A 144,179-nucleotide genomic window follows, 5' to 3' on the forward strand; every position below is an offset into this window, starting at 1 on the left:
GTATCAGCGTCATAAGAAGCCTTTTCTCTGCCATCCTCCACTATCCTTCCTGGAAGAGTTAACCTGTTTTCACAAAGGGAGAGCAGATGCTCGCGGTTAGAAGGTTACAAACGCTGTGTCAGCAACTCATATTTATAAAGTGCCTTTAACGTAATAATACATCCCACATTAGCAAAGTGATAAATGAGCTTGCCAACATACATAAACAAAAATTATAGCACAACACAATTTAGCAAGAGGACTGAAGCAATTAAAACAACGTACTCAAATCCCAATGCTGTAGTACTTGCCTTAAGAAGTATGGCTTTGCATAGAATTTGAAGTCCACTCCATCAATATACAGGTCAACTTCATTAACTTTTGCATACGGGACATGGATTATAATGGTGAGGAAATTAGGCTCTTGACTTAATTCAAAGGCAGGCGTGATCATAATTGCTCTAGATAAATGCAGGAAAATTGCACAATTCCTGTAAGAAATCACAGCATAAATCATGTTGGGAGAAGCATTCACTTATGTTGGAAGATCAGTGAAACCTGCTCCAAATTAAAAAGAGCTGTCAACACAAAGTATAAAGTAGGAGTGTGGAGATGTTAAACAAAAACATGACATTTCCAAGGTGAAAAACAACCCAACCTGAAAAGCCTAAGGGAACAGAGAATTTTCACTTGAATCTCCACATGCCATTTGCTTTGGGGGTTTCACCTCTATACAGTACCATTCAAAGTTCAAGAGGTTGAACAAATAGCTCAGGGCATGCAACCAGCCGAAATAATAGGATTTGATAGTCATTTAGCCTGCAACATGCCTAATGAGGTAGTGTCAAGTATGTGTCACAGCTATGTTGCTCCTGAATGGCCCATTGTGGTACTGAGCAGCGCAGAGCAGACATATGATCAACAGTCTGTGCGGGGCGAACTTAACTCTTTCAGAGCAACAGTGAAGGTGAAGGTGACACAGATCGTTCCTCCATCAGTTTGGGCAGGGGAACAGGGGGCAAACTAACCAGGGCTCCACCACAAAGAAACTAAGGGACCAAAATGTTCATTCCTCACAACGAACCATTATTTTCCTTCTCCGACTAAATTTAGGTTTACAACTAATTTGCTCAACCGTAAGCTCATTTAAGCTCTAAGTAAACATTCACTGTACTTTCACTTAGAAATATGAAACCAGTAGCTAAATTGACAATTTATGGTAATTGGAGAAATAGTGGGCAAGGTGCAGGAAAGATTGAAAGGAATACCACAATTGAGAAGTTATACTTATGAAGACTGAACATGCCTTAAAAAGGAATCATTGCAGGGTTGTGAGGAAAAGACAGGAGAGTGGCATGAGGTGAATTGCTTTAGCAAACAGCCAGCACAAGAATGATGGGCCAAATGGCCTTCTTCTTTGCCGTAACCACTGCACTTCGATAGATTAAAAATAGGACGAAAGCAACGATACCCAAACTGAAAAGCCAGAGGGAGCAGAGAATTTCCATTTGAATCTCCACAAGCCAATCATCAAAAGATTGCTCTAGAAATGGGGAAAAAGGGATGAAGGGGCAATCTCACAATTCTTTAATGGTAACAAAAGGGTTTGATCGGGTGGACATTGAGAACGTTTGTCTTTCTGCAGGAGAGATCAGAACGAGGGCATCATAAAGATAAAACAGTCACAAAGAAACCAAATGGGGAAATTGCTGAAGATGTTCACTACGTCGGGGATTAAATGAGGAGCAAAGACCCACTCGGCTGAATGGATGTAATTCACAGAAACTGGTAAATGTCATCTTCCAAGTCGTTTCATGCTTGCTTGCTATTTTAATTCTATCCAGTTTGACAAAAGTGAGAGCTATTCTTGTAGACATCACAGGAAATTATATATTTTTAAATTGTTTGTGAACACCTTCTTCAAATTTGATGACTGCAAACTGGGTTTCTCTCTGCCCAAGAAGCAAATCGCATTGAGATGTACATGTGGGAATATCACTGAGGCCCGAGGTGGCCTATTATTCAGGTTAATGTGAACAGGCAGCCATCCCAAAGAGTTGGAGTGTTTATTGAACCGCCCCAAGACTTTGGCAGAGTATTAGAAGACCCGGACGTAAAAAATGTATCATGCCCGAAGGGTGGATTGCCAAGTCAAAACTGCTCTGCAAGAAACCTGCCAAGTGTCATGAAGATTTTTTAATTGGTAAGTAAATCGCGACTGCCTGGAACATGTCATCTTGAGTTCTGGTGGCAGGTACCATGTCAAAGGATTTCTCTGGAGAGTCGCTGACTGACAGCTCCCTCCTCAGGCACAGCAAGTTTTCCGCTAGGCTATGGCCAGCTGATGTTCGATTGATCAGGAACGAAGCAGGTAAAAGCACCACAGGTAAAAACCAACTGCTTCTGGTCTAGCAGAGCTGCCTTTTCTCTCACTGCCCATCTTCAACTGTAATCAAATTAGCTGAACTGAAACTTAAAAAGTTTTTCTGCCCAGTTGCTGAGGAACCACCGCTGGTTTATTTATTCTTCACCATATCTCTCTTGAAACACGATAGAACACACAATGGAATTTAACCAACCCCCACACACACAAACATCATTGTCCAGCATGAATTTAACTGTAGGTTTACCCTTCCAGGCACAGAAACGTTAAATTAAACCACTTAAAACTATCCCTTATTGCTAATGTTTACCAATGCAAATATAAATCCCTTAAAACTATCTTTGTTTTCCTAACAATAGACCAAGCCACGTGGCTTGTCAATTAATTCTTCAGTTCTCATTTTGCTATCTTGGACGCTTGCATCGCTCTATTCAGTAAATCACAGCAACAATTATGCTCGGCTTAACCCCCATAGAATCCCCAACAGTGCAGGAGGCGGCCATTCGGCCCATCGAGTCTACACCGGCCTTCCGAAAGAGCGCTCCATCTAGACCCACTCCCTGCCCTAACCCTGCAAACCCCGTGCATTGTTCACGGCCAATTTGCACCTCTTTGGAACGGTGGGAGGAAACTGGAGCACCCCGAGGAAATCCACAAAGACACGAGGACAGCACAAATAGACTACATCAGGGTTACATCATTCCTGTGCTCAAATTAAGCGCTTGCATACGAAAAGTGGTAATTAGCGTCAAACAGGAGAGAAATATGTCACAGCTCGTCACTATCCAATGAGAAAGGTTTTCAGCCATGATACGTTTAAGAATAAAGACATTTGGTTGACCGTGGAAACAGATAATTATCTTTCATTTCATCGGTTTAACATGATTTCTAAATGGTTCCCAAAAGGTGAAAAGACAGTGGAGTGGAGCAATCTATAATGATTAAATAACAAAGCCCACTGACAGCAGTAACTTCCAGTAGCGACACTTCCTGGACACTAGATTAATATTACAGACATGCTAAAACAAGAGCTGACCTAAGCTCAGGGATCTTCGACTTGCAAGGTGGAAATTTTACACTCTTTGTCAGCACAGATATAAACAGATCTCAAATATAGTGACAGCTCACACCTTTAAACGGATTTGGCTTTGTGTCCATGATAGGCCGTTTTGCTAAACAAGGAGTATAGCACCTCGAGGGGATTCTTCTTCTGCACTTGCACGGAGCGTTCTAGAACATCTGCTGGCAGTCTAATTCGCACTGGAGTTGCACGGCGTTTCAGTGTACAGTAATTAGCATTGGGTCAAGTTCAAAACCTCCCTGTCGCGAAGGTATAGTCTGCAGAACACGATGGAATTTAATGTTGCATTCCATAGTAATTGCTCAAAGCTCTTGCAGATGTTATTATTCATGCAGAGATTTGGCAGATGAGAATTTTTTTTTTTTTTTTTAAAACGCAATTTGTGTTGGGTGTCAAAACTTCATTATCTGAAGAAAGACACTTCAATTGACACTCATCACCCACAAGGTAGAGAAGGCGCTAGAAAGTATATTTCAATTTCTGTATCTTTTGACAGTTTTGATTATGTAGGCTAGGGAGTGAACATTGTACAAATTCTTCCCCACTTTTAATGATTCAGCCTCGGTAGCAGATTCCAAACGTAACCAGATGACCATTGGTCAATCCAGTTATCGTGGGCCTACACCAAATTCCTACCGCCATTCATCAGCTGCTCCATTCTGGGTGGATACTGGGCATCATCAAATCGGACAGAACCACATCCTTTTGCTAAAAGGAGTTCTTCAGTCGAGACCAAGTCAATGCACACACTGCAAATTAAACCAAGCGAGGATCCTTCATGACTTCCACACACTCAGCTGTGAAGTCACTGATCAGGTGAGAACACTTCAGCAATTCAGCTTTTCCCTCACCTGATCGACTGAAACATTGTTTTCTTCTTGGCGGGTGCAGCCATAAAGCTTCTTGCGATCAGACCCGTTGTTGTTCGCCACTGCCAATAGGTGGAGCTGGGGAACTGATCTAAAATCATGGCAAGTGACTTATTTCAAGAGCTTTATAACAGCGCTTCCACACACAGCCCAGCAGCAGCCAAGCTGTGGCCAGCACTGTGTCCCTTGACCAGCTGATGCAACTCCTGCCAGCTCCATGTCAACCAACTCAGTCTCTTAAAAGCTGCTCCAAATTGCTGGCTGAGGATGGTCAGGAACGGTAGATGGATACCGAAGTGCTGAAGCTCCTCATACTGCTGCCATTTACCAAGGTGAAAGTAATCAATTATGTCAAACCAAATCAATCATCCCTGACTCATTCTAAAGGCTCAGAATGTCCACGACAATAATACTGGCAAATCCGCTCTGAAAAGCTTCATTTTCAGCCAAAGTCGATGACAATATCTCAAACAGAGTGTCCGTGGTGGAAGGAACAGGAAGTCTTGGAGAGAAAAGCAAATCTGGTGACACAGAACAACAGTTAACGTCAAGTTACATTTCTGTTTTTTCACCAGTGATGGGTACTATTTCTGACTCGGGTGGACTTGAGCAATGCCTCAGCACGGCCTAAAGAAACGTTGAGGGTTCACATCCCACCCTGTCCTGGACAATGTTCATTAACAACACCAGAAACTCAAGTGGATTCGACAATAAATGCTGTGACAGCAAGAGTAAATCAAAGGCCGGGTATTCTGCAGGTGATATTATAATGGTGAAAGCGATTGACAGAATATGGAGTCTGAAACTCAACTCCGCATCCAACAGGACACAGGAGGATGTCCACACTTTGAGTCAGCCGGAAGCAGTGGCATGGAGTAGACACTGTGGCAGAGGCTCAAATTAATGATTTTTATCTACCGAATAGTTAATTTGAAGGAATTTCCACTTAGTGACACAGCGATAATGGAGGATTCAAGATTTTAGGGCAGCACGGTAGCATGGTGGTTAGCAGGGCGGTGCAGTGGTTTGCACTGCTGCCTTACAGTGCCAAGGTCCCAGGTTCAAGTCCGGCTCTGGGTCACTGTCCGTGTGGAGTTTGCACATTCTCCCCGTGTTTGCATGGGTTTCACCCCCACAACCCAAAGATATGCAGGGTAGGTGGATTGGCCACGCTAAATTGCACCTCAATTGGAAAAAATGTATTGGGTACTCTAAATTTTTTTTAAAACGTCTCTCTCTGATTGTCAGCGAACAAAGACTCCATAACAAATCAGTTGTAGGCTACCTTCTGTCCTCGCCACACAAAATTTCAAATGGAAGTGAATTACCTTTCAGAAAGGTGGGAAACCTCAACAAGTTGCTGAAACTGGGGTAAATCTCACAATTTCCAATGGTGGTTATTTTTCTTTTTAAAACAACGCGGAAAGATTTCAGCAAGCCAGGGCAGAATTTATTTAAACCCATTACTGCTCAAGCTTTTGCAGCACCTCAACACTTGATAACAGAACTATCTGCTTTCTATTGGCAGCATCATCACACAGATGTCACGCACAATTAAACTCCAGCAGAGCAGCTTCTTTCTCCAGCTTCTCTCAAAACATCTGATCCAAAATGACAGCAGTCAGACACCATCACACTTCCCCTGAGAATCAACCAGGTTTCCAACTAAGTGAAAAGAAATATGCTGCCCAAGGGCAGCAATTAAAGAGACTGGCTAGAGAAGTGATCGGACACAAAATTAATTACATTCTCCGTTATTTATTGCTGGCCGCAAATGCCTAAAGATTCAAACTGCCTTCGCCAGGCTGCAGAGCTAGTTATGGGCTCGAATATTCCAGCTTTTTTGGACGATTGCCAAAAAATAAGGCCCCACTTTAACATAAGGAACATTTCCACCCACCCCCTGTAAAACTGCAGTGACAAATCGCTGGAATGAATTCCAATGACATCCAATTTTTCCTGGCTGAATTCTAAAACTTCTGTGATGTCTTAACCTGCACGATGAAAACTTACTTTTCATTAAAAAAAAACCAAGTTGCCCAATCCCCTACAGTCCTGTTGCAACTCAGCGCCGTCACCTCCATGTACATCCCAACAATCTGCATTGATACTGTGCAGTTAACTGATTAAACGGATAACACCCATGGATAACACCCACCCCTAACCCAAACATAAAGCGGCATTATGTCCAAGAGAATTCAGCGCTAAAAATCCTCAGGTAATTCGGGGTAAGAGGGGAACAACACTGTGGTTAACTCAGGGGGGGAAAAACCTGGGCATTCACCCTTCAAAAGGAAGCCAAACTGAGATTCAGGAGCTATTCTCCATTTGCCCAGTAACATCAACATACAGCTAGGGACTCAGCACCTTCTTTCTAAATAGTGGCTGTAAACCCACTCACTGCAGCAGTCAGCCATTTGTTCAAAGGGTCAATGCAAAAAGACAAATCTCAGTCACATCAATCAGACTTCTACAATGGTGTAATTCCCCTCTTCTCCCTGACCCATCAAACCTTGAGAGTCGGCCAGAATGGACACACTCCTAATCCTGTCACCATGACATTGAAATCCCTCCGAGGTCTATACTCTTTCTTTCAAAAAACTGGTAAGACACAACTGTCATGTCAAGCAGGGTAACTAACAGTTTCTGATGTAAACACTTTGGGATCAATTTATGCTTCAGAAAAGTGAGAGATCAATCTACATTTCTTGTTGTAATAAAAACAGAAAATGCTGGGTGAACTCAGCAGATCTGGCAGCATCGGTGGAGAGAGAAACAGAAGTCATCTGGACTCAAAACGTTAACCGTGTTTCTCTCTCCACAGATGCTGCCAGATCTGCTGAGTTTACCCAGCAGTTTCTGTTTTTATTACAGATTTCCAGCATCTACATTGCTTCATTTTTGTAGCTGTTGTCATTTTAAAATGGGCATCAATCCGAGCCAGTGTTTCAAAGGTTCACGCATTTCATAAACTGGACTCCGTATTCTAGCTGAGGCCAAACCAAGGTAATTTAGAAGGACAATACTAGTTATTTTTGCTTTATATTGGATCACCAAGCTATAAACCCTGATATTCCATTCGCTTTTGCTGTAGCTTTGTAGGACCATGCACTAAAACAACCAAGTTTCATTCCTGCGCACGGTGAGGGTGCAGGAGAGGGAAACGGCGAGCATCAGAAAATGGGAGGCAAGTTGAAAAGAGCCAATAAGTTATTAAGATGTTATATTAGCAATTAGCACAGTAGCACAATGGTTAGCACAGCTGTTTCACAGCTCTAGGGTCCCAGGTTCGATTCCCATCTTGGGTCACTGTCTGTGCGGAGTCTGCACGTTCTCCCCGTATCTGCGTAGGTTTCCTCCGGGTGCTCCAGTTTCCTCCCACAGTCCAAAGATATGCAGGTTAGGTGGACTGGCCATGATAAATTGTCCTTAGTGTCCAAAAAGGTTAGGTGGGGTTACTGGATTCTGGGGATGGGGTGGAGGCGTGGGTTTAAGTAGGGAACTCTTTCCAAGGGCAGGTGCAGACTCGAAGAGCCGAATGGCCTCCTTCTGCACTGTAAATTCTATGACCCAGAGTTAGTAAGAGGATTATTGGGCCAATTAACACCATTGATCTAACCATTCTGCTGCAGCTTGTTTTGTAGAATTCATCACGGAGATTGATCAAAATGACATTTGACACGTTAAAAACACACTGGCATTTCCAGGGAGTTTCTGAAAATTTGGGATTCGTGTCCCAGATCTCAAAGCGTTGTATGATTATCTCAAGGGATTAACAATGCATATTTCGAAACACTGCCTCTCCTCAACTTAATTTTGTATGTACTGCAAGAGACAGTTTACTAGTAAATGGTGAACAGGTTTATAACTTCACAATTCAGCACGGTGGCACAGTGGGTTAGCCCTGCTGCCTCACGGCGCCGAGATCCCAGGTTCACTCCATGTGGCGTTTGCACATTCTCCCCATGTCTGCATGGGTTTTGCCCCCACAACCCAAAGATGTGCAGGCTAGGTGAATTGGCCACAGTAAATTGCCCTTAATTGGAAAAAATGAATTGGGCACCCTAAATTTATAAATTTTTTTTAAAAAACTTCACAATTCATGCATTTTTAATCTTAAAAATAAAAGTTATGTGGAATAAATATCACAATTTCCCCCCCCCCCCCCCCAAAAATCACCTCAAAACTCATTCCCCCTCCTGGGATTCCATTCTCTCTTCCTCACAATGTTCTCTGCCCCAGTTCCCAGATGCAGTTTTCCTATCAATAATATTCTCTTGATTTACAGGGACAAAGCATCTCTCAGACTTTCACTCTCCAAATTCACAGGAACACTTCACTTCTGCACGTTGCTGACCTATTTTCTTCACTATTCATGGCAGTTTTGAGCAAAGTAAGCACTCAATAGAAAAGGAGAAAAAAATACAAGTCGCCTTTTCCACATTTTCCATCAATTCAAATTTGGAGCTGGTCAAATTGAAGCAAAACGATCCTCACCTTCTCTCAAGCCATTGTAACCAATTCAACCTCTCTTCTGTCAAACCACTAAAGTACAAGCCACAATATAAAAACAAATGTCTCCCTCACGTACAGTCTTGTCGTGGTTATGGGACTGGAGTTAAAAATCGAGGTTGAGTTCAAATGCCACAATGGCAAATTGAATGTTGAATTCAGTAAATCGGAATTTCTGGACTAGCATGTTGCCCTGTCGATGGGAGGAATCTTTCCTGTTCTTCCATACCTATAGCAACTTTTAAAAATATACATTATTTTTATTTATTTCTACTGGTTGCACACATCTACATATTACCTTGATATCGATGCACAGACCAAAATACACTCTGTACACAGATGGAAAAAATGAGAGGGAACATTGGATCTCTGAAAGGCTGACACACACTGGCCTTGGCGAGGTTTCGAGCATGGACTGCCCAGAATGATACCAACGCTTAATGGGTTAAAATGAGGACGACAGAGGGCAGCACGGTGGTGCAACGGTTAGCATTGCTGCCTCACGGCGCTGAGGTCCCAGGTTCGATCCCGGCTCTCGGTCGCTGTCTGAGTGGAGTTTGCACATTCTCCCCGTGTTTGCGTGGGTTTCGCCCCCACAACCCAAAGATGTGCAGGTTAGGTGGATTGGCCACGCTAAATTGACTCTGAATTGGAAAATAAAATAAATTGGGCACTTTAAAGTTATAAAAAAAATAATGAGGACAGGTCACATCCCATGCTTGGTTTGTACTTCCCAGTTGAGTAATTGTAGAAAGCTCTGACACATCTTGGGAGTGAACCTTAACTTGCCCCAAAGAAAGCTTCAACCTGCTCACTCCTTCATTACTTTCTGACTCTCTACGAAGCCGAAGATTTTGCGCTTGCCACTGCAGTTAACCAACGTCAACCTCTTTCCCTTCACACAAATCTACGCTCAAGAGTTGAAAATCTGGGTTTTAACAGCTTCTTTGAGAAAAGATTTTGACATTTTGATGACTGACAGAAGTTATGTGCATTACAATCATCCACTCCCCAGATATTTAGTGGCAAGCTAAGTCCAAGGAAAAAGTTCCACAGACAGTGGGTGATTAACTGAAACATGATCTTAAATCTATATTGTGAGAACTACCATTTCCCAGGCGAAGAATTAACCTGATTGCTCTAAATCAGGGGTGGGCAAACTTTTCCGTGCAAGGGCCACATTCAGAAATTCACAATTTTAAAGGGCCGCATAGTATATTAAGTAAAATAATTACTTCACCCGGTTATGATTCTGGGCGCCTCATATAGAACATAGAACAGTACAGCACAGAACAGGCCCTTCGGCCCTCGACGTTGTGCCGAGCAATGATCACCCTACTCAAGTCAACGTATCCACCCTATACCAGTAAGTAACCCAACAGCCCCCCCCCATTAACCTTAAAAAAAAATTAAAAATTAAAAAAAAAAATTCTTTTTTAAAAATTGTTTTTTTTTTAATGACTTGGTGGGCCGCAGAAAGACCTTTGGCGGGCTGCATGCGGCCCGCGGGCCGTAGTTTGCCCACCCCTGCTCTAAATGCACCCGCCGGAAATACTGACTGTTTACCTCTCTGACTGACAACTCTCTCACCCACTTAATATCCCGGGGCTCCAACTCCAAATCAGGTGTCTTTGGAACAAAGATCAACAGGAGCAAAAGTCAACTGGCAGCAGCGAGATAAATCACAACAATTCTCTCAGCGCACATCTTTCTTCCTACACGCATAAAATATGACAGGTGAACATGTGGACAAATGCATCAAAAACTGACAAGTTTCTTGACTACGGCTCAGCACTGCCTGCTGGCTCATTCGATCGCTGTGCTCAGTTGCCGGTACAAAATACCAAATACTGTACGGGTACAAATACGTTTCATGCCAGGGTCGAAAAGCACCATAGGGGAATTAGCAGAGGCTCAATGAGGGGGGTCAATGACTGATACAATACACATCAAACAATGACGAACACAGCTTCCTTTCCTGCCATGTTAAATAAAGACTCAAACTCAGTCCTTTCGATTTTTAAATGTAGTACTCAAATAAATTCTCTTCATTTGTCCTCCTGGAACCAAGACTTTTTAAATTGAATCTGGGGCATTCTCCACTCAGGGTCCACATTCATTTGCCTTCCTTCCAATTTTGCCGGGGCTCCTCCTGCACTATTTAGTGCTTAATCTTGATTTTCTCTCAAAAGTTACAAATTAGAGGTCAAGAGGACCGAAGGGCCGAACACAACTCGACTTTCACTCCGAACATTTTCGGACAAATTACTGAGGAAGGAAATCATTATGTAACAGCTAGGAAAAGAATTCTCTCCCTTTACCTGCGATTGATTTTCTATAGACTATGATGAAGGATCAATCGTTCAGTCAAATACAAGGGCAGTCGTGCACTGTTGAAAATCAGAGGTGGGTACTTTCTCTACAGTCCTGTGCATTAGGGCTCATCCTGCCATCAAAGGTGATGTTCCGGTCACTCAACACACTTTTTATACTCCATTTGGGAAAACTTCCAAAGCACAGATTTGAGATTTTTTATGTATTGAGGGATTTGATTTGGTCAATACGGGCAGGCATTTGAGCTAAATAGGCAGAGAGGAGACAAAGCAACATCAGTCTAAGTTCCAAAAGCATATCAATTCGCTGTCAGGAAGACCTCACACCAGCTCAGAGTTGGATTGGATTTGTTTATTGTCACGTGCACCGAGATAGTGAAAAGTATTGCTCTGCATACAGTTCAGACAGATTATTCCCAACATGAAACTAGCCTCTGGAGTAAGTTGCCAGCCTACGAGTCCAAGCATTCAAAAAAGGGGCTGGCTGAGCTCCTGGGGTTGCTCAATATTTCAGCCTGGAAACAGTTTTTGCATCAATGAAGACTGATATCAGCAATCCCTGATCACTGGAGTTCAATCTCTCATGATAGTCATAAAAATAATCGCTTGTCACAAGTAGGCTTCAATGAAGTTACTGTGAAAAGCCTGTTCGGGGAGACCGGTACGGGAATTGAACCCGTGTTACTGACATTGTTCGGCATTGAAAGCCATCTATTTAGCCCACTGTGCTAAACCAGCCCCTGATCCCCTTGGTGGGATGAGGGGGATTTCCCCAGAGTATTCTTTTTCTAAATTGGGCCCATGGTCATTTCCTCTGGCCCCCGAGTCTCTAAGGGAATTGTGTGCGGGAGGGGTGGGGATGGGGGAGGAGAGAGAGAGAGGGAGAGGGAGAGGGAGAGGGAGAGGGAGAGGGAGAGGGAGAGGGAGAGGGAGATATGATGCTGCATCTGCGCTGTACCATGATGGAACAGACAAGTTGTATGCTGGAAGGGTGTGGATGGGAGTGATGCTGCATCTGCGCTGTACCATGATGGAACAGACACATTTTAAAATGAACTAGATGGTCTTCTCCCACTACCTTTGATATAGAAAAGAAAAATATTGGATGAACTGTCAAGAGGATAATCCAAGAAATCCAGAATGACAGTGGAATACACACTTTGTGCTGAATCTAAGAGGGATACAATTGGCAGAACTAAAAACTGCTCTGAAGAAACTCTGGTGAACTGGACGACAAAAATTTCAAGCTGCACTCATACAGCTTGATGGCAAACAAAGAAAGAAGTAAATGATCAAAGACGTTTGTATTTTGGAGAAGTAGTCATGAATTCTCAAGTGTGAGGAGGTTTCATCAAAGTCTCGGTCCATTTCGGAGGAGCACAGTGCTCAACATGTGCAGAACCGAAGAATCATGCGCACAGCGATTTCTGCCGTACACACTTTTCTAATGTGGTACATAGCTGATGGCAAACTGCTCGAAAAAGGAAAACAACTTCAAAAGTATTCTGATCTACCACGAGATACAGAAAATACTGCTGCACTTTTCTCCTGGCTTCGCAGAGGCTCTGGAGTTGAATCAAGAGCCTCTTGAGGTCAGCCACATGGTACTGGTCCTGACCATCAATCTACTGGGACAAAGATTAGCTGCAAATACATCTAGCGGAATATCTCAAGCTACTCCTCCAAAGTAATTAGTGTAAACGGGGCGGGGGTTAGTCAAGGGACAACAAATCTGGCATGCCAACATGTAGGAAATGGGAGGCAGCAATAAATCTTGGGAGTCCAAAAACGCTTGAGGGGATCTGACAATCAATCAATAACAAGTCAAGTGGTTCAGACTGGCTAGCAAGTGAAATACGAACTGGGTAAAACACGCATCGTTCTCTGGGAGCCAATTCCAGTCAGTGAGCCCATAAAGATGCTGATCGATTATGCGGTCTAGAATTATAACATCTGGATAAGACGGATAAGACGCGTGTTATTTAAAATATTGTACCTCAATTCAAGAATGGAACTTCGGAGTTCCAGCCCCGTCGTGGGCAAAGGAAATATTGACTGTTGCCAGATGGGCAGATTTAGCTGTGACACGAATTGGCCTTACCACTCTCCAGGGACTGAAGGACCAGAAATAAACAATCAAGGCCCATTTTAATTGACTGACACACACACACAGCAGCTGTTCAAGATATAGTGAGAAAAACAGAGAGAATCTGCGTGAGATAAGACAGTCTGTTATATGATTGACGGGGGAAAGAGAGAATAGTGCACAAAAGCTTATGGAAGCCAAAGTTCTTGCATCACATGTTCACAGACATGTTCGCCTATTGTTCTGAGAAAATCTTGGAGCTTGTGATATTTGACTTATACACTGCAGCACGGATCTCTTCAAACATCGTTCTCCAAGAAAGCAGGGCCAATACTTAGCGCAATTTCACTTCAACTGTCCAGGGTCACCTACACTAATATCATGCAGTTATGCATCAGCAAGGGCAGCACGGTGGCACAGTGGTTAGCATTGCTGCCTATGGCGCTGAGGACCCGGGTTCGAATCCCGGCCCTGGGTCACTGTCCGTGTGGAGTTTGCACATTCTCCCCGTGTCTGCATGCGTTTCACCCCCACAACCCAAAGATGTGCAGGATAGGTAGATTGGCCACTCTAAATTGCCCCTTAATTGGAAGAAATTATTGGGTACTCTTAAAAAAAAGTTATGCATCAGCACTGAAACCACCAACTGGACAGTGACCCAAAGCAGAAGTGTATCAAAGTAGTGGGAGTGATTGGAAATCAGATGGACCGCCAGGTCTCACCAAAGCAATTCCAACAGAAAATCTGGAGAGCGAAAGCAGAGGATTTGAGAATGGTAATCACAGTCCTAAAGCAACAACAGACACTGCAACCCATTCAGCCACCAAATGAAGCAAGCCTCATTCTGGGTCTTGAGCAGATCAAAGATTTTGAATGTATTCAAAAACAGTCCCTTCCCCTGCATTCTATATTTACTTAACAATAAACTGTGATTTGGACAAGAAAAATGTTTCAAAATTTCACAATTATAACCATTACTATATTCCAAAGTCAAAGCCACCACCATCCCAAAAGCCAATTTGCTCCCTGCCCTCAAGTTAAAAATTCATCAAAATAGTGCCAAAAAAAATGGGGCACTAAAATAAAAAGAAGAACATTATATGTTTCCATTTACCTTATTGAAACTTGGAAAATCCTTTGGAGGGTTTGACAGAGGAGGCGCTGAGTAACCCCCCCCCCCCCCCCCCCAGCTGGAGGGTCTAGAATGAGTCATCTCAGGATGAGGGATGCAGCCATTTAGAATTGAGGGGAAGAAAAATGTCTTCAGTCAGAGGGTTAGAAACCTTTGGATTTCTCTACCCCAGCAAACTGTGAATACTCAGTTACTGAGTATATTCAAGGCTGGCACAGACAGATGCTCGGGCACTGGGGGAAGTCTGGAGGTTTGGGTCTACAGCAGAAAGTAGAATCATGGTAGGTGAGCCATGATCTGACTGAATAGCAGAGCTGGAGCAAGGGTCAGACAGCCGACTTGTGCTCCTGTTTCTTGTGTTATTTTGCTTTCTAAAATAATTATCAGTGCTGGACTTAAATGTTCATTTTCAATATGAAAATCTGGAACATAGAACATAGAACAGTACAGCACAGAACAGGCCCTTCGGCCCTCAATGTTGTGCCGAGCCACGATCACCCTACTCAAACCCACGTATCCACCCTATACCCGTAACCCAACAACCCCCCCCCCCCCCCCCTAACCTTACTTTAATTAGGACACTACGGGCAATTTTAGCATGGCCAATCCACCTAACCCGCACATCTTTGGACTGTGGGAGGAAACCGGAGCACCCGGAGGAAACCCACGCACACAGGGGGAGGACGTGCAGACTCCACACAGACAGTGACCCAGCCGGGAATGGAGTAACGATTATTAGAGTTCACACTAAGCATATTATGCATACATATAGTTCCTCAGCTTGTCGTTGAAGCAGATATTGAATGAGGACTGACATATTCGAAGGTGGAGCCAAAAGATCAAATGACTGCCAATGCAAAAATCATGAATGAATTGGGAGACTTGTGACACATTGAGCCTCACTGAAATACATGACAATTTTGCAGTCCATTCATCAAGAATGAACAGCAGTCAGTTTAATATTACACGTCAAGACATTACCAGTTATTAACTTTAAGCGTTCTTTATACGCCAGCAGTGAGCTGTGCTAAGTTTACAGTCACTGCTGCACCAATGGTTTTTAAGCATGTCAAACAGAAAGCATATAAACCGGAGACTGTGCAGGTTTCACTCTTGATCTTTCGACTCAATAGACCTTCCTCTCTCACAACTTTGTGCCCAGAGTTTACTCTCCTGCACTGGTGCATTCGGCGTGCTATCGATATCTTTCGAACGCATTACCTTCGATTAACTCGGACCCAAGCACACGACTGCAGCGGGCTTCAGTGTCGGACGGTAGAGCCCAGTCGCTGCCGGGAGGCCGCCTCAGCCTCAGCTCCAGCCACAGCACAATCAGCGAGCAGCTCCCAACGCAGTGTGGACCCGCAAGCAATGACCTGACTGGAATGTCTGGCTGTCCGAACGTTCCGTTTCTCTTTGTTCCCTCCGAATGTCCCGCTCCTTAGTGTTCCATTAACCGAATGTCCCGCTCCTCAGTGTTCCACTACCCGAACGTCCCGCTCCTCAGCGTTCCATTACCGCCGATTCTCTCCTCCACCTGACTCTTCTAACGTGTTCACTCCAGTGGTTCACGGTCCTTCTTTCCAACGATATGCAATCTGCAAAAAGAAGAACCCCACCTCCGTCGAGTAGGCAACCACGCCACCCAGAGGCGAGGAGTATCCTCTTTCCACCACGCAAGGAAATTAAATCGACTTAAGAATGGCCTTCCCTCCCCTGCACGCCTGAAAAGCTCTCAGATATCCACAACCTTTGCCATGTTGGCTTTTGAAATGTATTCATCATTGATTTGTAAGCTAACAGCCAACCCAACAACTGTGCGCGTGTGTGTGTATCATCTCTAACTAAAATAATAAAGGTGTGATCAGACATAAAAATGACACCAAGCCACAGATTGTTTATGAAAGACATTTTATTGAAGCATTTTTAATATATACATATTCACAAAAGACAACCACGGCTACAGGTAACAAAACAAAACCCCTCCCTCCTTGCATTCCCCCTGATACCCGTCTCCCTTCTCCAACCTATTCCCCCCACCAAACCCAAAGTAAACTCCCACCCCCCTCCTGCTGACAACTCAACACTCCTTAAAGAAGTCGATAAACAACTTCCGCCTCAAGGCGAAAAGAGCGAGATGTTGGGAGTGTCGGAAAGCCTAGCTGAAGAGATATTAAAGGAAGAGCTGGAGAGACAAGAGTTTAGGGAGGGAATTCCAGAATGTTGGACCCGAGATGAATCAACACCACTAATGACGGGCAAAGGGAGTGGGGATGAATGTACACCAGGGAATTCAAGGGTTCATTGGAGGAATAGAGTTCTCAGAGAGGAAGCTTACAATGATCGGGACGGTTTGGGATCTTTGTAAGAAGAACACGAACTAATGTTTACTCAATATTATTTGATGGTAGGTGTAGACATGCTGGGCCAAAGGGCCTGTTTCTGTGCTGTTTCACTCAATGACTGTGACTATGACAATGGGCAGAGGGGTATTAAGTGAGTGGAATGTGACATTAGGCAACTTCTTGACTGCAGGTGCATTCATCATGAGAGTGCTCAGGGGATTTCTTCATTTTCTTATTCTATTTTCTTGTTTGATACAAGAAATCAGCTTACTGTGCAGCTTCTGAAATGACTGCAAGGTAACTTGTTATTTTATTTGGGTGACTATTTGAACTTTGCACCTTCTCCCCTTGACTGCATGGGTTACCTCCGGGTACACCAGTTTCCTTCCACAGTCCAAATATGTGCAGGTTAGATGGATTTGCCATGCTAAATTGCCTCTTAGTGGCCGAAGATGTACAGTTTAGGCGGATTGACCATACTGAATTGCCCCTTAGTGTCCGAAGATGTGCAGGTTAAGTAGATCGGCCATGATCAATGTGCAGGATTGCGGGAATAGGGTGGGGGAGTGGGCCTGGGTAAGAAGCTCTTTCAGAGAGTCGGTGGAGGCCGAATTGCCTCATTCAGTCTGTAGGGATTCTATGGAGTGAACAATGTAACCTAATTCTGCTTCAAGTATACCAAATAGGAACAAGAGATTTTAAACTTGCAAAGGTTCAACTATTTAAGTCTGAATTTATGTGGGTACAAGTCTCCCTTATAATAACAAGAACAAATCCTGGTCCCACATGGTGACTATAAGTACAAATTGTACTATAAGCCCATCAATAGCACAACTGTACAACCTCTGCTGGATAGAAAGGACTGCCGAGACACAAACATTATTTTCAGTGATATTGATGAAACTAGTAGAACACCATTTGCTGGAATGACAGTATACATGATCAGTGACCACAAGCCACTGACCAAGGAGTTTTGACTTTTTATTAGTTCATGGGATGTGAATGTTGCTGGCTGGGTAAGCATTTCTGTCCGCTCCTAATTGCCCTTGAGAAGGTAATGGTGACCCGTCTCTCAAACTGCAGTCCATGTGTTGCAGGTATATCCTTAATGCTGGTAGGGAAGGTTTCTCAGTTTTTCGCCCAGCAACAGTAAAGGAACCATGATAAAATTTCAAGTCAGAATTATTGTGGCTTGGATGGGGACCTTGCGGCTGGTGGTATTCCAATGTATCTGCTGCCCCTGTCCATCTTGGTGGTAGATGTCATGGGCTTGGAAGGTACTGCTGAAACTTTAACCGTTTAGGGGTGGCGGGAGTGAATTTGAGGGAGAGTACCCACTTGGGTTCAACAAGGCAGTAGATCCTGTGCAACATTTTTTTTTTTTTTTTTTTAAATTTAGATTACCCAATTATTTTTTCCAATTAAGGGGCAATTTAGCGTGGCCAATCCACCTACTCTGCACATTTTTGGGTTGTGGGGGCGAAACCCACGCAGACACGGGGAGAATGTGCAAACTCCACACGGACAGTGACCCAGAGCCGGGATCGAACCTGGGACCTCAGCGCCGTGAGGCGGTTGTGCTAACCACTAGGCCACCGTGCTGCCCTGATCCTGTGCAACATGTCTCATGTTGCATACCAGTGGCTTTAAGGAAACTGTGAGTGGTCCAGACACAGAGGCCAAATCACCCCTGAAACAATACTAACCTTAAGGATCAGTTCATGGTGGTCTTACCTAAGAAGAATATTGATTTGGATCCGTGACTCTCAGTGAACAATCCACTTTTTTGAATGGGGACAGGAAGAGAAGCCATTGCTGGAGATGCTTTGACTGCAATCAGAACGAAGTGAAAGTGAACACTAAGGTGAACAATCAAGAAATAACAAATCATAAAGATCTTTACAATCAGCAACCTGGAGAAGGAATATTTTGATATTTGTTTCAAGAAGATGTGTCTTTTATGATGTCACTCAACCCACAAATTAGTTTATTATAGTTCTGCTCCATTTTTATTCCTATTCTACGTCTTCTGAGTTATTGGGTTTGCCTCACTTGTTGAAGTATTGTTAACTGTGTAAAATAAGTTCTCAATAGATTACTTTTATCTGTAATTATATAGTCTAATTTCTGAAATGGTTAAATCCTGATTGCACTTGCACCAAGAAAATACAGTCTAGCACATCTTGTATTTGACCATAATTAAACAAAGCTGACAGAAGATTTTATTTGCAACACAGACTCTTCAAACTACCAGAAATTGCAGCTGATGAAATGGCAGTGAGAGGGTAAGAGCACATTTATTAGTAGGTTGGTGGTTGTGAGATTACACAAGGAGTCTAAACTGCTATGGCACTTTGACATGCATGATATAGTCTGGATCACAATGGGAAAGGCTCCAAATTTCTTTCCATCACATGGCTGACCAAGAATCTCTCCCACTCTTACTACCGACCAATGGCATGTGATAGAAGGATTTGCAGGTTGATAATCACCCCTCACCCCACCCCGCCTGATTTCCGCAGTGACGACTCCTTCCGTGACATCCTGGTCCACGCTTCCACCATGCCCAACTCCCCACTGCACCTTCCCTTGCAATTGTAGAAGGTGAAACACCTGCCCCTTTACCTCCTCTCTCCCCACAATTAAGGCCCTAAATACTCCGTTCAGGTTAAACAGCATTTCACTTGTACTTCCTTCAATTTGGTCCATTGTGTTGTATTTGCTGCTCCCAATGCGGTCTCCTCTACATTGGGAGACTAAACGCCAGTAGGAAGGAACATCTTCGCTTAGTCCACAGGCATGACCCCACCCTCCCTGTTGTGTGCCATTTTAACTCAGCACTTTTCTCTCTAGCCCACATGTCTGTCCTTGGCCTACTGCAATTCTCCAGTGAAGCCTGGTACAAGCTAGAGGAGCAGCATCTTATCTTCTACTTGAGCATGTTGCAGCCCTCAGGACTCTATATTGAGTTTGACAGCTTTCGATTGCGACCTTTTTCCTCCATCTTAAACCACGTTCTCCCTCTCTTTAGTTCTGACAAAGAGCTAAAGCGGCTTGAAACGTTAACTCAGTTTTCTCTCCTTACCGATGCTACCAGATCTGCTGAGTTTTTCCAGCATCTTCTGTTCATGTTTCAGATTCCAGCATCAGCAGTATTTTGCTTGTGATATTCAACCTGTTTGGCCACATTTTCCTTGGCCATCGGGTCCTGAGTGAGACGTGACCCAAGGCTTCCTGATTCAGGGCAGAGGCTCTACTCACTGTGCCACAAGACATGCCATTTTAGCAGATTAGACAATCTTATATCCTTTGAAAAAGAATAGATTGTACAGTTCAGCAGAGTAAATTGACAAGTCAGGAGATATAGACAGTTTTGATTAATGCTGAAGCTTTAAGCCACAGTTTTACTGTTCTAAAGATATAATTAGTGACTAGCCTCCAAATAATCAATCAGAAAATGTTGGGTTATTGAAGCTGAATTCAGAAGATTGTATTTTAATTGACTATCAGTTACATTCAGGAAAGAGAGCTTGGCAAATTATTTACTTTTGCAATTTTAGAGCAGGCACCAGTTTATTTCTGCACAATCAAATCTGAAATAAAATGAACAATGCTAACAATATACCTCTGACTGTCAATTCATTCATTTTTGGCTGTGACTTACCAGTCTCCCTTTTCAGTCTTCAGAAAGCATGTCAACAGGCTGAAGTGCCTTGACAGCCCTTTTGAAAGCTGCCTCTTATTCTGTCACTTTCCTATCAAGTGTTCACAAACTGAAATTTGTGGCTCCTACCACTAGGCTACCTCACTGCACATGTCTAACACAGAACCTGGCACTCTGAACTATTATATAAACTGAGCACAGGACAAGATAGCAGTTCACTTCTGGTGACCTCTGCATTTGTTTCTGGTATTTGAAAGTCAAAAAACCTACCTTGTGTTATTTATGTCACCCATGGCATGGTAGATCCTTTAGAATCTGACTTAAGATTCTAATTTCAGGGGCAACATTACTCCAAGATGGATAGAAGTGTACATGGGCAGAATGGTTAAGGAGGAGATGTGAAATTGAGTAAGTCGTGGGACCAGAATACAGGGAGCGAAAGAGAGGAAGTTGGGGGAAGGAAAGAAAATAATTTGATCGTTCCTCGTGATGTCATTATTTTGGTATTAGTCATCCATGTTTAATTATTTAGTTATTCAGAACCTATTTATTTCTTAATAATTCTACTTAATTTATGGCTTTACAATTAACTGAGTTATGTATTGAATGAATTGTTTGCAGCCATATTTACTGATGTTTATTTATTTAACCGTTGATCGCCTATTCTATTATTCATTTATTGTATTTTTCCTTTGCAGCGGGAGTTCCATATAATTTATTTATTTTGTTGTTTGCAGACCAAGGAGCCAAGATTTATTAATTTCAAAAGCCATTATCCCAGCACTGGACACTGATGTATTAAAGTGTTTTGTGTACTTTCATTGTTTTGCTGAGTACATGTTGGGAAACAGTAATTTTGAAGCTCAGGGAGGTGGCGTGAGGGAATGAGTGGTTTAGTGACAATCTCAGTTTGGCGACTTGAGAGGTGGAATAGACTTGGGAAGGCTAGGACTGGTGAGAGAAATTAACTAATCCAAAGTAGGTAGAGGAAATTGGGCTGGAAATTATAATAATGAACATGAAAAATAGTATCGCAGAAAAACGTTCCAGGAATAGGTTTTACACTGACTGACATTGGATACCATAAACAGAAATTTGAATATAATGACGTTTAGCACTTCTGGTGAGTTTGAGGATACAATCCAAATGTATTTGTTATGCAGTATCGGTGGAACATTCATGGAAGTTTTGGGTCAAATTCCATAATTGTGTTCATATATACATTGAAGCTGTAAATTAGCTGTGATTGTATCTATATGTTTGATTATTTGGATCAAATTATATCACTTCCATTATTTCCAATCCCAGGATGTAGAGGAAGATGGTTGGAAATTAGTTCCTAAATGCATGGGGGGAGGGGGTAGCAAGTTGCTTATGTAGTAATAATGATGGCTAGATAGAGCTTGAAGGCTGGTGCTGGACAGTGAGTGCAGTATGGCCTGGGACCTTTAGGCAAGTTTATCACTTGGTGTGAGAGAATTTTTGAGGGGTGGAAGTTGCACAAGTGATGTTGAAGCGTGACATGATGTCAATTTAAGAAGGGCAGTATTGTATTGGGGTGTGAATTCTGAAGCCATTTCTGAGAGTACTGGGAAGGGTGAAACCCACAGGGAATCCTCAGGGTATAAGATATCAGTGGTCTGAAAGGAGTGACCTGGTATGTAACTATAGGGGCTGGTTTAGCTCACTAGGCTAAATCGCTGGCTTTTAAAGCAGACCAAGCAGGCCAGCAGCACGGTTCGATTCCCGTACCAGCCTCCCCGGACAGGTGCCGGAATGTGGCGACTAGGGGCTTTTCATAGTAACTTCATTGAAGCCTACTCGTGACAATAAGTGATTTTCATTTCAGCAGGGGCAGAATGAGGATTGTGGGCTGTGAGAGCACTGTGAGAGGGGTTATAGAGTGGGCAATGATGTCAGGGTGGAATACTATAGACAGTTGTGTCTGTCATGGGAGAGTAGTACTGAGGAGTGATGTTGGGATCTGGGATTACGGGAGAAACTGTCTGAAGCTGTGGTGGTAATGGGGAGGTCACAGTGTTGGAGCATTGGGAGCAAGATTCATGGGAAATGGGACGATTGGAGTTTTGAGAATCTTTGAGTACTGAAATTAGGTTCCTTTGTGGTAAACTGAACAAAAAGACATGCATTCTGGAGCCAGGTGAAACTTTACAAAAAACACTGAATATTATTCAAAATTTTTGTTGAAAATGCACAATCCATGAAGAGGTAGTCAGTGGTTGCTTTCTCAGCACAGCCTCTTCAAGGACAGTGTGCCATGGCATTAGACTCTGGTGTCAATGAATGGTACTTCACATCACTATCTTCTTGCTTGTCTGACTGATCTGGGATGAGCAGTCTCTTCAGGGAACCTTCCAACAAGATCCACCAGACCCTCTTACCACAGGGTTTTGATGATGATCCACATGGGATATTGTCTGATTGATTTATAGTCAAAATTTTCAAACTCATCCATCATAACTTGCTTCGACAATGGAAAGGAAAATCAGAGGATTAGCCAACCCAGAGCATTCACATGTATTCCTTTTTTTTTATAAATTTAGATTACCCAATTATTTTTTCCAATTAAGGGGCAATTTAGCATAGCCAATCCACCTACTCTGCACATTTTTGGGTTGTGGGGGCGAAACCCACGCAGACACGGGGAGAATGTGCAAACTCCACACAGACAGTGACCCAGAGCCGGGATCGAACCTGGGACCTCAGCGCCGTGAGGCGGTTGTGCTAACCACTAGGCCACCGTGCTGCCCCTCACATGTATTCCTTAGAATGAGAATGGTATCTGCTAAGAATTCAGATGAAGACCTGTATGAATTTTAATCTTCAATAAACGGTTGATGTTATCACTATCTAATCAATAAGGATCAACTGCAGCCAATATGGGGTGTGATGTTGAGTTTACTACAAGTAGAAGATAACTGTTAGCTTCTGCCTGCTGTTGAGTAAAGAGTCAAGAGTTTTGCTCCTTTTCACAAACATCTTTATTTTCCTTGAACACTATACAAAACTCTATCACCACATCACAAGCCTCAAGAGCCACCTGTGACCCCTTTACATATCAGTGCTAATTATTGGATACTTAACATCAATGAGACATCTAATTGGAATGTCTCTTAACTCATTCCTTAACAGTAACATGCTAGGCATGCAGCAAAAACATATGAACAACAATGTCGATAGCGAGTACCTGTACAGATCGGATAGGACAGCTGCCGTGCACAAACAGATCGGCAAGGGATTTGCACCCTGCAATAGTTTATTTGAATGTAACTTATAAAACATGGAGTTTTTTGTCTAAATCTTGGCTTGAAAATAGAGCCTTTATTGCGATAGTGATATGCAGTGCCATTCGCTTCTTGAGAACTTCACACATCCCTTTTGGCCTTGATTAATTATTCCCTTTCATAATTCATCTCAGGCTGTTCATCCCGACCAGTTTCACCCTCCCTGTAACATTACATCTTCGCCACCAAACTCCCAAAAGTTTCATTATTTGTATCTATTCCATAATTAGTTATTTATGTTTACGGCTGTTAACTTCTTTAACGTGGTCAATCAGCTCAGACGTTCTTATTACATATCAAATGGTTGAACCATAGTGTTCACTAAAGTAAGTCCAATTTTACTTGATACACTCATGAACTTGCATTCCAGCAGAGATCCAATGAAGCAAGGTTGAATGAAAAATCTAACCCAGTTTTGTGTTATGATTGTTTGTTTTAAGTATCTTAAGTTCTTCCACTTGGCATTGTCCATCCATGGGCCACTTTTGGGTTGCGTACCATTGTCATCATCTAAGAATCATCAGTCCATCGGCTTTGTTTATAGGGAGACAATAGTTAACAGTGGAATAAAATTTACAGCACTTACTTATTCACTTACTTATTGCAGGCTATATATACATACATATTACACACACAAGAGGTAGGAGAGAAGGAGTTGCAAAAGGGAGGAAGGGTAGATCAAAGTGAACTCAAGTGCAAACTCACAGCCACCCTCCTATAAAATGCTAGGAAAATATATCTGTGCTGCTAAAGTCTCTCTTTACACAAGAAAACAGACTTTGTCCAGATTTTGTGGCCAGTGCTAGAGTGATGGCACTTGCTGGTGTCCTCGAAGAAAGCTTTCTACACGTGAGCTCTGTAGTGTGGATCCCACCTTTTCTGACATAAGGGTCCAGTTATAGGGGATCTCTGGTATTCGACAGTAGTGATGATATGAAGTTAGCAAAGCTGACAATCACATCAAAGAATTCTCAAAGACAGCAAGCAGCAAGTAGCAAGCAAGTTTTATCATGTCCTTTTTATGATTTTGTAAAAGTGAAATAAAGTTTTGGCCATACACATGGGATTAAGGTAATGTCACAAACCATGCTGATGTTATCTGTGAGGGTATCGCAACTTGGAACACCGGTTCGTGGGGGTATGTAGTTTTGTTTCTTGGAATAGTGTGAGGGATCAAGTGAGATCCCAGTGAGACCTAACAGCCCAGTCATTGTGTAACAATTATTAAAGACTATTTATTAAATTAAAGAAAAGACAAATACACACGAACAGGGCTACACTACTCTAAGACAATTAGACTACACTACTCAAGTCTGGGAAACATATTTTTCGGATCCAGCAAATATATTTAAACTCCCTTTACGAAGGTTTCTGCAATGCTTTGGCAATAAGACTTGAAGAATGTTAAATGTAAAACTGGCCCTTTTGGCTGTTAGATGTCAAATTCGCCTTCGGGCTGCTCGATGTAAATTGGCCTCACTGCTTCTGAGGGCGCTAGTAATTATGCAATTTCTCATCTTTGATTCTGCATTCTGGGTATTTGGCTGTCTGCCTTTTATCAAATTCCTTGACTCTAGAAATTAACATGTCATCCTCATTGATTTTCCAATTGTCCAGGTAAGAATTATAGAATTTACAGTGCAGAAGAAGGCCATTTGGCCCATCGAGTAAGCTGTTTATACTAATATGTGATTCAAACCTGATTCTATCTAGATGCCTACTAATCTCATTACTGGGAAAGGTACATCTCATCCGACCTTTTGAAAACTGGATACTGCAGTCGCTAGGTAGATGTCTACCTGTTGTTAGGCAGATTAGACAGATCCTATTATCTATTGTTAAATTAATGTTACTGCTGTTACTAAACAAATACATGACAGTCAGACATTTAATATCATAAACAAAAAAATTTCTTAAAAGTATTTTCCACCATTTTATAAATCTATGGAATTTCTTTTCACTGAATTGAGAAAAAATATTTTTATTCTTTGTGGGATGTGGGTGTTAATGACAGCAATTTATTTGCCCATCCAAAATAACCATGGAACGGAGCGGCTGGCTCGGCCATTTCAAATATAAAATGAGTTATTTGAGGCTCAGAGAGGTTGTTCAGAGATGGTGATATAGTGGTAATGCCACTGAACTCACAACCAAGAGGTGCATGCTAATGCACTGGGGAGACGGGTTCAAATCTCACCGTAACAACTGGTGGAACTTGAACTCAGTAAATAAAATCATGAATATAAAACTCATCTCAGAAATAGTGAAACTATAACTGATAAACCCCCCACCTGGTTCACGAATGCCCTTTAAGGAAGGAAATTTGCTGTCCTTTGCTTCTCTGACCTACACCTGAATCCAGATACATTGCCTTTTGAAATGGCTCAGCAGGCCACTCAGTTTAAGGACAATTAGGGCTGGGCTCGTGATGACCGAAAAATAATTTATATATGTGTTTGTGGAATCCACCTCTTCATTCACCTGATGAAGGAACTGCGCTCCGATAGCTAATAGAACATAGAACAGTACAGCACAGAACAGGCCCTTCGGCCCTCAATGTTGTGCCGAGCCATGATCACCCTACTCAAACTCACGTATCCACCCTATACCCGTAACCCAACAATCCCCCCCCATTAACCTTACTTTTTTTAGGACACTACGGGCAATTTAGCATGGCCAATCCACCTAACCCGCACATCTTTGGACTGTGGGAGGAAACCGGAGCACCCGGAGGAAACCCACGCACACAGGGGGAGGACGTGCAGACTCCGCACAGACAGTGACCCAGCCGGGAATCGAACCTGGGACCCTGGAGCTGTGAAGCATTTATGCTAACCACCATGCTACCCTGCTGCCCAATGATTCCAAACAAACTTTGGACTTTAACCTGGTGTTGTAAGACCTCTTACTGTACCCACCCCAGTCCAACGCCGGCATCTCCACATCGTAATTTAAGAAATGAAATCTCAGTTGTGCCTCATTCAACAAGGGATAACTTTTTCAAGTGTTTGTAACCACCAGGATAATAGTGTAAAAAAGTGGAAGTTCATGCGAATTCAATAATTCTAATTCATCCCCATCTGCGAGGGCTTGAACAGTGTATCCTGTGGAGGAATAAGGAATCACTAAGGAATCAAATTTCTGTATTTTACTGTTATGTGCCAACACCAGACGCTGCTGTCAATTTCCAGGATTAATGATGGTAAACACCGTTAGATTCGCCATCATTACATCCGGTCCATTAATTTCCCTCTGAGCTTCCTACTCCTTTTACTTTTATGTTTTGAGATGTATCTGTCATGATATGCAAATATGCAGATAATGATATACAGACAGGTAGCTAATGAACACAGAGAACAGGGCATGACCAATGAGCAGGCAGGACACTCAGGGGTGGTATCTCATTATAAAAGGCATGAGGCACTCACACTCCACCTCTTTCCACTGATGAACATCTACAGAGTGAGTCAGGGTGTATGTACAGTATCACACCTCCAACACGTGGCGAAGAGCTAGTCTGGTCCAGTCAGACAGAGTAACCCCACTTAGGTTAGCAGAGAGTCAATCTCATAGAGAACTGTGCTAACTGCTAGTGGTTCAATAAATCAGATTGAACTAACTTCAAGGTCTGGAGTATCTTTTGGTCAAAGCTGCATCCAGTTGCAGCCTGTGTTATCCCAGTGTACATAACACATCATGATAACAGGAGACTGCTTAATCTAGGTGTGGTTTACCTCAGTCCGTTCCGTGACGACCAGCGAATGTATCCTGGCACAATGGCGAAGATTCAGGTTTCTCACCAGCTCAGGACCTCCGGCAATCTCAGTGCCAACTGGCGAATATTCAAGCAAAAATTTCTGCTGAACATCGATGCTTCAGACCTCGTGGGTGCGTCTGATGCAAGGAAGATCGCGTTTCTCCTCTCAACAGCGGGTGATCAAGCCATCGAACTCTTTAACTCTTTTCACTTCACCGAAGACCAGGACAAGACGAAATTTCAGACCATCCTGGACAAGTTTGACAGTCACTGTGAAGTGGACACCAATGAAATCTTCGAGCGCTGCATATTTAAACAGCGTCTACAAGGTAAAGATGAATCTTTCAACTCCTTCTTAACTAACCTCCGCCTGCTAGTGCTGTCCTGCAACTTTGGTGATATTGCTGACTCCATGATCAGAGACCAAATCGTTTTTGGAGTTCACTCTGATCCTCTGAGAGAGCAGCTACTGAAAATCAAGCATATGACCCTGTCAGTCGCGATTGAAACATGCACAATGCATGAGCACGCCACAAATCACTGTGCCCAGTACAAGTCGGCTGAAAATGAGAAACTTGCTTCCCACAAGGCAGAGAGTGTGCAGGCCATCTCCCGGATGCAGCGGCCAGCATTGATGAAAGCGGCCATTTCGCATGCTTTTCCCGGGGCCCCACGCATGCGCGATGTGAGTGGGATAACAAAGCGGACGACACCCACACTGCGCATGTGCGACGACGTGCGGAGCGTCAGGATGCCAACGTCATGACGTGCTCGAACTACGGCAACGCCCACTGAAAGAAACACTGACCCTCAAGAGGCAGGCAATGTTTAAACTGCGAGAAGCCTGGACACTATGCAGCCTTGTACAGGCCTGCACCACCAGTCAGGGGCCAGCGCTCCCAATTCCGACGACGGCGCGTTCAGAGTGTGCAACACCGATTACAGGATTCTGATCCTGGCAGCACAACGGATCCAGAGGAAGAATGCCTGGACTCTGCCTACTGTGTGTGGGCATCATTACCAAATGTGAATCTGCCACATCCAACTCATCACAAATTCAATCCATCCTCGCTCTGGATTCTGCGGTCGAATGGCATGGGGTGATGCAGGTCAACCACTGCTCCATCCAGTTTAAGCTGGACACAGGTGCTTCTGCCAACCTCCTCTCACAGGCAGATTTCAAACACATCAAGAAGCCCCCCAAGGTCCTTCCAGCAGCCTGCAGGCTCCTGGACTATAATGGTAATGCCATCACGGCACTGGGATCCTGCCATCTACTCGGCTCCAACCGGAGCACCCATGCTCGGTTACGTTTTGAAATTGTCAAGCCAGACAGGGCATTCCTACTTGGCGAATAGGCCTGCAAGCAGCTGAACCTCATGCAGCGGGTTTACGCAATGACATCCTCCAACGTGGATCTTCAGGCCGGCATTGACGACATCCTCGCTCAGAATCCGGATGTGTTCGATGGGATGGACATGCTGCCATATTGATACAAGATTCTGCTACAATCTGATGCCAAGCCAGTTGTCCACGCACCACGCCGGGTCCCGGCTCCGCTGAGGGAGCGCCTGAAGGAACAGCTCAAGGATTTTCAGCACAGGGCATCATTTCCAAGGTAACCGAACCGACTGACTGGATCAGCTCGATGGTATTTGTCAGAAAGCCTTCGGGAGACCTGCGCATCTGCATTGATCCCAAGGATCTGAATAAGAATATAATGCGTGAACACTACCCCATCCCGAAGCGGGAGAAACTCACCAGTGAGATGGCGCACGCACGTTTTTTCACCAAGTTAGATGCGTCACATGGATTTTGGCAAATCCAGCTTAATGAGTCCAGCAGAAGGTTCTGCACCTTCAACACACCGTTTGGCAGATACTGTTATAATCGCATGCGATTTAGCATTGTCTCGGCATCGGAGATCTTTCATCGCATCATGGAGCAGGTGGTGGAGGGCATTGAAAGGGTTTGTGTGTATGTGGACGTCATCATCATATGGTCCACGACCCCTGAAGAGCATGTTTCCCGTCTCCAGCAGGTATTCCGCCATGTCCATGCCAATGGCCTGAAGCTGAACAGGTCCAAATGTTGCTTTGGCATGTCGACACTCAAGTTCCGAGGTGACCAGACCTCTCAGCAGGGCATGCGCCCGGATGCAGACAAGATCAAGGCTATCGAAGCCATGAAGGTCCCTGAAGACAAGAAGGCGATGTTGCACTTCCTGGGCATGGTCAGTTTTCTGGGCAAGTTCATCCCAAACCTGGCCTCACACACCATGACCCTATGACACCTGGTGAAAAAGTCCACTGCCTTTGAGTGGCAAGCAGCACATCAGGCAGAGTGGATGGAGCTGATAGCCAAGCTCACCACGGCACCCGTCTTAGCATTTTTTGACCCCGACAGGGAGACAAAGATCTCAACAGATGCGAGCCAGGATGGCATCGGTGCACTGCTGCGCCAACGTGATGACACTTCATCCTGGGCACCGGTAGCCTACGCATCGAGGGCCATGACGCCCACCGAAACACGGTATGCGCAAATAGAGAAGGAACGTCTGGGTCTTCTCACTGGAATCCTCATGTTTCACGACTATGTCTACGGCCTGCCGACATTCACTGTTGAAATGGATCATAGGCCTCTGGTCCACATTATCCACAAGGACCTAAGTGACATGATGCCTCGGTTGCAGCGCTTCCTCCTCAAACTCAGAAGATACGACTTTGACTTAGTGTACACGCCTGGCAAGGAGCTCATCATCGCTGATGCATTGTCCCGCTCCATCACATTGCCTAGTGAACCGCTGGAAATCACCCGGCAGATTGAATCACAGGGGCAGCTGTGTGCTAGCACCCCCCCGGCGAGGAGACAGCCAAAGACCCCCCCTCCCTTTGCAACGTGTTATGCACCACCTCGCCAATGGCTGGCAGAAAGGGCAGTGTCCTCAATTTTATAATGTAAAGGACGACCTGACGGTGATTGATGGTATCCTCCTCAAGCTGGACCGGATTGTCATTCCACTCAGTCTCCAGAGCTTGGTGCTCTGCCAAATCCATGAGGGACACCTGGGCGTCGGGAAGTGCAGACACAGAGCCAGGCAGGCTGTCTACTGGCCTGGTATTAGCCAGGACAGCTCGAACATGGTCCTCAACTGTGCGACTTGTCAACGCTTCCAGCCAGCGCAGAGCAAGGAGACGCTTCAGCAGCATGAAGGTCTACCTTGAAAGGCAGGATGGAAGCCTGACTGGTGGCCTCATAGTTCGAGGTATCAGGAGGTGGCAAACCCAACGGACGGAAACGGAGAAGCGGTTGCAGGCAGGCAACCTTGCACAATGCCCGTCTGTTTCATCACACAACAGAACCATCAGCCATACGTACAACATATGAATGGGGCGCAGCCTGTCAATCGAGACCACCCCGTGGTCCAAGGTTGGCATCGACCTCTTTCGTGCGAATGGTCATGACTACGTGTTGATTATTGACTATTTCTCCAATTACCCTGAAGTCTTGAAGCTCTCAAACCTCACATCTCGGACCGTCATCAAGGCCTGTAAGGAGATGCTCTCCAGGCATAGTATCGCACTCACTGTCATGATTGACAATGGCCCATGCTTCAGCAGCCACGAGTGGTCTATGCTTGCCAAGTCATACCATTTCAAACATGTCACTTCCAGCCCACACTATCCGCAGTCCAACGGGAAGGTTGAAAAAGGGATGCACATTGTGAAACAGTTCACCTGCAAGGCCGTGGATTCTGCTTCTGACATCTACCTTGCGCTGCTTGCCTACAGGGCGACCCCACTGTCCACTGGCATGTCACTGGCTCAGCTCCACGTCCAGCCATACACTTGCCCAACCTGGATCACCTCCCGATGCTGCAGAAGGTGCAGCAGCTCCGAAACCCGCAAAAGCAGGGCTATGATGCTCGTGCCACCGATTTGCCCATGTTAACCCCGGCAGACACTGTCAGGATCAAGATACCGGATGGTGGCTGGTCTCCTCCAGCTGTCGTTGTTTGACAGGTTGCGCCCCGCAGTATCTCACTATAAAAAGCATGAGGCACTCACACTCTGCCTCTTTCACTGATGAACATCTACAGAGTGAGTCAGGGTGTATGTACAGTATCACACCTCCAGCACATGGCTAAGAGCTAGTCTGGTCCAGTCAGAGTAACCACACTTAGGTTCGCAGAGAGTCGAACTCATAGAGAACTGTGCTACTGGTTTCAATAAATCAGATTGAACTAACTTCAAGGTCTGGAGTATCTTTTGGTCAAAGCTGCATCCAGTTGCAGCCTGTGTTATCCCAGAGTACATAACACATCAATATCTACAACACGTTCAACGCCAACCTTTTTTTTCACTTTACAGGTGCAGATGAACTTCTGAATTTTGCATTTTCTTATGTTGCACTTGAAACAACATCCCTGCTCTTGTTTTTATATATCATGGAGCATATGTTTTCCTTAGAGAAGTAGCTTTAATCAGAATAGTTCTGTCGGAGAAGCACAATTAGAAGCTGTGAATGCAGTGCTACCAGAGACCTTTCATTACCCAAGCATAAACAGGCAGTCTGTGTCATTTTTGGAAGTTTTTTAAAAAACGGTTTAAATGATATCGTTCTCTCGCTGATTATTACAAAAGAACAAACACGTGTCTTAATTTGCAGGGGAGAGGGGAGGGAATTGCAAAAGCTGGAATCGGAAAAAACAAGTCCACACTGCAAATCCACAAGAGCATTTGCAATTCTCGATCTGCAATAGCAACATCCAAACCCAACGAGCTAAAATGACACACGCTTTGAAGGGTTAAAATGCAACTTGGTTCCCCACCCCTTCCTTTTTTCAGTGATGGGGAAGGGGGGTGGGGGCGCAATATAACGTTGTCATTTTCCGCCTCCGCGGAAGATGGGGGGAGTGGGAGGGTTTGTTACGTTTAACACTGACTGTGCGCGCTGCACCAATAAAAGTACAAACAGGAGGCAAAACAAAAAAAAAAGTGAAATCTGGAATTAATTTCCGACAAAGTATGAAGAACTTTACGGCAACAAAGTGCACAGCAAGTGACGTGGATGTGGGGAGCGGGTCTGGTGAGCTGACACAATGAAACTTCACGAGAAGTTGGCTGTAGTCGCTGCCTGTCTGGTTGCTGCCCGCCTGCTCTTCTCCTTCCTGCGGGCCAATTCGGCAGCGGAGCCCCCTCCACAGGGCGACCAGGGGGCGGCTTCGCAGATCGCGCCCGAAATCCGGGCTGGGCTGATCACTCGCCAGCCCACTGCTTTCCGCTTGCTGCGTGCGCCCGATTTAAACCCACCGCCACGTCCCTTGACAAAAAGGCGCAAAAATGCAGCGAGTGACAGGTAGGTAAGAGCTGGGGGAAGGGGTGTGTGTGTACAGTGGGGGTGGGGGGCACCAATAGCTCTCATTGCTTCTTGGGGGCACCAGGCAGCTCACATTGCTTCCCAGGCACTGGACTTCAAAGCAGCATCCAAGTTTCGAGCCAAAATGAAGCAATCTCACCCTGGATTTGTCCCTAAATGCTTCAAAACCTTGCCATCCCCATCTATTTGTACACATTTTGCGGCTCTTGGCAATGGGATCAACTATTTCCTGAACCACATTCTTGTTTTGGAAGGAAACGTTATTTTTCTTGCTCATACTGTACTGTGTCGCTGCTTACAACACGTTGATTACTTCAGTGTCAGTGACGGCGGTGTTCGAGTCCACTGCTGCATTCCTCCACTATCTCATTGTCTTGTGCTCTGACAGATGTTAATCCCTAAATTTAAAAAAAATCAGTGATTATTTTGGCGGGGAACTCCGGATTTTAGTGCGCTAGTGGTAAGAATGTATGTTTTTCCTATGGTTACAGTTAAAAGGATTATTACTTGTGTCTGGAATGTTCATGCATTTCAGAGACTTTGGGAGAAGGGGGATTGCTATTTTAAATAGCAATGTGTGAGTGCAGGAAGTTTGAACTGAGACTATTATGTAGCCTCTATTTGTGAACATCTGTATTTTGATCTAATTTCCTCTATCAAGAAGTGTTTTCCCTTTTGTTGTATAACCTCCAACCCCCAAAAACAGCAGCTTGCATTATATAGCACACTTAACAGGGCAAAATGGCATAAGGAACTTCTGTATATAAATGATAGGTAAAGATAAGTTTATCATGTTCTTATCTTCAAACCGTACCTCGTCACTTTTCCTGTTACATGCCAATACCCATCCACATCTGCAATGAAAATTGCCAATGTTGCCCTGTTTGTAATTACAACCTCTGGTCAGTGGTGGTGCTCTAACACTTTAGTTTTACATTTCCCAAAAACTGATTTGACTTCTGCTTTCCAAAAGTATGTAAGATTCAATATTTACATTTGCTCTTTTTTTGACACTGCAGCAAACAGATGGGCAAATAAATGGCAGACCAACAGTATTTTCTTTTTTTTTGAATTTTAACCTGTTATTATTGGTATACTGTTCGGATCAGTTTACTGCTGGTCATGGCTGTGCAGTATGTGGAATGGTGACTATCTAGTGAACCCAACCACAGATTGCCTGAGAGGCTGTTGCATGGCGGGATGCAGAGCTGCTGGTTTTGTCTGCCACCCAATGGCAGCCTTCACAGGACAGTGGAGTATTGCTGTGTTTTTATTCATGTCTCTGAGTTTACACCATTTCATTTATAAACCTATCCACTTTTGGCAGTTACATTGATGGAATTATTTTAAAGCCTTGCTTGCAATTAATTCAGCTGAGCTGAGGAGGGAAAATTTTTTTAAAAATTGGACTTCATGTTTCCAAGGATGCAGGATAATATTCCTACAGCTCTGACTAACCTGTGGCTCTGCCCTCGCCAAACCATGCAAGATTCATTAACACTCAATAACAACAAAACAGGGCGGCACGGTGGCACAGTGGTTAGCATTGCTGCCTACGGCGCTGAGGACCCGGGTTCGAAGCCCGGCCCTGGGTCACTGTCTGTGAGGAGTTTGCACATTCTCCCCGTGTCTGCGTGGGTTTCACCCCCACAACCCAAAGATGTGCATGTTAGGTGGATTGGCCACGTTAAATTGCCCCTTAATTGGAAAAAATTAATTGGATATTCTAAAAACTGACGGTGTGGAGTTTGCACATTGGATTGGATTGGATTTGTTTATTGTCATGTGTACCGAGGTACAGTGAAAAGTATTTTTCTGCAAGCAGCTCAACAGATCATTCAGTACATGGAAGAAAAGGGAATTAAACAATTCAAGAAAATACATGAGAATACATAATAGGGCAACACAAGATATACAATGTAACTACAAAAGCATTGGCATCGATTGAAGCATACAGGATGTAGTGTTAATGAGGTCAGTCAATAAGAGGGTCATTTAGGAGTCTGGTGACAGTGGGGAAGAAGCTGTTTTTGAGTCTGTTCGTGCGTGTTCTCAGACTTCTGAATCTCCTGCCCGATGGAAGAAGTTGGAAAAGTGAGTAAGCTGGGTGGGAGGGATCCTTGATTATGCTGCCCGCTTTCCCCCGGCAGCGGGAGGTGTAGATGGAATCAATGGATGGGAGGCAGGTTCGTGTGATGGACTGGGCGGTATTCACGACTCTCTGAAGTTCCTTGAGGTCCTGGGCCGAGCAGTTGCCATACCAGGCTGTGATGCAGCCCGATAGGATGCTTTCTATAGTGCATCTGTAAAAGTAGGTAAGGGTTAATGTGGACATGCCAAATTTCCTTAGTTTCCTGAGGAAGTATAGGCGCTGTTGTGCTTTCTTGGTGATAGCGTCGACGTGAGTGGACCAGGATAGATTATTGGTGATGTGCACCCCATGGAATTTGAAACTGCTCACTATTCTCCCCGTGTCTGCTTGGGTTTCACCCCCACAAACCCAAAGATATGCAAAGTAAGTGGATTGGCCACACTAAATTGCCCCTTAATTGGAAAAAATAATTGGGTACTCTAAATTTTAAAAAAAATAACGAAACAGTTTAAATTGCTTCCAGCTTGAACTGCAGCATAGAGTGCTCCAGGTGCCTCCCATTGAAGATCATTTCTGCACAGGAGTCCTCTGCAGGTTCTGTCAACTCTTACCCTTATTTTAGGCATCTCATTCTGACACAGTGGACTTGCTCTCATTTGTTGCAATTTAGGAATGGATTTCTTTCACGTATATTTTACTTTGTCAGATTGCTTGACTGACATGTAGTAAATGAGCCAACTGAAAATTGGGCAGAGCAAAATGATGGCAGGGTAATTATGGATGAAGAAAGTCCGATGGCCCATTTTCACTCGGCTATCCAGAATGGCCATCCTTAACCCAGCTAACCAACCTTCCTTTCACCCTGCCACCTTTGCAGGACCCACTTCGTTGCTAAATGATGTAGGTTTTCTTGTCTTCTCACTTTCTATGTCGATTGACTCCTACACTGTGCGAGGAAGTTACCTCCTGGTATAAATCGTAAGTTTGCTTTTTACTAGTTTTAACCTATCCCAGCAATTTGTTTTTATTAATTTTGCAGATTTACCTTTTTTCAGACTGCTATCTGCTATGTCTGTGTAAGGCCAACCCACTCAAAGCTTAAAAGGGCATCTATCTTGTTTTTCCTCTTAAGTCAGACTTTTGTCCCTCGGTGTTAACCTCATGGCTCTTCATGCAACACTAAAGGTTGCTGCATAAGATAAAGATGCATGGCGTTAAGGGTAAAGTAGTAGCATGGATAGAGGATTGATTAATTAATAGAAAGCAAAGAGTTGGGATTAATGGGTGTTTCTCTGGTTGGCAATCAGTAGCTAGTGGTGTCCCTCAGGGATCAGTGTTGGGCCCACAATTGTTCACAATTTACATCGATAATTTGGAGTTGGGGACCAAGTGCAATGTGTCCAAGTTTTGCAGACGACACTAAGATGAGGGGTAAAGCAAAAAGTGCAGAGGGTATTGGAAGTTTACAGAGGGATTTGGCTAGGTTAAGTGAATGGGCGAGGGTCTGGCAGATGGAATACAATCTTGGCAAATGTGAGTTTATCCATTTTGGTAGGAATAACAGCAAAAGGGATTATTATTTAAATGATAAAATATTAAAACTTGTTGCTATGCAGAGGGACCTGGGTGTGCCAGTGCATGAGTCGCAAAACATTGGTTTACAGGTGCAACAGGTGATTAAGAAGGCAAGTGGAGTTTTGTCCTTCATTGCCAGAGGGATGTAGTTTAAGACTAGGGAGGTTATGCTGCAACTGTATAAGATGTTAGTGAGGCCACACCTGGAGTATTGTGTTCAGTTTTGGTCTCCTTACCTGAGAAAGGTCATACTGCGCTGGAGGGTGTGCAGAGGAGATTCACTAGGTTAATCCCAGAGCTGAGGGGGTTGGATTACAAGGAGAGGTTGAGTAGACTGGGACTGTACGTGTTGGAATTTAGAAGGATGCGGGGGACTCTTATTGAAACATATAAAATTATGAAGGGAATAGATAGGATAGATGCGGGCAGGTTGTTCCCACTGGCAGGTGAAAGCAGAACAAGGGGGCATAGCCTCAAAATAAGGGGAAGTAGATTTAGGACTGAGTTTAGGAGGAACTTCTTCACCCAAAGGGTTTTGAATCTATGGAATTTCCTGCCCAGTGAAGCAGTTGAGGCTCCTTCGTTAAACGTTTCCAAGCTAAAGATAGTTTTTTTTGAGAATAAAGGAATAAAGGGTATGGTGTTCGGACCGGAAAGTGGAGCTGGGTCTACAAAAGATCAGCCATGATCTCATTGAATGGCGGAGCAGTCTTGAAGGGCCAGATGCCTACTCCTGCTGCTAGCTCTTATGTTCTGCATGAGGCCACCAATGATTGAACTCCTCCCTGTGTCTCAGGAACTAAAATGGTCACAGTGTTCGAGATGTTATCTTAACAGAGTGCTGGAAACTTTGCGAGAAGGTCTTGCGTGTACACTGTGCCTTTCAAACCATCAGATGTCCCAAAAGCACTTCAGTACTCCTGACATGTAGTCACCATTGTGCCACAGGAAACACAGCAATCAGTTTGTGGACAGCAATCTCCCATAAGCAGCAGTCTGATAATGACCAGATAATCTATTTCTGTGATTTTGATTGAGGGATAAATGTTGTCAAGAACACTAGGAATAATGCCCTGCCCTTTGAAATGGTGTTATGAGACTTGTATATGCATCTGTTTAACATCTTGCCCTAAAGGCAGTATCTGCAGCAGATCAATTGCACTGTTGAACTCCATAATGACTGAAGCCATGAGCCCAAGTAAGATGGACATATTACGAAGCAGTGAGGAAATCCCATCTCATATACACAGATCCACAGCTCAGAATGTGGACAGGAAGTTTCACACCTAGTCATGCTGTTGCAACAGCTACTTTATTGCACAGGAAAATCAAGCATTCCAGTTTTGCTGTTTTCTATATCCCTGATGCTTGCTTTGAGTATCAAGCTTATTGGGCCTTGTAATTACTAAATTTTGACATAATTGCATTCTTTACAAATTGTGTTCTCTTTATCTCTGTTTATTGGGCCAAAACAACTTTATATTTTGACATAAAGTGAATAATGTGCCATCAGATTCATAATTACACAGAAGCAATTCATCAGCAGGACCGTACTTGATGTAAAAAGGACTTTAAATGCTCCAAGAGTATTATGTCCACAATATTACTGCTTATTTCAAAATGTTTCAACTAAATCTTTGCTAAACATTTAATGAATGCTTCACCTCTGCAGTGTGAATCTGGCAGATGGCGAGGGAACTACTGAATGTTTGAGGACTACTGCCCAGATACAATACTATTTTGCTTTGAAGTAGAAGCCAAATCCAATGTAAAACAAGGATAATATTTCTCAGTAAGCAAGCAATGGTGCATATAATCAATTTTGGCATTCTGACAGAACGTGAGCAGGACACCTGCAGCTATTCTAATGTGCGTATTTTTTGACAGCTGGCTTGCATGGTGTCAGCTCTGGCTCATTGGTAGCAATCCTGCCTTTAAGTTAAGATGTTTAGGTTCAAGCTCATCTCTAGAAACTTAACTTGATCTTGTAATCTAGGATAATCAGTGTGGTACTGAGTAAATCTCACAATGTCAGAGTTACTGTCTTTTGCATGTTATGTTAGATCAAGGCCCTGTCTGCCTGTCTGTGTGTCCATAAAATAATCCCATGGCACTTTAGAAAAAATAGTTCTGCCATCCTGCTCAAGATTTAACTGTCAACAGGTTTGTAACTTTAAAACACAAGTAACCTTTTATTATGTATAGTATTATAATTAAACAAACAGAAAATGTAATTAACTATCTACGACATCTTTCCACCACCCCCCCCCCCCCCCCCCCCCCCCCCCCCCCCCCAACCTAACCTGCACACCTTTGGACTGTGGGAGGAAACCGGAGCGCCTGGAGGAAACCCACGCAGACACGGGGAGAACGTGCAGACTCCGCACAGACAGTGACCCACCAGGACCATGCTGCCCATGGTCCTCTGGGAAGGTTGTCTACTTTCTCTACAGACTCCGCATCATTTCGGGTTTACAGCAAAGGATGTACCAGGCACTCGTGCTTTCAGAACAATAGAGCAGTTCTTTCACTTCAGCAAGCAGGAGAGAGAAAGCTTTTCTTTCAGCTTCAAGGTCTAAACACTTCCGCTCCATAAAGCATCACACAGGAACCAATCAGTGAAATCAGGCAGAACACTGTCCCTGGCCAACCCTCTGCTTGCCAGTTAACCAGTTGAACCGACTCCCCCAAAGCTGGTTCTTAAGATCCACTCGGTGATGGAGTCTGTCTTCTCCTTTCCAAAACACAAAACCTGGGAACGCAGTGTCCTGGCAAGCAGGCTGTTTCAACTTTGAGCCTTATGCTTAAAGGCACATCCTGATTATTGGTCAACGTACCAAAATAATAAAAGAAAAAGAAAAGAAATGAGAACAAAGGAAATAAACAGGAAGAACTCTTACACTCGTCATCTCATTATTGTTTGGGTGACCTTGCTTTGTCCAAATTAGCTGGTGCGTTTCTTATACTGCAACATTGGCTGAACTTCAAAAGTGCTGCACTGGCTGTGAAGCTCTTTGGGCCACCCTGAGATTGTGAATGGAGCTAAAAGCAGCAAGTTATTTCGAAGCAAACAGCTTGGCTTTGTGTACAACATGCATTTAAGACATTTGAGTTTTTTTGGCAGGATCCACACTTTACAAATCCAAGCAGACTCTTTGAATAACTGAAAATTTCCAGTGAACGCATTGGTGTTAGACACACAGGTTGGTGGTTGGACCTCCTCGGTAATTCCACCAGGGGAGTACCAGTTAAAGGCTGACAGATAGGGGAACCAGCCAATAGAAGGTAGCAGGAAGGTCATAACAGGGTCATAGTTTCTTAAGTTGAGGTGGCATTTATAAAGGCATTTGCATCATCCAGAGAGGTGCACAGGCTAGAAAGGAAGGGTTCTGTTCCAATGGGGAATGGCGTCAGACACAGAAAGGTCACTCTGTGATTCAGCAATGCTTTTGCGTAGGTGGTCCCTCAGGCAATAAGACAGCAGAGATGCCCTGTTTCCAGAAGGTGGGCAGAGGAGACCATTAAGCCTAATGAAGGAGACATAACTGGGGGCATGAGATATAATATGCTACTTCCTTTTTGACAGTCCCTCCAGATAGTGGATACTTGCTTCCACTCTGGTTCAATAGGTTCTGAGATGGTTGATTCTTGTAAGGTTGTTTGGTGTCTCACTCAGGAGGTCTGGAGGCTTCTGTGGTTGAATATAAACTGTGTGTGGTTAACACACATTGATATACGTATTTCCAAGATATGCCCCTAACTAGCTACTACCTCCGTGCCAACTTCTCTTAGACTCTATCTACACACAGTCTACCATCATGTGACTTTCTACATCGCAATGTGGATGGTACTGTTCGCCAGTCCCCCATTAACCCTTGCTATGCGGAACACCCTTATATTACACTGAAAAGTCCAATGCACAATCTGTTACTCTGCCACATGTGGAGCAGATGGTGCTTGAAGGGTTGGGTAGAGTCATTAGTTGGGTAGATCAGTTATTGGAGGTTTGTGTGCTCTCTCTGATGCATTGACTTTTCCTGTGTGGTCCCAACGAAGTGTCTCAACATGTTGGTGCCTCCCTGACTGAACTTCCTCCATTTTGGTCAGTGAGAAGCCAGGGTTTCCCATGAGTCAGCGGGGCTGTTTGACCTCTTCAGTGTTTCCATTATCCTTCTGGAAATCTGCTGCTGCTGTTGAGTAGCACAATTGCTTTGGGAATCTGCTGTGAGGCATATGAACGACATGTCCCGGCCAGCAGACCTGGTTTTGAGTGATGATAACAGGCACCAATCTGGATACAATGCAGGAAGGGATTTAAAGATCTGCTGTGGGCTGGAAAGGCGAGTGGAATTTAGAACTGCAAACTGGAAGTCCAGCATGAATTAAAAGGCAGCCATGAAGTGTGAGGCCTGGTGGGTGACCATGGGGCAATATCAGGCTCCATTGTCTACACTGAGGCACCCAGTTCACACACACCCAAACCCCATGGTCCGTGATGGGTGATTGGCTGCATTAACTTGCACTCCCAGTGGCACAGTGCATAAAAGTGACTGGCACAGATGAACCATCAGGCAGGAATGCCACCAAGTATGTCTGTGCATGAAGGGGAAGGGTGCTTACAATGCCAGGGAGCACCAAACATGGGAGGAGTCATTTATTGCTGTAGGAGGAGGTTATGTTTGATGCCAGGGCAGCCAGTCTTTGAGGATGAGACAGGCTTGGAATCAATGAAGGGTGATTAAAGCAATGGCTGCATCCAACAATGCCTAGCACCACTGAAACTCCTGATCCAGGGGCTGCACCAGGGGATGGTTGAAGAAGCAACATCTCTGTCCAGCAGGTGAGGAGGAGAGCAGGCCTCCTGTAACACTGGAAAATTTAGATGGCGCAACTCAATTTGAACACACTGTTACTTCATTCCAACGCAGATACACTCTCATCATTGGGCTTTGTTGAGCATGTAGATCATGTGACAAAATCTTGTGAGCACTGCAGTAACAAAGGAGGAGGCAATGGAGGCAGGGATGGCTGCAGTCACTTGGAAAGCTGCAACTGTTTCAGCAGTGGTGTCAAGTGTGTGGAGATCGGTTGACGTTTCAGAGGTAGTTAGTCCCATTTGCGAACACTGGAGGAGACCATGTATGACGTGATCAGTGCCATATCTCTAGAATGTGAATGAATGGTGTCCTCCATTTGAGAGGGTGGTGATCCTGAGGAGAAAATACATAGGGTATACCACTAAGTGGATCCAGGGGGTGTGCACAGACCTCCATAGCATTGCCTTATCCATGAGGTGTATGAAATGAGGCGGGGGTGAGGCGGGCTCAAGATGAGCCAGCCTCTCATCTCTCCAATGCCAAGAGTCAAACCACTCCAGCCAACTACAGGAGTGCATGTGGGGCCTGAAAGGGCAAAGCAGAACTGCCTGAAGACTGTGGGGACTCCTCTCAGTGCTTTGATCACTGGAGGTGGATCCTTTGTCAGTCACACCAACATGATATGGTATGCTGGTCTGGTGACTGAGGTGGCCCCAACACAGATACAGGTGGTCTCAGATATGCTGGGCCCAGTTATGCTCAGATATTCTGAGGATGCAAGTCATGGCTAGTTAATGCACCAGGGTAAGAATAGCAGTAGACAGCCCGACATCAACTCCAGACGCAGGGTGGGAACTCTGAGAAGTGACTGTAAGCAAGCACTCCATGCTTGACTAGCACTGTAGTTTCACTGGCTAATCCACAGGCTAGGACTAATGCTTCAGGGACAGGTGTTCAAATATCACTGCACCAGTTGGTGAAATTTAAAATCAGTTAAATAATAATAATGGTGACCATGGACTGAACGATTGTTGTATAAACCCACCTGGTTCACCAGAGCCCCTTATAAAAGGAAATCTTCCCTCGTTACCTGGTCTGGTCTATATGTGACTCCACGCCCACAGCATTATGGTTGACTCGTAATTACCCTCTGAAATGACCTAGCAAGTCAATCCGTTGTATCAATCTGCAAAAGAAAAGTTGATAAAGAATAAAGCCCAAGCAACCACCCAGCATCGACCTCAGTACTGAATGTGATAAGGCACATCCTGCCCAGTTGACACTGCAAAGTAATCCTTACTAACTTCTGGACTTTGGGACTTGTGCCAAATTGGGAGAGCTAACCCTTTAAAAAAAAAAAAAATTTAGAGTACCCAATTATTTTTTTTCCAATTAAAAGGGCAATTTAGCGTGGCCAATCCACCTAACCTGCACATATTTGGGTTGTGTGGATGAAACCCACGCAGACATGGGGAGAATGTGCAAACTCCACACGGACAGTGACCTGGGGCCGGGATTGAACCCGGGTCCTCAGCGGCGTAGGCAGCAGTGCTAACCACTGTGCCGCCGTGCCATTAGGAGGGGGAGGGGAGAGGATGTGGAAGAGCTAACGTGCCAAGCAGTGGCATTTATAATCTCTGAAATACACCTTGCAGTCAATGTTGTCGACCACACCATCTTGTCTTGTATTTAGATAAAAACTACAACTGTACCATTTTGTAAATTATCCTTCATCCTTCAGTGCAACAAGGTAGTTCAGATGTTGAAAAATATATGACCATTTCGAACATTGTTAGAGGCAGAAAACTTTTGGGGGAGTTCTCCTCTTCCGCATGCTGAAATCACGAATCCCGATTGGGCGGAGAATCCCACACCCAAAACCAGAATTGGTGCCAGGTGAGAGACTTGTCCCAACTCTCTGGTCCCTCTGCGCAGGGCACAGCGTGCTTCCCGCCCAAAGCCAACGGAACATGCAAATAGCTGATATGCATTCATCTGAATGCAATTAATGGGCTAGAAGCCCAATCCCCTACTCTCCATCAGGTTCTGAACCTCCAATGGGAACTCCACCGGATGGGCTTTGGTGAAAGCCGTGACAACCCCTGTCCTGGTGTGATAGACCCCAAGGCGGGGGGGTCAAGGGGTATTTCTATTGCCCATGTGCCCCTTGATGCTATGAGGAAGGGGCCCCCAGGGGTCTTAGAGATTGGGTAGGTTCAGCCTGGGGGTAAGGGGTTGCCATCAGGACCCTCCCCTGGGATGGGGGTCCCATGGTTGGACTGTTCCTTCTAGCCCTGGGCAATCTGATGATCACCTTTGGCATGGTCAAAATCATCGTCCTCTTCTGTAAACTGTTTAAATATTGAATTGGCCTTCTCACCATGAACTGCTTTGCCAGACACCTGATGAGCAGATTGGACAGTTCATGGAGATTCAAGCCAGAAAGCCTCAATGATGTTCCCTCTCCTCACATCTGCTCCCTTAGCCCCATGCTTGTAACACTGCAGCTTTTTGAAGTGTCTGAACATTCCTAGAAAGCACACAGTACTTGAAAAGATCTGCAATCCCTTGAGACCCTTTGGAATGCTTTGCATTCATTCAATTACACAGTGCAGTACCTTGAACTAGCTTTAGATTAGGCAGCTTAATGATTTAACACAGAGTGCAGGAGGTTTGTTTATTTATCTTTCCCTTCACACTTGAATGCATCTGAACTGTCCACCATTAATCTTAACTGTAGTGCTTATGTTGTGATAGATCCTATTGTGTAGGGACAATTGGTTACCCCATGAAGCTTGGGGAATATGAGCTTCATCGATAAGGGGGCAGGGCAATGAGTAACCTTTTCTGTTGCATAAATAGAGCTGGCCAGTTAGGAACCGACTAGAGAGAAGACCTGTAGCAAAGTACGGGTGCTGTGTAAATATTAGTGGCAATAGAGTTAAGTTTTGTTTGACTCATTAATTTGTGTTGGACTCTTTGTCTCCCTCAGAAACATGAATAAACATCCTTGTTCTGATTGACAGCTGCTGGCAGCTTCAAAAATGCTAAGTGCTTTCATTTCCTTTTTTCTAACCGCACCTCGGCGACGCTCCTACCGCCAGCGGGAGACACTTCAGTTTTCCTGCTGGTGGGAATACTTAGTCTCGGAGATTCGTGCCTGTGGTTGAGGCTGTGTCTCCATCCTGATATTCACTCTGAGTTATCAGACAGTGATTGAGCGTGGCATGAAAATCACATGTGGTTGTTAGAGAACGAGGGAAAGAAAGCAGAAGATTGACTGGCAGTGTACATTTTAAATGTTGTAATGGTAGATTTTAATTAATCAACATTTTGTTTGCCTTTAGATTTCTTGATGAGCCACTGTTTCGCCTCCATACATGGCATGGAGAAGAATGGATGCACTTAGCAGTGGTGGCCTGTGGGGACCGGCTTGAAGAGACAATGACCATGTTAAAATCAGTTGTTCTTTTCAGCTTAAGTAAGATAAAAATCCACATTTTTGCTGAAGATTTTCTCCAGCCGCAATTTAAAAAAAGTGTAAGTGTCTCCAACAGAAATAAGTGGGAGCGATTAGAAAATGTTGTTTTTGTCTGTGCAATGGCAGTTAAATGGTGCAAATAATAATCTCGGAGAAATATTTTGGCATTGGTTGTGCCGCTTACATGAATCAGGTTGCTTTGTACCTTCAATGTCTGACTTTCGGCTCTCTGACTCGACGTTTCTGCTGCGTCTCCGAATTTCACTCCAGTTATTTTGATAATCTAATTACTTATATATTGGGTGCTTCCCACATAACAGCAGCTGCTTCTTGCTTAGAAGTACAGTTTAATGTTTTGGCTTGGTTACTGTTGTTGTAATAGTTAATTGCACAGTAGAATATATTTCTGAAATGAATCCCTGTGCTTTTGATAATTTTAAAAAGGTGGTGGCTGAGTGACCCTGGTAACTAATTGATGTTTGTCTGATGCAGTTCCAGATACTTCAGCACACTGAAGCCGACCAGCTTGAATGAACGTACATTAACTCAATTATTACTCAGACAAGTAACTACAGGTGGCTCGCAAAATTCTCCCTCCATTCAAAATCAGTATCTACACTGAGTTGTTGCACCATGCTCAGCAGGAAAATTCCACATTTACCCCTTTGATCTGTGCTGAATTAGCTGGAGAGAGAAAATATTGTGTTTACTTATCACCTTTCACTTTCTCAGAATGTTGCAAAGCTCTTTACAGCACTTTGGAATTCTAGTTACTGTGGCAGCAATTTGCATACAACAGGAACGTCATCAACAGCAATTTGATTTGACCAGATAATAATAATGATCTGCTTTTAATGATTGAGAAAATATGGCCCAGGGCAGGAGGGGAAAAACCCTCAATTTCTTTCAAAAAGTGCCAGGGAATCTTCGTGTCCATCCGAGAGGCCAAATGGGGTCTGGTTTAAACATGTCACCCAAACAATTGCACGTGCGATGATGAACTGCTCCCTCAGTACTGGGGTGTGTAATAATCCTCACGGGAACCACAGGGACGACCCAATTGATCTCCCCATGGGACTCATGTAATACGAGCACCCTGCTAATGGGCAGAGGCCTATCAACTGAGGCTCATAGAATCAACCCTTAAAAACCGGCCCGGATTGGGATCGGCATGATCGGCAGTCCTGGTTGGGAACTGTGTGCTTATGCCACGTTGCGACCTTTTCTTTTGGCTGAAAATAAACTGTTGTTTTGATTCACCTTCTCGGGTGAGTTTTTATAGGGTGCCAGCTTAGGTTTTCTGCTCAGATTTCTGGAGTGGGATTTGAACCCACAGCCTTTTGAGTGAATCAATCATTTCTGTATTTATACAAGTAACTATGCATCTGCGCTTGCCTGAAGATGCTGTCCCATTTGTGCAGAAATAATGGTGAGCTCGTTAATCTTATAATTAGTTTTGAAATAAATCCTGGACCTCTGTCATGTGTAATTAACTGCAAAGAACTAATCACCAAACCAGAATGTTCAGCTGTAACTGTTTGTAAAATATGTGGCATAAAGTCTATACTGAGCCAAACAACTTGGGCGGGATTCTCCGTTGCCCGACATCCATATCGTAATCGGCGTTCGGGCAGAGAATCAATTCCGACGCCCAAATCAGGGCCAAGCTGGTTTGACTGCGGTCAGTCATACTCCACCCCCTCGGAAATGGCATCATCGCATCACGCACCGTTGCAACGGCGTTGACGGCCATTGGCCGCCCTCTCGTGATGCTCTGCCCCTGAACGTCCGAGATCCCGATGGCAAGGGATACGTGTGGTCTCAGCCGGTCGGGAACCCGGTGTGGTGGCTGCGGGTGTGTATAGTGCAGGGATCCATGCCGCTGGCCGGGAAGGGGGGGCCCTCCGCGAGGGATTGGGGGACTGGTGGGGGATGGTCAGGGAGTGTCCTGTGGGGCCGCGGATGACAGGTCAGGTACGTGTTTGGCCGGCGCCATGTTGTAGGGCGCGATAGCTGCAGGTCGTCAACCATGCGCATGCGTTGTCATTCTCCTGCTGTTTTTGGCACGGGAGCCAGGAGTTTGACCCGGTGCTGCTGCTAGCCCTTCACCAGTCCCGGAATCGGTGAGGGTTTCACGCAGAATATTTGGTCGTAAAAGAGCACACATGCTCTGTTGGCATCAACACTTGATCGCTGAAACGGAGAAACCAGCCCCTTGTCTTTCCCTGTAAATTCCCACAAATTCTCACAAACCACTTCTGGATTCTTCCGGCGACATGCTGCTCTATTGTTGAAAAGTGAGTTAGCTTTGTGTGGTATACTTTTAACTCAACGGAATTTGGGTTTCATTCACAGAATAGTAATTTAATAACTGTATATGTCGCACGGGACATATGGGTTGAAAATTACTGTCTTAACCATGATGCTCGTGGAGTACTAGCTCCCTTGCTAAGGGGTGGGGGAAATCCATTTGGCATGGTATAAAAGTCGGTCAGTAAGGCACCGACTAGGAAGAGGCCTGGTTGGAATCTACAAGGATGTGTATGTACCATAATTGTAAATAATTCTAAGTCCTTTATTTTACTCGCTGTGGACTCCCCGTGTCTTATTAAACTGTCGGCGCTGCGACCCACTCAGCCACGTCCTCGATTTTCTGGACCCATGTTGGAACCATTATTTCTCCGTGCCTTTGTTTGGGCGGTTAGATGGATTTGATGCTGGTGTTCAAGACTGGAATCAGTACGCAGAAAGGATGCGTTACTTCTTCCAGGCTTCCAGGTCAACAACTTAATGGAGAACAAGAGCCTGACGGTCATACTGTTGACGGCCTGCAGGGGCGTATGTTCGGAGTGATCAGGAGTCTTATGTACCTGGCGGCGCCAGATACAGACTTATTCAACCAACGTGTGGCACAACACTTTAATCCAACCCCGTCAGTGATCATTGAAAGGTATTGTTTTAATATGGCGGAGAGATCCCCCACTGAGTCTGTCACTGAATTCATATCACGGTTGCGGGAGATAGCTGTGTGAGAATGGGACTGCTTCCTCGGATATGCTCCGATCGTTTGGTCTGCGGTATAAATAATACGGAAACACAAAAAAATATTTTGGGTGAAACCTCCCTCACTTTCCATCAGATCTCTTTGTCCTGAGAGAGCACAGAATGCCACATCCAAGAAATACAAGGGATGAAGGTGAATGTTTTAGGGTGTCGCTCCTCACGTGGTATTCCCACAGCCCGGACTGACCTCCACAGTGGCTCCGGTCTCTGGGTGAAGGACTGGCTGCTGAGGTGTGGCACGTCTCCAGACAAAGTTGCACCATAACCAGGTGTTGCAAGGGAGTTGCCCGTTTGACGTTGACCTCTCCGATGCTTCGCATCCGATGACGCGGTGTTCGTTAACTTCAACGCCAGTGCTCAGTGGCTCTCTGGGGTTGTCATCCATTAAACGGGACCGGTCATTTAACAAGTTTGGACCCGGGACAATTGGTGAAATGGCATTTGGATCATATTTGCTCACAAGAGGTTGGTCCCTCATGAGTTTCCTCGGAAGAAACCTGTCCTGGATCCTACAACTCCATTGCCAAACCAGCCTGCTGGGACACCTCCTCCAGTCTATGTCGATGCCGACATGCCCGACAGCATATCTTCAAATTGTGAAATGGAGACGCAGATGCCCGATGTCTCTGCCAATTCAACGGTTCAGCCACCTCCTGTCGCTCGTCCACCACAGAGTTCCTGCCACAAACGACGATCCTCTGCGAAATTATACGCTGACTAATCTGGCGCATCCGGTCCACGGCGAGTTATTGGAACTGGAGAGAGTCCAATGTCCTTCAGCTGCACCTCCTTCTCCTCCTCGTTAGTCATCAAGCGGGTCTTCGGGATTTGAGGGAGAGGAATGCAATATCCCGCACGGGACGCAAATGAAGGGAATCATTGTGTTCCCTATGATTCTTGAGGAGTACGAGCTCGAGCTCCCTCGCTGATTGGGAGGGGAACCCCAATAAGCATTGTATAAATGGTCGGTCAGTAAGACACTGACCAGGAAGAGACCCGATAGGGATCTACCGGGAAGTGTATATATTGTAATTATAAATAAATCAAAGTTCCTGGTGCGGCACGCTGGCACAGTAATTAGCACTGCTGCCTCACAATGACCCGGGTTCGATCCCGGCCCTGGGTCACTGTCCGTGTGGAGTTTGCACATTCTTCCTGTGTCTGCTTGGGTCTCATCCCCACAACCCAAAGATGTGCAGAATAGGTGGATTGGCCACGCTAAATTGCCCCTTAATTGGAAAAATTAAATCAAAGTTCTTTGTTTGACGCAGTATGGATTTCCCGTGTCCTTATTTAATGACTTGTATTTAAATAGCACTTTTAATGGAGTGCAACATCGCAGCCCCGCCACAGGATCATTGTAAAGCATAATTTGGCACTGATCCATGTAAAGAGATACGAGGTTAGCTGACCAAAACCTTGGCTTTACGGAGCCTCTTGAGGGAAGAGAGAGGTGTAGAGTTTTGGGGAGGTAATTTCCGAGTTAATAGTGCAGACATTAAAATTGGGAATGCTCAAATGACCTTGAAGGGTTCTGGGGCAGCAGAGGCGGGGGAAGGGTCAAATTGCCTGGACAGCTGCGGCCTCGACCCTTTCTTTTAAAATGTATTTTATTACCAACACGTATGAAAACAGGTTACAACACATAAACACTCTGAGAAACATACTTCCCAGCAATCAACTATACAATGTGTACAACCTTTTCCCCTTTTTCACCCCTCGCCTGCGACGACAGCTCCTCAAACACGGTCACAAACATCCCCCACCATTTCTCAAACCCCTTTGCAGAGCCCCTTAACTCATATTTTATCTTCTCCAACCGCAGGATGTTGTACAGGTCACACAACCAAACCACTACCCTCGGTGGCGATGCGGATCGCCACTCCAGTAAAATTCCGGCTTCTCTGAAACCCCAAATATTGCCACTCCCTCCTCCACTATCCTGGCTAAGACCGTGAACACTCCCGTGCAGAATCTTCCCAGTTTTTCCCAACCCCAGAACATGTTCGCGTGATTCTCTGGCCCCTGCCCACACTTCTTCCACTCATCTGCTACCCCCTGAAAGATCCCACTCATTCTCACCCGAGTCATATGTACCCTGTGCACCACCTTAAATGGTATCAGGCTCATCCTTGCACAGGAGGAGGTCCCGTTTACCCTATGCAGTGCCTCACTCCATTCACCCCCAATTGATCGCCCTCCCAACTCCACTTCCCATTTCTCTTTGATCTTCACACCCGCTCACCTCCCTGCTCCCCAGTCACTTGTATATATCCTCAATTCTTCCCTTCCCTTCCAACCTGGAAGCAGCAGGCGCTCCAGCAGGGCGAATCCGGACAACCCAGAGAACCCCCTCCAGACCTTTTGCGCAAAGTCCCTAACCTGCAGATACCTGAACTCGCTCTCCCTCGGCAGCTTTACCCTCACACTTAGCTCCCCCAGACTGGCAAACCATTCCTCCAAATAAAGATCCCTCACCTTGTCCAGTCCCACTTCCCTCCAACTCCTGTATACACTATCCACCCCCCCCAGCTCAAACCCATGATTCTCGCACAGCGGCGTTAACACCAAAATCCCCTCCACCCTAAAATGCCTCTTCAACTGATTCCATATCTTCACTGTGGACTGCACCACCGGGCTCCTTGAATACCTACTCTGAGCCATTGGCAACGCTGCTGCCACCATAGCTCTCAAACTAAACCCCTTACAAGATTCCTCCTCCATCCTCAGCCATTCTACCCCGGTCTTCTTCCCACCATCGCCACATCTTTGTTCACATTCGCCGCCCAATAATAATAAAGCAGGTTCGACAACGCCAACCCACACTACTGCTTCTGCAGCATGGTCTTCCCACCCATCCCGCCCAAACAAAGTCCGAAAGGATCGTGATCAATTTTCAAAAAAAGGGCCTTTGGTATAAAGATCAGGCGAGCCTGAAAGATAAACGAGAACCTCAGCAGAATATTCATTTTCACCACTTGAACCCTCCCTGCCAACGTCAAGTGCAGTGAATCCCACCTCTCAAGATCCTCCCTGACCTCCTCCACCAGCTTCATTAAGTTACACTTATGGAGCCCCACCATTCCCTCGCTACCTGAATCCCCAAATACCTAAACCTATCCCTCTCTACCGTAAATGGCGCTCCCCCTAAATTTGCCCGCCATCCCAGCTCATTCACCGGAAGAACCTCGCTTTTCCCTGCATTCAGTTTATACCTCGGGATCCCTCCAAACCTCTCCAACAGGCTCAAAATCCTTCCCATACTCTCCAGCGGATCTGAAACATACAGCAACAGGTCATCGACATAGAGCGACACCTGATGCTCCCTCTGTCCCCTCATCATCCCCCATCACTCCGCCGATCCCCTGAAAGTCATCGCCAATGGCTCTATGGCCAGCGCAAACAGTAACAGTGACAGCGGGCATCCCTGCCTCATACCCCTGTGTAAGCCAAAGCTTTGCAAGCTCATATTATTCGTCCTCACACTCGTCTTTTCACTTTTCACAGTAGCTTCATTGCAGTGTTAATGTAAGCCTACTTGTGACTAAAGGATTGGGTCGGTTTAGCTCAGTGGGCCAGACAGCTGGTCTGTAAGGCCAGCAGCACAGTTTCAATTCCTGTAAAGGCTGACCCGAACAGGTGCCGGAGTGTGATGACTAGGGGCTTTTCACAGTAACTTCATACTTGTGACTATAAAACATCATTATTATTACATACAGCAATCGCACCCATGTCAAAATCTCGGCCCAAATCCAAACCTTCCCAAAACCTCGAACACATATTGCCACCCCACCTGATCAAATGCCTTCTTTGCGTCCATGGACACCACCACCTCCGGTACCAGAGCCCCTGATGGATTAATCACTACATTCAACAGCCGTCTTAAGAACATAAAGAACATAAGAACTAGGAGCAGGAGTAGGCCATCTGGCCCCTCGAGCCTGCTCCGCCATTCAATTAGATCATGGCTGATCTTTTGTGGACTCAGCTCCACTTTCCGGCCCGAACACCATAACCCTTAATCCCTTTATTCTTCAAAAAACTATCTATCTTTACCTTAAAAACATGTAATGAAGGAGCCTCAACTGCTTCACTGGGCAAGGAATTATATATCTTATATAACTTGTGAGCTGCCTCCCCTTCACAAAGCCTGTTTGATCTTCTGAAACCACCCCCGGGACACAATACTTCACCTTCCCTGCCACCAACTTAGGCAATACTTTCACATCTGTGTTCAATAGTGAAATGGGCCTTTACAACCCCACTCCACCGGGTCCTTCCACTTTTTTGTGGTTAGCGCGATTGCTGCCTGCATCATCATCTCCGCCAGCTCCCCCTTCTCCAGCACTTCATTAAACGCCCCCCAACAAATGTGGTGCCAAGTTCCTGATAAAATTCCACTGGGTACCCATCCGGCCTCGGGGCCTTCCCTGACTTCATACCCCTGATACTATCCAGCACCTCCCTTATATCCAGGGGCTCCTCCCAGTGCCCACCTCTTTGCTTCCTCCAGCTGGTCCAGAAACTACCCATGCTCCCCTCCTCCTCCCGGGTCCGCCTCGTACATTCCCTGGTAGTACTCCCGAAACATCTTGTTTATCTTCCCCTGCTGCGACACCCCAGCCCCAATCTGTATCTGCAATATTTCCCTGGATGCGGCCTGCCTCCGCACCTGGTGCGCCAGCATACTGCTCCCCTTCTCCCCATACTCATATTGCACCCCTCTTGCTCTACGCAGTTGCCCTACTGCCCTCTCCGTTGTCAACATATCACACTGCCCCTGCACCTTCTTCCTCCTCGCCAATCCCTCCAGGGCGGGCACCCTCGAATACTCTCTGTCCACCTCCATTGTCTCGCTCACTAGACGGTCATGTTCTTCCCTCCTTTCCCTAACTGCACGAGCCTTAAACAAAATAACCCCCCCCCCCCCACCTCCCGGACCACTGCCTTCAGTGTTTCCCCAAAAATGGCCGCCGACACCTCCCCACTCTGATTGAACTCCACATAACTCCTTAATCGCCGCCCAAACCGTATCACAAAAATCTCTATCCGCCAACAGCCCCGAGTTAAACCTCCACCCCGGCCTCTGCTCTCGTCCCACTCAAAACCGAATCTCCAGCCAGTGGGGCGCATGGTCTGAGATAAGTATCCCCACATACTCCGCCCCCTCCACCCCAACCAAAATCGCCTAATTCACTGCAAAGTAATCAATCCTCGAATGCACCTTGGAGATGTGTGAAAAGAAGGAATACTCCCTTCCCTCTGGGTTCTGAAAACGCCATACCCATCCACTCCATCCACTCCATAAAGCGCCCAGCTCCCTCTCCATTCGTACCCTACCCATCGACCTGGGGCTTGACCTATCCACCCTCGGCTCTAAGACACAGTTAAAATCTCCTCCCATGATCAACTCATGCCTGGCCAAATCCGGGATTGCTGCCAGCACCCCCTCATAAAACCCATATCATCCAAATTTGGGGCATACACATTTACCAACATCACCGGCTCCCCTTCCAATACCCCACTCACAATCACATATCTCCCACCCGGATCCCTCACCTCCTTCGCACTCACAAATCCCACTTTTTTGCTCATTAAAATCATCACTCCACCCCTTCCTTAACCTAACCTGGTACTTCACATGGAGGTGCGTCTCCTACCTTTTAACCGGCCCAATCAGTCCCCAGACGTTCCAGGTTACCAGCTTTACGAGAAGCTTACGCCTCCAATACCCTCTATTGTCCTCTATTTAACTCCTGCCCCCTTAATTCCACCCTATACCTAGCCCATCCCAGGTGGCCCCCTTCTCCGCCCCTGACCATGTCATCTCTCACCCCCTGCCACGTCGTAACAACAATCCCCCCCTCGGCCTTCTCCCCCATCACCTCACTTCCGTTCACCAGCATCAGATGCTAGCATGACAGCCCCTGCATAAAGGCACCTCCCAATGACCTCCCCTCCCTCCACTCCTCAACGCAAGGAAGAACGTTCCCTGCTTAGCTTACCCTTCCCCGCCCTTACCCTCTTCTACCCAAAAAAAAACTTCTCCTGAATCCCAGGGCGCCTCCCCCAAAAGCAAACAAACAAATGCTAAACACAAACAGTCCCATAAACATCCATCCCCACATAAACTTTTCATCCCTACCACCCATTACAATATCAACAGTAAACAGCAAACCCAAAAAAGAGCCCCCTCCAAACCGGAGAGGACGAAAATCCCCCAATCCCTACCCCCACTTCGAACATGTTCCCAACCATTACGAAGTGCCAGCAACGGGGTTCCCAAGCATTGCCCGCTCAGTTCACCCCCAGTTTATGCTGCTTCATGAAGTTTTCGGCTGCTTCTGGGGTCTTGACATATTACTCCCGCCCTCCGAACGTCACTGTGGTAGTATGACTAGGGGTATTACGGTACCTGGGAGTGTGAGCTGCCATTGGTGCAGAGGACTCGCTGCCCATTGGCCCAGGTATCGTGTGCCTAATCCCTATTGGCTAAGAGGAAGGTAGCTCCGCCTACGAGGCGGGGTATAAGAACCCGTGTTCCCCTGCAGCCAGGCCATTTCCTGTACGTCTGCTGCCGGGCTCATTTCTTGCTAATTAAAGCCTTTTGTTTCGGACTTCACCTATGTTTCATGTCCATTGATTGTGCATCAGTCACCCATAATTTTGCCGGGTTGCGCACCACAAACCTGATCTGCCGCTGGTACAGAACCGTCTTGGCCTTGTTGAACCCTGCCCACCGCTTTGCCAACTCGACTCTGATAAATTTGGACGTTATTCCCCTCCCAGTCGCAGGTACGCTTCTCTCTGGCCATTCGCAAAATCTTCTCTTTCTCTACAAATTTGTGGGGCGCGATTCTCCGCCCCCCACGCCGGGTGGGAGGGCCTCCCGACATTTTGTCACGGCCTCCCGCTATTCTCCCCCCCCCACTCCCCCACGCCCGACCCACGCCGTGAATCGCCGCTCGCCGTTTTTTTACGGCGAGCGGCGATTCTCCTGGGCCGAGCGGCCGTGCCTTCACGCCCGTTTCAACACGGCAGCAAACACACCTGCTGGCTGCCGTCGTAAAACAAGCGCCAGATGCCCGTTTGTTGCATCTGAGGGCCCGATTGGCATGGCAGTACCACGGCCGTGCCAAGGGATGCATAGGCCCGCGATCGGTGGGCACCGATCGCGGGCCGTGCGTCCGTAACGGACGCACTCTTTTCCCTCCGCTGCCCCACAAGATCAAACCGCCACCTCTTGCGGGGCGGCTGAGGGAAAAGACGGCAACTGCGCATGCCATGTATGCGTGACGCTTGGCGTGCGGCTTTGACGACCGTCATCAAGGCCGCGCTGCCGTGACGCACAGGACCGTGCTCCAACCCCGCCCGGGGGGGGGGGGAATCGGCCCCAGCAGTGGGCTTGAAGGCTGCCATGGGTCACGGCCTGTCCCACGGCAGCTTTTACGATTCTCCGCATTTGCGGAAAATCTCGCCTATGGAGTCTCATAATCACTGCCCACGGCGGCTCCCCAGCTCTAGGCTTCTGCCTCGGGGACCTATGCGCTCTGTCCACTTCAGGCACCTTATCTAGCACCCCTTCTGCCACCAGCCCCGCCATCATCTTCGAGACATACCTCGTGGTACTCGCACCTTCCACTCCTTCAGGCAGGCCGACTATTCGCAGGTTCTGCCTTCTCGAGGCATTCTCCTGCTCCTGCACCTTTGCCCTCAATGTTTTACACAGGTCCCTTAGGCGCCCCACCGCCTCCAGAGCCATCACACGATCGCTGTGGACTGAGATCACTCCTTCAATCTCCCGAATCTACGACCCCTGTACCTCTAAACACTTTTCCACCCATTCCAACAAACTCTTCAGGGGTGCCAGAGCTCCTTCGATGGCCTTCGAGCGATCCTCCCACATTTCCTTCCTCTGCTGGTGGAATTCCTCCTTAATAAAAGCCATCAACTGCTCCATCTGGGGCCTTTCACCTTGCACCGGCCCTTCCCCCTCAGCCATGCTTCCACTGGCTGCTGCTGCAGGACAGGCTTCCTCCAACTCTCTTTGGCCAGGTCTCTCACCGTCTTCTGCTGGGCTTGGTAACCAGCAGTCATACCACTCCTGGGGGAAACTATCCTCCAACCTTGATCTACGCCTTTTCGTCAAAATTCCACCCAGTATCGGCTAAAAAGAGCTCTTTCCTCTGCCTTTAAGCAGGAGCTGCCCTGTGTGCAACCACTCACAACATGGCCACCACCGGAAGTCCCGCGGCCCCAACCCTGACACAATTTCATGATGGCTAAGGCAGGGCCTCAGAAGGGAAGCCATCCCGCGCCCCAATTATGGCCCAGCCTCAATTTAATAGGCAGGCAGGCACCAGTCGGATCAGATATAAATAGAAAAAGTTAATGATCTTGGGTGGGAAGCAGTGGTGGGGGCCCTCAATTTGGGAACTCCGACCCTCCCTACTCCCCCCCCCCCACTCCCCCCTAGTCTACCCCTCAAAACTGGGAATGCCCCGCCGACCACCGCCTTCCCCCAGGACATCATTTGAAAATAAAATGGCAGTGGGCCAGTCAGTCAGTCAAAGGTAGGCTAAAGAAGAGCAAGGCCAAGGAAAAAATTTGAAAACAAGGAAGAGAATGTTAAAATTGAAACATTGTTTAACTGGGAGCATGTGCAGGCCAGCAAAGACAAGGGTGATGGATGAACAGGGCCTGGTGCTTGTTAAGACGCAGACAGCAGACTTTTGGATTACTTTAATTTTGTGAAGATAGCGGGCGCAATTTAATGGCCGCATTGCACTTAAGCGAGAGCACGACGAGGCCGTTAAATAACACCAGAGGCCCAAATCAGGAACTGTGCCGGGTGCCGATTTGTTTGTGATCTAACCAGCCCGCTCCCGTTAGCGAAATCAGGATCCCACCTTAGTGTGGCAAGAAACCAATAATCACCACTTAAACCCAATCTCCAAATAGAGTGACCCCTATCTAACGGCCGCCTGTGATCTACCAGCCTTCCCAGCAAGTGTTGACGTGGGCGCAGATTAGCACTCTTTTTTTAAAAAATGTGAAGCTGGCAAAAGTGCTGCTACGGGGACCCGAGGAGATGATTAGCCATCTTCCATCCCAGGCAATGAGCCTGGGGGCACTGGGGTTGCTGCCCTGGTGCTCGGAGGGAGGAAGGGGGGCGGGGGGCGCAGGGATTGGCATGGAGCAGGGGAGCTAGCCGCCCGAAGGCCTGGCTGGGCTGGGGTGGGGGAAGATGGATGTCTCAGCACCCGCGGGGTCGACCATGCCATGCCCTGGATCATGTGGTACTGTTCTGGGGGCAACCCCAGCCCCTGCCCGCCTGCCCCACCAACTCCCCATACCTCTAACTGACCACAGAGGCCTCTTGCCATGTGGCTGAAGGCTATTGCAAATTGCGATTTAGCAATCATAGTTAATCATAGAATTTACAGTGCAGAAGGAGACCATTTAGCCCATCGAGTCTGCACCGGCCCTTACAAAGAGCATCCAACCCAGGTAATTACCCCATCCCCGTAACCCAGTAACCCCCACTTAACCTTTTTGGACACTAAGGGCAATTTAGCATGGCCAATCCACCTAACCCACACATCTTTGGACTGTGGGAGGAAACGGGAGCACCCGGAGGAAAACCACACTGACACGGGGAGAACATTCAGACTCTGCACAGACAGTAACCCAGCCGGGTATCGAACCTGGGACCCTGGAGATTTCAAGCAATTGTGCTAACCACTATGCTACCGTGCTGCCCCCTAAGTGAGCACACCCCAAGTGGATCCTGTGGGTAGGCGTGCCATGTAGCATGTAGGGGTTATTGCCAAGGATTCTAATCAGATCATGATGCCTGGATATTGTGTCTGAACGCTGCAGGAGGCAACATCATGGACGCAGCAGCCAGCATCCGAAAACCCAGGGGGTGGGCTCCAGCACCGTCGATATTTTGGCGACCAGAGGGTGGGTGTGTGCCCCGGGGTAGGGACAAGCACCTGGTCCAGGTAACATTACGTGTGGAGTCTGGGGTACAGGGTGTGGTGTCCAATGAGCAGGGCCCTCCCCTGCAGCCGGGTTGGGGGGGGGGGGGGGTTGGTCAATGGTGGTCTGGAGCATTAGCACTGGTTGTCAGTGTCACACCCTCTCCCAATTCCTGAAAGATATGACACTGTATGGACCATACCTTGGACCCCTCAGAAGCTGCCCTCATGGTTCTGCTGCCAGGCCTATGTCAACAGGAAGGGGTTCCATTCTCTGAATATCCAGCTCGTGAGCGACCACCACAAGGTCTTTCCAGGGGGTGTGCATGACAACTACATCCTGGGACAGTCAGACAGTTTACCCATGTTCCCCAATCCCCTGATGGAGTTGCCCACCCCCCGCCCCTCCCATCTCGGACCGTCTTCCCACCCCTCCCATAACAGACCCCCCCCCCCCCCCCCCCCCCCAGAGTCCTCTTAATGATTCTCAACCTGCTTAGCCTTCTATGCTCTACTGTTACATCTAGCTGTGTCCCCAGGATGCACTTCAGAGGTGGAGGCAGCCTGCCGCCTACCACATACCATGGCCTTTGATGTCCCTGGTGGGCGTCCAGAGGGCTCCGACGCACTTACCGGCGGGTCATGCCCCACCATGCGCTGTTCCGAGTGCTGACTCCGAGACACTCCGTTCTCAGAGAGGTGGATTTCGGGGGAGTGGGTGGCCGCCATTGCCATTCCGTAGGATGGCTCCAAGTTGGCACCCATCGCCCTCTCCTCCTGGTCTGTGCCTATAGGGCCCTGGGGTTCACTTGGGTCAGAGGGTCAGCTGGTTTGAGCCCTGGCTGCTCGTGCGTCATCTGGCTCAGTCAGGCCGGGCAGTTCCTCAGTATCTGCAGCACAGTGTCGTCGCCCTCGGCAAAGCTCCTCAGTGACTGGAACATGCTCTGGAGCGCCCCGGTAATGCCCACCTTCAACTGGGTCATGTCCCCAGTGACCGAGACATGCTCTCTAGCACCTTGACTATGCCCACCTGAGATTGGGACAGGTCCTGCAGCGCCTTGGCTATGTCCACATAGGACTGGGAGACCTCCCCTAGCTACCGGAATGTAATCTAGAGGACCTCGGCAATGACCACCTGAGACTGGGACGTACCCCGCAGCGCCTCATCAAGAGTTGTCTGGTACTGGATCACGTCCTCCAGTGACTGAAACACACTGTTGAGGTCCTCAGCCATGGCCGTCAATGACTGAGCTACGCCTTGGACACCTCCACTGACTCTGCGGACATCGTGCACCATGCTCTCCACTGCGGTCCCCACCCTAGCAGTGTTGGCCTCGATGCCCTTGGCCATTGCGACTCCTCCAAATGGCTATGGACCTGCTGGAGTGTCGTTGACATCCTCTTCTGAATCTCATGACCGCACCCTATCGACTGCATCAGTTCCGGGCAAACCTGGTCCACAGGGTCCGCACCCCCCCCCCCCCCCCCCCTCCCGATGTGCATCAGAAACTGTGTGTTGGTCATCAGAATGTGCCCCAGATGCCTGACCACTAACGTTGCCCATCGAGGTGCGTGTCTGCGCTGGTGGAGGGTGGGGATGACAGCTATGACGCTTCGACGGTGCCATCCTAGAGCTCTCCAAGGTGTTCGGACATGTGGTCAGTGGGAGGGATGGGTCTGTCCGTAAGGTATGTACAGCTCGTGTGACAGGTCATCTGGGTATGGGCCGGTGGAGCCTCATCTCTGCACCATACGCCAACCGCCACGTTGGTTACAGATCTGTCCTCCGTCCCCCCTGCGACCTCCAGGCTCGTTCCTCATGGGAAGTGAGGACTCTGATGTCTGGCACCCCGCCAACCTGTCTGGCACTCTCTAGTCTGTAGTGGGCCAACTTCTTCAGCGGGGACACAGGGGGCATTGTTAGCCGCACTTATCTTTCATTGCTTGGGTATGAGGGGGGTTTGGGGAGAGGGCACCTATGGCAGTTGGGGGGGACATAATGGGGTGTATGATTGGGAGGTGGGGGGCGTGGCACGTGGGCGGCAGTGCTGGACATGGGTGAGCCAGGACACAGAACAGTGCTGGGCAGGGGCGGTGCCAGTTGCATACTCATTGGTGGTGGGGGGGGGGGGGGGGGGGGGGGGGTGGGGGGGGGAGGAGGCGGGGGAAGAGTGGAGGTGGGTCAGGGGCCCAGTGTAAACTCACCCTCGCAGCCCAGTGGAGGTTGATGATCTTCTAACCACACTTAGTACTGGTCCTCCTGGTCACACTTCCTGAGCTGCTGCCACTACCTGTTGGGTGGCCCTGGCTGCCCTATGGCCGACCCTCTGACACCATTGGAGAAACAGGGCATCCCGCCTCGCCTCGGCCGCGTCCAGTAGTCTGCTTAGATCAGCATCCCCGAATCATGGAGCTGGTCTTCTTGGTGGCATGGCTGCAAGCTGAGGGGTTGGCTGTGCAGGAGCGGTTTAAGCGCTCTCTTGTTAACAGGGGGCTGGCGAGCGCAGTCCCCGGCGAACTAGCTGGCAAGCCTTCATATACGATATGAAGCCCGTGGGGCCTTGCTAAGTGGGCCAATTATAGCGGTGACGACCTCGCTAAGCCGAGTGTCAGGAAGCTGGCGGAAGTTCCCGCTCGCTACCACACTGAGGAACCTTTTGGTTAAATCACGCCCAGAATGTCATTGGTCAGCCAGCAGTGCATTGGAGTTGTCTCTAGAGGTACCAAAGGCATGGATCAGGGTTTCAGCAATGGATGAGCTGAGGCAGGGGCACAGTCCATGGTGTGGGCTTAATGCTAGCATGAATATGATGTGAGGGATCAAATATGATACCAAGATTGCAAACAGCCTCAAACTGTTTCCAGGGAGAGTAAATTTACTTTCACTTATTCCAGGATATGTTTTAATTTTAAGGCTTATATATGTGAAAGGATTGTGAGCTTAATCATTGTTGATCCATCTCTGCTATTTATTAAACTAATATTGGTGTTGTTAAACTATTAAATACCACTGAGTTATAAAACACCTTCCATACACTTCCAGGATTTATGTTGCCCAGTACATGCAATATTTAGCCAATAAATAGATGTTACTATGAATATTTGATATTGTTTGCAACTTGTAGAACAGTTCATAATTTGTCAAAAAAAATCGAAATATTTATTATTAAAATGTTTGCCGTCCTTAGGATCTGAATTATTAAGTGACGACTGATCCGCATTTAAGATGCAGTGACTTGTGCTCTAATTCAGTGTTATAGGGATATAAATTTCAGTGCCACATGTTCAGAATGTTGATAATTCTGGAAAATATTAAATATTTGAAAAAGAATGAGAACTGGCTCCAGCATGGATTAACTTTGTTGTGGGGCGATGGCCTCACAGTCGGTACAGGGATTGAACCTGCCCTGTTGGCTTTTCTCTGCATCACAAACCAGCTGTCCAGCCAACTGAGCTAAATCTTGGCCTTGCTCCTTTTTAGCCTAATTCCTGTTTCGGCTGAGGTTATTCATGAAGGCTCCCACCTTCTCAACGTTGCCCCTCGCCTGAGGTGTGGTGTCCCTCAGGTTGCATCATCACCAGTCAACGTTCAAAGGGAGAGCAGCATATGGTCCTCTGGGACTGTAGCGACATTTACATTTTTATTGATGCATTTAAGGGTAAGCTAGACAAGCATATGAGAGAGAAGGGAATAGAGGGTTACGTTGATAAATTTCGATGAGAGGAGGCTTGGACTGGTTGGGTCAAATGGCTTTTTTCTGTACCCTATATCCAAAACCAGAGTTCAAAATACACCAGGATGTCAAACACCCTTGCATTCACAAAAGTGAAACATCAAAATATTGAAGGCAAGACCACCCCTGTGTATTTTAATTTAAGGAGCAGTAAATGTGGTAGAGGCTGAATCTATGAGGAGCTATTCCCCCAAGCATAAATGCTCACTGCTCCAGCTTCTCATGTGACAAGTTCCCTATCTCACGCTCCTGCTGCACCTTCAGAGACAGAATCTATGATGGGCAGCACGGTAGCATTGTGGATAGCACAATTGCTTCACAGCTCCAGGGTCCCAGGTTCGATTCCGGCTTGGGTCACTATCTGTGCGGAGTCTGCACATCCTCCCCATGTGTGCGTAGGTTTCCTCCGGGTGCTCCGGTTTCCTCCCACAGCCCAAAGATGTACAGGTTAGGTAGACTGGCCATGATAAATTGCCTTTAGTGTCCAAAATTGCCCTTAGTGTTGGGTGGGGTTACTGGGTTATGAGGATAAGGTGGAGGTGTTGACCTTGGGTAGGGTGCTCTTTCCAAGAGCCGGTGCAGACTCGATGGGCCAAATGGCCTCCTTCTGCACTGTAAATTCTATGAATGGAGGAGCAGCAGGGGCAGGAGGGACTGAATCTTTGATTGAAGCTCGAGGAACAACTATCCTGGCCATTCTCGCTGCCCCTATGCAAGGGACTGTGCCATCAGTCGCTTCAACCCATCAACATTCTCTGGGACCGGGAGGCCGTGGAGAAGAAGCTAGTGATAGATAACGTGTTCAGCAGAGTATCAGTCAAGCCACGTTGGAAACCACGATTGTAGACAGAGAGCTAGAGACAGGGCCGGCTCAAGGCACCGGCAACTCGGGCAGTCGCCCGGGGCGCCATGTGCTAGGGGGTGCCAGACTCGGGTCCCGCGCATGCGCAGTTGGGCCGGTGCCAACCAGCGCATGCGCGGTGGCCGCCCTCCCCCAGGGCGGCCCCCTGCTCGGTCCGCCCCCGCTCGGTCCGCCCCCCCCCCCCCCCCCCCCCGCCCCGCCCCCCCCGCTCGGTCCGCCCCCCCCCCCCCCCCCCGGGCCCGGCCGCCCCCCCCCCCCCCCGCCTCGGTCCCCCCCCCTCCTTGGCCCCGCCCCCCTCTTGGCCCTGCCCCCCTCTCGCCCCCCCCCTCCCCCCCCCCCCCCCCCCCCCCCCCCCCCCCCCCCCCCCCCTCCCCCCCCCCCCCCCCCCCCCCCAAGGGCGCCGAAGTTCAGCTTGCCCGGGGCGCCAGCAACCCTAGGGCCGGCGCTGGCTAGAGAAGTAATTCACTGCCTTCTGATGAGGAGCGAACAGATTTACGAAAAAGGGAAAGTGTGATACGAGAAAGCAATATAAGCAACGATCTCTATCATTCACCAAAAACAGGATAACCAAGCTTGAAAACTAGCAAAAGCTGACACCGTTTTTAAAAAAGCAGCAACAGGCAGTAAATAGCTAAGGAGAGGTTGGATAAACTCGGTTTGTTCACACTGAAACAAAGGAGGTTGAGGGGCGACCTGATAGAAGTCGACAAAATTATGAGGGGCATGGGAAGAGTGGATAGTCAGAAGCTTTTTCCCAGGGTGGAAGAGTCAATTACTCGGGGACATAGGTTTAAAGTGCGAGGGGCAAAGTTTAGAGGAGCTATGCGAGGGATGTTTTTTACACAGAGGGTAGTGGGTGCCTGGAACCTGCTGCCAGAGGAGGTGGTGGAAGCAGGGACGGTAGTGACGTTTAAGGGGCGCCTTGACAAATACATGAATAGGATGGGAATAGAGGGATACTGACAACAGACGTATAGAAGATATTAGTTAGATAGCAGCATGGCCGGCGCAGGCTCAGAGGGCTGAAAGGCCTCTTCTTGTACTGTTCTTTGTTTTTTGACTACTCGTAAATGATTTTGTTTCAAAGTCTATGACATGCGAACTCAAAGGCCGGGATTCTCCGCAGGCATGATTCTCCGTTATGCCGGCGCCCGGGGTTTTCCCGACGGCGTGGGGCTGCCCCATAATGGAAAACCCCATTGACACGCTGGCATAACGGAGAATCCCGCCGGCGGGTCGGAGCAGAAATGTGGCGCGGCGGGGCGGAGCACCCCGGCCAAAATGTTCCATCAGCTTGTAATTTACAATATGGGTATACTAATTATTGGAAAAAAATAAAAGTGCAAGAAATCCTGAAGGAGGAAATCCAAATGTTGAAGGCACAAAATTGTTGTATTTCTGGGGGGGGGGGGGGGAAGAGGAGCAAAGGTGGCAGGGGGAAAGCATCCAAAGAAATGCTCAGCTGTAAATTAGGAATTGTATTTAGAGCCCAAATTTGGGAGAAAATACGAAGGAGGATTGGTCTCCTAAACTTCTCATTAACTGTTTTGAATGACTGCGATGAGTTAGTGAAAATGTAAATGGAGCCAATGAAAATCAAAACAGCCCTCGACAAAATTAAGCCAGACAGTTTTTATTCTCAAAACCCCTTATTTCAACCTCTGTGTGTATAAACCAATGCAATAAACACAAATAAGTAAGTGGATAACTCCATAAAAATAGGAAAACATTTCTAATTTTTCATAGAAGTGTATACACTAGGTTTTAAGGCAGTGTTCTTCAAAATGTTTTCCGGGGACCCATTTTTACCAACCGGCCAACCTTCACGACCCACGCCGGCCAACCTTCGCGACCCACGCCGGCCAACCTGCGCGACCCACCATTTTCTCTTACCTTATTTGCTGCTGACAAAATGGAGGAAATGGTTTTTGGTCCCTTTGGCCCTCGTACACGCTCTTACAATGGAACCTGTTGGATAAAGATGAAGCCTTGCAGTGCCGGAAAGTATGGAGTCTCCATTTGTCCAAAGTTCTTCATTTTATTACTGTAATGTTTTACTGTAAAACTTTCTCAAATAAACCCTCCCCGAACTTGTAAAAAAAATAAAATGAATAAAATAAATGAAAAAATAAAAATTAAATGAATAAAATAATTGAATAAACCCCCCCCCCTGAACTTATAAAACAGAAAGCTGCGACCGTTAAAAAAATAGCAGCCCCACTGCGCATGCGTGCCCGATCATTGGCGCGCATGCACGTAGTTTTGTGCATGCGCAACGACCTGGCACGCATGCGCAGTGCGGCCGCATTTCTTTGAAGTATTTGTGGCCATTTTGAAGGCCGCTTGCAGCCGGTGTTATTAACAGCCGGCTGTTGCGCACAGATTTGCACGATCGGGAGCGCCGCGACGGATGGCTCTGCGACCCTCCCGACACTCGCCCGCGACCCACCCGCGGATCACGCCCCCAAGTTTGACAATGTCTATTTTAAGGTAATTCCTGTGGAGCCTGTTGTTTATGTCCTTTGGTTACTGCAGGCTATGCAAAATCGTACTCTTCCTTTCCTTATATAAGCAGAACAATTGAAACTTAGCAACTGGAGTCAACGACAATGCCAACCATGCAATAAACAGCATATTATGTGCAGGATGTGACATTGACGTTCTCCTGTACGTTATCAGACAATGTCAATCAATCCTTCTTTTATGAAAGTGATTTACAAAGAACAAAGAAATGTACAGCATTTCCAAGCTCTCCAAGCCCGTGCCGACCATTCTGCCCGTCTAAACTAAAATCTTCTACACTTCCTGGGTCCGTATCCCTCTATTCCCATCCTATTCATGTATTTGTCAAGATGCACCTTAAATGTCAGTATCGTCCCTGCTTCCACCACCTCCTTCGGCAGCGAGTTCCAGGCACCCACTACCCTCTGTGTAAAAAAACTTGCCTCGTACATCTCCTCCAAACCTTGCCCCTCGCACCTTAAACCTATGCCCCCTAGTAATTGACCCCTCTACCCTGGGGAAAAGCCTCTGACTATCCACTCTGTCTATGCCCCTCATAGTTTTGTAGACCTCTATCAGGTCGCCCCTCAACCTCCGTCGTTCCAGTGAGACCAAACCGAGTTTATTCAACTGCTCCTCATAGCAAATGCCCTCCATTTCAGGCAACCTCCTGGTAAATCTCTTCTGCACCCTCTCTAAAGCCTCCACATCCTTCCGGTAGTGTGGCGACCAGAATTGAACACTATACTCCAAGTGTGGCCTAACTAAGGTTCTATACAGCTGCAACATTGCCAATTCTTATACTCAATGCCCTGGCCAATGAAGGCAAGCATGCCGTATGCCTTCTTGACTACCTTCTCCATCTGTGTTGCCCCTTTCAGTGACCAGTGGCCCTGTGCACCTAGATCTCTCTGACTTTCAATATTCTTGAGGGTTCTACCATTCACTGTATATTCCCTGCCTTCATTTGACCTTCCAAAATGCATTACCTCACATTTGTCCGGATTAGACTCCATCGGCTATCTCTCCGCCCAAGTCTCCAAACGATCTAAATCCTGCTGTATCCTCTGACAGCCCTCAAAGCTATCGGCAGTTCCACCAACCTTTGTGTCATCTGCAAACTTACTAATCAGACCAGTTACATTTTCCTCCAAATCATTTATATACTACGAACAGCAAAGGTCCCAGCACTGATCCCTGCGGAACACCACTAGTCACAACCCTCCAATTAGAAAACCCCCCTTCCATTGCTACTCTCTGCCTTCTATGACCTAGCCAGTTCTGTATCCACCTTGCCAGCTCACCCCCTGATCCCGTGTGACTTCACCTTTTGTACCAGTCTACCATGAGGGACCTTGTCAAAGGCCTTACTGAAGTCCATATAGACAACATCCACTGCCCTACCTGCATCAATCATCTTTGTGACCTCTTCGAAAAACTCTATCAAGTTAGTGCAACACGACCTTCCCTTCACAAAACCATGCTGCCTCTCACTAGTACGTCCATTTGCTTCCAAATGGGAGTAGATCCTGTCTCGAAGAATTCTCTCAGTAATTTCCCTACCACTGACGTAAGGCTCACCGGCCTGTAGTTCCCTGGATTATCCTTGCTACCCTTCTTAAACAAAGGAACAACATTGGCTATTCTCCAGCCCCCCGGGACATCACCTGAAGACAGTGAGGATCCAAAGGTTTCCGTCAAGGCCTCAGCAATTTCCTCTCTAGCCTCCTTCAGTATTCTGGGGTAGATCCCATCAGGCTCTGGGGACTTATCTACCTTAATATTTTTCAAGACGCCCAACACCTAGTCTTTTTGGATCTCAATGTGACCCAGGCTATCTACACACCCTTCTCCAGACTCAACATCCACCAATTCCTTCTCTTTGGTGAATACTGATGCAAAGTATTCATTTAAAACCTCACCCATTTCCTCTGGCTCCACACATAGATTCCCTTGCCTATCCTTCAGTGGGCAACCCTTTCCCTGGCTACCCTCTTGCTTTTTATGTACGTATAAAAAGCCTTGTGATTTTCCTTAACCCTATTTGCCAATGACTTTTCGTGACTCCTTCTAGCCCTCCTGACTCTTGCTTAAGTTCCTTCCTACTTTCCTTATATTCCACACAGGCTTCGTCTGTTCACAGCCTTCTCGCCTTGACAAATGCCTCCTTTTTCTTTTTGACGAGGCCTACAATATCTCTCGTTATCCAAGGTTCCCAAAATTTGCCGTATTTATCGTTCTTCCGCACTGGAACATGCCGGTCCTGAATTCCTTTCAACTGCTATTTGAAAGCCTCCCACATGTCAGATGTTGATTTACCTTCAAACATCCACCCCCAATCTAGGTTCTTCAGTTCCCACCTAATATTGTTATAATTAGCCTTCCCCCAATTTAGCACATTCACCCTAGGACCACTCTTATCCTTGTCCACCAGCACTTTAAAACTTACTGAATTGTGGTCACTGTTCCCGAAATGCTCCCCTACTGAAACTTCTACCACCTGGCCGGGCTCATTCCCCAATACCAGGTCCACTATAGCCCCTTCCCTAGTTGGACTATCTACATATTGTTTTAAACAGCCCTCCTGGATGCTCCTTACAAACTCTGCCCCGTCTAAGCCCCTAGGACTAAGGGCGTCCCAGTCAATATTGGGGAAATTGAAGTCTCCCATCACAACAACCCTGTTGTTTTTACTCATTTCCAAAATTAGTCTACCTATCTGCTCCTCTATCTCCCCAACATTGTGACTGCACCCTTCTTATTGCTGATCTCTACCCATATAGCCTCACTGCCCCCTGAGGTGTCCTCCTGTAGTACAGCTGTGATATTCTCCCTAATCAGTAGCACAACTCCGCCACCCCTTTTACATCCCCTTCTATCCCACCTGAAACATCTAAATCCTGAAACGTTTAGCTGCCAATCCTGTCCTTCCCTCAACCAGGTCTCTGTAATGGCAACAACATCATAGTTCCAAGTACTAATCCAAGCTCTAAGTTCATCTGCCTCACCCGTAATACTTCTTGCATTAAAACATATGCACTTCAGGCCACCAGACCCGCTGTTCTCGGCAACATCTCCCTGTCTGCTCTTCTTCAGAGCCATACTGGCCCTATTACATAGTTCTCCCTCAATGCTTTCACCTTCTGACCTATTGCTCCGGTACCCGCCCCCCTGCCCTACTAGTTTAAACCCTCCTGTGTGACATTAGCAAACCTCGCGGCCAGGATATTTATGCCACTCCAGTTTAAATGCAACCGGTACTTCTTATACAGGTCACACCTGCCCCGGAAGAGCTCCCAGTGGTCCAGATAACGGAAACCCTCCCTCCTACACAAGCTGTTTAGCCACGTGTTTAACTGCTGTATCTTCCTATTTCTAGCCTCACTGGCACGTGGCACAGGGAGTAATCCCGAGATTACAACCCTAAAGGTCCTGTCTTTTAACTCTCTGCCTAGCTCCCTGAACTCCTGCTTCAGGGCCTCATGCCCCTTCCTGCCTATGTCGTTAGTACCAATATGTGCAAAAATGTCTGCCTGTTTGCCCTCCCTCTTCAGGATGCCCGCTACCCGTTTGGAGACATCCTGGACCCCGGCACCAGAGAAGCAACACACCATCCTAGAGTCTCCTTCACGTCCACAGAAGTGCCTACCCGTGCCCCGGACTATAGAGTCCCCTATGACTATTGCTCCTCCGTGCTTTGACCCTCCCTGCTGAACATCAGAACCAGCCATGGTGCCACTGCTCTGGCTGCTGCTGTTTTCCCCTGATAGGCTATCCCCTCTGACAGTATCCAAAGGGGTGTACCTGTTCGAGAGGGGACCACCACAGGGGATTCCTGCACTGATTACCTTCCCCTTCTGGTGGTCACCCATTTCTCTGCCTGCACCTTGGGTGTGACCACATTTATATAACTGCTATCTATGATGCTTTCCGCCACCTGCATGCTCCTAAGTGCATCCAACTGCTGCTCCAACCGAACCATGCGGTCTGTGAGGAGCTCCAGTTGGCTGCACTTTCTGCAGATGAAACCATTTGGGACGCTGGAAGCCTCCCGGACCTGCCACATCTCACAGTCAGAGCACTGCACCCCTCTAATTGACATTGCGTCAATTAATTAGTAAATTAAATTTGACATTAAAAAAAATGTTACTGTTAACTATATGTTTCCGAGCACTAGATTTCTACTATAAATGTGAAAGCTAAATACAGTACTGTCCGATCTCTGGCTTAGATACCTCTCTAAATTATAATTAAGTAATTATGTTTAATTGGTTTAACAATGCTTAATTTTTTAATTTAGTGTAGATTCCCAACCAGCCAATCAGGTCACAGCTTTACTGTGATGTCACTTCAGGTTTCCCCCCCACACAATTTGAAAAGGTAATAAAAATAAATTTTAAAAATCACTTACCTTCCCAGGTTATCAGATGCTCTCTGGTTCTCTCCCTGCAGATTAAAAGTTACAGGCCAGAAGAAAGAGAACAAAACAGTAGGGAAAAAGCACCGTCTCCCACTCTGCACCGAATTACCTCACTGCACCAAATGACCAAGATTCGGGGCGCTATTTCATGCCCCAGTTGGTGAGGGTGGTTCCTGCAATGAGTGACTTGTAAAACTCTGTCGATATCTATTTTTGTTCATCCGGATTCAGTGAGCTAACTACTTATACTGTCATGTTCATTTTATGCAGCCCAGCAGCAGACTCATCCACCCAAACAAACAACTAACAACTAACGCTGGGTCAATCTTCTGACCTAACATCTCTTCACCGAATCTTTGAAGAGTGCCGTGAAGAGGGCAGACCTTGTAACTATGTCTCTGTAAAAATCTCAGATAAGCAATAGCCTTTGAAACCCATTCATAATGAGCTTCGCAGTCGATAGAACTAATTTTCTCCAGCTGACCAAGAAACCGGAAATAGGAACTCTTTGAATACCTGATTTTGAGTACAAAAGTTTGACAACTGTCATGGATGAGTGATAAAAACAGCCATTAAAGTGCGTAACACATAAACCGTAATGTTGGTAGAAGTTACAAAGTTCACATCTCCGGTTAACCTACAGATAAACCAGAGACATTTCATAATTTACTTTTGATTAAGTTATTGTGGAGAATTACTTTTAATTTATTACACTGATTTAATAATTAACATTCAGATAAAATGCAGGTTGCACAATGAACATGTGCAGTGCATTGCAGAATCAATCAGTGTACATGTGTGGATTGCCAAATAACTGTGGGCACACCACTGTTCTGCGAATGTTGTGACTTTCTGGCAAATTTCGCACTGTTTTCCAGAATCTCCCTGCATTTATTTAATTCGGCTCATCTACCTTGGGAAAAAATTGTATTGTAACTCGGTGTTTTTGGTTTTAACAGATTAAAGCTTGGCCATTTGAGTTCAAGTCGCATGTTGACTACAACATCTACCCAATCACCTTTTCAGCTGGGAAGCCTCAGGAATGGAAAAAATTATTTAAACCATGTGCTGCTCAACGCCTCTTTCTTCCGGTAGCATGTTATTTTTATCTTTAGTTGCATTACTGTAATCCTAAACGGATTTATTTCAAGAATTTGCCGTTGAATAATTCTGCTCTGAAATTCAGGTTTGACACTTAAGCTCCCAAAGTAACAAGATTTTTGTGAAAAATTATCAAAGTAAATATGAATCTTTTGGGGGCTGTGGTAGCATTTTTTTTTCTCCCTCCTTTTTTGAAGGCAGTGAATATTGGAGATCTAGTCTTATGCTGCAATATTCTGATGCTTCGTTCTGGATGAGCACACTGAGGGAATGTTAGTGGCTCTGATCAATGGTGGGGCCATCTCAATTGAGCCTGATTTTCCCCCCACTGTCGTGTCCCCCAAAATATTAAAATCATTTCATGAAAATCAGTCCTATGTGTATTCCTTACCCAGGGAGCTCAGAATTTTAAGGGAAATGCAGCCCTGTTTGGAATAGTAATCTCTCCTCATCACAGTTTGGATTCTACACCAGTTCCGACAAGGCTCGTTATTGGACAACGACAGGACTACTGATGCACAATCAATGGACACAAAACGTAGGTGAAGTCCGAATCAAAAGGCTTTAATCAGCAAGAAGTGAGCCCGGCAGCAGACGTACAGAAATGGCCTGGCTGCTGGGGAACACGGGTTCTTATACCCCGCCTCGTAGGCGGAGCTACCTTCCTCTCGACCAATAAGAATACAGAGAACACGATACTTGGGCCAATGGGCAGCGGGCCCTCTGCACCAATGGCAGCTCACACTCCCAGGTACCGTAATACCCCTAGTCATACTACCACATTCACCCCTTGTTGAGAAAGGGAGGGGGTGGGGGGTGGTGGTGGGCGTGTGTATGGGGATGCGGACATGGAGAGGGGGGGGTGTCCCGTGCGAGTGGGTAAGAGACTGGTAGTATGACTAGTGATGTCGGATTGTACCTCTTCAACGGTGGCTGCCCACTGGCCCGAAAACTATGTACAGGGTCGTGTCAGAACACAGTAACTATATTCAGGCTTGAGAGGGAAAAAAAACCGAGAGAACAAGCAAGAAAAAAGGGTCCATCAACAGTTCACATAGACTCGATCAGCCGATCGGGGGCCTTGGACGTCCTCTGTGACCTGCGGAGCTTCGCTGGAGACGTTGGTGTTGTGGGCGTCCGTGACTCCGGGAGCGATGATCCAGTCCTTGTGGCTGCGTCCGTACCCCTAGTCGGAGCTGGCGAGGGCCGGGCTGGGGGAGGGTCGTCCGGTCCTCTAGGCAGCGCGGGTAAGGGTGTCGGCGGGCCAAGGAGGGGAGCGCCTGCCGGGAGCAGTTGCGGTTGGGGGGGGTGGGGGGGGTGGGCTGGCGACGGGGCGATGGCTGTGATCTGGTGAGTGCCAGGTCCCGTAGGGAGACCGTGTACTGTCGTGTACTGTCGGCCGTCGGGATACTCCACATACGCGTACTGCGGGTTAGCGTGGAGCAGCTGGACCCTCTCGACCAACGGGTCCGACTTGTGCACCCGCACGTGTTTCCGGAGCAGGATGGGCCCGGGGGTAGCCAGCCAGGAGCCAGGTTGGGAGCGGGGTCTCGGAAGAAGACTTCCTGGGAAAAACAAGAAGGCGTTTGTGAGGCGTTTGATTGGTGGATGTGCAATGAAGTGACCGGATTGAATGGAGGGCGTCTGGGAGGGCCTCTTGCCAGTGGGAGACTGGGAGATTTCTGGACCGAAGGGCCAGCAGGACGGTCTTCCAGACCGTACCGGTCTCCCTCGACCTGTCCGTTACCCCGGGGGTTGTAACTGGTCGTCCTGCTTGAGGCAATGCCCCTGCTGAGCAGGAACTGACGCAGCTCGCCACTCATAAAGGAGGACCCCCTATCGCTATGAATGTAAGCGGGGAATCCGAACAGGGAGAAAATGGTGTGTAGGGCTTTAATGATGGTGGGTGTGGTCATGTCGGGGCAGGGGATGGCGAATGGGAAGCGGGAGTACTCGTCAATCACATTGAGGAAATACGCGTTGTGGTTGGTAGAGGGGAAGGGACCTTTGAAGTCCATGCTGAGGCGTTCAAAGGGGCGGGAAGCCTTTATCAGATGCGCTTGTTCGGGGCGGTAGAAGTACGGCTTGCACTCCGCGCAGATGTGGCATTCCCTAGTCACTGTCCTGACCTCCTGGATGGAGTAGGGCAGGTTGCGGGTCTTTACAAAGTGAAAGAAGCGGGTGACCCCCGGGTGGCAGAGGTCTGCGTGGAGGGTTCGAAGGCGGTCCACTTGTGCGTTGGCACAGGTGCCGTGGGACAGGGCATCGGGAGGCTCGTTTAGCTTCCCAGGACGATACAAGATGTCATAGTTGTAGGTGGACAATTCGATCCTCCACCACAGGATCTTGTCGTTCTTTATCTTGCCCCTCTGTGCGTTGTCGAACATGAAAGCCACTGACCGTTGGTCTGTGAGGAGGGTGAACCTCCTGCCGGCCAGATAGTGCCTCCAGTGTCGCACAGCTTCTACTATGGCCTGTGCTTCCTTCTCGACCAAGGAGTGGCGGATTTCGGAAGCATGGAGGGTCTGGGAGAAGAAGGCCACGGGTCTGCCCGTTTGGTTGAGGGTGGCTGCCAGAGCTACGTCGGACGCGTCGCTCTCGACCTGGAAGGGGAGGGACTCGTCGATAGCTCGCATCGTGGCCTTTGCAATATCTGCTTTGATGCGGCTGAAGGCCTGGCGGGCTTCCATCGACAGGGGGAACGTGGCTGATTGGATGAGAGGACGGGCTTTGTCGGCGTAATTGGGGACCCACTGGGAGTAATCTGAAAAAAAAAACAAGCGCTTGAGGGCTTTGGGGGAGTGGGGGAGGGGGATCTCCATCAGAGGGCGCATGCGTTCTGGGTCGGGGCCTACCACTCCATTACGCACTACGTAGCTGAAGATGGCTTGAGGGTCGGTGCTAAACACGCATTTGTCCTTGTTGTAGGTCAGGTTCAGGAGTTTTGCGGTTCGGAGGAATTTACAGAGATTGATGTCGTGGTCCTGCTGATCGTGGCGCAGATGGTGACATTGTCGAGATACGGGAAGGTTGCCCGTAAACCGTATTGGTTGACCATTCGGTCCATCTCCCTTTGGAAGACTGAGACCCCATTTGTGACACCGAAGGGAACCCTTAAAAGTGGTAGAGCCACCCGTCCGCTTCGAACGCAGTGTACTTGCGATTACTCGCGCGTATGAGGAGCTGGTGGTAGGCGGACTTGAGGTCCACCGTGGAGAAGACCTTGTACTGCGTGATCCTGTTGACCAGGTCGGATATACGGGGGAGAGGGTACGCGTCCAGCTGCGTAAACCTGTTGATGGTCTGACTGTAGTCTATGACCATCCTATTCTTCTCTCCGGTCTTTACCACCAGAACTTGTGCTCGCCAGGGGCTGTTTCTAGCCTTGATGACCCCTTCCTTCAGAAGCCGTTGGACCTCGGACTTGATGAAGGTCCGGTCCTGGGCACTATACTGTCAACTCCTGGTGGCGACAGGTTTGCAATCCGGGGTGAGGTTTGCAAACATAGACGGGGGATCGACCTTGAAGGTTGCGAGGCTGCAGACAGTGAGGGGGGGGCATGGGGCCGCCGAATTTAAATGTTAGGCTCTGGAGGTTACACCAGAAGTCTAACCCCAGGAGTGTTGCCGCGCAGAGGTGAGGGAGGGCATATAGCCTGTAGTTTTTAAGCTCCCTCCCCTGGACCATGAGGTCCGCTATGCAACACCCCATGATCTGTACTGAGTGAGAGCCGGAGGCCAGGGCGATTTTTTTTTTTTTTTGCTCAACCGGGTAGACAGGGAGAGCGCAGCGTCTTACCGTGGTCGGGTGGATGAAACTCTCCGTTCACCCGGAGTCCAGCAGGCAGTTTGTCTCGTGGCCGCTGAGTAAAATCTTCGTGGTCGCTGTGGAGAGGGTACGGGGTCGAGACTGATCCAGAGTGACTGAAACGAGTCATGGGAGATAGTCGGAGTTTTCATCAGGGAGGGAATAGTCACCCGCGGGGTCCTTGGAGCCGACCCAAGTTGGCGGCACCCATCGGTCGCACGTGGAGTCGGAGGTCCAAAATGGCGGCGCCCGGGGGTCGCACGTGGCATCGGGGAGGTAAAATGGCGGCGCCCGGAGATCGCACGTGGCGTTGGGGGATGGAGGCTGCGAGGTCCGCGGGCCGCACAGGGCCCCTGACGGGAGAGAAGGGGGAGTCCCGCGGTCGCTGCTTGGGACCGCAGCGACCGCCTTTGCCTGGCAAACGGCCACAAAGAGGCCTTTCTTCCCGCAGCCCCTGCAGGTTGCGGAACAGGCTGGGCAACATTGACGGGGGTGCTTCACCTGGCCGCAAAAATAGCAACGGGGCCCCGCGGGTTTTTCGGGGCACCCTGCGGCGCAGGCCTGGGGGGAGTCCGAGTCCGCGCGGGAGAGAGAGGCCGAGTTCCACGCTGGGCAGGGGGCCGCCGCGCGGTTGGGGGCGTACGAGCGTGCATTTCGGTTTGCGACATCTAGGGAGGTGGCGAGGGCCCGTGCCTCCGTGAGGCTCAAGGTTTTTCTTTCCAACAGTCTTTGGCGGATCTGCGAGGACTGCATGCCTGCAACAAAGACGTCTCAGATTAGGAGTTCAGTATGCTCAGCAGCAGACACCTGTGGGCAGCCGCAGTTCCTCCCCAGCACAAGGAGGGCACGGTAAAAATCGTCCAGTGACTCACCAGGTATCTGCTGCCTTGTGGCTAGTAAGTGCCGAGCGTAGACTTGGTTTACCGGCCATATGAAATGTCCTTTGAGCAGATCCATAGCCGCGTCGTAGTCTGTCGTGTCCTCTATGAGCGTGTATATGGCAGTGCCGACGCACGAGTGGAGGATGTGCAGTTTCTGCTCCCTCGTCGGGACGTTTTCCGCTGTGCTAAGGTAGCTGTTGAAGCAAGCCAGCCAGTGCTGAAATGTGGCTGTTGCATTCGCTGTGTGAGGACTGAGTCGAAGACACTCCGGCTTGATGCGGAGCTCCATCCTTTACAAATCTTGCTGATTAAATTGATGCACAATCAATGGACACGAAACGTAGGTGAAGTCTGAATCGAAAGGCTTTAATCAGCAAGAAGAGAGCCTGGCAGCAGACGTACAGAAATGGCCTGGCTGCTGGGGAACACGGGTTCTTATACCCCGCCTCGTAGGCGGAGCTACCTTCCTCTCGACCAATAAGAATACAGAGAACACGATACTTGGGCTAATGGGCAGCGAGCCCTCTGCACCAATGGCAGCTCACACTCCCAGGTACCGTAATACCCCTAGTCATACTACCACAACTACATTACATCATTAATTGTGGTGCACTTGAGATATTCTTGCTGTTTTCTGTGCTCGGAACCATTTTGAAAATGGGCATGCTCAAACTTGTCTGACAATATAATACAGATATGATAAAACCAAAACCCATCTGCCTGACACTAGTTAAAGAAAGAAACACACCAATTTGTGTTTGGTTTTGAATTGCACTAAAGAAGCACTAGCAGAGGCATGTTGATTTCCTCTGAATAAACTGGCATAATAACCTCATGGCCAAGTGTAAAGCAGGGATGACCTAAAGCAGTGGTCTCCAAATAGTCAATAGCGATCGACAGATTGATCCCAGGGCGTTGAACAATCGATTATCATTGCATGTCGAACCCCGCCAAATTGCACAAGTCTCTGGATTGCCCGTAATGGTGAGTAAATGAGGTCAATGTCTGCCAAACCGTGCCAAATTGTGTGAGACTCGGGATTCTCGTAATGAGGAGCGAATTAGTTCATTGCCTGCTGGACAATGCTAACAATCTGTGCGACACGGGCAGTGAGATTCTCGCACGTGCTAAAACTTGGAATAAGCTGGTTGAAGACAAAATGACGAACGAGGGCAGGGACCTCCCAAGTGGGCAAAAATCTACCATTTACGCCAGAAATGGGAAAACAAGTTTATTTTTACTAATGACAAAGATCAGACCATTTGTCAACAGAGTGTAGCCTTGAGTAAAAGCGGTAATTTGGAATGGCATCACAAGGTGCAAAATTTCAAGAATATTTACCTTTAAACAGTACAATTCGGACAAAGAAAGTTGGGGAGTTAAAGGAATATTTGAAAGCTCAACATTCACTCTTTTCAAAACCTATGACTAAAGGCAAGGCGAGCAAAGAGGTGTCTTTTTGCATTAGCCACCTGCTGATGAAACATAAGAAACTATTCACCAAAGGGGAAGTTATCAAGGAGGCTATGGCAGTTGCTGCTGACACTTTGTACAAAGTCTTGAAAAAGAACGATGAAATTATGACAGCCATCAAGAGCATGCCACATGGCGCTTTTAACAGTAGCCAGAAGGGTAGAATTATTGTCCAGCGATGTGTCTCAGCAAATACACCAAGACTTATTAGGCTGTGAATGTTTATCACTGCAGTTTGAGGAATCAGTAGACATGATGGATGCGGTCCAGCTAATTGTTTTTGTTCGTATGGCATTCAAAGACTCAACAACAAAGGAGGACTTTCTCATTCCTCAGCCACTCAAAGAGAGGACAAGAGGTGAGGATGTCTACAACAAATTCAAAAAGTATGTGACTGGGAAAAACATCCGATCAAAATACTGGTTTCCAACCACAACCAATGGTGCACCGTCAATGCTGGGTGTCAATACAGGCTTTGTTGTGTTTTGAAGAATGATCATGAATTTGCGTCCTTTGTCAATTACCAATGTCTTTCCACCAACAAGCAATAACGAGTAAGATTTTTGACTTTTCTCCTGTCATGACAGTTGTTGTCAAGATCGTCAGCTCAATTTGTGCCAGAGCTCTGCAACATTGCTTGCTCAAATTGTTACTCGATGAGCTTGATGTGACCTACGACGAACTTATCCTTCATGCAGATGTAAGTCAAGGAAACGTCCTCCAGGGATTTGTAGATCTGCTTCCAGAAATTGTCACCTTTTTCAGATCAAGAAATGAGGTGTATATGAGCTGTCAGATAATGCTTGGTTGCTGTGCTTGGCCTTTCTTACAGACATAAGTGCAAAATTGAATGAGCGGAATCGTGAACTGCAAGGGAGGGAGAAGGACTCGTGTCACATGGTCAGTGCAGTGAATGTATTCAAGTTGAAACTGGGCCTGTGTGCTCAGTAAAAGAGCAAAATTATTGGGCACTTTCCCAAATCTGGAGAAAGTCCAACAACAGGTCAAACAGAAAGTGTTCCAGCCAAACAAATTCTGTGAGCACCTGAACAAAATGTAAAAGGAATTCAACAGACAATTTCAGGAGATAGACAAGGTGGAACCGATCACTATGTTTGTCTCAAATCCTTTTCTTCAAGTGGACATTGGAGAACTGACAGCACAATTTCAGCAGGTGTTTGAGCAAAGAAGTGGGCTTAATGTGGAAATCATCACCATGCAAAATGAAAGAGCTGAAAACTAGGTCAAGGGATAAAGACTTTTGGTGACTTGTAGACAAGAGAACTACCCTCTTCTGACATCCTGTGCACCTAGTTGGTTCCACATACCTCTGTGAGATGGCTTTTTCCCAGATGAAAATAATCAAATCCAAATATTGTACTCGTCTCACAGGTGCCTGTCCAATGGTCTGTATTATGAGTTTGGTCATACAGATAGTATCACATTAAGAATAATTGTGTCAAGTTGAATTTTTAAGAGTAGGTCTTGTGCTGCATTTCGATTCTAAAAATGTTTTTGTGCTTCAAAAGGTTGCAGACCACTGAACTAAATATCTGCCATGATTTAGTAACATGGAGCAGCATCTTGACTGTTGGACTCAAATGAAAATAAGGAGTGTACTTAATGTGTCCACTTTTGGAAATCTGTGCAAATAATTGTACGGTTTTATAAAACTGAAGATTCCTTGAGATTTGGCACAATAATAGTAATTCTGGGGTCTTTTTTTTAATACAAATTTTAGAATACCCAATTCATTTTTTCCAATTAAGGGGCAATTTAGCTTGTTCAATCCACCTACTTTGCACATCTTTTAGGTTGTGGGGGCGAAACCCACGCAAACAAGGAGAGAATGTGCAAACTCCACAAATTCTGGGATCTTAAGGCACCCGAGGTGGTTTAGAAGAATTATCGTGCTTACTTTATTTTTTTGCAGTTTATCTGTCTATATCTTTGAAAAACGTCTGGTTTTTTTTCTGTCTCCATACCAGATGATCCTGAAAGATGTTGACTCTCTGCTCTATGTAGATACTGATGTCCTGTTCCTGAGACCAGTTGATGATATCTGGTATTTCCTGAATTTGTTCAACTCCACACAACTTGCAGCCATGGCCCCAGAACATGAAATACCAAGAATAGGATGGTACAGTCGTTTTGCACGGCATCCTTATTATGGAGCAGCTGGAGTCAACTCAGGAGTCATGCTAATGAATCTGACTCGAATAAGAAATCAACTATTTAAGGTTTTTAAAGAATAACAATAATTCATTATTGTTCAGTGTTCTATAACTGTGTCCTGAAATAATTCTGATTCTTCCAAGGCAGGTTCTTCTAATTAAATAAAAACAAAATAGTCCAAGCCTCTTTTTAATCTTTGACTCATATTACTGGAGTTAAGGGGCTGGATTCTCCGATTCTGCGGCTATGTCCGCAGGATCCATCTGGTCTTACGACCAAAATATCGGTGCCGCCCCCGCACCGATGCTCTGCCCAGTGTGGGGCTAGCAGCCTTGCCACGTAAAGCCCGACTTTACCTGCTGGCACGGACGCAGAATGGCCGGGTCCGTGGCCGCGCTTGCACATGGTGGTGGTCTGCGGCGGCCGCGCCGTCCAACATGGCGCGGCCGCCGCCCCTGTAATCCCCCTCGCCACCCCTGGACCATGGCCCACGAGTCCACGCAACTTACGCCTACTCCCCCCTCCCCGACTGTGGCGGCGCTAGACGCAGTCTGCAGCCACCACGTGAGGTCCCCGAAAAGTGAGAGGACATGCGACCTTTGCCGTCAGGGACTCAGCCCACCGGGGGAGGGCGTCGGGTGACGTCCTGAGGCTGTCCCGACGGTGTGCGGCATACTCCTCGAGTACGCCGCTTTTGAGGGGGCGGAGCAGCAGAAAAACAGCGCCGCCCCTCATTCCAGCGTAAAATTTGATTCTCTGAGGGCAGCACGGTGGCGCAGTGGGTTAGCCCTGCTGCCTCACGGCGCCGAGGTCCCAGGTTCGATCCAGGCTCTGGGTGACTGTCCGTGTGGAGTTTGCACATTCTCCCCGTGTTTGCGTGGGTTTCGCCCCCACAAACCAAAGATGTGCAGAGTAGGTGGATTGGACACGCTAAATTGCCCCTTAATTGGAAGAATGAATTGGGTACTCTAAATTAAAATTAAAAAATGGATTCTCTGGCTGATTGCCGAACACGATTTCGGTGTTGGCGAGCGGAGAATCCAGCCCAAGGTTTTGTGTCATGTGTCCAAGTAGGATTCGGAACAAAGAATTGCTTTGAATGTTGTGTTTGAACATATGGCACATATACATTTATTCAAGTTGTTGTCTGAGACAATCGGCAGTTTCAATGTTAATGAGCCAGGAATGTTATTGTTTTTGCCTAGACTGCAAATAAGAAGTAATTTGTTAGCTTCTATAAATCTATGAAGCACTCACACCCATTATCATGAAAAACCTTTTCTTGGCACTGAACAATATGTAACAGGGACATAGAAGTTCATAGAATTTACAGTGCAGAAGGAGGCCATTCGGCCCATCGAGTCTGCACCAGCTCCTGGAAAGAGCACCCTACCCAAGGTTAACACCTCCACCCTATCCCCATAACCCAGTAACCCCACCCAACACGAAGGGAAATTTTGGACACTAAGGGCAATTTATCATGTCCAATCCATCTAACTTGCACATCTTTGGACTGTGGGAGGAAACCGGAGCACCCGGAGGAAACCCACGCACACACGGGGAGGATGTGCAGACTCCGCACAGACAGTGACCCAAGCCGGAATCGAACCTAGGACCCTGGAGCTGTGAAGCGATTGTGCTATCCACAATGTTACCGTGCTGCCCCATAGATAGGCATGTTTCTGAGATGGGTGGTCACGTTTTGGAAATGGCAAACAGCAATCAAGTCAGAGAAAAATGGCTACAAGATTGACCTTTTGTGCAGTAGAAACTTGATATTAGTTTGTTTTAGGTGAACAAAACTGACTGATATCTAACAACATAGCATGTCTGTGAGTTTTGTATTTATCATTCTGTGACTTGCGAAATGCCCCTGTCCTAGATCCTGTACACTCGTGGCTGGTGATTTACCACGAGAAGACCCTTCCATTAACATACCCTCTGAAGTACACGTGGGGTGCGGTTCAACCACCACGTTGTGCGTGGCGCAGATCTGGGCGGGCTGGGCAAACAGTGAGAAAGACCAAAATCGAGATTCGCGCAGGGCGCAAATCAATTTGCAATTCACCCAGTCCGCTCTCGATGGCAAGTTCCGGATCTCGCCCAAAGATGGTGAGAATATCATTCATCCTCATTTGCATTCTTTTTCATTTCATTAGCAAGATTTGAAGTTGAATGCAAAGGTCTCCCGGGACTAACCCAATTCGCCAGCGAGAAAACACACGGGCGTCGTTTATTACTGTTTTTTGAAAACGTGAAGCTGGCGCAGTAGTTGCTGAGGGGAAGTGAGGAGATGAGTAGCCATTTCCGTTTTCCAACATGCAGCTCAGGGGGGTGGGGTGGAGGGAAGGTACGGGGTGAGGGCCTTCTCATCTGTGAGGCCTTCAAGCCATCTTTAAATATTGTGGAGATCCTGAACAGGGGCAAGCTGCAACCTCTCTGTCCTGCCAGATTGCTGTGGCTTCACTGCTGAAAGTCAATCTCACTCCCTTTGACTGTGACCAGCCTCCAGCTTCACAGTTGAAGGCTATTGCAAATTAGCATTGTTAGCTGTGGGAGGACTTCACAGCTGCAGGTTGTGTTTGCTGCTCCTGCTGGTGGCTGCAAATGCCTGGAGGCTGGTGTTGCTGTTTCCTTTTCTCAGATACCTGGGCCCTGGAACACCAGGTTCAATGGGACATGTCAGTCCAGAAGTCAATCCGGTTTGAAGCAAGAAAACGCTGATTGACGTGGTGAGCAACATTGTTCCAAATGGGCCATCTGCTAATGCCGCTGAAGAAATGCTTTTGCAGATTGCTGATGCTTTTGTTGCTGGTGTGGTGAGTGCTGCATGTAACTGCCACATCACTGCGGGTTAAACACGCTGGAAGTCAAGGGTGTTCAAGTGCACATTGAGCACCAATGGAATATGTAGATGCCAGGATTTGGTTCCGGTGAGATTGGGTCCTTCGGAATTCCGATGGAGGCCATGGAGTGAGTGGTTGCACATTTGGCAGCTCCCGCTCGAGGTGGTTTTTCTGGACCTTTTCCCCATTTGTAGGGTGGATATTTTGTGAAAAATAGGTGTGGAGAAAATGGGTCGAGAAGAAGGGAGCTGTGGGAACAAGAGAATCTTTGTGTGACACAGGTCAAGATGGCGGAGGGTAAAGGATCTGCCTTGTCTGCCCAGTGGTCAACGGAGCTCCAGGTGGACTTATATGAGACGTTTAGCCGGCAGAGGAGGGAGACCCATAGGTCCTAGCCAAGGCGGTGGAACCGTTAAAAGAAGGAATTGACTGTGTGAAGTAGAGGCTGGAGTCCCAGAGCTGGGCTATTCGCAAAGTGGAGGAAGTGGGGGAGCACGAGGAGCAGCTCGCCTCGTTGGGCCTCGTTGGTGGCTGAAGTAGGTCTGATGCGAGAGACCCAGAAGTGATTAAAGGAGAAGCTGGAGAATCGCTCCCGGACACACAATCTAAGAATCGTCAAAATGCCTGAAGGCATCGAGGGAGCGGACGCTGGCGCATATGTAGCCAGGATGCTGGAGATGTTGATGGGGAGGGGGCCTTTGACCAGCCTCTGGTGGTCGACTGAGCGCATAGGGCGCTGATGAGGAAGCCGCAGGCGAATGAGCCGCTGAGGGTGATGGTGGTGTGACTTCACAGGTTCCTGGACAAGGAGAAGATATTGAGATGGGCGAGGCAGGCAAGGAGTTGCACCTGGGAGGGGAGCGAGCTTCGAGTGTATCAGGACTGGGTGCGGACCTGGCAAAGAGGAGTGCCGAGTTTAATTGGGTGAAGGCTGCCCTCTTTAAAAAGGGGTTGAAGTTTGGGATGTTGTATGCGGCCCACCTCTGGGTGACTTTTAATAGCCAAGAACATTATTTTGGAACACCAGAGGAGGCAATAGAGTTTTTATGAGACAATGAACTGCCAGGAGAAGGAGGACATTGAACTGTGGAGGAGGTGTGAGGACATGGGAGCTTTTTCTGTCCATTTTTTCTTGTATCTTTTTCTCGTTTGTTGGTTGTTGGAGAATTTAGCATGGCCAATCCACCTACACTACACGTCTTTGGCTTTTGGGAGTGAGACCCATGCAGACATGGGAAAATGTGCAAACTCCACACAGACAGTGACCCGGGGCTGGGATCGAACCCAGGTCCTTGGCTCCGTGAGGCAGCAGTGATAACCACTGCGCCACCGTGCCCTAAGCGGGAAAGGGCCAAGATGGTTTTGACGCCCTCAGCGATGCTCCTCAGTGACTGAGCCATATTCTGGAGCGCCTCGGCATTGTCCATCTGCGTCCACGATACGTCCCTCCGCGACTGGGTCATTTTCTGCAGTGCCTCGGAAATATCCACCTGTGTCTGGGACATGTTCCCTCAGCGACTGGGAAATAATGTCGAGGCCCTTAGCTGTGGCCGTCTCAGACTGAGCCATGGCTTGAGCACCACCACTCAAGAAATGGGTGTCGTGCTCCAGGCTTTCCACTGCAGTAACCACACTAGCAGTGTTGGCCTTGGTGCCACACATTGTCGGTATCATCTCCTGCGACCAAAGCTTTTGAGACCCTGCAAGCGGCTATGCAGTCACTGGAATGTACCTGACACACACTCCTGAATGTGCAGGCTCTGGCCTATCATCTGCATCAGCTCAGGGAGAACCTTGTCCAGAGGTTCGGCATCTGACTGGGACCCTGGTGAGTCCTGAGCTCCAGCAGACCTCCGACTTTTCTCTCTTTTGGATGTTCCTGCTTCCACCTGATATCCATCAGCAACTGTGTGGTCTTCACCAGATTTCGCCCAGGAGCCTATCCAATAATGTCACTCAACGAGGTCTGTGTTTCTGCGCTAGTGGAAGGTGGGGGTGTTAGCTGTGACTCCTGGTGGTCTCCTACGAACTCTCCTCCGAGGTGATCTCTTGGGTGGCAGGGGGAACGGCTGTAGATGGCCCGGCCTCATCAAATGGAGATCCTGCAAGACAATGGACATGTCTGACATGAACTACTCACTTGAGACAAGTAATCTGGCTGAAAGGTCAGTGTACCCTCACCTCTGTGGCGCAGGCCAACTTCAATGTCGGTGACTGCTCTCTCCTTGGTCAATCCCGCAATCTCCAGAACCCTTCCCTTATAAGGGGTGAGGACTTGGATCTCAGGGACTCCCCCCCCCCAACCTTGGCCCTTTTCCGCTTATTATGGGCTATCTTCTCCTGCGGAGATGAAGAGAGGGCATTGTGAGCTGCACGCTTGATGGCTCAGGGTGGTCAGGTGGCAAGTGTGGGCACCGCATCTGGACGCCATGGGGTTGTGCTGGTGATTTCCAGAGCGTTCTGAGGAATGACCACATAAATCGGATGTGGCGAGGGTGTGAGGTGTCAACCAGCAATCTGTCGGGAGCGGGGGGCTATTGAGGGTATTGAGAATTTGAGGGGTGGCAAGCAGAACTGATGGCAGAAGATAGATGGTAACGTACCCTGTCAGCTCGGTGCAGGTTGTTGGTCTTGGACTGCGGTCCTCCTGGTCATGCTGCCCAAACTGACAGCTGCTACCATTGCCTCCTAGGTGCTGCTGCTACTGCTGGTCCATCCATCCCCTCGGGGGAACAGGATGGCCCACCTCACATCCACAGCGTCGAGAAGCCTGGCCAGGTCGGCATCCCCAAAGCGAGGAGCAGGTCTGCGCGCTGCCATGCTTGTGTATGAACTGGGAGTGAGTGGTGAGGGAACGTTTAATACCTGCTCCCTCTTGTTCGCAGCGAGACGCTGAGGGGTGAGTCAAGCAAATCAGGCTGAGAGCCTGTAATGGCGAGAAACTCATGGGGGCTCATTTTCGACACTATTGTTGAATATGGGCCGCAATCTCGCCAACACAGCCACCGAGTAACACCCTGCAAAACCCGCCGAAAATAACACTTGGCTATTTTCCTGTTGAATCGCGCTCATGGTCTCAGCCTCTAAGCGGGTGCTTGCCATAGTTAGATCAAGTGAGCTGACACCTTCAGGAAGGCTGGCCTTCTCTTCCTGCCGGCACAGTGATCTTGACTTTTTCAGCACCTGCAATGACAGAGGGAACGAAGATTAGCTTTGGCGCAAAATGAGAGCAGAGAGAAACCTGTGGCTGCTGAATGTAGTTTCAGTTCTTCTTGCGGAGTGAGTGAATGAAGATAAAAGTGAGAAGCAAAAGAAGGGTACGGCATAAAGAAACCCAGCATGGTGTCGTTTCCAACGTCGCCACTCATCATGGGTGCAACTCAGCCCCTCCCCCTCATGACAACTACATTTCCTCCAATGGGATCAGAACGCGCCTCTTCCAGTGTAAATCTCCTGCTGCCTGTGGTGTGCAACCTTCTGCAGAAAGAAGAGAGTGTGTTAGTGACAACCGAGTGTGGCGTTTACGGACTGTGCTGTCATGGCTGAATAGTTTGTGAGCAAGTGAGGATAGGAACTGGAGCCAAGTGTAGGATCGTGAATGTAGGAGAGTGAAGAGAAGTGAGGATGGAAGAGAGCCTTGTAGTGCAGCTTTAGATGATGCAAGCATTAGAGGAGATTAAGTTTTTCCTCTATTTTTTTTTCTCTGTATTGCAGCCATGTTCTGGGTGCTCAGCACCTGGCACTGTCCTCCTTGATGACATTGCCACATGACGCCTTGAAGGTTTTCTGCCCCCAATCCCCACCCCACCCGCTCTTGATAACCTGGAGCAGGACGTCCAAAACTGCATCCGAAAATCTGGCTGCCCTCTTTATCACGATAAATCTTTCATCGTGTTTCTCTAATTTCTGCAGTGTTTTCCCCTTGTAGTTTAGAAATGGAGAGTAAGTGGTAATTTCTTGATTGATTCCAGTGTTCTATGTTATCCATTGGCTCCCAGCAGGACTATAACCCAATAGGATTGCCGGTGAATTGTCACTTTACATGTGTACTGATTACTGTTTCTGTTTCTATAGAACAGTATGATTCCAACCGGTCTCAGATGGGAAGAATTGCTGTATCCATTATACCATAAATACAAGAATGATATCACATGGGGAGACCAGGATTTGTTAAATATAATCTTTCACTACAATCCAGGTAAGTAACACAAAGCCTACTGCTAGAATTTTATTTTCCAAAGTGTTTCTGGGCAGCAACTGGCTATTAAATTTTCCATTTTAATTATGACTTTAAAATATTGGGAAATTTGATTGTGCAGATATTTTAAATGAGGCTACTCTCTTGTGTGGCCCTTTGTAATAATTTTATAGTTATCTTTATTATTGTCATAATAGGCTTACATTAACACTGCAATGAAGTTACTGTGAAAATTTCCTAGTCGCCACACTCTGGCGCCTGTTCGGGTACACTGAGGGGGAATTCAGAATGTCCAATTCACCGAACAAGCGCATCTTTCAGGACTTGTGGGAGGAAACCGAAGCACCCGGAGGAAACCCACGCAGACGAAGACACGGGGGAACGTGCAGACTCCATACAGACAGTGACCCAAGCCGTGAATCGAACCTCGGACCCTGGTGCGGTGAAGCAACAGTGCTAACCACTGTGCTATCGTGCCATGCCGCATGATCTGCAAGTCGATGAGTTATTTCATCATTTTGCTGCTGAAAATATATTTTACGGCTTCTGGCAGGTCATGTGTCTTGCATTAGCTTGAGTTACATTGGCTCGCAAAATGGCATACACTCACTGATCTCCATTCAACTAGGCTCCGAATGACCCTGAAAACCTGTGGGGACAATGAACAGGGACTCAATAAAAAAAATCAAAGCTTTTGATAAACCCATAAGCGAAGATAATAAATGCAATAGCCCCTTTGGAGATTTTAGGTTTTCAGGTTATTGCAGCAAAAGCAAAAAGTTTTTAGTAAAATTACCAAGTTAAAATAACAATGCACTCCTCTCCCCAATCATCCACGGTGACAGAAGATCAGACTTGAGAAGAGTTACCTCCGAGCGATTTAATTTTAGGATTGCTGATTCTTGAATACAGGGCTATTATGAATGTTTTGCACTTGAGCATATGAACCGTGTTGCATGTCAAAGATTGAAAAGTAAGTAATTAAATCAATTATCTAATTAAGACAGTCTTGGAGTAAAGGAACAAAGCATGAATGCCTGGCAGGTAAACAGTGATAATCATTGACTTGACTATGTTGTGCTTAGTAATTAAGAAGGAAAATAGCAATTTGCCTTTTTCAAAGAAGGATTTTTCCAGTACATTAAAGGGAATTGAAATTGTTATGGGCCAGGGTTCAGAGAACCCCAAAGTGTAACCTGGAGTTCACCTGAACCACAATTTTTAATAGATTGTGGTATGGGGAGCACACGGCCCACTCTACAGGTGTGGTACAGCAGAAATGGAAAAGTGTTTTTTAAAGCAAAACAATGTTTATTCTATGAATTCAAGTTAACCTTTTAAAAACATACAGTGAACATCTTAGCAACCATCAAATCAAATACGACCCCTAAAGAATACAACACTAAGTAATACTTAATAACTTCCCAAACACCATCCAGAAGACAAAAGAAACACTTTTTAACATAAGCACATTAGGTTTATATTCACAACTGAGAACATTTATAATTCTGAATTCACCAAATGATCAAGCGATAGTCTTTTCATGGCAGAGAGAACAGCAGTACACCTGCTTTGTCTGGCTTCAGCTCCAACACTGAAAACAAAACTAAAACACACCCTGCAGCAAACAGCCTAAGACGAAAGTAAAAAGCCGACAGACAGCCCAGCTCCACCCACACTCTGACATGACTGATAAACACCCATTTCTTAAAGGTACATTTCTTAAACACCCATTTCTTAAAGATACTCTCACACGACAAATATCCATAATATAAGACCTGATGATGCATCAGGCTACATGACTAGATTGGAGGTTTGACAAAGTTTTCATTGAAATTCCCTTGTGCTGTATTATAAAAGTTTTTCACTTGGAGACCATTGCACAAATTAATTTAGAGCTGACGTGGGGCAGCACGGTGGCACAGTGGTACCACTGCAGTCTCACGGCGCCGAGGCCCCAGGTTCGATCCCGGCTCTGGGTCGCTGTCTGTGTGGAGTTTGCACATTCTCCCCGTGTTTGTGTGGGTTTCACCCCCACAACTCAAAGATGTGCAGGCTAGGTGGGTTGAACACGCTAAATTGCCCCTTAATTGGAAAAAATGAATTGGATACTCTAAATTTATAAAAACAAAGAAAACCTGACGTGCTGTTTTTTATATCACAATAAATACAAACCACTCACCGCTCATTTGCAAATGATTTGAAATTTACAACTTTTTAAACAATCTCTCTGCAAAACGATTTGATTTTCTCTTTTGAGAGCAGTGAGTCATGTCAGTTTGCGTGCAGGCAGACTAATGCCAACTTATTCTTTGTGTATACCTCGGGCTGGATTTTCTGCAGTCCATCATGCTGGGGACTATGGCCACTGGATCTAATTTATTTATTTTAAAAAATTTTCCAATTAAGGGGCAATTTAGTGTGGCCAGTCGGCCTACCCGGCAGATCTTTGAGTTGTGGGTGAGACCCACACAGACACAGGAAGAATGTGCAAACCCCACATGGACAGTGACCTGGGGCCAGGATCGAACACAGGTCCTCGGAGCCATGAGGCAGCAGTGCTAACCACTGTGCCACCGTGTTTCCCCATTACTGGGCTCACTTAGTCATGGGGTGGCACAGTGGTTAGCACTGTTGCCTCACAGCTCCAGTGTCCGGGTTCAATTTTGGCCTTGGGTAACTGTGCGGAGTTTGAACTTTCTCCCCGTGTCTGCGTGGGTTTCCTCCAGGTGCTCCAGTTTCCTCCCACAATCCAAATTTGTGCAGGTTAGGCCGATTGGTCATGCTTCATTGGCACGGTAACAAAGTTGCCAGCATTGTTGCTTCACAGTGCCTGGGTCCCGGGTTCGATTCCCGCTTGGGTCACTGTCTGTGAAGAGTCTGCACGTTCTCCCCTTTTCTGCATGGGTTTCCTCCGGGTGCTCCGGTTTCCTCCCACAAGTCCCAAAAGACGTGCTGTCAGGTGAATTGGACATTCTGAATTCTCCCTCGATGTACCCGACAGGCGCCATAGTGTGGCGACTAGGGGATTTTCACAGTAACTTCATTGCGGTGTTAATGTAAGCCTACATGTGACAATACTAAAGATTAATATAAATTGCCCCTTAGTGTCCAAAAGGTTAGGTGAGGTTATGGGGATAGGGTGGAGGCGTAAGTAGGGTGCTCTTGCCAATGTGCAGACTCGATTGGCCGAATGGCCTCCTTCTGCACTGTATGTTCTGTGTCTATGGTCTACCCCACTCCGTACCTCCAACTCCCTTTCCCCCTCTTCTGCGACCTCCATCACTCTTTCACTCACCTGTGGCCTGGGCATTCCCATCAGCTGTAACCACTCTTACTGGTGCCGGCAGCAAGCACAAGCTACCTTTCATTGATTGCCAGCTTTTAGCAGGCAGGACCTCCGCCATTGGGGCACTCAGTTGTGGACAAGGCCCGATAGTGGCTAATTCAGTGCCAGAAGGGCACATGATTTCCATCGGGCTCCTCCATGAATGTTAGTAGATGCTCCAGGTGTCGGGGACATCATTCTCTCCGCTTGTCAGTGCACACCAACGGCATCATGGTAGATCCTTCTTTTTCATCTTCACAAACCCAAGAATATTTAAATTAATTCTAGTCCATCAATAGATTTAAATCACGAGGCCCAGTGGATATTTTAAACTGCACTGGCAACCAAAAGGTTCGTACATGCTGGGTCATTGGAGAAACCTGTAGAAATAAATGTTAAGAAATCTTTTTATTTAAAGTTATATAAAGGGATGTAAAGGTTTGTTTTTAGATGCATTCCAAATCTTTTCAGATGTTAAATCTCAAAGTTTAAGCAATTTAAGAAGAATTTTTTTTAACAAGGACCAGGACTGTAGATGTTGATGTATAAATCGTCCTTTAAAGTCTCAAAACCTCCCTCCAAAAAGGGGGGCTGACTTATATGCCAAGTATAAAAGTCAACTGTTGGTGTGCCTGCGGGTGGTAACCATTTTGTTGTTTGTCATGTGGGTTCTACTATTTATGGGAACTTCTTAAACTCTTGCACATATTGATAGCTACCCGTATCACTGTAAACATCCATGTGGAGCAAAAAAATTTGAGGTTGAGGATAATGTCTTTTATGACCAAAAAAAGGAGGGGGGCGGTCAACAATTACACCCAGTTATATGCAAAAACATGGGACGCAATTCACCCAATCAGAGACTAAATGCACTGGCCAAAGAGAAAACTGGAATGATTCCTGCTGGCGTAGGAGTGTGATCCCGGCATGCCATTCAGTGGCACTTGGAAAAAATTTAGCCTCCACCAGGATTTCAGTACCATTCAATAGCACACCGGTGTTCTCACCGGAGCTGAGAGGGCCGAGGGCTGACAGGATCCTCTCATCAAAGACCACGTGCCACGATCTCGGAAGTCTCCCCTGAATCTCTAGCAAGGACCCTTTCCCCCCCCCCCAGCACCCCACATCCCGATCCCCACATTAAGCCTCAAGCCCCGGATTTCTCCTCCTTCAGGCCCCGCACCTTGGCAGTGCCAACCTTGCACCCTGCAGATTCTGAGGGGTAGCAAGGAGATGAGTCCCTTCCCTACAATTTCCTTCAGGGTGCCAAGGGGGTTCCTTCATGGGAGGTGGGGGTCTGGGAGGCTTGTGCTGAGCTGGAGTCTTTCCTGAGATGGAGGTCATTTGGCTTCTCTACCCATTTGCAGCCTTTAAACCCTTTAAACATTCAGTATCAAAAATACAGTTCTGTTCTTGTAAAGAGAAAGTGTTCCCATCTGTAACCCTAAACCCTTTAAACTGTCTGTCAGTATGCCAAGTTCAAAGATCTGTCAGATTAAGGTAAAAACCTTTGAAGGTTTCATTGCCCTTTAACATTTTCTAGCCTGCTTCTATGTCTGCAAATCTAAAAGCTTTGAGCTGCAGTGTTTACATTCAGTTTCATGGGCTATTGCCTTTTACAAGCTTTCTGATTGACTGGTCCAGGCTGTTTCTTTTTTTAAATAAATTTAGAGTACCCAATTATTTTTTCCAATTAAGAGGCAATTTAGCATGGCCAATCCACCTATCCTGCACATCTTTGGGTTGTGGGGGTGAAACCCACGCAGACACGGAGAGAATGTGCAAACTCCACACGGACAATGACCCAAGGGACGGGATTCGAACCTGGGACGTTAGCCACCGTGTTGCCCCGGTCCAGGCTGTTTCAAAGGGAGGATTAAGATTATTCATTTATTTAGCTCTGCAGAGATCCGTTAACTCAGAGAAGCAGCTGTTTTTCTAACCAATTTTTTTACGAGGCTGACTATTTGTTCTCAGCACCTGGGTGGGCTGGAGCATCCCAGGAGTTAGGTGAATCGGGCTCCCTGCCCATAAATTGCATTGAAAACAGCTCTAATGAACAATTTGCATGTTTCCACCAGGTCAGGGCTCGAACCTCGTTGGGACGTTGGGAAGCTCAACGGGAACTGCAGGGCAGGCCAGGAGACTTGCAACGGGTTTTATGACCGGCATGAACCCCGTTTTTGGCCAGCCCCCTCCCATTCACTGGGCCGTTGGGATTCCCTCTGCTGGCAGGGGCCCTGTAGCATCCCAGCCAAGGTCTTTGGGGTCAAAAAAAATGTGGTCATCTTTAAAGCTAGGTAGGATATTAAAATCATGTTTCGTTTCATTCTGTAGAATATCTGTACGTGTTCCCTTGTCAGTGGAATTATCGACCAGATCATTGCATGTACGGCAGCAACTGTCGAGGAGCAGAGGATCAGGGAGTTTCGATTCTTCATGGGAACCGTGGAGTTTATCATGATGATAAACAACCTGCCTTCAAAGTCGTGTATGAGGCTGTACGTGATGTAAGTATTTCAAACACAAAAGTGATATGCCTCCTTTCTGAAGAGCTACAATTTTATCAGGAGGAATTTATTTGATTCCTATCAGTGGACGGAAGTTCCAAATTAGCTGTCTGATTACATATGTGTTGCTTGCTGATTTAGAACAGACAATGCTGGTCTGGCATCATCTCTGGAGAGAAAAAGAGTTTATGGTGGAGTGTGGTGGGCAGGTGGAGATATTATGGAGCACACAAGAGTGGGAAACATGACGTGTAGGGTGAATAAATTAGGTGGGTGACAAAGTTTTGGCCTCCTGATGGGGTGAGATGCAGAGGAAAAGTCAGCAGCTTTGCATTAGCCTGTGGCGGGTTCCTACGTTTGATATGTTTGCATGCCATGAAAGGGAGCTGTGGTGATGGGGTGGGGTGTCCCTTACATCCTGGGAGAGGGATGTCCCTCGCATCCTGGGTGTGCTGGTCATGTGGATTTGGGGGGGTGGGCAGGGAATGTTTGGCATGTGGTTCCGGGCAGGGTTGGTATGGTGAATGACAGACCTAAAGAGTGGGGTTGGTGATCTCAGTGATGGGGTAGTGTAGGTTGAATTGAGGGTATGGATGGCTGAGGGAGTAGTCACGGAGGAGCCAGATTTGGTGTGGAGGCAGTTGCAGTCTAGATTGAGTATTCAAATGTTTCATAGGCTGGAGCATGGGAGCGGATGACAGCAATGAGGGGGCTAACGGGAGGGCTGAGGGTCAGAATGGGTAAGTGGGCATTTGAATAGGCAGTGGTGTAGGCGGGGTGGGGGCATGCAGGTAGAGATGGAATGTAGGATTCAGACTGTTGATGGGGCGGGGGGGGGATTCAAGGGGTCACAGAGGAAAGGCAAAAAGTGATGTTGGTGGGTCAAGGGTGAGGGTGGCAGGAAGAGGGTTGAAGGTACAGGAACATGTCTGAAAGGTTGGACACACCACATTGAGGATCTAGAGGATTTGCAATAGGGAATGTAGATTAGGGTGTGAAGACAATTATTTTGGTGGGTAGAGTTCTGGGTGCATTCCATTATCTGATTTAAAGAGGTTCACTGATCAATAGTTCTATGGATGAGAACCATGGACAAGCATACACTCATCGCTAAGTTTGTTCATTGGTACATTGACGAGACCATGCAGACACTACGACAATGAATGAACGGGCATCGTGCGACTATCACCAGGCAGGAATGTTACCTTCCAGTCGGGGAACGCTTCAGCAGTCAAGGGCATTCAGCCTCTGATCTCCGGGTAAGCGTTCTCCAAGGCGGTCTTCAGGACACGCGACAACGCAGAATTGCCGAGCAAAAACTAATAGCTAAATACTGCACGCATGAGTGCGGCCTCAACAGGGATCTTGAATTCATGTCGCATTACATCCACCCCCCACCATCTGGCCTGGACTTGCAAAATCCTACCAACTGTCCTGGCTTGAGACAATTCACACCTCTTTAACCTGTGATTATCCCTCTCCCTGGATCTGTAATGATTTGATTACCTGCAAATGCTCGCATTCCAAGCATTGTCCAGCATCTCTGACTTTGTCTATATAAATGTTTCTGGAACATACCTTTCCATTCACCTGAGGAAGGAGCTGCGCTCCGAAAGCTCGTGTTTGAAACAAACCTGTTGGACTTTAACCTGGTGTTGTAAGACTTCTTTCTGTGCTCACCCCAGTCCAATGCCGGCATCTCCACATCATGGCCTTCATATCCGGCACAGACCTGCGTATAATCTCTGGCATCCTTACCATACTTTCCCTTCTGCGTGTCTAGCCGGTCTATTGTGGCTGCGACTGGAGGCCAGTCATCTGCATCAGACTCGTGGGGGCCTAGCCCACTTGCCTGGGGGCATGGCTGTCACAGCATCCCTCAGGTGCTGGGATATAACTGAGGTGTGCTCACCAGATTGTGCTCCCAAATCTAACTGCAAACCCTCTGTGGACCGTGTGAGTATAACTGCGCTGGCAGAGGTGGATGATGAGAGGGGTGACAGTCCATCCTTCTTTTTCTCCATGCCAGAGGTAGAGTTTCCTTGGCCCTGTCTTCGCTGCGTCCTGTTCATTGGATCACGATGACCTGTCATGGGGAACGAACAGAGTCACATTAAGAATCATCGCAGTTTGAGCGAGTCACATTTCATCTCATCGTCCTGTGAACCCAAATACCACCAGCATCCAGTCCAGCCTCACTGCAGCAACTAATCAGCAATTACATTATTTGCCAGCCACCTCTTCCTCGGCATCTATTAGCCTGAGGTCTTGTCTGTCGCCTCTCACGGGAATTGTTGCTCTGCTTGTCATCTACACGACAAACTAAAGAGTTAGCAACATGTCAAGTGACATCGAGCCCCCACTTCTCCACAGGCATCCACATCAAATATCAAATTTCCACATGCTTTGACCTCAGTTGCCAAATGGCACTTAGGCTGATAATGTGATCACTGTTCTGGCGCAGCTGTCCACTTGTAAACATACAGTATTGATGACCCCACAAGGGACTCTGGTTGAAGATGGTGCATTTACCCTGGTGAATTGGAGCAGGTCGTTGACCAGTTTCCTGCACTTTCCAGGTTTAATTCGTCATGCAGCTGTTGCTCACCTCCTCAGCAACCTCCGTGCGACGGCCTTGGTCTGGCGGGAGGGTCAACAGGAAAGAACATTTCCTTCCTTCCCACAGGAGACCCTAAGGGGGCAAATCTTGGTCGATGGTCTGCCATGCAGAACTTGATGGGGGAGGGGTTGAGAATCCTCCTGAATTGCACAATTCTGACTGTGAAGCACAGATTCCCTGTTTGAACAGGAAGCTGTTTAATAATAACCTTTAATGCCACAAGAAGGCTTACATTAACACTGCAGTGAAGTTAACGTTAAAAGCCCCTAGCCACCGCATTCCAGTACCTGTCGGGTACACAGAGGGAGAATTCATGATGTACCATCAATTGGACTCGAGGCACGATTAAGATCCAAACTGTGGCTTTAATCAGCTAGTTGTTAGCCCGGTGGTTGACTACAGAGAAAGGCCGACCGCCGGGAACTCTGGGTATTTATACCCCGCCTCAGAGGCGGGGTCTACGAGCCTCTCGACCAATTGGTGAGCAGTCACATGACTAGTCCCAACCAATCGGACGAGAGGCACATGACCAGCCAGAGCCAATGGGAAACACATGCTCTGCACCAATGGCAGTGCTCACATTCATACCACCACATTCACCCCTTGTGGAGAAAGGAGGCGGGGAGTGTAAGTGGAAGAGAGGGGGGGAGTCCGAGGACTGGTGGTATGAGCAGCGAAAATCGAGAAAGGTGGGCTGCCCACTGGCTCGTGGCAAAAAAAAACAATACTACTACTACTTAAGGTGCAACAGAATAACAACAAAGTCCAAAATGTCCCATGGTCGCATCAGATGGACATGATCAGTCTGTCGGGTGCCCGTGGTGTTCTGGAGGACCGTCGGAGTGGAGCCGGTGACGTCAGTCCGATGGTCGTCCTTGCCTCCGAGAGCGTCGGTCGTAGATGTGTCTCCGTACCCCGGGCCGGTGGTGGAGACGCTGTAATCGGGGGAGAGGGGGCATGTGCGCTGGGTCGCGGGGGGCGCTGGGGGGAATTGGGGTTGGGGGAGAGGTGTTGATACAGGGGGAGAAGGCCGCACGGTGGCTGGTGCCAGGTCCCGGAGCGAGACCGTATCCTGCCGACCGTCTGGATACTCCACGTACGCATACTGCGGGTTGGCGTGGAGTAACTGGACTCGCTCAACCAACGGGTCGGACTTGTGCACCCGTACATGCTTCCGGAGCAAGATGGGCCCGGGAGTGGCCAGCCAGGTCGGGAGAGGGGATCCTGAGGACGACTTCCTGGGGAAAACAAGAAGACGTTCATGAGGTGTTTGATTAGTGGTAGTAGAGAGGAGAGACCGGATTGAATGCAGGGCGTCGGGGACGACCTCTTGTCAACGGGGGATAGGGAGATCTCTGGACCGTAGGGCCAGCAGGATGGTCTTCCAAATGGTGCCATTCTCTCGCTTGACCTGACCGTTACCCCGGGGGTTATAACTGGTCGTCCTGCTAGAGGCTATTCCACTGCTGAACAGGAACTGACGCAGTTCGTCACTCATTAAGGAGGACCCCCGGTTGCTGTGGATGTACGCGGGGTAACCGAACAGGGAGAAGATGGATAGGAGGGCCTTTATGACGGTTGTTGTGGTCATGTCGGGACAGGGAATGGCGAAAGGGAAGCGGGAGTATTCGTCAATAACACTCAAGAAATATGTGTTACGGTTGTTGGAGGGGAGGGGACCCTTGAAGTCTATACTGAGACTTTCAAAGGGGCGGGATCGCGGGGTCTTGATCAGATGCGCTCGTTCGGGGCGGTAGAGGAGCGGTTTGCACTCGGCGCAGACGTGGCAGTCCCTGGTGACGGTCCTGACTTCTTCAACGGAGTAGGGCAGGTTGCGGGTCTTAATAAAATGGTAAAAACGGTGACCCCTGGATGGCAGAGGTCCGTGTGGACGGAGCGGAGGCGGTCGATCTGCATGCTGGCGCAGGTACCGCGGGATAGGGCATCGGGAGGCTCGTTGAGCTTCCCAGGACGATACAAGATATCGTAGTTGTACGTGGACAACTCGATCCGCCACCGCAAGATCTTGTTGTTCTTGATCTTGCCCCTCTGTGCATTGTCGAACATGAAAGCTACTGACCGTTGGTCTGTGAGGAGGGTAAACCTCCTGCCGGCCAGATAGTGCCTCCAATATCGCACAGCTTCGCCTATGGCCTGTGCCTCCATTTCCACCGAGGAATGGCAGATTTCGGAAGCGTGAAGGGTTCGTGAAAAGAAGGCCACGGATCTGCCCGCTTGGTTCAGGGTGGTCGCCAGAGCTATGTCAGACGCGTCACTCTCGACCTGGAATGGGAGGAACTCGTCGATAGCATCCATCGTGGCCTTTGCGATATCCGCTTTGCTGCGGCTAAAGGCCTGGCGAGCCTCCATCGATAGGGGAAAGGAGGTGGACTGGATGAGGGGGCGGGCTTTGCCGGAGTAGTTGGGGACCCATTGGGCATAATATGAGAAGACGCCCAGGCAGCGTTTGAGGGAGTTGGGGAGGGGGAGTTCCATCAGGGGACGCATGCGTTCGGGATCGGGGCCTATCACTCCGTTACGCACTACGTAGCCAAGGATGGCTAGACGGTCGGTGCTAAACACGCACTTATCCTTATTGTAAGTTAAATTAAGGAGTTTTGCGGTTCGGAGGAATTTTTGGAGGTTGATGTCGTGGTCCTGCTGGTCGTGGCCGCAGATGGTGACGTTATCGAGATACGGGAAGGTGGCCCGTAAACCGTGCTTGTCGACCATTCGGTCCATCTCCCGTTGGAAGACCGAGACTCCATTTGTGCCACCGAATGGAACCGTGAGGAAGTGGTAGAGGCGCCCATCTGCCTCAAACGCGGTGTACTTTCGGTCACTCGCGCGGATGGGGAGCTGGTGGTAGGCGGACTTAAGGTCCACCGTGGAGAAGACTTTGTATTTCGCGATCCTGTTAACCAGGTCGAAAATACGGGGGAGAGGATACGCGTCCAGCTGCGTAAACCTGTTGATGGTCTGACTGTAATCGATGACCATCCGGTTTTTCTCCCCAGTCCGAACTACCAGCACTTGGGCTCGTCAGGAACTGTTGCTGGCCTCGATAACTCCTTCCTTAAGGAGCCTCTGGACCTCGGACCCGATGAAGGTCCGGTCCTGGGCACTGTATCGTCTGCTCCTAGTGGCGACAGGTTTACAACCTGGGGTGAGATTAGCAAACAAGGAAGGGTGGTCCACTTTGAGGGACGCGAGGCTGCAAACAGTAAGGGGGAATAGGGACGCCTAATTGAAAGGTCAAGCTCTGCAGGTTGCACTGTAAATCCAGGCCCAAGAGTGCCGGAGCGCATAGACGGGGGATGATGAGGAGTTTGAAGTTTTTGAAAACCCTCCCCTGGACCGTGAGGTCCGCTATGCAGCACCCGGTGATTTTGAAGGAGTGCGAACCCAAGGCCAATTCAATCTTATGCTTAACTGGATGGATGGGGAGCGTGCAGCGTCTTACCGTGTCAGAGTGGACGAAACTTTCCGTGCTCCCGGAGTCCAGCAGGCATCTCGTTTTGTGTCCGTTGAGCTGGATCGTTGTCGTAGTCTTGGCGAGCGTGCGTGGTCGCGACTGGTCGAGTTTGATGGAAGCCAGTCGTGGTGAGAGTTCCAGATCATCCTTGGTGGCAGAGTAATTGCTGGCAGGGCCTTCCGTGTTGGCCCAAGTTGGTGGCGTCCAGGACCCGCACATGGCGTCTGGGGCCCAAGATGGCGGCGCCCGTGGGAACCTGGTGGCGGCTGGGGGCAGTGTCAGCGGCGTCTGCAGGCTGGTCGGGGCAGCTGGGGGCGAGGGTCGGGAGGACCATGGGGCCATTGTGGGGGCCGGAAGGCGGGCCGGAGAGGTTGGTGCGCGGTGCTGGGCCCGGGGGGGGGGGGGGGGGGGGGGGGGGGGTGGCGATCCACGGTCGCTGCGCAGAACAGCAGCGACCGACTTGGTCTGGCAGACCACCGCGTAGTGGCCCTTCTTCCCGCAGCTCTTGCACAGAGCGGAGCGGGCCAGGCAGCGCTGGCGGGCATGCTTGGAGAGACCACAAAATAGCAATGGGACCCCGCTAGTTTGTCGGAGCAACCTGCAGCGCAGGCTTGGGGGGGGGGGGGGGGGGGGTCGGAGTCCACAGAGGACGGAGATGGCGCGTGCCATGAAGTCCAGGGGGTTGCCGTGCGGCCGGGGGCGTATGCACGGGCGTTCAGGTCAGCAACCTCGAGGGAGGTTGCAAGAGTCCGTGCTTCAGCTAGGCTGAGGTTGTTCATCTCCAGCAATCGTTGGCGGATAGAGGGGGACTGCATGCCAGCAACGTAAGCATCTCTAATGAAAAGTTCCATGTGCTCAGTCGCCGAAACCTGGAGACATGCGCACGTTCTCCCTAGAGCTGTGAGGGCCTGGTAAAACTCGTCGAGTGACTCACCAGGGAACTGTTGTCTAGTCGTCAGGAGATGCCGTGCGTATACTTCGTTGACCGGCCGGAGAAAGTGTCCTTTGAGAATCTCAATGGCCGCATCATATTCGCTTTCGTCCTCGATCATTGAGTATACCGCTGTGCCCACGCATGAGTGGAGGATGTGGTGTTTCTGCTCCTTGGTGGGCTTGCCGGCTGCAGTTGTCATGTAATTGTTAAAACACGCCTGCCAGTGTTTACAGATTGCAGACGCATTTGAAGCATGCGGGCTGGTGCTGAGGCAGTCAGGCTTGATGCGTAGCTCCATTCCAAAATTCTAGCTGATTAAATTGATGTACCATCAATTGGACTTGAGACACGATTAAGATCCAAACTGTGGCTTTAATCAGCTAGTTGTTAGCCCGGTGGTCGACTACAGAGAAAGGCCGACCGCCGGGAACTCTAGGTATTTATACCCCGCCTCGGAGGCGGGGTCTACTTGCCTCTCGACCAATTGGTGAGCAGTCACATGACTAGTCCCAGCCAATCGGACAAGAGGCACATGACCAGCCAGAGCCAATGGGAAACACATGCTCTGCACCAATGGCAGTGCTCACATTCATACCACCACAATTCAGAATGTCCAAATTACCTAACAGCACGTCTTTCGGGACTTGTGGGAGGAAACCAGAGCACCCGGAGGAAACCCACGGGGAGAACATGCAGACTCCGCACAGACAGTGACCCAAGCTGTGTATCGAACCTGGGACCCTGGTGCTGTGAAGCAACAGTGCTAACCACTGTGCTACCGTGGTCAGCAGACAGCGGCTTTCTACACTGAAAGATTTCCTCCGTCACTTTATCTCATGTGTCTCTCGTGCACCCTGCAGGCACTTTAAATTTCAGTAATAACCGTGTGCAAAATGGGAACGAGCAGGAGAACAGAAATGACACAATATTTTCATTTACACCGTTAGGAATGGCACATGGATGGCACGGTAGCACAGTGGTTAGCACTGTTAATTCACAGCGCCAGGGTCCCGGGTTCAATTCCCGCTTGGGTCACTGTCTGTGCGTTCCCCTGTATCTGCGTGGGTTTCCTCCCACAAGTCCCGAAAGACGTGCTTGTTCGGTGAATTTGATTTTCTGAATTCTCCCTCAGTGTACCCGAACAGGCGCCAGAGTGTGGCGACTAGGGGATTTTCACAGTAATTTTGTTGCAGTATTAATGCAAGCCTACATGTGACGATACTAAAGATTATTATTATTACATTGCTGACAAAATACTGCCCATTGTTTTGAGTCGGTAACCTTTCACCAGAACTGGAAAGAGTTGGAGATGCAATAGGTTTTAAGTGAGTGAGAGGGGAAAGTTGGGGGGGAAATCAAAAGTGATAATGTGACAGGAGGGATTAAATAACAAAAGTGTTTGTGACACAAGGCCAAAAAGAGTAGCCAAAATGTGTAAGCAAGGAAACCAAAAGAATTGTTGGGAGCAGATGTGAATGGCAGAAATGTACAGCTGCTGACCAAAAGACAGAAAGAAAGAAAACAAGAAAAACAGAAACTAGCAAAGGAAAAGGGGAAAAAATGGGGCAGAGGTTACAATCTAAAATGGTTGAACTCAGCGTTAAGACCAGACTGTTGTGAGGTGTCCAGTTGAAAGACGAGGTGCTGTTCATCGAGTTTGCATTGAACTGCCTCACATTACTGGAAGAGGCAGAGGTCAGACGACAGCCAAGTAGATTATTAAACAATTAAAATGACAGGCAAATGGAAGTTCCAGATGTCGCTTGCAGACTGAACCAACATGTGCTACAACGTGACCACCCGATCTGTGTTTGGTCTCCCCAGTGTCGAGGAGACCACATTGTGAGCAGTGAATACAGTCTATAAAATTAAAAGAAGTACAAGTAAATTGCTGTTTCACCGAGAGGAATGTTTGCGACCTTGGGCAGTGAGAGGTGGGGGCTGGGCTAAAAGGGCAAATGTTGCATCGTATGTGCTTGTATGATAAGATGCAGAGGGGGAGGGAAGAGTTGTTGGGGTGACTGAGGCATGAATCAGAGTGTAGCGGAGGAAATGGTCCCTTCGAAATTCTGAAGAGAGAGGGGAGGAGAAGATGTGAATCTTGGAAAGGAGGTAGAGGTGGGGTGCTGAATATTTGCAGTATTTTCTGTTTTACTTCAGATTCCCATAACCACAATATGGTGCTTTTCTATTACTGATTTACTGCAACTCAACCTCTGATTTTCACTTGAGCTGATGTGGCGAAAACTGATAAGATCTCATCATTCATTTTGGTGAAAAAAATCCTTCTCATTTGATCCTTCTGTTGCATTTAAGGGCTAGAGAATATTTGGGATTGATGGATGTTGTGTAGCTCCAGGTTTCTCAGTTTCTGGGAAAAAATGTAGTTTACTATTGAGACTGCAAGCATTTCACTACATTGCATTGGTTATGTGATGGTGATACTAACAAATTCTGCTGCAAATTAATAATTCAGAGCTCTTGACAGTTGAGTGCTCAACAGTCAGCACAAAATACTGTGCACAAGAGCAGTCAAAGGTGCATAATTAATGTTTTCTTGTCAGTATACTATTCGTGCGTGAAAGAACAATCAAAGCAAATTTCCTGATTGTCTTTTCACAAGAGCGAGGATATTGTCATCGTGCTACATTCATCTCAGAATGTTCAGTTTCTGCTTCTGAAAGCTTTCTGGAACAATTAAGTTCACCGAAGATGTGGTTCGAAAGCATGAGCACGACGCAGCTGCTGTGAGGCTGATGGGTTAGCCTTGCTCATCGATGACTGAGTATGACGCCCAATTCCATTGATAAATGCGTGGTGGTGTTCTGGAACGATAGAAATTTCTGGTCGAGCAAGGACATTAATCATAAACCTTTCTTTTGTCTTTCAGTTTCCCTTTGAAGAGAATTTGTTTCAGGCTCTTTATTTCCCACTCCAAAACAACTTCTTAAAAACTGTCCACACTTTATGTGGGAGGCTTCCACAAGTGTTCCTCAAACAGATTGAGCAAACCATGAGGAAAGAGTATGAGCACCGTGTCATTCAAAGAGGATAAGGAATGAACGTGGAAGAAGTTTTTGTGTGTGCTGCTCTGTAACTCAAAGACAATGCTCAGATTTATATTTTCCCGGTTTTATTTTGGCATACAATTTTGTTTCTATTTTATTACTGTGCAGGTTTTATGCAGCAAAAGCCTCACATGATGACTTCTTTTTATTCTTGATGCACTTTTTAATCATGCAGCGGAGTTGTCCTATCATTAATCTTGGAATGCGAGGCCATACATGCCACTCGTCTTGTCCTGCACCATTATATGGTCCCGTACCAGCCTCCCCGAACAGGCGCCGGAATGTGGCAAATGGGCCTTTTCACAGTAACTTCATTTGAAGCCTACTTGTGACAATAAACGATTTTCATTTTCATTTCATTTCATTTTATATGTGTCGATGTAGTTGGTTAACTGTGAATCCAGGAGGAATATAATGAATTGAGCCACCTGCATCAGTAAGATCATACCAGCACTGATGGTGTATTGGAGAACTGCTCTCTGGGTGAGGGTATCCACACCATGATAAATGCATTAATCTTCCCAACATGAAGGAGGATCTGGATGTTGAAGAAATAGTGATTGTTGTGGACTGTGTGGGCAATGGTTTGTATTCCTGGCTTGGACTATCTGGCCCCGTCGTGACGGGATCCTCTGCGGGAAATACGACAGCCCAGCCAGAAGTCCATTGACTATAAGCGGGACCAGACAATCCCGGCAGTGGGACGGGCTGGAAAATCCCACCATTTGTTTATCTTTTCTTGCTGAAACCAGCAGTGGATCTATAAAATCTGTTTTAGAACTATTAATGTGCTGAAATTTATCTTTCTTTGTCAAGTAAATTGTTGTCATTCAAACCAGTTCACTTGCCATTCCTTGACACAGACACTGTGACGTAATTATCTGCACTACTGGATGTCCCTGATCCTCTCATGGGTAAAGACGGTCCTGAGGTAAAGCTAGCTATACAGACCGGAAGGTTTCTGGTTCAATTTCTTGTCTGCGCTGAGTCACCTGGAGCATAATTTGGGTTCTTCAGTTGGCCTCGGTGACCTTGTATCTTTTTTGGGTGAGGAAGCAAATAGGATCCTCGTGAGTCAGACTGGTTATCAATGGTCTGGATGTTGGAATAGAGTTGAACTGCTGATGGCCTCCATGGTTGAAAAGCCGACTAACAGTTACAGACTGAAAATGGTCAGATAAGGGAGATACCATGGAATTGGACCCGCAGCACTGAAGAGAGATAGAAAACTGCAGGGGCTGGGAAAGGGGCTGGTCATGTGGTGCCAAAATTATTCAGATGAAAACGAACATTTACAAAGACAGGAATTTTTCTTTACTCCAACAATGGAAATTATGACAATTATTCATAGCCGACCTGAAGAGGTATAATTCAGAAGGGTCATTTTGCCCGTGTGAAGTTTTACTTTAAACAATAGATCAGTAGTTTAGTTTCTGTGAACAGACCAACTTGTGATCAGGAGCTTGTGTGATCAGATTATATCCTGACACGTGATCCTCTGAGAAAATACACTTAAAAATATTGGATCCACCAGACAAGCAATGGAATATTTGCAGACATTTTATTCCTGAATAAATAACTAAGATTAAACTAGCGGACCATACTTGGAGAGCACTTTGATTTGTATGGGGTCCTGGGTGTCCTGCAGAAGATCTTGCTTTTTGTGAGGCTTTAGATCTTGAACTTTTTGTACGTATTTTTCTAATCATGTAATGTAATCAAATGCAGAAGATCTATACTTTGCAGAAAACAGGAAGATATGTATGGGTAGAAATGTCACTCTGAGTCATTAGAATCATCCTACAGCATCCATGAAGAGGGTCATTTCTTGGGCCAGCTGCTCAAAGCTTGAAAGAGGTGGTACCTAAAGACAAAACAATTGTATACTTTCCCAAAGACTGCGACCCTAACAATGAATTGGTTCAAAGAACAGTTGTATTTGAGATGCAAGTTTTTTTTTGTGATGTGATACATATAATCCCCAATATTTATACATGTTTGTTTTAAATATAAGGTAAAATTTCATGAATAAAAGTGTTGCTGTCAGCTGTGACACACAGTTCCATTATTTTCTCAGTAAGCTTTGCATTTAATGCAGTGGACTTTCTTATTTGTACCTAACTGGCAATTCAATTATGTCCATTTTGTAAAGACTCACACTTACCCTAAGTTTCTGCTCAAACTCATTTTCATATCACTGAATGCAAAACCTGCCTTGAACCAATGCAATCTGGGTATCTTTTTCCAAAAGGACATATGGATGAGGAACAGCAGGAGGCAATTCAGCACCTGAAGCCTGCTCTGCCATTTGATAAGATTTTACTGTTTACCCCTCCATACTCACTCCCTTGTTAGTCAAGAATCTATCTAACTCGAGCTTAAAAATATTCAACCTCCACTGCTCTCTGGCAAAGCAAATTCCATAGACTAACAACTTGGAAGAGAGAAAAAACTCTCCCGCCGGGGGGGGGGGGGGGGGGGGGGGGATTCTCAAGCCGTTCTCATCAGCGGGGGGGTGAATTCAATAGGAAATCCCATTGACAGCAGCAGGACTCGAAGGTCCCACTGCTGGACAACGGCAGACTTCCTCCCGCCAAGAAAACACGCCACAGGATGTGTGGAAAATCTGACCCCCCCCACCCCATCTCCGTCGCAAATAAGAGACCCTTATATTAAAATGGCATCACCTATTTCTAGTCTCTTCCATCTTTGTGTCATCCGCAAATTTAGCTACCATACATTCGATCTCTTCATCCAATTCATTGATATAAAATAGTGAATAGTTGAGACCCCAGAACAGATCCCTGTGGCACTGTGCCAGCCTGAAAATTACACATTTACCTTTACTCTCTATTTCCTTTTAGTTAACCAATCCTCTAACCATGCTAGCATGTTCACCCTTACACAATGAGCTCTTATCCTGTATAGTAACCTTCGATGTGGCACTTTGTCAAATGGCCTTTGGGAATCCAGGTTCACTACATCTACAGGTTCTCCTTTAACCATATTACATGTTTCTTTCTCAAAGAACTATTATATAGGTCAGTTTTCCTTTCACAAAATCATGTTAACTCTGTCTGGTTGCATCAAGAGTTTCGAAGTGCCCTTCTCTAACCTCTTTAATAATACATTCCAGTATTTTCCCATGACAGATGTTAGGCTATCTGGCTTGTAGTTTTCTGTCTCCCTCTGTTCTAGAGGAGTTAGATTCGCTATTTTCCAGTCTGAAAAAAATGAAAATCGCTTATTGTCACGAGTAGGCTTAAATTAAGTTACTGTGACAAGCCCCTAGTCGCCACATTCCGGCACCTGTCCGGGGAGGCTGGTACGGGAATCGAACCGTGCTGCTGGCCTGCTTGGTCTGCTTTAAAAGCCAACTATTTAGCCCAGTGAGATAAACCAGCCCCCAATGGGGACCTTTCCAGAATCTAGGGAATTTTGAAAAATTAAAATGTACTCTTTCAGCTGCCACTTTGTTTAACGTGCTAGGATAAGTTCATCAACACGTGAGGACTTGTCAATGTTTATTTCTAATAATTTTCTTATTACCCTTTTCCTCATGATTGTAATTGTTCTATGATCCTTCCTTTCACCTCTTGATTTACAAATATTTCTGGGATGTTATTTGTGTCTTCTACAGTGAAGACATACAAAATGCTATTTAACAAAATCCTTGATGTATTTAAATGTGGTAACTTGGTAAAGTTTGATTAATACAGCAGAAAATGGCTTTACCACAGAAAATACCATATATAAGCGAGTAATAGTCGATCTTGTGTAGAAGTCAATCTGCAACCTGAGGCCAGAAAATCCAAAATCTTTCTACTTGCCACCTGTTTGTCATGAAGTCAAACTCGCCATGTTCCAAACCAACTAATTTGAGGCTGGCTGATCAACTCTTCATATCTGCAGAATAATAAAAATACTCTTTAGCCTCTTTTGCGCCAGCTTGGAGGAAGGGGAAGCCCCTGACCTGACAACTCTGCGATCAGCTGATGTACTTCCGTCAACAGTTAGGGAGTGAGACGATGGAAGAGGGTGGATTTCAACCATTAAAAAATATTATTCGTGTGTCAATCGATCCTGCCGCCCCCCACTACATTTTCGCTAAAAATTTGGACTCAGAAACCTGGCTTACACAAATATATCCGGCAAACATTTTAAATCTATGTTAGTTCAATACCAGTTTTAAATTATTACATGTGTCTTAAAGTTACGCAGAACTATTTTCTAGTTTGGGGGATTGAATGCATACACTTTCTTTAGGTTTTGAATGTTGCAGTGTGGATCATACAAGCCTATCTCGCTCCTCAATGTTGACGCTAAGTTGTTGGCGAAGATCCTGGCCACCAGGATAGAGGACTGTGTGCCAGGGGTGATACATGAGGATCAGACAGGATTTGTCAAGGGACGGCAGCTCAAAACGAATGTGCGGAAATTGCTAAATGTTATTATGATGCCGGTGGTGGAGGGGGAGGCGGAGATAGTGGTGCGCTGGATGCAGAGAAAGCTTTTGATAGAGTTGAGTGGGGGTACCTGTGGGAGGTGCTGGAGTGGTTCGGATTTGGGGAGGGGTTCATCAAATGGGTGAGGTTGCACTACGCAGCTCCGATGGCGAGTGTAGTTACCAATGGAAGGAGATCAGAGTACTTCAGGCTCTACCGTGGGACCAGGCAGGGGTGTCCCCTGTCCCCCTTGCTCTTTGCATTGGCGATTGAACCTCTGGCTATGGCGTTGAGGGAGTCAGGGAGGTGGAGGGGTCTGGTGCGGGGTGGGGAGGAACATCGGGTATCGCTGTATGCGGACGACCTGCTGTTGTATGTGGCGGACCCAGAAGGGGGAATGCCGGGGGTGATGGAGCTGTTGGCGGAGTTTGGGAGCTTCTCGGGCTATAAATTAAATTTAGGCAAGAGTGAGGTATTTGTAGTACACCCGGGTGATCAGGAGGAGGGAATTGGGAGGCTCCCGTTTAAGAGGGCAGTAAAGAGTTTCAGATACCTGGGGGTGCAGGTGGCCAGGAGTTGGGGGACTCTCCATAAGCTTAATTTTACAAGGCTGGTGGAGCAGATGGAGGAGGAATTTAAAAGGTGGGACATGGTGCCGCTATCGCTGGCGGGTAGAGTGCAGTCCGTCAAAATGACGGTTCTCCCGAGGTTCTTGTTCCTCTTTCAGTGTTTGCCCATCTTTATCCCTAGGGCCTTTTTTAGAAGGGTGACTAGCAGCATCATGAGCTTTGTTTGGACGCATGGGACCCTGAGGGTGAAGAGGGTCTTCTTGGAGCGGGGTAGAGATGGTGGGGGGCGGGCGTTACCCAATCTCTCGGGGTATTATTGGGTGGCCAATGTGTCGATGGTGCGCAAGTGGGTGATGGAGGGGGAGGGGCAGCATGGAAACGGATGGAGAGGGCGTCCTGTGGAGATACAAGCCTGGGGGCCCTGGTAACGGCGCCGTGGCCACTCCCTCCTACAAGGTATACCATGAGTCCGGTGGTGGCGGCTACCCTCAAGATTTGGGGGCAGTGGAGGCGACATAGCGGAGAAGTGGGGAGCTCGATGGAGGCTCCGTTAAGGGAGAACCATTGGTTCGTCCGGGGAACATTGATGGGGGGTTCCAGGGTTGGCACATTGATGGGAGGTTTGCGAGCCTGGGGGAGTTGGAGGAGAAATTTGGGCTCCTCCGGGAACATGTTCAGGTATCTGCAGGTAAAGGTGTTTGCTAGGTGGCAGGTGGAGGGATTCCCTTCGCTTCCCGAGAGGGGGGTGAGTGACAGTGTGCTTTCGGGGGTCTGGGTTGGGGAGGGGAAGGTATCTGATATCTACAAGGTAATGCAGGAGGTGGAGGAGGTGTCAGTAGAGGAGCTGAAAGCTAAGTGGGAGGGGGAACTGGGGGAACAGATCGAAGATAGGACATGGGCTGATGCCCTGGAGAGGGTTAACTCTTCCTCCTCATGTGCGCGGCTTAGCCTCATCCAATTCAAGGTGCTGCACCGGGCCCACATGTCCGGGTCTAGGATGAGTAAGTTCTTTGGGGGCGAAGACAGGTGTGTCAGGTGTTTGGGGAGTCCAGCGAACCATGCCCATATGTTCTGGGCATTCCCGGCACTGGAGGAGTTCTGGAAGGGGGTGGCGAGGACGGTGTCGAGGGTAGTAGGATCCAGGGTCAAGCCAGGCTGGGGACTCGTGATTTTTGGGGTTGGTGTGGAGCCGGGAGTGCAGGAGGCAAAAGAGGCCGGTGTGCTGGCCTTTGCGTCCCTAGTAGCCCGGCGGAGGATCTTGCTACAGTGGAAGGATGCGAGGCCCCCAAGCGTGGAGACCTGGATCAACGACATGGCGGGTTTTATTAAGCTAGAGAAGGTCAAATTCGCCCTGAGAGGATCGGTACAAAGGTTCTTTAGGCGGTGGCAACCTTTCCTCGACTTTCTGGTCAACGATAGGGTACTGGGTCAGCAGCAGCAGCAACCCGGGGGGGGGGGGGGGGGGGGGAAGGGGGGCGATGACTATGTTTGCTTATTTAATTTTAATTTATTTTTAAGTTTTCTTGTTTACTGGGTTTGGGGGGGTGGGGGGATGTGATACATGCGTTGATACGGTCTTGTGGGTGTTACAGTTATTATGGGGTTATATTGTTGCTTTTCATTGTTTGTTATATTTTCTGTAAAAAATTCCAAGAAAAATTATTTTTACAAAAAACAAGATGCACTGCAGGAGCACGCCAAAGCTCCTTCGGCAGCACCTTCAAAACCCATGGCCACAATCATCTAGAAGGACAAGGGTAGTAGATACCTAAGAACCTCACCACCTGGAGGTTTTCCTCCAAGTCACCCACCACCCCAACTTGGAAATGTATCGCCATTCCTTCACTGGGGCAAAATCATGGAATCCCCTCCCTAACAGCACTGTATGTGTACCTACATCTCTGGGACTGCAGTGGTTCAAGAAGGCACTCAATGAGTAGAACTAAGGACAACTAATTTCAAGCTCCAGTGCCATTTTACAAATCTGGAATGTGCTACATTATGTTAAAATGTCTGATGATTCTGTGCTTAGAACTGATCAATACTTTTTGGAGTATTTGAAGTATGGGGTAGGGAACCTCGAGGTAGACGAGAGTGGTTTGTAAAGTAGCTAGATTTTTGGGGATTGCTCAATGAAAGGACTGATTTTTGTCATGTGCTGATTTACCTCTTCAACTGCACTTGCACTGAGATCTTGGTCTGAGATGTGGAGCTCCAGAATGAATTTCAGAACCAGAAGCACCAGAGTGAACCTGGAGCCTGTATCGAACCTGAGAATGGCTGTGAGACACCCAGCCAACTCCGCTCTGGTTAGTAAATTTTGATTGTACTAGCTTTCACAAACTATTAGAAACAGCTTAACTTCAATTTATAAGAATGTTCACTTTGTCCAGTGGACCATTTGAGCATTGTCTATTATTTATGACACATGTTGGGAGTTACAAGCATGCAAAGTAAACAAGGTGCCTCCCTTGAGGCAGTTGAATCAGGACATTGCTGCAGAGTTAAGCTATCATGTTATTCTGAAGTAGGAAATGGCCATATAACTACCTTTAATTGTTATCAGTTGGCTTGTTTCGTCTCACTAAGAAGAAGCAATTTTCAAAAATACTCAGTCTTCTACCATTTCCAAGTCGGGGTGGTGAGTGACTTGGAGGAAAACCTCCAGGTGGTGAGGTTCTTAGGTATCTTAAAATGCAGACAGGCTACAATTTTCTAAGTAACTTGAAGAATAATATTATGGGATTTGCTTTTTAGATAACTGATCAACTTATTTAAGAACTGTTGATGGCTGTGTCCTTTTTACTAAGTCGAATTTTACAGTGTAGGAAGAAGCCATTCCATCTCTTGTGTCTGTGCCAGATCGCAGAGTTATCTATTTCATCCCATATCCTGCCCATTTTACCAGAGCTTTTAACATTTCTGTTTTTTTAAGTATTAATCTAGTTCCTGTTTAAAGGCTATTCTTGTTTCTGGTTAACCACATCCTTCAACTTTTTGATGATCTAAAAGTTATGACCTCTACTTGTTGACAGCGACCAATGGAAATTGTTTTACCACATTTAGTTTATCAAAATCCCCTCATCATTTTTAAAATCTTTGTCGAAAATAGTAACAGAAGTGAGGACCATTTATGTGGACAGACTGCTGAAGGCACACAGGACTGGGAGGAGATATGACCGTAAATGGTTTTGATAGGGTAAATAGAGGAAAATTATTTCCAGGAGCAGAAGGGTTTTCTGCAAAACAGCACAAATTGAAGGTAATTGGCAAAAGTACCAAAGGTAACGAAGATCTATTATTACACCACGTTATTGCGTTTAGAAATTGAAGAGGAAAAATGTGCAAAGCTATGGGGAAAGGGCAGGGCAGTGAGATTAACTGGCTAACTCTAACAAAGGCTGCACAGACTGAATAGGCCAAATGGCGATCTCCTTTGCTGTGTCAAAAATGGAGGGGTTGAACAGATTTGTAAAAGGCAGATCATGCATCAATTTTTTGATGAAGTGACAGATAAAATTGATCAAGGAAATGCAGTGAATGTTGTCCATATGGACTCTTAAGAAATTGTTTGACAAGGGATCACACAAAAGGCTGTTAACAAAATTGAGGCTTATGGAATGGAAGGGTCAGTGTCCTGTTATGGATGGGAGAGAGAAAACGTGAAATTCTTTATCGTCTCCTCGTCTATCCAGAGGTGTTTTTGAATTATTTTTAATGTAGGCTGTGGTATGTTTCCCCAAGCACTCAGTTTGTGTGATCCAATTTAATAATAACTCACAGTAAATGATGAACCATCAATCGAACGCGAGATGAGTTGCTGTACAAAAGTTAGGCTTTAATAAGCTAGAAGTTAACTCAGCCTCTCGACCAATCGGGGAGCCATCACATGACTGGTCTCAACCAATCGGTCAAGAGGCACATGACCGACCAGGGCCAATGGTAAGCCAGTGTTCTGCACCAATGGCAGACAGCTATGCAAATCATACCACCACAGTAAACTCGTGTTTTGATGAATTCAGAAAGATAATTTATTTACATTCAAACCCACGAATGTACACGCGCGCACACACACACACGCACACACATACATACAAAAAGGAGCAGTGGATAGGAAACATAAAGATTTACAAGTATGGGCACGTCAGTAAAAAAAACACAGAAATTAATATCAGTTCACGTGATCCCCAGAGAAGTCAGAGTTCAGAGAGTGTTTCCATTGTAGCGGAGTTCGGTCTAGATGTGTTCTTGGTTTGGAGGCAGTAACATGAATATCCTTGACACAGATGAAGCTGCAGCATGATGGATGTTCTATGCTCAGACCGCTTGGCAGACGATGATCAGAGACTTTTTAAATCAAACAGGCTTTGAAGAGTTGAGAGTTGGTGCCTGGCTGCTTGGTTCACCAGGCTATTCTGTTCTTTCCAGTTGGTGTTAAAATAGTAAACTGAACTGTGAGGCGAGAAATTTAATATTAAAACAATCCAAAGGACTAGAAGCATGAGGTCATGTGATGTGGCCCATGAATGAATTAATTGGAGCCTTGCAAGTACTTTCTGTGTTTCTGGCCAAAATCTATTGTTTCTCTTCGGAGTGAAAGGGCGGCTATTAACACTTCTTGAGGTGTAACAAGTTTTGATGCCTCTGCCTGTGTTATCATCAGAGCTGGGGGAGTCAAGTTCTCTATTAGTTGTCGAGGGTCATGGTTATAATTATGGGCGGGATTTTCTTCCCCTTCCACGGTGTGTTCTGCAGCGGTAGAAAGTGGCTTATCAGTGTCCAGCAGCGAGATCATTTTTAAAAATAAATTTAGAGTACCCAATTAATTTTTTCCAATTAAAGGGCAGTTTAGCATGTCCAATCCACCAACCCTGCACATCTTTGGGGTTGTGGGGGCGAAACCCACGCAAAGACGGGCAGAATGTGTAAACTCCACACGGACAGTGATCCAGAGCAGGGATCAAACCTGGAACCTTAACGCCGTGAGACATCAGTGCTACCCACTCCTCCACTGTTCTGCCCCAGCAGCAAGATCTTTTGGCCCCCACTGTTGTCAACGGAATTTCCTGTTGAATACATCCCTCGCAGGGGTGCGCTGTCAGGGACAATAGGATCCCGCCAGTGTGCACAGTTAGAAAATCCCACTCGTTTTTACAATGGGGCGGCATGGTAGCACAGAGGTTGGCACTGTCACTTCACAGCTCCAGGATCCCAGGTTCGATTCCCAGCTTGGGTCACTGTCTGTGCAGAACCTGCACATTCTCCTTGTGTCTGCGTGGGTTTCCTCCGGGTGCTCCAGTTTCCTCCCACAGTCCAAAGACATGCAGGTTAGGTGGATTGGCCATGATAAATTGCCCTTAGTGTCCAAAGAGTTTGGGTGGGGTTGCTGGGTTCCGGGTATGGGGCGGAGGTGTGGGCTGAAGTTGGGTACTCTTTCCAAGGGCCGGTGCAGACGCGACGGGCCAAATGGCCTCCTTCTGCATTGCTTATGTCTGTGGGGTATGAGGTTCCACAGGGTTGGGAATGAAACTCTTTTATTCTTATAATCTCTATTGGAACCTTCCAGAACAGATGGGCAATCTTGTGAGGCATGTGACCTGTAGTAGCCTTTTTGTGATTCAGCAGAATTCCATTTTCAAATGAATTGCAAATAAATCTTTTGTACATACATGAAGGTGTGACAAAAAGCAAGGAAAATAAGAATTGCCTGCACCAGGACTTAGGCTAGCACAGGGTTTCCCAAACTTCAGGCCACAGAACCCTTTTGAACTCCAACGTGTACTGACGGAACCCCTGAGAAACATTCTTATGACGTTAGTGTTCAGAAGAATGAGAGGCGATTAATTGAGGTATATAAGATGGTAAAGTGGGTTGAAAGGGTAGCCATAGGGTGGATGTTTCCCCTTGTTGGACATTCTAGAATCAGAGGCCATAGTTTTCGACAAAGAGATGTAAAACAGAAATGAGGAGGAATTACTGTCATAACCTGCACCCCCACAGGACTTAGGGGGTGGGAACGATTTATTCCTTGTGTCCCTTGTGGAATATGGGCTACCCGCTAAGGGGGAGGGAGAAGCTCAGTTAACATTGTGTATAAAGTCAGCCAGTTCAGGACTTGCCTTCTCAGACCCGGTTGTACTACTGGGAGCAATGTACCTTAAACCTTGTAAATAAGCCTTGTTTTGTTTGTTATAACTCGATGTGGATACCCCGTGTCTTCATAAAACTGGCGACGAGGAGTAATGTGGTCTTCTGTCAAAGCTGCGGCCCAGCTGGTTCAGCCACCTCCCTGAATTCGTGGTGGAGTCTTGTTTTTTTGCCATGACTGTTTGCGCAGCTGGACGCATTTGACGCTGGAGTCGAGGATTAGACTCAATATGCGGAACGGGTGCGCTATTTCTTTTGTGCAAATAATATCCCAGAAGATGAGCACCAAGCTGTGGTTCTGCTGAACACTTGTGGCACCCATACATTTGGGGTCATTCAGAGCATTATGTACAGTGCGGCACCTGACATCCACACCTTTGACCAGCTCGTAGCGCTCATTGGTCAGCACTTCAACTGGACGCTGTCCATTGCAGTGCAATGATATCGCTTCAATGGAGCGGGAAGAGCCCCGAGTGAGTTGGTGACCCAGTTTATGTCCCAACTTTGGAAAATGGCCAAGTTTTATGACTATGGGTCTGCATTGTCAGAGATATTGCACAATCGCCTGCTCTGCAGTATCTGCAACAAGGAGACACAGAAAAAGCTCTTGGCCAAGCCTTTCCTGAACCTCCAGCAGGCGCTACAAATATCCTTATCCTGTGAGAGTGCTGAGCAAGGAGTTCAGGAGATACAGGGCATGAGGTCAATACCCGAGGGCATGCCCCACCCCCCCCCCACCCCCATGGAGCCCCTCCCACCCAGTCTGACAGACGAAGAGACCCCGGCCTATGGTCGCAGGCCCGACCATCATGGCGGGAGACATGCCCAGAATCTGCTGAGGTCGATTTGCCTCTGTGCAATGTACGGCCGCCGATCCAAGTGCAACTGCAGGCAGCAAGGGTCCCATCGGACCAGGCGCTCTTGGCACGGACTCAGCCTCGGGACTGGAATTTCTACCTGGATGAGCTGGAAGAGGAGCCCACGATACAGTTGTATTATATGGCGGCGCCCTGTGTGGCCTCCAGTCGGGTCCCAGTACAGGTGAGTGCACATGTATTGAACGTCGAGTTGGACACTGGGACGGCAGTTTCTGTAGTGGCTTGGATTACCTTTGACAACATAAAACGGGCCGTGCAAACTTAAACCTTGACGGACATGGCGGCTCATTTGACCATGTACACCAGGAAGCAACTGCGTATAGTTGGGACAAAGTTGACCCCGGTTGTTTATGGACGTCAGTAGGCTCACCTCCCCCTTATTGTTAAAGAGGGTGGCCCCAGCCTGCTGATTTGCGATTGGTTGTGCCATTCGTATTTGGACTGGCAGCACATTCTACAGGTGGGGGTCCCGTGGACTGTGCGAGATGCTTGGTAAGTATCCAGAGTTTTTCCAGCCTGGCTTGGGGACTAGAAAAGCAGCCGTGGCCTGAATACAAGTTGACTCAGAGGCTCAGCTGCACTACTTCCAGGCGTGACTGGTTCTCTGTGCCTTGGTGGAGAAGCTGGAAGCCGGGCTCGACAGGTTGGAGAGTTTGGACAGTATTCGGTCCGTGCATTTCCCCAACTGGGTGGCCCCTGTGGTCCCTGTCTTGAAACCTGACTGGACGGTCCACCTATGTAGGGATTACAAGCAGACAGTCAATATAGCTTGTAAATTCAACCGCTACTCCATGCCTCTCATTGAGGACTGCATGCTAAACTGGCTGGTGGGTACCCATTTACGAAGCTGGATATGATTAATGCATATCTGTAACTTGAACTCGACAGGTTCATTCATCAATATGTTACGATTAATATGCACTGGGGCCCCTACGGGGATAACTAGCTGTCATTTTATGTCTTGTCGGCATGTGCAATATTTTAGCTTGTCATGGAGAATATCCTTCAGAGGTTTCCGCACGTTGGACTGAGCTGATTACCATTGCCGTCCAAGGCCACGGCATCTCCTCAGGCAAACTAAGTCATCATCATTATGAATTCCATGGACTCCCTGCCAGTCACCACATCGCGTATCCAATACTGGACTCAGACGGACCCCTTACTCACCAAGGTGCGGCATCTCATGTTTGGTGGCCAGTGCCGACAGTTACCAGAGAAGCTGCGAGCCTTCTCCTCCAAGATGTCCGAGTTGAGTGTAGAAGACGGTATTCTACTGTGGGCAAGCGGGTTGTCGTCCTGGCGAAGGGTCAAGAGCTCTTTTTGAAGGACCTGCACAATGGACACCCAGAGGTGTCTAAGATGAAAATGTTGGTGCGGAGCTGTGTCAGCGGCCAGGAATAGATAGGACATTGTGACGGTGGCTAAGCAGTGTTTTGTTTGCCAGAAGCACCAGAAACTTCCCTCAGCCACACCTCTTCATCCCTGAGCATGGTCGGGCCGCCCCGGGCCCGGGTTTCACACTGACTTTGCCGGTGCATTCATGGGCTCGATGTTTCTTCTTTTGATAGGTGCCCATTCCAAGTGTTTTGAGTGGACAGCGATCACCACTGCTGTGACCATCAAGAGGCTTGTGGTAGTATGACTAGGGGTATTAAGGTACCTTAGAAGCTGGGTAAGAAGTCTTACAACACCAGGTTAAAGTCCAACAGGTTTGTTTCAAACACGAGCTTTCGGAGCACGGCTCCTTCTTCAGGTGAATGGAAAGGCTTGTTCCAGAAATGTTTATATAGACACAGTCAGAGATGCCCCGGAATGCGAGCACCTGCAGGCAATCAAATCATCAAAGATGCAGAGAGAGAGGTGACTCCAGGTTAAAGAGGTGTAAATTGTCCCAAGCCAGTTCAGTCGGTAGGCCTCTGCAAGTCCAGGCTTGTTGGTGGGGGCCGAATGTAATGCGACATGAATCCCAGATCCCGGTTGAGTCCGCATTCATGCGTGCGGAACTTAGCTATAAGTTTTTGCTCAGCAATTTTGCGTTGTCGCGTCTCCTACACTTCAGCAGTCAAGGACATTCAGCCTCTGATCTCCGGGTCAGCATTCTACAAGGAGGCCTTCAGGAGACGCGACAACGCAAAATTGCTGAGCAAAAACTTATAGCTAAGTTCCGCACGCATGAATGCGGACTCAACCGGGATCTGGGATTCATGTCGCATTACATTCGGCCCCCACCAACAAGCCTGGACTTGCAGAGGCCTACCGACTGAACTGGCTTGGGACAATTCACACATCTTTAACCTGGAGTCACCTCTCTCTCTGCATCTTTGATGATTTGATTGCCTGCAGGTGCTCGCATTCCGGGGCATCTCTGACTGTGTCTATATAAACATTTCTGGAACAAGCCTTTCCATTCACCTGAAGAAGGAGTCGTGCTCCGAAAGCTCGTGTTTGAAACAAACCTGTTGGACTTTAACCTGGTGTTGTAAGACTTCTTACTGTGCTCACCCCAGTCCAACGCCGGCATCTCCACACCTTAGAAGCTGAGCTGCTATTGGTGCAGAGAACTCGCTGCCCATTGGCCCCGGTAAGTGGTGTGCTTCTCAGCCGATTGGCTGAGAGGTAGGTAGCTCCGCCTACAAGGCGGAATATAAGAACACGTGTTCCCCGGCAGTCGGCCATTCTTCTGCACGTCTGCTGCCGGGCACACATCTTGTTCATTAAAGCCTTTTGTTTGGATCTCATCTTCGTCTCGTGTCCAATTAATTAATGGCATCAATTTAATGCACAAGTTTTAAAAGATGGAGCTTTGTACCAAGCCTGAGTGTCTTCGACTCAGCCCGCGCGCAGCAAATGCAACAGCTGCATTTAAACACTGGCTGGCGTGTTTCAATAGTTACTTGAGCACAGCCGAAAACAGCCCGACGAGGGAACAAAAACTGCATATCCTCCACTCGTGCGTGGGCACCGCCGTGTACACGCTCATAGAGGACACAACAGACTATGGCGCAGCTATGGACTTGCTAAAGGGACATTTCATCCGGCCAGTGAACCAGGTCTACCCCCGCCAGCGCTGCCCGGCCCGCACTGCAACCTGTAAAAGCATTTTGCGACCGTTTGCCAGTCAAAGGTGGTCGCTGCAGTCCCGAGCAGTGACCGCGGGTCCCCCCCGTGCTCCTCACGCACTCCGCGCGGCCCGTGGACCTCTCTGCCCCCACCGCCACGTGCGATCCCCAGGTGCTGCCATTTTGTTCACCCCCCACCACGTGCGGCCGATGGGTGCCGCCATCTTGGATTGGCGCCGAGGACCCCGCAAGTGACCACTCGCTGCCGGATGACGACTCGGAGTTCCTGCCACGATTCGCCTCAGTTACGTTGGATCAGTCACGGCCCCGCACGCTTTCCATGGCGACCAAGATGATCTTCCTCAACGGTCACGAGACGAGCTGCCTGTTGGACTCCGGGAGCACGGAAAGTTTCGTCCACCCCACCACGGTAAGACGCTGCGCACTTCCCGTTTATCCGGTAAAACAAAGAATTGCTCTGGCCTCCGGTTAGCTCACGGTCCGGGGAGGAACTTTAACAACTATAAGCTCTTCGTCCTTCCCCACCTCTGCGCGGCAGCACTCTGGGGTTAGATTTCCAGTGCAACCTCCAGAGCTTAACATTCAAATTCGGCGGCCCTATTCCCCCCCTTACTGTCTGCAGCCTCGCGTCCCTCAAGGTCGATCCCCCGTCCTTGTTTGCAAACCTCACCCCGGATTGCAAACCCGTCGCCACCAGGAGCAGACGGTACAGTGCCCAGGACCGGACCTTCATTAGGTCCGAAGTCCAAAGGCTTCTGAAGGAAGGGGTTATTGAGGCTAGCAACAGCCCCTGGCGAGCACAAGTGCTGGTGGTTAAGACCGGTGAGAAAAATCGGATGGTCATAGACTACAGTCAGACCATCAACAGGTTTACGCAGCTGGACGCGTATCCTCTCCCACGTATCTCCGACCTGGTCAACAGGATCACGCAGTACAAGGTTTTTACCACGGTGGACCTTAAGTCCGCCTACCACCAGCTCCCCATCCACACGAGTGACCGAAAGTACACTGCGTTCGAAGCGGATGGGTGACTTTACCACTTTTTAAGGGTTCCTTTCGGTGTCACGAATGGGGTCTCGGTCTTCCAAAGGGAGATGGACCGAATGGTTGACCAACATGGTTTAAGGGCAACCTTCCCGTATCTCGACAATGTCACCATCTGCGGCCACGACCAGCAGGACCATGACGCCAACCTCCGCAAATTCCTCCGTACTGCAAAACCCCTTAACCTGACCTACAATAAGGATAAGTGCGTGTTTAGCACCGACTGTCTGGCCATCCTCGGCTACATATTGCGTAACGGAGTGATAGGTCCCGACCCCGAACGCATGCGCCCCCTGATGGAGCTCCCCTCCCCCACTCCCTCAAAGCCCTCAAGCGCTGTTTGGACTTCTTTTCATATTACGCCCAGTGGGTCCCCAATTATGTCGACAAAGCCCGTCCACTCATCCAGTCCACCACGTTTCCCCTGTCGATGGAGGCCCGCCAGGCCTTTAGCCGCATCAAAGCAGACATTGCAAAGGCCACGATGCATGCTATTGACAAGTCCCTCCCCTTTCAAGTCGAGAGCGACGCGTCTGATATTGCTCTGGCGGCCACCCTCAGCCAAGCGGGCAGACCTGTGGCCTTCTTCTCCCGTACCCTCCACACTTCCGAAATCCGCCATTCCTCGGTCAAGAAGGAAGCACAGGCCATAGTGGAAGCTGTGCGACACTGGAGGCACTATCTGGCCGGCAGGAGGTTTACCCTCCTCACAGACCAACGGTCAATAGCTTTCATGTTTGATAATGCACAGAGGGGCAAGATAAAGAACGATAAAATCTTGCGGTGGAGGATTGAGTTGTCCACGTACAACTACAACATCTTGTATCGTCCTGGGAAGCTAAACGAGCCTCCCGATGCCCTGTCCCACGGCACCTGTGCCAACGCACAAGTGGACCGCCTCCGAACCCTCCACGCGCACCTCTGCCTCCCGGGGGTCACCCGCGTTTTCCATTTCATAAAGACCCGCAACCTGCCCTACTCCATCGAGGAGGTCAGGACAGTCACTAGGAACTGCCACATCTGCGCGGAGTGCAAGCCGCACTTCTACCTCCCTGAATGAGCGCACCTGATAAAGGCTTCCCACCCCTTTGAACGTCTCAGCATGGACTTCAAAGGTCCCCTCCCCTCCAACAACCGCAACACGTACTTCCTCAACGTGATTGACGAGTACTCCCGTTTCCCTTTCGCTATCCCCTGCCCCGATATGACCACAACCACCATTATCAAAGCCCTGCATACCATCTTCTCCCTGCTCGATTACCCCACATACATTCATAGCGATCGGGGGTCCTCATTTATGAGTGACGAGCTGCGTCAATTCCTGCTCAGCAGGGGCATCGCCTCCAGCAGGATGACCAGTTACAACCCCCGGGATAACGGCCAGGTAGAGAGGGAGAACGGTACGGTCTGGAAGACCGTCCTGCTGGCCCTATGGTCCAGAAATCTCCCACTGGCAAGAGGTCCTCCCAGAGGCCCTCCACTCATTCCAGTCACTTCTCTGTACCGCCACTAACCAAACGCCTCACGAACATCTTCTTGTTTTTCCCAGGAAGTCTTCCTCAGGGACCCCGTTCCTGACCTGGCTGGCTACCCCCGGGCCCATTCTGCTCCGGAAACACGTGCGGGTGCACAGGTCGGACCCGTTGGTCGAAAGAGTCCAGCTACCCCACGCGAATCCGCAATACACGTATGTGGAGTATCCCGACGGCCGACAGGACACGGTCTCCCTCCGGGACCTGGCACCCGCCGGATCTCGGCCACACCCCCCAGCACCAGCTACCCCCCGGACACCCACTGCCCCCAGCAACAACGCACCCACAGCTCAGCGGACAGGGACCCCCTCCCCCACCCTGAGCCCCGCTAGCTCCGACCAGGGGTACGGACACTGAAACAAGATCATCGCTCTCGGAGTCACGGACGACCACCGCTCCGACGTCGCCGGCACCACTACGCAAGTCAAGCAGGACATCGAAGGCGCCCACTCAACTGATTGAATCGATGTGACCTACGGGTGGACTCCTGCCTGCGGATGGACTCTTGTGATTTTCTTTTATTCTTTACCTATTCACCCATTCCCCCCCCCCCCCCCACCCCATGATTATGCACACTGTACATAGTTGTTGTTGTTTTTTCCTTTTGCACATTAGTTACGGGTCAGTGGGCAGCCATCAATGCAACGGTACGGCCTAAACATCTCTAGTCATATTACCAGTCTCACGTACTCACGGGACACCACCCCCCCCTCATGCCCGTGGTTTCCCCCCCTCCTGCTTCCTTTTCAACAAGGGGTGAATGTGGTAGTATGACTAGTGGTAGTATGGTACCTTAGAAGCTGAGCTGCTATTGGTGCAGTGGACTCGCTGCCCATTGGCCCGGGTAAGTCATGTGCCTCTCAGCCGATTGGCTGAGAGGTAGGTAGCTCTGCCTACAAGGCGGGATATAAGAACCCATGTTCCCCGGCAGTCGGCCATTCTTCTGTACGTCTGCTGCCGGGCACACATCTTGTGCATTAAAGCCTTTTGTTTGGATCACATCTTCGTCTCGTGTCCAATTGATGGTGCATCAAGGCTGCATATTTGTTGTTTGCGCATGGCATTCCGAGATCCCTTGTCACGGATAACGGGGCTTCTTTCACCAGTGAGGAGTTCTCGGCGTTCCTGATGGTCAACAGGATTCGGCATGTGCGGACAGCCCCTTACCATCGGGCATTTAACAGGTTGGCTAAGCAGGCAGTGAGACGATTAAACGAGGGCTCCGGAAACAGACTTCAGATTCCGTGGATACTAGGCTGGCTCGGGATTTGATTGCTTATTAGACCACCCCACACGCAGTGAGTGGAGTGGCCCCAGCTGAGATGTTCATGCGCCGATGCCTCGGTACCCGCCTTAGCTTGCTGTTCTCCAATATCAGGGCGAAGATGCGCCATAACCTGTTCGGCATCGACGGCCCTGCAGTTCGCACCAGGAGACGCGGTGTTCGTCCCCAGCTTCGCGGACAGCGCTCACTGGATCTCCGGGACTCTTTTCCGCCAGATGGGGCCGGTCTCTTACCAGGTTTGGGTTGGCGGCCAGATACTGAGGCGCCATCTGGATCATCTTTGATCGTGGAGATCGCTCCTTCGTAAAATCCCTGCTGTGTGCTCTGTTCCAGATTGTCCAGTCCCGCTGTCAGAAGGCCCACTGTCACACCCTGCGGATGCCTTGACACAGAAATGGGAATGTCGCCTCTTCGGATTTCAAAATGGAAACACAGCCTTCTGCAACCTCTGATGTGGACTCTGCTGTGCAGCTAACTCCAGTCGACCACCCAGTGTGGCGTTCCTGTGGGAAATGGTGTTCCCCTATGTAGTACACACTGTCGGACCCAATGCCTTGGGTGCAGGGTGTTCTGCCTGAGCCAAAGACGGTCTGTTGTCCTTCTGTTTCTTCTTCTCCTTCTCCTAGTTCACAGCCTTTGGAGGGTCCTTCGGGCTTTTGGGGGGAGGGATATCATAACATGAACCCGCACGGGACTGAGGGGGTGGGAACGATTGTATTTTCCGTGTCCCTTGCGGAATCTGGACTTCCCCATTAAGGGAGCGGGGCACACTCAATTAGTATTGTGCATAAAGTCAGCCACTTTGGGACAGCCTTCTCTGACCCTGTTGGTTATGACTGGGAGCAGTGTAAATAATCATTTGTTTCATTAGTTACAACTCAGCGTGGACCCCCCCATGTCTTCATAAAAATTACTTCACTTAAAGTTTTGTGAATCTGTGGAATTCTCTACCCCAGAGTGCAGTGGATGGCAGAACACTAAATCATTTAAGGAGGAGATGGATAGGTTTTTAATTAGTAGTGGGATGCAGGATTATGGAGAGTTGAATGGTGGAGATGAGGCCGATTGCCCACAGATGATTGCCATGTTAGAGCTTCCTAACTCCACCCCCAAAAAGTCACTTTAAATTCATCTCTCAATTACGCTTTCCCTAAGTGGTTTGCATTCTGAAATCCAGACCAGGTTTTCCAAATTACACTTTTAAACAAAACTTCTTTCAACAGTGAATTCAGTCCAGGGTTTTACATCAGCCCCTTTAGGATTTCTTTGTCTTGTCTGCTGTGTAAACTTCTCACAATTGCTTTATCTCTCAATCCCCAGAATGTATTAAAATGGCATCAGATGTTTGATTTACCTTTGAAGGCTACTGTCCCACTTTAAATCTGGTTACTGCAAATATCTCTTTCACTCAGAACACTTGACTTATAATAGAATTGAATTCCAGCAGTGCAGAAGGAGGCCATTCAGCCCATCGAGTCTGCACCAACCCTTAAAAAATCACCCTACCTAGACCCATGTCCCCATCCTATCCCCGTAACCCCACCTAACCTGGATAGCAGGGGGCAATTTAGTATGACCAATCCACCTAACTACACATCCATCGAGCCCCCCACTTCTCCCCTATGCCGTCTCCATTGCCCCCAAATTTTAAGGGTAGCCGCCACCACCGGGCTCGTGGTATACCTCGTTAGAGGGAGCGGCAACGGCGCCGTTACCAGCACCTCCAGGCTCGTGCCCACACAGGACGCCATCTCCATCCTCTTCCATGCTGCCCCTTCCCCGTCCATTACCCACTTACGCACCATCGCTGCGTTGGCAGCCCAATAGTACCCACAGAGGTTGGGCAGTACCAGCCCCCCCCCATCCCTGCCCAGTTCAAGAACACCCTTCTCACCCTCGGAGTCCCATGCGCCCACACAAATCCCGTAATACTCCTGTTAACTCTCCTAAAAAAGGCCTTCGGTATAAGGATTGGAAGGCACTGAAACAGGAACAAAAACCTCAGGCGCACCGTCATCTTAATGGACTGCACCCTCCCCGCCAGTGACAGCGGTAACATATCCCACCTTTTGAACTCCTCCTCCATCTGCTCCACCAACCTTGTGAGGTTGAGCTTGTGCAGGGCCCCCCAGCTGCCAGCCACCTGGACTCCTAGGTACCTGAAGCTCTTCCCTGCCTGCTTCAGTGGGAGCCTACCAATCCCCTCCTCCTGATCCCCCGGGTGCACAACGAACAACTCGCTCTTGCCCAGGTTCAGCTTATACCCAGAGAAGCCCCCAAATTCGCTGAGAATCCTCATCACCTCCGGCATCCCCCCCACCGGGTCCGCCACATACAGCAACAGGTTGTCCGCATAAAGCGACACTCGATGCTCCTCCCCACCCCGCACCAGGCCCCTCCAGTTCCCTGACTCCATCAACGCCAGGGCCAGGGGCTCAATTGCCAATGCAAAGAGGAAGGGGGACAGGGGACATCCCTGTCTCGTCCCCGGTACAGCTGAAAGTACTCCGACCTCCTCCTATTCGTGGCTACACTCGCCATCGGGGCCTCATAGAGCAGCCTCACCCAACGGACAAACCCCTCCCCAAACCCAAACCTTTTCAACACCTCCCACAAATACCCCCACTCAACCCTATCAAATGCCTTCTCCGCATCTAATGCCACCACTATCTCCGCCTCCCCTTCCACAGCCGGCATCATAATAACGTTGAGGAGCCTTCGTATATTAGTATTCAACTGCCTTCCCTTCACAAACCCCGTCTGGTCCTCGTAAATGACCCCGGCACACAATCCTCTATTCTTGTGGCTAAGATCTTTGCCAGCAGCTTGGCATCTACATTTAGCAGCGAGATCGGCCTATATGGCCCACACTGCAGAGGGTCCTTGTCCCGCTTCAGGATCAAGGAAATCAGCGCCCGTGACATAGTTGGGGGCAAAGCCCCCCCCTCCCTTGCCTCGTTAAAGGTCCGGACCAACAGGGGGCCCAGCAGGTCCGCATACCTTTTATAAAATTCGGCCGGAAACCCATCCGGCCCCGGCGCCTTCCCCGTCTGCATGCTCCCTGTCCCTTTAACCACAGGGAAAGACCTTTGACCACACGTCTATTAAGCAGTGGTCTGCATGTAATGTCCTTGAGACCCTGAGGAAAAGGAGCTGGTGGATCCTGTCGGATCATTCCCTGAGTAGACTATGAAAGCCATTTGGCAGAACGTCTTATCGTCAGAACTTTCAAACAAACGCCAAGATCTGGCTTGGCTGATGGTAAGAAGGGTACACCCGTCAGATCTTTCATACACGCCCTAAGTCTCCGCGCCCTGGAATTGTCGGTGGGGGGGGGGGGGGGGGGAGTGGAGAGAAGAGATGGTTGCACACCTCCTTGTGGAAGGTGCCTTTGCAAAGACGGTCTGGAGAGAGATGTAGTAGTTGTCGAAGTTCATCCCGAGCAGCTCTGTGATACAGGACTCTGTGCTCTGCAGGCTATTCCCAGGGACGCACACTGAGGCAAACATCAACAGTGGCCGAGGATCATCAACCCGCTGAAAGTCACACTTAGGTCTCCCCAAAACTTGTTGATCTTCCAGTCTAAAGAATTATACTTGACTGAGTGTTACAAATCAGAGGCCACCCGCCACGACACGACTTGCTTCACTTACGGGCACGATTAATGAGTTGAGTGGACGATACGGCGCAAAAATCCACCATTGCGGCCAGTGGGGGAAATCCTGCCCCAAGTCTTCAAACCAACAGCTGATATTCCCAACAGTAATTTCTGGCCTCTAGATTGAAAACTAATCAGTTAAAAGAGTATCCTTCAGTTTGTAATATTTATACTTGAAGAACATTGAAATCAATCGCTAATGATTTCTCAGTAATGGTTCTTATTCCAGGTTTGTCCCTCTAATCTCTCACAGCTTGCTGTGACAGGATCCACCATTTCCTTTGTCTAATTGTCGGTAAAGCCATTGGATAGAACCATTTATGAGTCATGTAAAAAAAATCTAATTTGCAGTAACTGTCAGAGAGCCTTAGAATCAACATTAGATGATGTCTGCTGTTTTGTACATGTTGCAACCAAATGTTGTTTACTATTTTTGGATCCCATTGTTATGTGACGTTTCATGGATATTTGATAAGGAAGTGCTTTCATAGGTTCTTAAGTAGTCCAGAGTCAAAGATAAATCTAGTTAAATATTCCTTTTGGATGTGTGTCTGCATAATACATTTATCTGTAAATTAATAAGTCCCCATTTTCATCAACTATGTGAGTATCTAATACAATTTTTATATTTGATTGAATTACCATGTGTGAATATTGCCTTGTTACTGGGCTACAACTATAGCCATTTACTAAACACCAGTCATTAGAGCAGAGGCAACGACAGTGAAATAAGTACAGTGTGCTGGAATATTGATCCATCTTTCTCATGATTCATCAGCATATGTGAGGCTGCTTCAAAAGTATGTGCTTTATAGACTGATTATTTCAGTGCAGTCACGAGGAGAGGGGGGGGGGTTGGGTTGTCTTCACTACGGGCATGAAGGTCAGTCGTCGCATAATTCTCCCTTGATCACAATCTGCACAGAGATCAGGTAACCCAGCACAGATTCAGAATCAAAGCCAGCACCTTGCTGATTTGGAGAGCTCAGCAACAGTGAAGTAAACTGGAAGTTCGTTAAGATACTGGGTGGGCTAAAAATGATAATGGGGAAGTATTAGAAAAGCTGGTTATACTTAAAAGTTGATAGGTCATGAGGATTGGATGGGATGCATCCAATTTTGCTGTGGGAAGTAAGGATTGAAATTATGGCTGGATGAGGAAAAGAGGCAAGCGCTGTAGGAGCCATTAGGATTTGATAGAGCTGATGGAAAACATAGAACATACATTGCAGAAGGAGGTCATTTGGCCCATCGAGTCTGCACCGACCCACTTAAGGCCTCACTTCCATCCTATCCCCGTAGCCCAATAACCACTCCTAACCTTTTGGACACTAAGGGCAATTTAGCATGGCCAATCCACCTAACTCGCACGTCTTTGGACTGTGGAAGGAAACCAGAGCAACCGGAGGAAACCCACGCAGACATGGAGAGAACGTGCAGACTCCGCATAGACAATGCCCAGTGGGGAATCGAACCTGAGACCCTGGCGCTGTGAAGGCACAGTGCTAATCACTTGTGCTACCGTGCTGCATATACAAGGGATGATGTCGGGGAAGGCCCCAGGGTCAGACGGTTACCTGGCCAAGTTCTCGAAGGAGTTTGTGACAGAGTTGACACCACATTTACTGGGGGCGTTTAGCGAGGCGCTGGAGAAGAGTCACTGACACAGGCGACGATCACGTAAATTCTGAAGAAAGGGTAGGACGCACTGGAGTGTGGGTCATATAGGCCATATCACTGTTGAATACAGATGTGAAAGTGTTAACTACGTTAGGGGCTGGGAGGATGGAAGGGTGTGTTCCAGGGGTAGTTGCAGAGGACCAAATGGGCTTCGTGAAGGGTAGGCAACTTTCCAGTAATATTAGGCGGTTACTGAATGTGATCATGACCCCGTCGAGGGGATGGGAACTGGAGGTAGTCGTATCTATGGACGTGGAGAAGGCTTTTGATCGGGTTGTGTGGCAGTACCTGTTCGAGGACCTGGGAAGGTTTGGGTGGAAGTGTGTGGTTTGGGTGTGTCTGCTGTACGTTGCCCTGGTGGCGAATGTATGGACAAACGAGATGAGTTTGCAGAGCTTCAGGTTGCATAGAGGAACGTTGGTTACGCTGGCGATAGAGCTCTTGCTGCTGGCCCTTAAGTGGTCAGCGGAGTGGCAGGGATTACGAGGGGGAGTAGGGAACACTGGGTGTTGCTGTATGCAGACAACCTGTTGCTGTTCATCTCAGACCCATTGGAGAGTGTGGGTTGAATCATGGCTTTTTTTAAAATAATTTTTATTGAAAAATTTTGTATTTATACAACAACAAACAGTAATGAAAATAGCAACGGTCTCTAACAATAACAGTCATAACACCCCAGAACCGTAACAGCTCGTACACCGAACCCTCCCCACCCCCCCAACCCCCAATGACCAACAAATTAAATTAACAACATATTAAATTGAATAACCATAGAACAAATAGATAACACCCCACCTCTCTTTCCCCACCCCCCCCCCCCCCACCCCTGGGTTGCTGCTGCTATTGACCCATTTCCCTATCTCTGAGCCAGGAAGTCCAAGAAAGGCTGCCACCGTTTATAGAACCCTTGTACTGATCCTCTCAGGGCGAATTTGACCCTTTCCAGTTTGATAAACCCCGCCATGTCACTGATCCAGGTCTCCACACTTGGGGGCCGGGCTACTAGGGACGCAAAGGCCAAAACACCGGCCTCTTTCGCCTCCTGCACTCCCGGCTCCGCCGCAACCCCAAAGATCGCGAGTCCCCAACCTGGTTTGACCCTGGATCCTACCACCCTCGACACTGTCCTTGCTACCCCCTTCCAGAATTCCTCCAGTGCCGGGCATGCCCAGAACATATGGGCATGGTTCGCAGGACTCCCCAAACACCTGACACACCTATCTTCGTCCCCAAAGAACCTCCTCATCCGGGTCCCGGACATGTGAGCCCGATGCAGCACCTTAAATTGAATGAGTCTAAACTTCGCACACGAAGAGGAAGAGTTAACCCTCTCCACGGCATCCGCCCAAGTCTGCTCCCCTAATTCCCCTTCCCACTTAGCCTTCAGCTCCTCCACTGATGCCTCCTCCCCCTCCTGCATTACCTTATAAATGTCAGACACCTTCCCATTCCCGACCCACACCCCCGAAAGCACCCTGTCCCTTGCCCCCCACGAGGGCAGCAAAGGAAATCCCTCCACCCGCCGCCTAGCAAACGCTTTTACCTGCAAGTACCTGAACGTGTTCCCTGGGGGGAGCCCGAATTTCTCTTCCAATTCCCCCAGGCTCGCAAACCTCCCACCCATAAACAGGTCCCCCAACTTACTAATGCCCACCCTGTACCACCCCCTAAATCCCCCGTCGATGTTCCCCAGGACGAACCGATGATTCCCCCTTAATGAAGCCTCCACCGAGCCCTTCACTTCCCCCCTGTGCCGCCTCCACTGCCCCCATATTTTTAGGGTCGCCGCCACCACCGGGCTAGTGGTATACCTCGTGGGAGGGAGCGGCAACGGCACCGTTACCAGGGCCCCCAGGCTCTTGCCTCCACAGGACACCATCTCCATCCTTTTCCATACCGCCCCCCCCCCCACCCATTTACACACCATTGACACATTGGCTGCCCAATAATACCTCGAAAGGTTGGGCAATGCCAGCCCCCCCCTATCTCTACCTCGCTCCAGGAAGACCCTCTTCACTCTCGGAGTCCCACGCGCCCACACAAAGCTCAAAATGCTACTAGTCACCCTCCTGAAAAAGGCCCTGGGGATGAAGATGGGCAGGCACTGAAACAGGAACAAGAACCTCAGGAGCACCGTCATTTTGACGGACTGCACCCTCCCCGCCAACGACAGTGGTAGCATATCCCATCTTTTAAATTCCTCCTCCATCTGCTCCACAAGCCTGGTGAAATTGAGCTTGTGAAGAGTCCCCCAGCTCCTGGCCACCTGCACCCCCAGGTACCTGAAACTCTTCCCTGCCCTCTTAAACGGGAGCCTTCCAATTCCCTCCTCTTGGTCCCCCGGGTGCACCACAAACACCTCACTCTTGCCCAGATTCAGTTTATAGCCTGAAAAGGCCCCGAATTCAGCCACCAGCTCCATCACCCTCGGCATCCCTCCCACTGGGTCCGCCACATACAGTAACAGGTCATCTGCATACAACGACACCCGATGTTCCTCCCCACCCCGCATCAAACCCCTCCACCTTCCTGACTCCCTTAACGCCATCGCCAAAGGTTCGACTGCCAGTGCAAACAACAAGGGGGACAGGGGGCACCCCTGCCTGGTCCCTCGGTAGAGGCGGAAGTAATCCGACCTCCCCCCATTAGTAACTACACTCGCCATCGGGGCCTCATACAGTAGCCTCACCCACTTAATAAACCCTTCTCCAAATCCAAACCTCTCCACCACCTCCCATAGGTACCCCCACTCCACTCTATCGAATGCCTTCTCCGCATCCAGTGCCACCACTATCTCCGCCTCCGCCTCAATCGCCGGCATCATAATGAGATTTAGCAACCTCCGTACATTCGTGTTCAGCTGCCTTCCCTTAACAAAACCTGTCTGGTCCTTGTGTATCACCCCTGGCACACAGTCCTCAATCCTGGTGGCCAGGATCTTTGCCAGCAGTTTGGCGTCTACATTAAGGAGAGATGTGGGCCTGTACGAACCACACTGCTGGGGGTCCTTATCCCTCTTTAGGATTAAGGAAATCAGCGCCCGCGACATCGTCGGGGGCAAAGCCCCCCTCCCATGCCTCATTAAACGTCCGCACCAACAGGGGGCCCACCAGGTCGACATACTTTTTATAGAACTCCACCGGGAACCCATCCGGCCCCGGCGCCTTCCCAGACTGCATCTGCCCAATCCCCTTAACCAGCTCCTCCAGCTCAATCGGCGCCCCCAGCCCTTCCACCTGCTCCTCCTGCACCTTCGGGAAAGATGGCCCGTCGAGAAAACTCCCCATTCCCCTCCTCTATACCGGTGGCTCCGACCGGTACAGTTCCCCATAAATGTCCTTGAAGACCTCATTCACCTCTGCCCCCTTCTGCACCACATTCCCACTCTTATCTCTCACTCCAGCAATTTCCCTAGCCGCATCCCACTTGCGGAGCTGATGCGCCAGCATCCTACTCGCCTTTTCACCATGTTCATACACCGCCCCCTGTGCCTTCCTCCACTGTGCCTCCGCCTTTCTGGTGGTTAACAAATCAAACCTAGCTTGTAGGCTACGCCTCTCCCCCAGCAATCTCCTCTGGTGCCTCCGCGTACCTCCTATCCACCTCCATGAGCTCCCCCACCAGTCTCTCCCTCTCCCTCCTCCCCGTCCTATCCCTGTGGGCCCGGATGGATATCAGCTCCCCCCGAATCACTGCCTTCAGGGCTTCCCAGACCATCCCCACCCGGACCTTCCCCGAATCGTTAACCTTGAGGTACCCCTCAAGGTTATCCCAGACCCTCCTGCACACCTCCTCCTCCGCCAACAACCCTACATCCAGACGCCACAACGGGCGCTGGTCCCGTACCTCCCCCATCTCCAAATCCATCCAATGCGGAGCGTGGTCGGAGATTGCAATGGCCGAACATTCGGCCTCCTCCACCCTTGGAATCAATCCCCTGCTCACCACGAAAAAGTCGATTCTGGAATAAACCCTATGGACGTGGGAGAAAAAAGAATACTCCCGCGCCCTCGGCCTCCCAAACCTCCAGAGGTCCACCCCTCCCATCTGGTCCATAAACTCCCTCAGCACCTTGGCCCCCGCCGGCCTCCTACCCGTCCTTGAGCTGGACCGATCCAGTGAAGGATCCAGCACCGTATTGAAGGCCCCCCCATGATCAGGCCCCCCGCCTCCAGGTCCGGGATACGTCCCAGCATACGCCTCACAAAGCCCGCATCATCCCAATTTGGGGCATACACATTAACTAATACCACCTTCTCTCCCTGTAGCCTACCCCTCACCATAACAAACCTACCCCCCTTATCCGCCACCACCTCAGATGCCTCAAACAACACCCTCTTCCCCACCAGAATCGCCACCCCCCCGGTTCTTCGCATCCAACCCGGAGTGGAAAACCTGCCCTACCCTCCCTTTCCTCAGACGGACCTGGTCCGCCACCTTAAGGTGGGTCTCCTGGAGCATCGCCACATCTGCCTTCAGCCCCTTCAAATGAGCAAATACCCTAGCCCGCTTAACTGGCCCGTTCAGTCCTCTCACATTCCAGGTGACCAACCGGATCAAAGGGCATCCCACCCCCCTACCCCGCCGACCAGCCATAGCCCGTTGACTGCCCGCCCCAGGCCAGCACACCCCGCCCGACCCAGTCCCCATGGCAACAGCACCTCTCCACTACCCCATCCGGCCCACACCGGCTCCTTCCTGACCCTACCAGCAGCAACCCGGTATCCCCCCCCCCAGGCTAGGACCCCTCCTAGCCGCGACACACCATCCATTGTACTTCCGTGGGTCAGCTGACTTCTGCTGACCCCGGCAACTCCCGCCAAAACACGACCCCTCCCGACGTGGGATCATCCCCCTCCTGCCACTCCCCTTGGCACCGCTCCAGCGCGGGAAAAAAAACAGTAGAGGCCACGCACCCACCGCCAGCTCCACCCCTCCTGCCCCGTAGCGCGGGAAACCAGAGGAAAGCCCGCGCTTTCGCACTGCCCCACCCCACCCTTCTGACGCAGCTCCCAAATACCAGCCCCATCCCATCCCCCAACCCCATATAGAATACAACAAACCTCCAACATCCCCCGCAAAATACAAACCTCAGACCATACCCCACCTTTTCCCCCAGAAAACAGAGCAAAACCCACATAAAGAAACCATGTCAAAATTACAAAAGTACAGAAAACACAACAACAGCTAAAACCAGCAATATAACAATACAACCGACCCCGCAACCCCTAGTTCGAGTCCAGCTTCTCCTTCTGCACAAAGGCCCACGCCTCCTCCGGGGACTCAAAATAGTAGTGCCGATCCAGATAAGTTACCCACAGACGCGCAGGCTGCAGCATCCCAAACTTTATGTGCTTCTTATGAAGCACCTCCTTCGTCCGGTTAAACCCGGCCCGCCGCTTAGCCACCTCCGCACTCCAGTCCTGGTAGATCCGTACTACCGAATTCTCCCACTTGCTGCTCCTCACCCTCTTGGCCCAGCGCAGCACACACTCCCGATCCCTGAACCGGTGGAACCTCACCAGCACCGCGTGCGGGGAGTTCATTCACCTTGGGCTTCCTGGCCAGTACTCTGTGGGCTCCCTCCAGCTCCAGGGGCAGAGGGAACGACCCTGCCCCCACCATCGAATTCAACATGCTGGCCACATAGGTCGGCAGATCCGACCCCTCCAGACCCTCCGCAAGGCCCAAGATCCTTAAATTCTTCCGCCTCATGCGGAGATCCAGCTCCTCAAAGCGGTCTTGCCACTTCTTACCGAGTGCCTCGTGCACCTCCACCTTACCCACGAGGACCACGGCCTCCTCCTCTCGTTCAGCAACCTCCTGCTGCAACTCCTGGATGGCAGCACCCTGGGTCGTCTGGGTCTCCATCAGCTTGCTGGTTGTTTCCTTCAGTGAGCTCAGCAACTCAGCCTTCAGCTCCGCAAAACAGCGCAGGAGAGCAGCTTGCTGCTCCTGCGCCCACTTCCACCAGTCCTCGGGTGCTCCGCCAGCCGCCATTTTGGATTCCTTCCCCCGTTTTTTCTGGGGAGCTGCTGCCGTTTCTCTCCTTGCTCCACTTCGATTTTGAAACATAAATTGCGGAGAATGTTTCTCCCAACACCTTCCCCCACCGGGAAACGCCATTTGGGGCTCTAAAAAGAGCCGGAAGACCCGAATCATGGCTTATTAGAGAGGTTAAGAGCCTTCACAGGCTATAAGTTGAATGTGGGATAAAACGAGGTATTTCCGGTGAACGAGGCAAGTGGGGGAGCCGATCTAGGGGTGTTGCCATTTAGGGTAACCAGGGATAGGTTCAGGTATCTGGGGGTCCAGGTGACGGGGGAGTGGGCGACGACGCACTAATGGAACTTAACAAAGTTGGTGGAGGAGGTAATGGAAGACTTTAGGAGATGGGATACTTTACACCTGACAGGGGCGGGGAGGGTCCAAGTGGTGAAAATGAATGTCCTGCCTGCCCAGGTTCCTATTCATATTCCAGACCCTCCTGATCATCATTCCAAAGGCCTTTTTCCGGAAGCTGAAGGCAGCGATTTCAGAGTTTATATGGACGGGAAAGTACTTCGGGTAAAGAGGGCCTTGCTACAGAGGCAGAGACAGAAAGGGGATTGGTGTCACTGAATCTCTGTACTATTATTGGGCGGTGAATGTGGAGAAAGTGAGGCAGTGGTGGGAAGGTGAGCAGTTAGAATGAGTTAGGATGGAGGAGGGGTCCTGTAGGAGGCCCAGCCTGCGGGTCATGGTGATGGCGGTGCTACCGCTGGCACCAAGGAGGTATACAAAGAGCCCGGTTGTGCAGTCCACGATTAGGGTGTGGAAGCAGCTGAGGAGACACTTTAGGATGGAGGGGATGTCGGTGTTAAAACTATGTGAGAACCACACAGAAACGGCCCTAGGGTTGCTGGCGCCCCGGGCAAGCTGAACTTCGGGGGGGGGGGGGGGGCTCCGTTCACTGGGGGGGGGCTCCGTTCACCGGGGGGGGGGGGGGGGGGGGGGGGCTCCGTTCACCGGGGGGGGGGGGGCCGGAGTGACCTGGTACATGATCGGGACCCACCGATCGGCGGGCCGGTCTCTCTGTCGGCAGGCCTCCTGTCTTCCACCGGCGAGCCTGGATCCATCCGCCATGTTTGTGCGGGGCGGCCACCGCGCATGCGCTGGTTGGCACAGGCCCAACTGCGCATGCGCCAGGTCTCTGACGCCAGTCCCGCACTCCTTGATGGCGCCCCCAGCACATGGCGCCCCGGGCGACTGCCCGAGTTGCTGGTACCTTGAGCCGGCCCTGGAACCACGGGTTCAAGTCGGGGGAAATGGATGGCATGTATAGGAGGTGGAGAGAGGTGGGGCTGGTGAGGGCGAGGGATCTTTATCTGGAGGAGAGGTTTGCAAATCTGGAAGAACTGAGGGAGAGCGTGGTGCTCCCAAAGGGAAGCACATTCAGTATATGCAAGTGGGGGGACTTTGCATGGAAGGTATGGAGAGAGTTTCCCAAGCTGCCGAAATATGCCCTATTGGAATGGTTGCTCCTTCCGGATGTGGATCGGGGACATCTACGGGTGGCTGGGGGAGCGCAAGTGGTGAGGATCAAGGAGAAATAGGAAGAGGGATTTGGGGGGGGAGATAGGATAGGGTGTGTGGAATTCAACCTCCTCGTGTGCAAGGATGAGTTTGATACAGTTTAAGGTGGTATACAGGGTGCACATGACTTGGACAAGGATGAGTGGGTTCTTCCAGGGGGTAGCTGATGAGTGTGAGAGGTGTGGGCGAGGGTTAGCGAACCATGTACATATGTTCTGGGGGCTGTGAGAAGTTGGAGAGCTCCAGGGATGGTGTGTTCGGGACACTAGCAGAGATTGCGGGGGTAGAGACTGGGCGGTTTTTGGGGTACCGGAAATGCCGGAGCTGATGGACAGGAGGAAGCTGATGTGATAGCCCTCAACTCTATGGTTGCCCAGCAGAGGATTTTGCTGGATTAGCGGTCAACAACGCCACTGTGGATGGCGGCCTGGCTAGGGGACATGTACGACTTCTTCCCTTTGGAGAAGATTAAGTTTAAATTGAGCAGAGGGCTTTGAGACATGGTGAGGACTGTTCATGACCATGTTTGAGGAATTTTTTGTCACGGTGAGGGGGTGGGGTGAAAAGGGGGAAAAACTTGTACAAACTGTAAATCGTGAGATGTGGAGAATGCTCTCTGACTTATTTATGTTTTTATACTTGTGAATATGTTTGGAATAAAATACATTAAAAAATTTAAACTTCTTAACTTCTCTCTTTTTTTTAGATGCAACATAATCTTTCTGTAATGACCAAGCACAATATAGTGGGATATGAGTGACACTTTCTGGATAAGATTGTTGATTCAAAATTACTTCAAACCTAAAGCTTTATTGTCAAGCCAATACATTTAAGGGCCCCTGAAATGGGACTTGCAATTTAAAATTCTTCCATTTATCTTGTATAACAAATCCACAGCTTGAATAAGGACTTCCACAGTTTCACTTCTACATCGTTTGGCTCTTTAATTAGTTTCAAAGCTACATTTCACTGAAATCTTTCTTCTTGTAAATATGTGTTTTTATATTGATCGACCGACATTCCCACAAATGTGACCAATGGTGCGAAGAAAATTTTCAAGATTACTTTTTTCCACCATTGGGGAATACACTCCAATATTTCGATCTCCAAGTTGCCTTTGAGACCATGAGCCACTTACCTTCCTTTGGCCTTATTCATTCCAGCTGGGAGGACCATTTCCTGTACTTGTTTGTGATAAGGCTGGTTATCTGCTATCTGGCATTTCAATTTCCTTCCAACAATGCAACTCCTCTTGTCTTCTAATTTGTTTGTAACCACCAAAATATCCCCATTGTAGTAATCCACGGGAGCCAGGAGTTCCGTCACCACACCAATATTTATTTACAATAACGATATTACAGGAGCAGCTACAAACAGTGCTGCTAGCAGTACAGTCAACTTAAGACTGCTCACAAAGCCTACACAGGTGATTATATGGGCCCCCTCAATGAGCTATCATTGAGGGAGCTCATACTCCAATTGGCCAACCAATAAAGCCAATTGGAGTTCATTACACCCCTCCCCTCCAAGGTCCGAGGAATTCCTGCCAGCTGGCATTCCTCTGAGCTTCTTCCTGCTCCTCATGTCTGGGTCTGTCACCTCTGTGTCGTCCGCCGGGTCGTTCTCCAAAGTGGGCGGGGTGTACCTTATAGGTGCCCGTCTTTTCCTTGACGACCTCCTTGGAAGTTGTTCTTCCTCCTCCTCGGGGAGAGGTGTCACGGCAGCCTCGGCGAGTGTGTCCATCTCCTACTCTGATGACTGGATGATGGGGTCTGGAGAAATTGCTCGGGGCTTGGGTGTGGGTATCCTTTCCGTCTGGGCTATCCCAGCTTGAGGCGGTCCTGCTTCGCCTGCCTCCAGGTGTGGTTCCGCTACCCTTATTTGGTCTAGGTGTTTCTTAGGCACCTTACCTCCTATTGAAACCTCATTGGATATGGGCCCTGTTTGGGACTCTACCGTGCCTTTGACCCACGTTGGTACATTCGCATAATTCTTGACCCAAACCGGTGCCCCCACCTGAAAATGTCTCTGCTGCCGACTATTATCATGCCCCCTGCGTTGGGCCTCCTGTTGTTTCTCCACTTTCCCCGTTAAATTTGGGAAAAGAAGACTCAGCCTCGTTCGCAGCCGCCTTCCCATTAAGAGTTCAGCTGGCGATATGCCCGTTGTGGAATGTGGTGTGGTCCTGTAATCAAACAGCCAGCGGGAGAGCTTTGTGTCTATTGACGCTGCCGGCTGCTTCTTGAGTCCCGCTTTAAGTGTCTGGACCGCTCTCTCTGCCAGGCCGTTGGTCGCTGGATGGTAAGGGGCCATTTTGATGTGACGGACTCCATTTTCCTTCAGGAATTTTCCAAATTCCCCATTTGTGAATGCCGTTCCGTTGTCCGACACCAATACCTTCGGCAGTCCATGTGTTGCAAACGAGTCCCTGAGTTTTTCAATTGTCGATGCTGTGCTTGCCGTGCTTACCCGGTGGACGTCCAACCATTTGGAGTGGGCGTCCACTATTACCAAAAACATTGAGCCCATGAAAGGGCTGGCGTGGTCAATATCCAGGCGGGTCCACGGTCTGCCTGGCCATTCCCAAGGGTGCAATGGCGCCGCTGGTGGCACTCTTTGCCCCTGTTGGCACTCCTGGCACCAACGTACCAAGGCTGCTATGTCTGTGTCCAAACCTGGCCACCAAACGTAGCTTCGAGCTACCATCTTCATTTTAGACACCCCTGGGTGTCCGTGATGTAACTCAGTTAAGATTGCCTGATGGCCCTGAGCTGGGACGATTACCCGGGCTCCCCATAGTAGGATACCGTCTTCTACGGTTATTTGGTCCCTTCTGCTCCAGTATGGGTGCATCTGGGGCTCCACTGGTCTTTCCAGTTCCCCTGTTAGCAATAAATGCTTCATCTTTGCTAAAACTGGGTCTTTTTGCGTCTGCAACCGAATATGTTGTGCGTCTACTGGTAGGGTGTCCAAAAAATTTAGAGTCATTACTGTCTCCTCTACTTTTGGTATTTGCGGCGGAGTGCCCGGGAGGGGAAGTCTGCTCACAGCATCTGCATGTGCTACTCGCGTTCCCGGTCTGTGCTCCAGAACGTATCTATATGCCGCCAGTAGCAACGCCCAGCGTTGGATTTTAGCTGATGCAATCGGGGGTATTGACTTGTCTTCTTTCAATAACCCTAATAACGGCTTATGGTCTGTCACTATGGTGAATTTACGCCCGTACAGATACTGGTGAAATTTTTTTACTGCGAATATCACCGCCAGTCCTTCCTTCTCGATTTGGGAGTACTTCCTCTCAGCCATCGCCAAGGTCCTCGAAGCATAGGCTATTGGCCGGTGTTCCCCATTCCTTCCTCTATGGGCTAAGATGGCTCCTACCCCGTAGGGGGATGCATCACAAGTGACCACCAACTCCTCCCTTGGGTCATAATGCTCTAGGACATTTTCGGATGACAGCTATTCCTTAATGTCCCTAAATGCTCGGTTTTGGCGGGAGGACCATTTCCATTCTTGCCCCTTTTTTAGTAGCTGGTGGAGGGGTTCGAGGATGGACGCCCTATTTTCTATACATTTTCCATAATAGGTTACCAACCCTAGAAATGATCGTAACTCCTGGACCGTGGTGGGAGCTGGGGCTTCTTTTATTGCCCTTACTCGGTCTTCTAATGGATGTAAGCCTGACTCGTCTACTTTATATCCCAGGTACGTCACTTGTGGGGGCCAGAAAAACACATTTTTCCCTTTTTAGCCATACGCCTGCCTTTGCGAAATGCCTGAGCACTTCCTCCAGGTTCCTTAAGTGTTCCCTGTTTGTCCTACCCGTGATTAAGACATTGTCCAAATAAATCGCCACCTGCTGTAGTCCCTGCAGAATATTTTCCATCGTACGCTGGAATATAGCGCAGGCTGATGACACTCCGAAAGGTAGCCTAGTATAACGAAAAAGGCCCTTCAGGGTGTTGATCGTAGCGAACTTCTGGGAGCCCTTGTCCAGTTTTAACTGCAGGTAGGCGTGGCTCATGTCTAGTTTCGTGAACAAAAGCTCACCTGCCAATTTGGCATATAGGTCGTCTATTTTCGGGATTGGGTATTTGTCCAGCAGTGCGTATTTGTTTACTGTCTGTTTGAAATCTCCACAGAGACATATTGAGCCGTCTGGCTTCAAGATTGGTACCACCGGCGCTGCCCATTCCGAAAATTGTACTGGCCTGATAATGCCGTGCGCCATAACCTTTCTATTTCGTCATCTACTTTCTTCCTTAATGCAAAAGGTACCGGCCTGGCCTTACAAAATTTTGGAAGGGCTTCTGGGTCCACGTGCAAAGTTGCTTTGGCGCCTATGATTTCCCCCAAACCTTCCTGGAAGACCTCCGGGTATTTTTGGAGTACTCCACTCAACTGCCCGCTTCCACTCTGGAAAATTTTCATCCAATCTAATTTCAGGTATTCAGCCAGTTCCGTCCAATTAAGCTCGGTCCGGAGCCCTCTACTATCGTCAACAGTAATCTGAGCAATTGTTTCTCATATTCCACAGGTACATGAGTCGTGCCTAGAACTTCCAGGGGTTCCCCCGTGTAGGTTTTAAGTTTCGTCGATGTTTTTGTTAGGGTTAGTGGCTGGAATCCATCTTTGATTTTTCTAAATGCTGCCACTCCCATTACTGATACGGCTGCACCCGTGTCTTTTTCCATTATTGTCGGCCGCCCGTTCACCCGTGGGGTAATCCTAATGGATTCTGCTTTCTTCATTGTAATATTATATAATTATTCCCCTTCGGAGGAGGATGGGGCGTCTAGGTTGTGTACTTCCCTGCGTCCCCACCTGCTATTCCTCTTTTGCCACCTCCTTCTAGGGTTTCTGTCGTTGTTACCCCACTCTGTCTGGTGCCAGAAACGGTCCTTCTCTCTTGGGGGAGCCTCAGCCGGTACTTCCCTCTGTCTCCAGTTAGTCCTGGCAGACTTGGGGGCAGTTCTAGGGTTTTCCTTTTTCCCTCTATTCCTCAGGTTTTTCCTGAGAGCGGTTATCTGGTAGCAGGACCTGTTGTGGTAGTCCCTCTCACAGGTATCTATCTCCATTGGCGTGCCCTGTAGTTCCTGTGCCACACTTGCTGCCTTTTCTAGGGACAATGTGAGCTGTAACGCCTGCCTGCAGTCTAGCTCTGTTTCCATCAACAGGCGTTTCTGTATTGTGAGGCCGTTTATACCACACACTAACCAGTCCCGAAGCATTTCATTTAGCGTTGGGCCGAACTCACATTTTTCCGCCAGCCTTCTCAGGCGGGTCAAGAAATTCGTGACTGACTCCCTGTCTTCCCGCTTCGCTGTGTAGAATCTGTACCTACGCAAAATGAGGGGTGGTTTTGGGTCGTAGTGCTCTTTCACCAATTCCGTTACTTCTTGGAAAGTTTTTGTGTCCGGCGCATCGGGATAAGTCAGACTACGTATAATGGCGAAAGCGGAGGGTCCGCACGCCGACAGTATATCATTTGCCAGGAAGAAATAACACATTCTCTCCACATACTGGGACCAGTCCTCAATAGCCGGGTCGAATGCCTCTAACCTCCCAATAGACGGCATTTTTAAAATGGCAAGGCTTACCCTCCGAGTGGGTTAGCTGGTCTCCGCAAAATTCATAGTTTACCTCGTCGCCACTGTAGTAATCCACAGGAGGCAGGAGTTCCGTCACCACACCAATATTGATTTACAATAACGATATTACAGGAGCAGCTACAAACAGTGCTGCTAGCAGTCCAGTCAACTTAAGACTGGCTCACAAAGCCTACACAGGTGATTATATGGGCCCCCTCAATGAGCTATCATTGAGGGAGCTCATACTCCAATTGGCCAACCAATAAAGCCAATTGGAGTTCATTACACCTATCATAAGGGCTTTGACTTCGAGAAGTGTTTCCAGATTGCTCTGAAGATCTTGTCCATTATCTTGGCATGCAAACAATATTTGGACTTACCAGTAGCTTTCCCTGCTCTTCCTACAATAGTCGTACACCCCCCATTTACTGGACCCAGATGGTATGTTTTTCACCCAAGTACCAATCTCTAGACAGTTCCGCTTTGAACACAATAGCTCTGTGTTGTGGACCAGTGTCATTCCACCTCAGTCCCTGATTTAACAAATTCTGTTTTTCGTACTTCATTGCCTTTTATTAACTGTTCAGATTCTGTAAGTTTATAATCAATCCAACTACCCGTGATAACTGGGCCTTAATAGTTTAACTACCATTTTATTCGACCACCTTACCATCACATTCTTCTCACCTGACGTGCAGCGTGGCACTGTCCGCTGTTACTTTTTACATATGACACATTTTGCTCTAATCTCAATGATAAGAATTGGATACTCATCATCAACCCTCCATCTGTTAGGAAGATTTTTAATATACGACAAGGATGAGTAAATTGTGTAACTTTAAGCCAATTCACTTTATCTTTCACTCAGCTGTTTACCACCTGATGCCATTAACACTGATTAAAAATGTCAGGTTTTTTATAGGGGAGCAATCATTGTATTGATTGGAAAGTCAGTGTATCGCAGTTATTTTACCATATTCCATGTCCAGTTTCATTCTTTTCACAATAACTTCACTGCAGTGATAATGTAAGCCTACTTGGAACAATAAAGATTATTATTATTGCCCTTTTTCATGGCAAACTTGCTCAATAGCAAGAATATTGAACTAGAGATGACATCATTAGTAATAAAGCGGCTTACTCCAGTTATTTTGCAAGTAATCATCAATCTTTCGTGACCTCAATGTGTTATCATCCCAGAACCTGAAACAAAAGTTACATTTCCATGTTTCCCTGACCTAACTATTGAATGAATCTAAAGGGCAGCAGGGTAGCATGGTGGTTAGCATAAATGCTTCACAGCTCCAGGGTCCCAGGTTCGATTCCCGGCTGGGTCACTGTCTGTGTGGAGTCTGCACGTCCTCCCCCTGTGTGCGTGGGTTTCCTCCGGGTGCTCCGGTTTCCTCCCACAGTCCAAAGATGTGCGGGTTAGGTGGATTGGCCATGCTAAATTGCCCGTAGTGTCCTAATAAAAGTAAGGTTAAGGGGGGGTTGTTGGGTTACGGGTATAGGGTGGATACGTGGGTTTTGAGTAGGGTGATCATGGCTCGGCACAACATTGAGGGCCGAAGGGCCTGTTCTGTGCTGTACTGTTCTATGTCTATGTTAACCTTTCAACCAATCTGCTCCAGGCCTGAGAGATTGTCCATCATTGAGTGCTCCACCCTTGGTGGCACAATGGAATGTCCCATTTGTACCATCAAAGCTTCTGGAAATTATTGCTTACGCAGGGTTTTTTTTTAGAAAGTCGCAGACATTTGACCCAAAAAGGTGTCCTTTTCTGAGAATTGAATGCCAGTTAAGATAAGGAACCTAACCATATGTGAGATCTCAGCAGAATCCAGTCATTTAAATGTGAGAATTAAATAAAATATGGAATTCCTGAAATTTTTATAGCGTTCTATAAAGTCCATGATATATCCCTGTATAGAATGACTGTCCATCTTTTAAAATCTATAAAACGCTGAACATGCCTCACAGATCATCTTTCTTATAAATTAAATCCATGAACTTCAATAGAAAATCTAAAACTTCCTCAAATCCAACTGACTGGCATCCAGCTCACTGATGTAACCATCAATTCACCAGACACATGTTTCCGATATGAATCTAGGCTTTAATCGACTTACTTCAGAGCCAGCCTGTTACCCGTTGATGAACTCTTAGTGAACTCAGGCTGACTCTGGACAAGGGTATTCATACAGCTGCACTAGGGGGAGGAGTCGTGGGCAGAGCCAAGGGTGGAGCCCAGCACAAGTTCCTGAGTACTCCCAGAGCTACTCCCCCTAGTGGTAGGATAGCGCTACTGCGCTTACAAAGACAGTGTGAATTATCATATATACATATATATATTACATTCACTACATTCACCCCCTGCAAAAAAAATCAAGTCCGGCGGGGGTGGTGGCCTACAACGTCAGTCTGTCCGGTGGTCGAATTGTCCGCTGTGATCTGTGGAGCACCGGGGTTGCAGCCTCTTGCGGTGGCTGGATGGGTGTTGTGTGCTGGGGTACGATGGCGGACTCCAGGGAGGGTTGTATCCGAGCTTCATACTCTCCTGGTTCGACCGGGGACTGGGGGCGCTGGGGGCTGGTCGGCGTGGGGGCGCGGAACTGGTGGAGCGAGCTCGTGGGCTCGGGAGCGGAAGGGGGTGGCAGCATGGGCTGTAGGGTGAGAGGTCCTTCTGTGGGGGTAGAGGGGGCGCTGGATCCGGTGGGTACCAGATCCCGGAGGGATACCGTGTCCTGGCGGCCGTCAGGGAACTCGACGAATGCGTACTGGGGGTTGGAGTGGAGCAGGCGCACCTTTTCAACAAGGGGGTCGGTTTTGTGTGCCCTGACGTGTTTCCTCAGCAGTACGGGGCCCGGCGTCCTCAGCCATGCCGGAAGTGAGACCCCCGTGGTAGTGCCCCTGGAAAATATGAAGAGCCTCTCTTGAGGGGTCTGGTTGGTCGCCGTGCACAAAAGGGACCTAATAGCGTGGAGCGCGTCTGGGAGGACTTCCTGCCACTGGGAGACTTAGAACATAGAACAGTACAGCACAGAACAGGCCCTTCGGCCCTCGATGTTGTGCCGAACAATGATCACCCCACTTAAACCCACGTAACCCGTATACCCGTAACCCAACAATCCCCCCATTAACCTTACACTACGGGCAATTTAGCATGGCCAATCCACCTAACCCGCACATCTTTGGACTGTGGGAGGAAACCGGAGCACCCGGAGGAAACCCACGCGCACACGGGGAGGACGTGCAGACTCCACACAGACAGTGACCCAGCCGGGAATCGAACCTGGGACCCTGGAGCTGTGAAGCATTGATGCTAACCACCATGCTACCGTGAGGCCCCTTGGAGCTTTCTAGACCGGAGGGTCAGTAGGACGGTCTTCCAGACCGTCGCGTTCTCCCTTTCCACCTGCCCGTTCCCCCTGGGGTTGTAGCTGGTAGTCCTGCTCGAGGCAATGGCCTTGTCGAGCAGGTACTGACGCAGCTCGTCGTTCATGAAGGACGAACCCCGGTCACTGTGTACGTAGCTGGGGAAACCAAACAGGGTGAAGATGCTATGCAGGGCCCCAATGACTGTGTGTGAGGTCATGTCGGGGCACGGGATAGCGAATGGGAAACGGGAGAACTCGTCTACGACGTTTAAAAAGTAAACGTTCTTGTTAGTTGAGGGGAGTGGCCCTTTGAAATCAATCGCGAGGCGTTTAAAGGGCCTAGAAGCCTTGACCAGGTATGCCCTGTCTGGTCTATAGAAGGGCGGTTTGCACTCCGCACAGATCGGGCAGTCCCTGATGACCGCTTTTACCTCCTCGTTGGAGAAAGGCAGGTTTTGGGCCCTGATGTAGTGGGCGAGCCGGGTGAACCCCGGGTGGCAGAGGGCATTGTGGATTACTTTTAATCGGTCGATCAGCGCGCTGGCGCATGTCCTGCGGGATAGGGCATCCGGAGGCTCGTTGAGCTTCCCGGGTCGATATTTGATATCGTAATTGTAGGTGGAGAGTTCGATCCTCCACTTCAGAATTTTGGCGTTGTTAATTTTGCCCCTTTACATAGAACGATACAGCGCAGTACAGGCCCTTCGGCCCTCGATGTTGCACCGACATGGAAAAAAAAAAAAAACTAAAGGCCATCTAACCTACACTATGCCCTTATCATCCATATGCTTATCCAATAAATTTTTAAATGCCCTCAATGTTGGCGAGTTCACTACTGTTGCAGGTTGCGAGTTGTCGAACATGAAGGCAACCGATCTTTGGTCGGTGATGAGGGTGAACCTCCTACCTGCGAGGTAGTGCCTCCAGTGACGGATAGCCTCCACAATGGCTTATGCTTCTTTCTCGACTGAAGAGTGTCGGACTTCTGAAGCGGAGAGGGTACGGGAGAAAAATGCAACTGGTCTCCCTGCCTGATTTAACGTGGCTGCAAGAGCTACCTCTGAGGCGTCACTCTCTACCTGAAATGGAGTGGACTCATCCACCGCCCACATGGCCGCTTTGGCGATGCCCTCCTTGATGCCGTCGAAGGCCTGGCATGCCTCGGCTGACAGGGGAAATCGTGTGGCCCTAAAGAGTGGGCGGGCTTTGTCCGCATATTGAGGGACCCACTGGGCGTAGTAGGAAAAGAAGCCCAAGCACCATTTGAGGGCCTTGGGGCAATGGGGGAGGGGGAGTTCTAAGAGGGGGCGCATACAGTCCGCGTCTGGGCCCAGGACTCCGTTTTCCACGACATAGCCGAGGATGGCTAGTCTGGTTGTGCGGAAAATGCATTTCTCCTTGTTGTACGTGAGGTTCAGTTTCTGTGCCGTCTGGAGAAAACAGTGGAGGTTGGCGTCGTGGTCCTGCTGGTCATAGCCGCAGATGGTGACATTGTCCAAGTACGGAAACGTGGCCCGCAGCACGTACTGGTCCACCATTCGGTCCAT

The 144,179-nt window shown here is 48.3% G+C and overlaps 2 protein-coding genes across 3 annotated transcripts in view; one reads left to right on the forward strand and one right to left on the reverse strand.

The window, feature by feature from the left end:
- Positions 1-16,102, reverse strand: part of shq1 (SHQ1, H/ACA ribonucleoprotein assembly factor) — an 84,290-nt gene extending 68,188 nt beyond the window's left edge. The window contains 3 exon segments of the mRNA XM_038810673.1: positions 1-63; positions 291-470; positions 15,597-16,102. The exon segment at positions 1-63 is cut by the window's left edge and continues 2 nt beyond it. Of these exon segments, the coding sequence (XP_038666601.1) occupies positions 1-63; positions 291-433 (206 nt within the window). The 5' untranslated portion in view covers positions 434-470; positions 15,597-16,102.
- Positions 16,103-32,376: 16,274 nt separating this feature from the next.
- gxylt2 (glucoside xylosyltransferase 2) lies at positions 32,377-103,839 on the forward strand. 2 transcript variants are annotated; one of them, XM_038810674.1, is made up of 7 exons: positions 32,377-32,804; positions 44,657-44,849; positions 70,314-70,445; positions 78,606-78,857; positions 85,713-85,836; positions 91,502-91,674; positions 101,594-103,839. In XM_038810674.1, exons 1-7 carry the CDS (start codon positions 32,548-32,550, stop codon positions 101,756-101,758), a joined length of 1,296 nt encoding a protein of 431 aa, XP_038666602.1. In that variant the 5' UTR covers positions 32,377-32,547; the 3' UTR covers positions 101,759-103,839. The 2 variants fall into 2 exon arrangements, with proteins under 2 accessions (XP_038666602.1, XP_038666603.1); XM_038810675.1 differs by lacking the exon at positions 70,314-70,445.
- The last annotated feature ends 40,340 nt before the right edge of the window (positions 103,840-144,179 follow it).

This window comes from Scyliorhinus canicula, chromosome 11 (genome assembly GCF_902713615.1).
Source record: "Scyliorhinus canicula chromosome 11, sScyCan1.1, whole genome shotgun sequence".
Taxonomy (NCBI): domain Eukaryota; kingdom Metazoa; phylum Chordata; class Chondrichthyes; order Carcharhiniformes; family Scyliorhinidae; genus Scyliorhinus; species Scyliorhinus canicula.

Coding starts and splice junctions, on each gene's coding strand:
- gxylt2 (XM_038810674.1), top strand. CDS start 32,548: ATGAAACTTCACGAGAAGTTGGCTGTAGTCGCTGCCTGTCTGGTTGCT. Junction 70,446..78,605: donor CTCAACGCCTCTTTCTTCCG/GTAGCATGTTAT, acceptor TCTCCATACCAG/ATGATCCTGAAAGATGTTGA. Junction 78,858..85,712: donor TAAGAAATCAACTATTTAAG/GTTTTTAAAGAA, acceptor CTGTTTCTATAG/AACAGTATGATTCCAACCGG.